General features: G+C 40.9%; 3 protein-coding genes across 4 annotated transcripts; 2 read left to right on the top strand and 1 right to left on the bottom strand.

Annotated features, from left to right (window-relative positions):
• Positions 1-34250: 34250 nt before the first annotated feature.
• Positions 34251-37382, top strand: LOC111150268 (recombination activating 1). Its single transcript, XM_022507711.1, has one exon. The coding sequence runs from the start codon at positions 34251-34253 to the stop codon at positions 37380-37382; it is 3132 nt and encodes a 1043-aa protein (XP_022363419.1).
• Positions 37383-48090: 10708 nt separating this feature from the next.
• On the bottom strand, positions 48091-54340 carry LOC111150029 (recombination activating 2). Its single transcript, XM_022507345.1, has 2 exons — positions 54165-54340; positions 48091-49903 (listed from the first exon to the last, which is right to left on the bottom strand). Exon 2 carries the CDS (start codon positions 49873-49875, stop codon positions 48292-48294), a length of 1584 nt encoding a protein of 527 aa, XP_022363053.1. The 5' UTR covers positions 49876-49903; positions 54165-54340; the 3' UTR covers positions 48091-48291.
• On the top strand, positions 50114-114980 carry LOC111150030 (chromosome unknown C11orf74 homolog). 2 transcript variants are annotated; one of them, XM_022507347.1, is made up of 7 exons: positions 50114-50353; positions 67031-67186; positions 89760-89917; positions 91766-91837; positions 93210-93270; positions 105650-105789; positions 114780-114980. In XM_022507347.1, the coding sequence occupies exons 2-7, from the start codon at positions 67054-67056 to the stop codon at positions 114921-114923; spliced, it is 708 nt and encodes a 235-aa protein (XP_022363055.1). In that variant the 5' UTR covers positions 50114-50353; positions 67031-67053; the 3' UTR covers positions 114924-114980. The 2 variants fall into 2 exon arrangements, with proteins under 2 accessions (XP_022363055.1, XP_022363054.1); XM_022507346.1 differs by having other exon boundaries at positions 93210-93276.
• Positions 114981-144179: the final 29199 nt, after the last annotated feature.

Here is a 144179-nt window from a genome sequence, read left to right as displayed (position 1 = left end):
ATCAACTACTCAGAGTTGGCACAGACCCCACAGACTGCAAGATAGCCCCCACTCCAGATGTCAGTCCCAAGTCTGGGCAACTATACTTCTGACTTACCAGCCATGAATTTGGAGGTTCCCATGATCCCTGCTTCATATAATTGACAAGAATGGCTCACAGAACTCTGAGAATCATTTTACTTAATATTACTGATTTTGGGGGGCATCTGGGTGGCTCAGTCATTAAGCATCTGCCTTTGGCTCAGGTCATGACCCCAGGGTCCTGGGATCGAGCCCTCCATCAGGCTCCCTGCTCAACGGGAAGCCTGCTTCTCCCTCTCCCACTCCCTCTGCTTGTATTCCCACTCTTGCTGTGTCTCTCTCTGTCAAATTAATAAAAATAGATAAAAAATTATTACTGACTTTTTATAAAGGAATAAGACTCAGGAACAGCTGGTGGAAGAGATGGATGAGGCAAGGTATGTGCAAAGGGCCTAGAAACTTCCATGTCTTCTCTAAGCATGCCGTCCTCCCAGAACCTCCATGTGTTCACCAGCTCAGAAGCTTTTGAACCTTGCTGGGGGTGGGGCTGGAAGTTCCAACCCTCTCAAAGCTAAACAGGGGCCCACCAACAGTAACCTTATTCGCATAAATTCAGATAAAGTTGAAAGGAGCTTAAAATGAATAATAAAAGCTGTTCGCCTTAACCCTATCACTCAGGAAATTCCAAGAATTTTAGGAGCTTTGTGCCAGGAACCAGGAACAAAAAGCAAATATATTTGTCTAATTATATCATAATATCAGAAATACATTTAGACCTACAAATTTCCATTTGAGGAAGGCTTTGGGTATCCTACCAGATACCACATGTTAACATGTAGTGGTCCTCTTCTTCTTCTTCTTTTTTTTTTTTTTTAAGATTTTTATTTATGTATTTGATAGGGAGAGAGATCACAAGTAAGTAGAAAGGCAGGCAGAGAGAGAGGGGGAAGCAGGCTCCCCACTGATCAGGGATCCCACTGCAGGGCTCCGTCCCAGGACCCTGAGATCATGACCTGAGCTGAAGGCAGACACTTAACCATTTGAGCCACCCAGTCACCCTTCTTTTTGATTACTCTGTAAATAGCCAAAGTTGTAGTTTTCCTTTTTTTTTAAAATCTAACAGCCTTTTAAGTTTATGTTTTTGTTTTTATTCCTTTCCTTTTCTTTTTTTATTAATATATAATGTATTATTTATTTTAGAGTTACAGGTCTGTGAATCATCAGTCTTACACAATTCACAGCATTCATTATAGCACATACCCTCCCCAATGTCCATCACCCAGGCATCCTATCCCTCGCCCCATCCCCCAGCAACCCTCAGTTTGTTTCCTGAGATTAAGAGTCTCTTATTGTTTGTCTCCCTCCCTGGTCCCATCTTGTTTCATTTTTTTCCTCCCTTTCCCACATGGTCTCCCACCCTGTCTCTCAAATTCCTTATATCAGAGAGATCATATGATAATTGTTTTTCTCTTATTGACTTATTTCACTTAGCATAATACCCTCTAGTTCCATCCACGTCGTTGCAAATGGCAAGATTTTGGGGGTTTTGATTTTGATTGGTTTTGATTGATTTTGATTGGTTTTGATTTCCATGGTATGTATGTATGTATGTATATGTTTATTGTATATATATATATTTATATATATATATACCACATCTTCTTTATCAATTCATCTGTTGATGGACAGCTAGGCTCTTTTCATAGTTTGCCTATTGTGGACATTGCTGCTATAAACATTTGGGTATATGTGCCCCTTCGTATCACTACATTTGTATCTTTAGGGTAAATACCTAGTAGTGCAATTGCTGGGTTGTAGGGTAACTCTATTTTCAACTTTTTGAGGAACCTCCGTACTGTTTTCCAGAATGGCTACACCAGCTTGCATTCCCATCAACAGTGTAGTAGGGTTCCCCTTTCTCAGCATCCTTGCCAACACCTGTCATTTCCTGACTGGCTAATTTTAGCCCTTCTGACTAGAATGAGGTGGTAACTCACTGTGGTTTTGATTTGTATTTCTCTGATACCAAGTGATGTTGAGCACTTTCTCATGTGCCTGTTGGCCATTTGGATGTCTTCTTTGAAGAAATGTCTGTTCATGTCTTCTGCTCATTTCTTGATTAGATTATTTGTTCTTTGGGTATTGAGTTTGGGAAGTTCTTTACAGATTATGGATACTACCCCTTTAACTGATATGTCATTTGCAATTTTTTTCTCCCATTCTGTCAGTTGTCTTTTGGTTTTGTTGACTGTTCCCTTTGCTGTGCTTAAGCTTTTGATCTTGATGAAGTCCCAATAGCTCATTTTTGCCCTTGCTTCCCTTGCCTTTGGTGGTGTTTCTAGGAAGAAGTTGCTGTGGTTGAGGTTGAAGAGGTTGCTGCCTGTGTTCTCCTAAAGCATTTTGATGGATTCCTATCTCACACTGAGGTCTTTCATCCATTTTGAGTCTATTTCTGTGTGTGGCATAAGGAAATGGTCCTGTTTCATTCTTCTGCATGTGGCTGTCCGATTTTCCCAACACCATTTGTTGAAGAGACTGTCTTTTTTCCATTGGACATTCTTTCCTGCTTTGTTGAAGATTATTTGAACCTAGAATTGAGGGTCCATTTCTGGGCTCTCTATTCTGTTCCATTAATCTATGTGTCTGTTTTTGTGCCAGTATCATACTGTTTTGATGGTTACAGCTTTGTGAAATAGCTTGAAGTCTGGAATTGTGATGCTGCCAACTTTGGCTTTCTTTCTCAACATTCCTGTGGCTATTTGGGGTCTTTGCTGGTTCCATATAAATTTTAGGATTATTTGTTCCATTTCTTTGAAGAAAAATTGGTGGTAATTTGATAGGGATTGCATTAAATGTGTAGATTGCTCTAGGTAGCATAAACGTTTTCACAATATTTGTTCTTCCGATCCATGAGCATGGAACATTTTTCCATTTCTTTGTGTCTTCCTCAATTTCTTTCATGAGTACTTTAGAGTTTCCTGAGTTCAGATTCTTTGCCTCTTTGGTTAGGCTTCTTCCTAGGTATCTTATGGTTTTGGGTGCAATTGTAAATGGGATAGACTCCTTAATTTTTCTTTCTTCTGTCTTGCTGTTGGTATATAGAAATGCAACTGATTTCTGTGCATTGATTTTATATCCTGATACTTTACTGAATTCCTGTATGAGTTCTAGCAGTTTTGGAGTGGAGTCTTTTGGGTTTTCCACATAATGTATCAGATCATCTGCAAAGAGTGAGAGTTTGACTTCTTTGCTGATTCAGATGTCTTTTATTTCTTTTTGTTGTCTGATTGCTGAGCCTAGGACTTCTAGTACTATGTTGAATAGCACTGGTGATAGCGGACAGCCCTGCCATGTTCCTGACCTTAAGGGAAAAGCTCTCAGTTTTTCCCCATTGAGAATGATATTTGCTGTGGGTTTTTCATAGGTGGCTTTTACGATATTGAGGTATGTACCTTCTATCCCTACACTGTGAAGAGTTTTGATCAGGAAAGGATGCTGTTCTTTATTAAATGCTTTTTCAGCATCTATTGAGAGTATCATATGGTTCTTATTCTTTCTTTAATTAATATAGTGTATCACATTGATTGATTTGCAGATGTTGAGCCAATCTTACAGCCCAGGAATAAATCCCGCTTGGTCGTGGTGAATAATCCTTTTAATGTACTGTTGGATCATGTTGGCTAGTATTTTGGTGAGAAAATTTTTGCATCCGTATTCATCAAGGATATTGGTCTGTAATTCTTTTTGGTGGGGTCTTTGTCTAATTTTGGGATCAAGGTAATGCTGGCCTCATAAAATGAGTTTGGAAGTTTTCCTTCCGTTTCTATTTTTTGGAACAGTTTCAGGAGAATAGGTATTAATTCTTCTTTAAATGTTTGGTAGAATTCCCCTGGGAAGCCATCTGGCCCAGGGCTCTTGTTCATTGGGAGATTTTTGATGACTGCTTCAGTCTCCTTACTGGTTATGGGTCTATTCAGGTGTTCTGTTTCTTCCTGATTCAGTTTTGTTTTGTTTTTTAAAGATTTTATTTACTTATTTGACAGAAAGAAATGCGGTGAGGTAGGGAACACAAGCAAGGGCAGAGGGAGAGGGAGAAGCAGGCTTCCCGCCGAGCAGGTAACCTGATGCAGGGCTCAATCCCAGGATCCAGAGATCATGACCTGAGCCAAAGGCAGATGCTTAACAACTGAGTCACTCAGGCACCCTGTTTTGGTAGCCTTTAAGTCTCTAGGAATGCATTAATTTCTTCCAGATTATCAGATTTGCTGGTGTATAGTTGCTCATAATATGTTCTTGTAAGTTTATATTTCTTTGGTGTTGGTTGTGATTTCTCCTTTTCATTCATGATTTTTATCAATTTGGGTCCTTTCTCTTTTCTTTTTGATAAGTCTGGCCAGGGCTTTATCAATTTTATTAATTCTTTCAAAGAACCAGCTCTTAGTTTCTTTGATCTGTTCTGCTGTTCTTTTAGTTTCTATTTCATTGATTTCTGCTCTGATCTTTATTATTTCTCTTCTCCTGCTGGGTTTAGGCTTTCTTTGCTGTTCTTTCTCTAGCTCCTTTAGGTATAGGGTTAGGTTGTGTATTTGAGACCTTTCTTGTTTCTTGAGAAAGGCTTGAATTACTATATACTTTCCTCTCAGGACTGCCTTTGCTGTATCCCAAAGATTTTGAACAGTTGTGTTTTCATTTTCATTTGTTTCCATGAATTTTTTAAATTCTTCTTTAATTTCCTGGTTGACTCATTCATTCTTTAATAGAATGCTCTTTAGCGTCCATCTATTTGACTTCTTTCCAATTCTCCTCTTGTGGTTGAGTTCTAGTTTCAAAGCACTGTGGTCTGAAAATATGCAGGGAATGATCCCAATCTTTTGGTACCAGCTGAGACCTGATTTGTGACCCGAGATGTTTTCTATTCTGGGGAATGTTCCATGTGCACTGGAGAAGAATGTGTATTCTGTTGCTTTAGGATGGAATGTTCTGAATATATCTGTGATGTCCATCTGGTCCAGTGTATCATTTAAGGTCTTTATTTCCTTGTTGATTTTTTGCTTAGATGATCTATTTCAGTGAGGGGGGTGTTAAAGTCCTCTACTATTATTGTATTATTGTCTATGTGTTTCTTTGATTTTGTTACTAATTGGCTTATGTAACTGGCTGCTCCCATGTTAGGGGCATAGATACTTAAAATTGTTAGATCTTATTGGACAGACCCTTTTAGTGTGATATAGTGTCCTTCCTCATCTCTTATTATGGTCTTTGGCTTAAAATCTAATTTATCTGATAAAAGCATTACCGCCCTAGCTTTCTTTTGATGTCAAAATTGTTGACCTGGTAAATTGTTTTTCATTCCCTCACTTTCCTCCCTCACTAAACTCACTTCCTGGTCTGTTATTTTTAGGCTCACTCTTTGCATAGAGGACCCATCACTTTAAATCTGGAGGTGTCGGGGCGCCTGGGTGGCTCAGTGGTTTAAAGCCTCTGCCTTCAGCTCAGGTCATGATCCCGGGGTCCTGGGATTGAGCCCCACATCAGGCTCTCTGCTCAGTGGGGAGCCTGCATCCCCCTCCTCTCTGCCTGCCTCTCTGCTTACTTGTGATCTCTGTCTGTCAAATAAATAAATAAAATCTTAAAAAAAAAATAAATCTGTAGGTGTCTTTGGGAGTAAAATGAGTTTCTTGCAGACAGCATATCGATGGGTCTTGTTTTTTCTATCCATTCTGATATGCTGTGTTTTTTGATTGGGCATTTAGCCCACTTACATTCAGGTTAACTACTGAAAGATATGAATTTAGTGCCATTGTATTGCCTGTAAGATGTTTGTTACTATATATTGTCTCTGTTTCTTTCTGGTCTATTAGTTTTAGACATTCTCTTTGTTTAGAGGACCCCTTTCAATATTTCTTGTATGGCTGGTTTGATGTTTGCAAATTCTTTTAGTTTTTGTTTGTCTTGGAATCTTTTTATCTCTACTTCTATTTTCAATGACAGCCTAGCTGAATATAGTATTGTTGGTTGCATATTTTTCTCGTTTAGTGCTCTGAATATATCATGCTAATCCTTTCTGGCCTGCCATGTCTCTGTGGATAGGTCTACTGCCAATCTAACATTTCTACTCTTGTAGGTTACAGACCTCTTGTCCTGAGCTGCTTTCAGGATTTTCTCTTTGTTACTGGGACTTGTAAGTTTTACTATTAGATGATGGGGTGTTGACCTATTTTTATTGATTTCAAGGGGTTCTCTGTGCCTCCTGGATTTTTATGCTTGTTCTCTTCCCCAGATTAGGGAAATTCTCTATTATAATTACTCCAATATACCTTTTGCCCCTCTCTTTCTTTCTTCTTCTTCTGGGATCCCAATTATTCTAATATTGTTTCATCTTATGGTGTCACTTATCTCTCAAATTCTCCCCTCATGGTCCAGTAGTTGTTTATCTCTCTTTTTCTTGGCTTCTTTATTCTCCATCATTTGGTCTTCTATATCACCAATTCTTTCTTCTGTCTCATTTATCATAGCAATAAGAGCCCTCCATTTTTTATTGTACCTCATTAATAGCTTTTTTGATTTCAACCTGGTTGGATTTTAGTTCTTTTATTTCTCCAGAAATGGATTTTATTTATCCAGAAAGGGATTCTCTAGTATCTTTTATGTTTTTCTCAAGCCCAGCTAACATCTTTATAGTCATCATTCTGAACTCTGGTTCTGACATCTTACTAAGGTCATATTGATTATGTCTCTAACCATGGTACTGCCTCTTGTTTTTTTTTTTTTTTTTTTTTTTTTTGTGGTGAGTTTTTCTGCCTTGTCATTTTATCCAGAGAAGAATAGATGAATGAGAGAACAAAATAATAAAAGGGTAGCAATGACCCCAGAAAAATATACACTAACCAAATCAGAAGAGACTTGAAACCAAGGAGAGAAGAAAGAAAAAAAAATATATATATATATACATATATATGTGTATACACACACATGCACACACGCGCGCGCGCACACACACACACACACACACACACACACATATATATATATATATACTGGTGAATAGAACAGAGCCACACACTTGATTTTGGGTGTATTTTGGCCTGTTAGAAGAAAATGTCTCCCAAAATTTTAAAGAATGAAAAACTTGTATATATATGAAAATAAGAATAAACATGATGAGGGGGAGGGGATGGAATATGACAGTAAAGATGAAAATTAAAAAAGATTTTAAAAAAGGAATTGATAGGAAGTTGGTTGAAAAAAAAAAGAGGAGAGAATGTGATCAGGCTGGAGGCTAGAACAAAGCCATACACTAGATTTAAGGTATATTTTGATCTGTTGGAAGAAACTGTATCTCAAAATTTTAAAGAAAGAAAAACTTATATGTATATAAAAAATAAGGTTAAGTATAATGAAGGGATAAAATATAACAATGAAAACTTAAAAATATTTTTAAAAAGGTATTGATAAAATAGTTAAAAAGTTTAAAACAGGAAAGGGGAATAACTAAAAAAAATAGGATAAGAAAAAAATTTTTAAACTTAACTTTGAAAGACTAAAGAATCATGGAAAAAAGCTCTGAATTCTATGTGCTGCATTTGCCATAGCTCTGGAGTGCTGCTGTTCTCATTGATCAGTGAGCTTGGTCTTGGCTGGATGTTCTTGTTGATCTTCTGGGGGAGGGGCCTGTTGCAGTGATTCTCAAATGTCTTTGCGGAATTGCACCACCCTTGCCAGGGGTCAGGCGAAGTAATCTGTTCGGGTTTGCTCATGTAGCTTTTGTTCCCTGAATGCTTTCCGTAGAGCTTTGGAGGAGGACAATAAAGATGGCAGCCTCCCAATCTCCGACCCAGAGGAGCCAAGAGCTCGGGGCCCCACTCCTCAGTGCAGCTTCAGAGAAAAGCAGTCAATCCCTCCCATTTCCCTGGTCTCCAGCTGTGCTCTGTGCTCACCCGGCCTATGACTGAGTGTTTCTTTCTCTTGTGCACGGCCCTGCCTGGAGTCTCCAAACCCAGCATATTCCTTCAGCACAGCCCTGAGCTGCTCCTCCTGGAGGAGGAAGGGGGGGGTCTCCCCAGATCTGCCACTTGTGGGGTCCCTACTCAAAGAACAGTGGTCCAATTGTGCCTCAGATCACGGTTTAAGGGAACCCTGAGTTGAGAGCCCACTTCTCGGCCCCGTCTCTGTAGCCAGCTTGCCTGCTCTGATACTTGGGAGCTCTGCCACACTCAGACACCCTCGATCTTTCTGTGATACCATGGAACCTGAGACCACACTGTCCCAGCAAGGGCTCTAGCCCCCACTTAGCCTCTGGAGCAATGCCCCTCAGTGGAGCAGACTTCTAAAAGTTCTGATTTTGTGCTCTGCTGCTCTCTCACTCATTGGGTGCTGGCCCCTGCCCCCATGGTCTCTCTTCCCGCTTTTTGCCTCAGATTCACTTCTGTGCACGTCCTACCTTCCAGAAAGTAGTCGCTTTTCTGTTCCTAGAATTGCTGCTCTTCTTCTCTTTGAGCTCCTGTTGAGTTTGTAGGTGTTCAGAATGATTTGATAACTATCTAGCTGAACTCCTGGGACCTGAGGAGATATAGGCCTCCTACTCCTCCGCCATCTTGCTCCTTTCCCTCCTACCCGTTATGTTTTAAAATGTCCAAATCATCAGGATTTTCTCTTTATCTTTGTTATTAGTGACTGTATTATATTACATTTTGATTGGAGGGTATGTTTCATATAATTGTGTTGCATCGAGATTTATTATTATATGGACAGTCTTCAAAAATGTTTCATGGGTTCCTGAAAAGAAGTTGTGGACATTTTTAAATTGTATGTAAAGTTTGAGATAGATCTGCTTGTACGTTCAAATACATTAATTAGAATACATGAAGTCTTGAAGTACACTCACATATAATTTATTACAGACAGAGAGTACAATGTTAAATATCCCATTACAAGCAAGTTTCTGCCCATTTATCCTCTTTTTTTTTGGTTTTAAACATTTAATGCTTTGTCATTAATATATGAAAGATAATTATTAGTTCATCATTTTTGATTATGTATAATTTAATTTCTGGTCTTTATCAGGCTTTCATTTAGATCTGCCTGACTAAAGTGAATCCATATCAAGTTCCTTTATTCTGTGTCAGAAGCAAGAATTCCCACCCCTTCAAGGTCCTTCTAGGTGGAATAAGAAATTGACATGAGACTGATTAACAGGGGGAAATTGAATTTAATAGCATTTGTCTGGGGGAATCTATGTAGACAAGGAAATTCCAAAGACAGGCAAAATGAGGTATATGTCATTCTGAACTAAGGAGAAGGAGGTTGGGTCTGGTACTTCAAAGGGAAGAAATGCAATTTATAAGAAGAAGAGAAACAGTAATGGTTTGGTAGACAAGTGTTTGCAGGGCCACTGGGAAACAATGCGGCATAGAGGACTTTGGCCAATAGAACTTGCTAGTTTCCTCCCTATCATACCTATTTCATATCATAATGTAGTTATCTATGGTGATAGCTCTCTTCCTGCAGTAGGTCCTCTCTCTCAATTCTTTTTAGGGGGCTCCTGGCTGGCTCAGTCGGTAGAGCATGAGAATATTGATCTTCAGGTAATGAGTTCAAGACTTGCATTGGGTGTGGAGCCTAGTTAAAATAAAAAAGCCTTTTTAGGAAGTTGAGAGGGAGGTAAAGAGCTTTTCCTGAATCTGCTGAGTTTTAATTACTTTTTAATTCAAAATTATCTTCATGCTGAAATGGCCCATTTTGGGGTGGCCTGTCCTTATCCCCTACATCTGATACAGAGTTAATGGTTAAGGGATCGTGTCTTTCACATCTTGGGGAAAGAAAGATAAGAAAAAAGTAGAAAAGAGGTATTGTTTGTTATAATCAGTATGGATGGATGAAACTCACCTATTAAAAGGGAAGAATTGGATTAAAATACTAAATCCAATATATACTATTTACAAAAATCTCAGTTCAAATGAAATACTATTAGTCAAAACAAGAAACTCAAATGGCCACCAACAGTAGATGCTTGAGTAAATTGTGGTATATTCATACAATAGAATACTTTATAGCAATGAAATCGAAGCAGATCTGGACACAAATTCCCTGAATCTTCAAACATTAAGACAAATAAAAACTGTCAGACATAGAAAAAAGGTATTACTATTTAATTTATACAGATTTCAAAAACTTGCACTTAGGGATGTATTCCTAGATTGGAAAAGCATAAAGCAGACACTTTCTATTTTTCATTTAAGGCTGGCAATATAATATTTCTTAATTTGAGTTGTAGCTCTGTATAAGAATTCACCAGACTGTACATAATTTTTTAAAAATTTTTTATTTTATTTTATTTTTTCACCCACATATTTTTTGCACATACATTTTTTAACACATGAATAGAGCATTTTATTAGTTTCCTGTGGTGCTTAATAAATTATCATATATTTAGCAGCTTAAAAGAACATCCATTTATTATCTTACTGTTTCTTTTACAAATTATTTTATTTTTAATTTTTCCCCAGCTTTATTGAAATATAATTGACATGCCACACTATGGAAGTTTAAGGTGTACAGCTCATTGATCTGACATATTATACACCTTGCAAAATGATTACCACCACAGCAGTAGCTAACACCACTATCCCGGTACATAATTTTTTAACGTAAAATCTACCATCATAACATTTTTAAGTGTACAGTTCAGTGACACTAAGTACATTCCCATTGTTGTGCAGTGATCACCACCATTCATCCATCTTCCCAAACTGAAGCTCTGTCCCCATGAAATAACATGCCATCTTCCCCACCCCTCCAGTCCCTGGCAACCACCCTTATACTTTCTGTCTCCATGGATTTAACTCTTCTCAGCACCTCACAGAAGTGGAATGCCGCAGTATTTGTCTGTTTTCTTGTTGGCTGTTAGCCAGGGGCCTGCTCTCCCTTATGAGGTGGCCTGCCAGCCTTTTCCTGTTGGGTGAGGGTATCCGTGGGCCCTCTCAGTGTGGAAGTCTGCTTCTTCAAACCCACAAGGGAGAAAAGTCTCTCTCCTGGCTACCAAGATAGGGTCTTATAATATAGACCCTAGGTGATCGTCACCTTTGCCATGTTCCCTCACTTAAAGCAAGTCACAGGTTCCCTCTGAATTCAATAGGAAGAGATTTGCACACAAATGATTTTATGCACTCTTCTGTAGGAGTAATATATTAATAGCACATTTATTTTTTTAAAGATTTTATTTGTTTATTTGACAGGCAGAGATCACAAGTAGGCAGAGAGGCAGGCAGAGAGAGAGGAAGGGAAGCAGGCTCCCCGCTGAGCAGAGAGCCCGTCGAGGGGCTCTATCCCAGGACTCTGCGATCACGACCTGAGCCGAAGGCAGAGGCTTTAACCCACTGAGCCACCCAGGCACCCCTATTAATAGCACATTTAAAAAACAAATAAATTAAAAGGATAGAATAGCATGGATAGGTAAAAAGATGGTGGTTTTCCATCTGTCTGTCTATCTATCTATGAACTACCTTTAGTAAATTAAAAATAAAAACAAACAAAAAAGCAAACCAATACAGGACAGCAATAGCTATCCTAACCATAGTGGAAATCAAATAAAAAGCATCATATAGAATAATGAAGGTCATTTTATATTGATCATACTTCATAATTTTTAAAAAAGATTTTATTTATTTGAGAGCCAGAGAACAAGAGAGAGTGCATAAGCACAGAAGAGGAGAAGAAGCAGACTCCCCACTGAGCAAGGAGCCCGATATGGGACTTGATTCCAGGACCCTGGGATCATAATCTGAGCCGAAGGAAGACGCTTAACCTACTGAGCCACCCAGCTGCCCTCATAATTTCTGTTTTTTAAAGGTAATTTTTTTCCATGAATGGATATTTTCAAGATTCTTTGTTATTATTTAAACTTCAAAATGTTAAAAGCCTGTGTTTTGGGTGAGATCTCTGCTCTTTATCAGAATATGGTGATGAGCTTTCCTTCTTTGTTTAGTGCTGGAAAACGGACTTCAGTTCTGTCTTGAGTAATGCTTTTATTCCATTCCGTTGGACTGGATTCAGTTAACTTTGGGGGAGCACCACCATTCTTGGGAGTTCACATCACCATTTCGTTTGTCCCAGAGTATCTTCTTTTCTCTTGTTATTTTCATCTCTTGTTATTTTTATCTCTGGTTATTTTCATCTCTTGTTATTTTCATCTCTTATTCATGTCCTGCGTGATCAGAGCGTGTTTCTCCAGTTTGTCTTCTGTATCACCAAGTTGCAAATGGGTCTTTTTAGCACATCCAATCTATTTGTCTTACGTCTTCTCCCTGGTTGTTAGTTTCATTGCCCTTCCTTCCTATCTTGGCTCATCTCCTCATTGAGACCCCTTCTTGTTCGATCAAGGTGATCCTTTCTAGAGACATAAGTAAGTAAGTATTTTCCCATTTTTCTTCCGATTCAGAAAAAGCATTTTCCACTGAATTATTTGGTCATCAGAAGAGTTTTACTTTGTGCTATAGAATTTCTTCATCTCATGTCGTATTGATTGAGTTCTATTATTCATCCTAAAAAGAGGAGAATTTTATGTAGAGAAAATGTTGAAGAATACATTTGTCTACTTCAACTGGAATGCTCAGATCTGCCATTCCGGGGGCTTCCTGCATTTTCAGCTCAAGTTTAAGGCTGGACCTACCTTGATAGGAAAAACAATGCTGGCTTTCTCTCCACAAGTAAAACTCTTCAATGCAAAAGCATTGAGATAGTTCTTACCTGATTCATTGGGTTCTCATTTGACAGAATAAGAAGGCCAATAAGGAGAGGCACCTGACCTATTGCATATTTGCAGACCCTTTTTAGGTTCATGACATTTTTTTTTTCACGTGGTAAAACAAATCCATAGTCGTTGAACTCAGAATAAGTCTTAGGTGCATGTAAAGCTGCAGTTGCAAAGAGGCAGAGAAGAGGGGCACCTGGGAGGCTCAGTCATTTGGCTCAGGTCATGATCCCAGGGTCCTGGGATCCAGCCCCGCAACCTTGCTCAAGGGGAAGCCTGCTTCTCCCTCTCCCACTCGCCCTACTTGTGTTCCCTATCTTGCTATGTGTCTCTCTCTGTCAAATAAGTAAATAAAATCTAAAAAAAAAAAAAAAAAAAAAGAGGCAGAGAGGATTTTAGGGGAGTTGTTTGTGGGGCTGGCTCTTTAACCTTGCCTCTCTGCCTGTTTTTCTGGTTAATGCAGGGCTTCTTGCCTGGAATGGATTTTTTATTTTTGTCTTTGGAGTCCGCTTCCCAGATACTTGAACAGCTGCTTATCTGAAGTACGTTTTCTCTTCTGCTCCATGCTCCAAGGCCTTTTTACTTTGAGCAATCCTGCTCATCAGGGCAGCCTCCCTCTCTTCAAAGCGGAAGGTATCCCTGGGGCCTCACTTCTGTTGTCAGCAGGCTTTCTCTTTTTTTCTCCCTGCTCCCCTTCCTTTCTGTCTACCTCCTTCCTTGTGCTTTCCTTTTTTAACTTCCAGCCTATTTTCTCTACAAAAATTGAAGAGTGGATGGGGATCCCGTTATGGCCTCAGCTGTGTCCCTCAAGATTTGTTGTTGCATCCTCAGCACCCAAAGTGACTGTATTTGAAGACAGGGCCTTAAAAGGGACCATTAAGGCTAAATGGTGTTATATGAATGGTTTCTAACCCAATAGGACAGGTGTCCTTCCAAGGAGAGGAACAAGCAGCAGGGACATGTGAGCACAGAGGAAAGACCCCGTGGGAACATAGCAAGAAGGTGGCCATTTGCGAGGCTGCAGGAGAAAACCACACCTGCTCACCCTTTGGCCTTGGACTTCCCACCTCCAGAACTGTCAGAAAGAGAATTGTCTTGAAGGCACCCTGTCTGTAGTGTTTTGTTAGGAAAGCCCTAACGGGCTAATACACACCCTATTGACCCATCATTCTGCTAATCTGTAGGGATTCCTCCTGGGGATCCTGGCATAGGTCTCATTTTTATCCCTAATATCTGATCCTGCTGAAATTTTCTTGCATTTTAGATGTTTTATAGGCCTTTTAATGGGCACTGGGAAAGAAGGGTCTGTTTGGCCTTCCCTTAATCTCCTCTGAAACTTCACATTTCTTATGGTCTCTAGCATGTAATTTAGCAGTTATGTCCTATCTTGTTCCACTCATTAATAGCAACAGCTTTAACATCATCTGCCCAGTTAACCTATAGCTTGCAAGCAGCAGGTTATTATGTTCCGTAATTCCTGTCTAAGGCCATGCTGTGCTTAAAAATGCTGGAGGGTTGGTTGATTGATTTAAAACCTTGAATTGGATCCAGGGCGCAGGGATCTTCTTGATCCTTTCTGTTTCCTGGGTTCAGATGGTGAATTCAGATACCATGGGGAATGAGGGTGGGGGCTGGGCCTTCTCCCAACAAATGTATTTTGGAGACCCCAGTTCTGGTTTCCACACGAAATGATGTGCCGGTCTGTCGTTTTTCCTTGGGGACCTAGAGGCAGATGTAGGCAAACAGCAGGTGAGGAGGAAGAGTGGCTGGAGCCCACCAGGCTGTAAACAACCAAAGCTATATTAAGAAAGGTCTTGCTTGGGCAGCGCTGGTCTCAATGCTGCCACCCACTGGGCATTTCCTGAATTGACTTTCCACAGTCCGTCTGGCAGGGACAGGTGTGGAAGGATTTGTAACATAAAGGAGTCTTTGAGTTGGGAGGAGTCTTATCCATCATATCCTTTGGTGTTTCACAAAATCCTGTGGTGATACATGAAATGATTTTGGGTAAGATACCAGATGATTTTAGGTGGAGACATACTCACGTCGGATGTGCATTAACAGCAAATTGCTTTTCCAGTGTTCTTTCAGTCCTTTTGATATTGGGAAGGGGAAACTATGTCTGGTGCCAGTAGTCCTTGACACTCGATAACCTTCCTTTCTAACAGAGAAAGCATTTTCCCTCCTACATTGTTTTTCTGTTACTACCATTAGATAACACATGAAAGTCTTTCCTCACGTAAACAAGGTGACTTCCTTTAGAGACAAATATTAAATAATGGTGCAGGTGGTTATTTGAATAGGGCAAAACTAGCAAAGGTGGTACAAAGTGAAATTGCTGGCAGTCCCTTTGCTTCTTTTGTAATCTTTCCGTGAGATTGGGATTTGGGATTATTAGGGGCATTGATGATTTATGAGCAGGATGCCCTAAAGAGAGGAGACTCCCCGGAAGTAACCAGAGCTTGGCATCTGGATGACCTTCATAATGGCAATGCCTGACACTGAGAGAAGGTCTCCTAGAAGCCATCCTTCCACTGGTCCCCAGAAGAAACAGAGAAGAGCAGTGCTGGGAGAAGAAATATTAAAATTTAGGAGTGTAGTCCCTGTGGGTTAAAAGGCATGAGAAACCAGGGGGGACTTTCAGTCATATCAAAGGGGCATATGAATGGGCAGGGCTGTGCAGAGGCAACAAAGCTGGGTGTCAATAGTTGTTGATCTTGGGGTCTTAAATTACATTTTAGATTATTTTCAATAATCAAATAATTATTGTTTATGTTATATACTTCTTTGTAGAAAAATATGAAAAAATAGAAACTATGCATAAAATTATTTAAATCTATATATAACATAAAAATATTAAAATAATTTTTAAATATATAAAATATATAAAAATAAAGAATGAAAATATACAAATAGAAATTATATAAAATATATAAAATAAAAATACATAACATAACATAACAACTATAAAATATATTTTAAAACTATGTGTACAAATAGAAACTATATAGAAAATCCATATGCAGAGCAGTTACAAATCTCAGTTGTGCAAGTAACTGAATTTCTTTAGTTTCAGAAGCCAACTGAGTCACCATTAGGAACTCTCATTCAGTCTGAAGATTAGAAATTAATCTAAACAGTCCTTCATTTTCCCCAGTCGTTTCAGATGAAACCAGTCACTCTTGTATTTTCTCTCATGTCCTCTTTGCTTCTTCCTTGGTTGCACCTACATTTCTTTTTTTTTTTTTAAGATTTTTTTTTTTTTTACGATTTTATTTATTTATTTGTCAGAGAGAGAGGAGCGAGAGCAAGCACAGGCAGACAGAGTGGCAGGCAGAGGCAGAGGGAGAAGCAGGCTCCCTGCCAATCAAGGAGCCCGATGTGGGACTTGATCCCAGGACACTGGGATCATGACCTGAACCGAAGGCAGCTGCTTAACCAACTGAGCCACCCAGGCATCCCTGCACCTACATTTCTGACATTATGGCTTGGAGATGGAGGGTGGGGACCAGGCTGACATCTGCTCAGGAGCTTGGGTGTGGACTTCATCACACCCCAGGATCTGTGGACATAACTGTTTTTCATCACTGGTCATCCGACTTTAGTTCAGCTTCCCCCTCTCTCAACTGCCTGTGTGCTTTTCAGACACCAGCCTCAGAGAACCCATGGCCTTGCGTCTGACCTCTGATCCCCTGCACCCCTACACAGTGTCATCAGGGCCTCATAAAGGCGCATAAAGGCATGCTTCAGTGCAATTGTGAGATTTTGCTCACTTTTCCAGGTTAAACTCAGGAAGTCGGATACTCTGTGCTCTCAGATTCCCCAAACGTGTTGGGACTTGGCTTTATTGTTACCTTCCCTTCTCCCAATTTTGTTCAAGCTAGGCTGAGCCCTGGCTCCTTTCTTAGGGGCTCTCATCAACATCGCTGTCTTGCTTGGTCTGTCTCCTCTCCTCCACCCCTCCTTCCCAAACCCCTTCTCCTCCCTAGGATAATGATTACATTTGGAAATGGGATGTCTTAGAGCTTGGTCCAAATCTATTGGAAGCTATTGGAAGGTTAAGAATTGTCTTTGTTCTCCCTCCCAAGACAGTGGTCGTGGCCTGCCTGAGTTCCTCTTGCTGGTAAAAGGAACACATTGGTTCGTGATTCAAGTTTATCTAGCAGTGTACACAATAGTAGAAGAAATGCCTGATTCATCCAAGTTGTATATCACTAGTTTGTTCCTTTTCATTGCTGAGTACTACAGTATTGATAGACCACAATTTGTTTAACTATTTACCTGTTAAAGGATGTCTGGATTATTTCTAGTTTTTGGTTATTGCAAATGAAGCTACTGTGAACATTTGTGTACAAGTTCTTGGGTGAACACAGTTTTATTTGTCTGGGATAAATACTCAGGAGTGCAATTCTTGGGTCATATTTTAGTTGCATGTTTAGTTTTTTTAGTAGGCTTTTAAAAAGATTTATTTATTGGGGCACCTGAGTGGCTCAGTCATTTGGCATCTGCCTTCAGCTCAGGTCATGATCCCAAGGTACTGGGATCAAGTCCCCAGAGGCCCAGGCTCCCTGTTTCTCCCTCTCCTCCCCACTGCTGCTCTGGAGACTAGAAAAAGCAAGGAGCCAATTCTTCAACTCTTCCCTAGAACCTTCCAAAATTCAAAAGTTACTAGAAGAATCCAGAAGCTTCTCTCCAGTACAGTTTCCTTTTCTGAAGGCAACCAATGTTACTACATTCTTGCTCATCTTTCCAGAATTCTTTGATGTATATATAAGCAAAATATGTTTGTATATATCTCCTCCCTCTTTTTTAGGTGTACAGTAGCATGTACATCGTTCTGTTCCCTCCTTTTTCTCCATTAACAAGAACTCTTAGAGGTTGTTCCATATAAATACAGTTTCTTTTTTCCTTTTTATGTACTCATTCTATTCCATTGAAAAGATAAGGACAATGTTAGTTGTTCTCAGTGTTTTGTTGCTGTAAACGTGTCTTAATGAACTTCATACATATACCATTTTGCTGACATGCAAGTATATTTAGATGTCCCTAGGATAAGTTAGTAGATGTGGAATTTCTAGGTCAAAGTATTGGCACATGTTAGGGACTGACTTATGTTGTTCCCAAATTCATCTTGAAGCTCTAATCCTCGATATGACTGTATTTGGAGATAGTGCCTTTAAAGGGGTAATTAAGGTGGCGCCTGGATGGCTCAGTTGGTTGAACGACTGCCTTCGGCTCAGGTCATGATCCTGGAGTCCCGGGATTGAGTCCCGCATCAGGGTCCCCGCTCGTCAGGGAGTCTGCTTCTTCCACTGACCTCTCTCCTCTCATGCTCTCTCTCTCTCTTTCTCAAATAAATAAATAAAATCTTAAAAAAAAAGGGGGGGATAATTAAGGATAAGTGAGGTCACAAGGATAAAGTTCTAATCCAGTTGAACTGATATCTTATGAGAAGAGGAAGATACACCAGAATTCACACACAAAGAGAAAAGACCATGTGAAGACACAGCAAGAAGGCAGCCATCTTCAAGCCAAGGAAACCAACCTTGCCAGAAACCAACCCTACTACAACCCTTGAACTTGGACGTCCAGTCTTGAGAACCATGAGAAAATGAATTTCTGTTGTTTATGACACACAGTCTGTGGTATTTGTTATGGCAGCCCATGCAGACTACTACAGTGTCTGCATGGTAATTTTGGACAATTTTTGCCAGATTCCTCTCCATAAAGACGGGACTGATTTGTATTTCTTCCAGTCTCTGCTCTTCTGCTAATGGACATTTACATTATTTTTAATGTTCATAAAAAAACTTCTGCAATGAACATCTTTTTAATTAGTTTTTCAAAAAGGACTTTAAAAAGTAGTTTGTCTTACTGATTAATAATTGTATACCTGATAAAAAGATAGTCAGACACTTGCCTTAATCAGAAACCCCAAAATGACTCAAATAAAAACAAAAATAAAAACAGGAACGGTTGGCTCTTATAACTCAGGAAAGTTTGCAATTTTTATGTTGCCCACCAGTATTAAGAGAGGCTCTAAAGTTTCAAACAATTCACTCATTAAATTAAGCTTATGATGTTATCCCAAATTTCCAGGAAGCCAGAGTTTCTTAGAAGATTCACAACGGCAGAAGAAAAGATCTGCATGTATATTAGTCAGGACTTGTTATGGTTTTGTGGGACAAAAATCCCATCAACTTAGCTTAAGGAGAAAATGAATTTCTTGGCTTTTATAATGGAGAAGGTTCTGATGTTGTATCTTATTTCAGGCATAGTTGGATCCAGGAGTTTAAATGATGTCATCAATTCTTTCTTACTGCCTCTTTCCTTCACCTGCTTACTTGGATTTCATTCCCATATAGATTTTGTCCTAAGGTAACATGATGGCCTTGGCAGCTACAGACTTATGAAATCCTTTGGGCTCACAATCTTGGAGAGAGGAGGGGGGTCCCTCTCCCTCAGCTGTTCATATCCATCTCCCAGAAAGACTCTACCTTTGAGGGTCAGGTGACTAACTCCGGCCAGCCACTGTATCTAAGGGATTGGGAAATTTGTTTGGAGCTGACCTTGGCTCGGTGAGGAAACCAGGGCTGTGAGACTGACCACCATGGTAGAATCACTATAAGTGGGGGAAAGGCTGGCCTCAGTTGGACAGACAAAAGAACAGATATCAACTTTCTTATAGAAACTCAAATTATAGTCAGAATGTTGCTTGCTGAAAATCTAACCAGAGCAAAAGATTTAGTGGGATGATTCAAAAGAGTAATGATTTCAGGCAATGATAAGCTTGAGGTGTTCTTCAAGCTATACACATCCCAGTGATAAGAAAGTGGCATTTTTGGGATTGACAGCCTCCTTTTTTAGTGAATATATGTGCATATCTGTAGGTCTTTCTGACTTCAACTTTCTAAGTTTCCATTAATGACTACATTTATTTTCTAGTGCTACCGTAACAAAGCACTATGGACTGAGTGGCTTAAAACACCAGAATTTACTTTCTCACAGTTCTAGAAGCTTGAAATCTGAGATCAAAGTGTCGGCAGGGTTGGTTTCTTCTGAGTCTGGTTTGCCCTCTCCTTGTCTGGTAGATGGCCATCTGCTCCCTGTGCCTTCACATGATCTTTCCTCTGTGTGTGTCTGTGTCCTAATCTTTTCTTGAAAGGACACCAGTGCTTTTGGATTATGACCTTATTTTAATTTATCTCTTTAAAGACTCTATCTCCAAATATAGTCAATTCTGAGATACTAGGCATTAGGAATTCAACATATGAATTTTTTTTTTAATTTTTCCTCTTGCTTTTCTTTTTTTTTTAAACAAATTCTTTGAAGATTTTATTTATTTATTTGACAGACAGAGATCACAAGTAGGCAGAGAGGCAGGCAGAGAGAGAGAGGAGGAAGCAGGCTCCCTGTAGAGCAGAGAGCCTGATGTGCAGCTCGATCCCAGGACCCTGGGATCATGACCTGAGCCAAAGGCAGAGGCTTTAACCCACTGAGCCACCCAGGCACCCCTCAACATATGAATTTTGAGGTGACATAATTCAGCTCATAACAATGACCAACAACCTCACTTTGGTTAATAAATTTTTTTCATATCTTAATATCTGTCCTCAAGTTTTGTTCAGCCTGGAAACTATTGTATTTTCTCCTTTTTAAAAATTTTTTTAATGTTTTTACAAACATATAATGTATTATTAGCCCCAGGGGTACAGGTCTGAGAATTGCCAGGTTTACACACTTCACAGCACTCACCATAGCACATACCCTCCCCAATGTCCATAACCCCACCACCCTTTCCCGACCCCCCTCCCCCCAGCAACCCTTAGTTTGTTTTGAGAGATTTAGAGTCTTTTATGGTTTGTCTCCCTCCCGATCCCATCTTGTTTCATTTATTCTTTTCCTACTCCCCAAACCCCCACATTGCATCTCCACTTCCTCATATCAGGGAGATCATATGATAGTTGTCTTTCTCCAATTGACTTATTTCGCTAAGCACAATACCCTCTAGTTCCATCCACGTCGTCTCAATGTATTTTCTCCTCTTGATGTGACTTTTCACATCTTTGTTCTGATTACTGTTGTGGATTAATTTTATAGTGTAACTCTAAGAAGGCAAACTTAGTTCAAATTTTTTTAGGGGGTGGATATTTCTCCGATATACCCATGTAGCTCTTGATGTTTATTAAATGCCTGCATAGCATCAGACTCTGATCCAGGCATTTCCTCTAATTATTTAATCCTCATAAGGGTTCTAGAAAGTAGGTGTTACCCATTTTTACATAAGGTTAAACTGAGAAAGTGTCGTTACATGAATGGTTCAAGGTCACAGAGCTACAGAGTGACAGAGCAGAAAATATGTCTCATATCTCTTGACTCTTGATGCATAATCTCATCCTCTCTCTCAACTCTACCAACAACTCTAGATTTGTTTATTTTAACTCCACATTAGATTGCGTGTTCATAGAAGTCAGAGGCAGCTGTGATGTTTACTTTTATGTGTCAACTTGGCTAGATCCAAAGTGCTTAGATATTTGGCTACCCACTCTTTCCAGCTGTGTCTGTGAGGATGTTTCTGGATGATATTAGCATTTGAGTCAGTAGACTGAATGGATGAAGCAGATTGTCCTCTTCAGTGCACATGGGCATCATGCAATCTGTTGAGGGCCTAAATAGATCAAAAAGGTAGTGGAACGGAGAATTCTCTCTCTCTCTCCCTGACTGTTCCAACTGGGACATCAGTCTTCTCCTGTCCTTAGACTGGGTCTTACACCACTTGTTGGCCTGGGTCCTAGCTTACAAACGGCCAATCATGGGACTTCTCAGCTTCCATAATCATATGAGCTATTTCCTCATAATAAATTCCTCTTCTGGATCTCTAGAATAGAGATATCTCCTATTGGTAGTGTTTCTTTGGAGAACCCTGTCTAATACGGCAGTGTCTAATGTAATATTTCTGGCAGAGAGGATAGCAAGCAGAAATATATATGGACTTTCTGGGGAGCAGCATAAGGGTCAGTGCGACTGTAGTAAGTGGGGGAAAAAAGTAATGCTCCTTGTTTGTCCTTGTGAAGTCTTTGGCTTTTGCTCTCACCAAGATGGGGAACTATAGGAGGGTTTTGATCAGAGAAGTAAAATGATCTGACTTGTAATTTTAAGAGGACTAGAATTTGTTGACTTTGTTGTGAAGATTTGGAGAAAGATATATGAAGGACGACTTTAGGCATTTACGTTGAACTAAGGAGTTATTTGCTTTTAAAGAATATGAAAAAGACAGTGAGGACGGAGGGTTTTGGGGGAGGATGGGGAGTTCTTGAGGCAACATCGTGTTTAACTGAGGGCTAAGCATCTTACATGTATTAGTTCATTTAATTCTCCTAAGAACATTACCAGGTACTACTATTTTTTTAAAGTAATATTTATTTATTTATTTGAGAGAGAGAGAGAGAGAGAGAGAGAGAGAACAGAGGGGAGAGTGAGAGGGAAAAGCAGACTCCCTATTGAGCAGAGAGACCAATGAGAGACTCCATGCCAGAAGCATGAGATCATGACCTGAGCCAAAGACAGGTGCTTCACTGACTGAGCCACCTGGGTACCCCACTAGGAATTACTATTATTCTCATTTTCAAATAAGGAAATAGAGTCAGAGAGGTTAAGAAGTATGCCCAAGATCCCACAGCTTGCCAGTGGCTAGAATTTAAACTTTGGTTAGTGTCAGTACCCAGTACCACAGCCCAACACCATACAGATAATAATGGCCATGAGAGCCATATTTGCTCATGAAGACTGAGGCCTAATGAGTATCCTTAGACTTGACCATCTAAAGAGCTTCCTCTTCCTTGGGTAGGTGGATAAGGAAAGTGTCCAGAGTGAGAGACGTGATCCATACCATAAGAGTCTGCTTGGGTTGCCATAACCAAATACCACACAGTGGGTGGTTTAAACAACAGAAATGTATTTTCTCACAGGTCTGGAGGCTAGAGGTCAGAGGTCAAGATGCCTCAGGTTTGGTTTCTTCGGCTTGCGGATGGCCCCCTTCTCTTTGTGTCCTCATGTGGTCTTCTCTGCTCCTGCATCTCTAGATGTGACCTCATTTCTTTTTGAAAGGACATCAGTCAGATTGGATTAGGGCCCACCCCAATGACTTCATTTTTTCTTAATCGCCTCTTTAAAGGCCCTCTCTCTAAATGCAGTTGCATGGGGGTTACAATTTCATCACGTGAATTTTGGGAGACACAGTTCAGCCCATAACACCTTCAGATCAACAGGCATAAGACACAAATTATCTTAACATTTTATTATATTACTGATTGTTACCAAGGAGAAATAGCTTTGTTGGAGAAAGGGAGTCATGAGTCCTGGTTGCCAAAAGGCCATTGAACCTGGAGTTGATTCCTGGTATTTTACACATAGTTTCTACATAACAGTTTGTGGGTGATGAGAAACAGAGAAGCCACAAGAAGACTTAGGAGGTCTAAGAACCCTTCATGATGTCATGTTATTGAGAACATTTTTTTTGTTTGTTTTATATATGGCTAGTGAAAGATAATCAAGGGTTTAGTTACGGTTGGTGATTTTTGGGGAGGCAAGGGGTATTGAAGAGATTGGAAATGTTAAGAGAGGTTGGAGGAGAATGATGATATATTCTTTTTTTCTAGAAGTACAAAGGACGGCAAATCTCAACTAAAGCTCAATTCAGCTTGTCCCTCTCTTCCTGTCACAAAGCAAAAATATTTTTTAAGATTGACATGAAGACAGGAAAGAGTAGAATCCAGATTGGTCTTTACAAAACTTATTTAATGAAGTGGATTGTTACTACCAATAGCCATCCCTAGTTGTGGAAATAAAGATACAGACATTTCTCTTTTCTGTAATGATAATGGCAAAGTGAGATTTTACTTGCATTTGGAAACTATGCTCTTTGTTTGAGTGGGAAGAATGTCCCAGGAAAAGTATATAACAAGATAAACATTTAACTCACATAGTAATTATAAACTATTTTTTAAGAAACACATTACAGACAATTCAAGGGCAGATTTTTGCTTGAAAATAATTAGGAGTTGATTCTATCTTTCTATCTCTCTCTAGAACCACTATTCATAAGTTGAAAAGAGCAGTTTTTCATTAACATTTATTAAAAACAAAGCAATTGCTCTCATTATATAGAAAATCAAACCCCACGGTAACTATAGACAGAAACACAGTTAAATTAACTTAAATTGTAGTTTAAGTCCCTTTGTTTAAAAGTGTCTTTTTTGGGGCGCCTGGGTGGCTCAGTGGGTTGGGGCCTCTGCCTTCGGCTCGGGTCGTGGTCCTGGTGTCCTGGGATCGGGCCCCGCGTCGGGCTCTGTGCTCTGCAGGGAGCCTGCTTCCACCTCTCTCTGTCTGCTTCTCTGCCTACTTGTGATCTCTGTCTGTCAGATGAATAAATGAAATCTTTAAAAAAAAAAAAGTGTCTTTTTTTCACCCTTCAAATATCATTGTGAAATTTTGGAAACCCTCAAATTGTAGAGCTTTTTGTTGTCCAGTGTGGCTTTTTTTTTTTTAAAGATTTTATTATTTATTTGTCAGAGAGAGAGGGAGAGAGAGCGAGCACAGGCAGACAGAAAGGCAGGCAGAGGCAGAGGGAGAAGCAGGCTCCCCGCCGAGCAAGGAGCCCGATGTGGGACTCGATCCCAGGACGCTAGGATCATGACCTGAGCCGAAGGCAGCTGCTTAACCAACTGAGCCACCCAGGCGTCCCCCAGTGTGGCTTTTTGTAAAATTGTCTTTTGCTGTCCTGTGAGTACTAATTTCAGGCTGTTATGTTTACTCTAGGCTGAGAGAGCTCATTCCTCAAACCTGAATTCCAGCTTTAAGAAATTTCGATCAAATTCATCCTACACTGATGTCGTAACTCATTCTTACACCTTGACAGCTAAATATGACAAGGAAGAAAGAAACAACTTCTTATATTTGGGGCTTGAAGATGGGTCAGATGCCTGCAAATCAGAAAGGATGTCTAGTAGAGTCCTAAATACTGGACATCATTCTCAGGTCCTCAAACTCCCTCATGAGGGCACGGTCTTCACGTCTTTACTTGTTTGCGGAGTGAGGAGAAGGTATTTATTACATGTTTTCTGGGGCCAGTTAACAGTGCTGAATTTCATTTTGGACCTCTCTTGACTTCAGGGGAAGACTGCAGTTAGCTAGGTGTGGGGTCTTGAGGAAGTTGCTTGGATTGCCTAAACTTTTGGCATTCTTTCTTCGTCTATAGGAATTATGAGGGAATCTGACGGAGGTAGGGGGTGGTGGAGGGGAGGGTTAGGGAGGATAGAAGTCAGGGTGCCTGGGTGGCTCAGTGGGTTAAGCCTCTGCCTTCAGTTCTGCCTTCAGCTCTGCCTTCAGCTCAGGTCATGATCTCAGGATCCTGGGATTGAGCCCCGCATCCTCAGCAGGGAGCCTGCTTCCTCCTCTCTCTCTCTGCCTGCCTCTCTGCCTACTTGTGATCTCTCTCTGTCAAATAAATAAATAAAATCTTAAAAAAAAAAAAAAGAAAGTTCTTTGAAAAAAAAAAAAAAAAAAGAAGAAGAAGGAGAAGAAGAAGAAGAAGTCGGGGATAAGGGGAGGAGAGAAGAGAACAAAACTTAATGACTCCTGGAATCGGTTCATGGATCCAATTTCAGACATTTTTAGGCAGAAATGCCAAAAGCCAAGAATGGCTTTTCCTGAGGGACTTTTTTTGCCCACACGATGGCAGTGGTTGTTTAGAAACAGCCTCCCGGACACAAGAAAGCCCGCGGCGGCACTCTAGAATTTGTGGAGAATGAGCTGCAGCTGACGTTCAGAGCAATTAATAACACATTAGAAAATTTACTAACAGGGATAATCCACATTGAGTTAATTAGAAAGCAATTTCAAGACTGGGGAAGTGGGGGAGCAATGAGCGTGTAGAGATGCTGTCTTTCGGCTCCCGGCACTGGGGCAAGTTCGCATTCTCACGGAAGGCTCTCATCTAGCAGTGACCTATGAAGGCTCTGCTTCTTTGCCAACTCAAGTTCCTTTCCAGGCTAGGGGAAGCCAGATGGCACGGGGGCGGGAGAGGGAGGAATGTTCCCTTTCCAGCGCAGTGGGAAGAATCTTGTCCTGGGATCCTGGGATCCTAGAGACCTGGTCTGTAATGCTATTTCTGCTTTTAATTCTGTCCTGTGACATTGAGCAAGACATTGCCCTTTGAGGACTGTTTCTCACCTATGAGATGTGTTCATCGGGTCTGATAACCTCCAAGTTCCCTTTTAGCTCTGGCTTTGGGTTGGTGATGTTAGGAGGCAGGAGTTTGGCAAGCTGGAGATACACAGATACAAGCTTATATGTGTAATCACGATGTCAGTGAAGAGCATCTGCTGGTTTATGATAAAAGCGCAAAACGCCGCCTTCACACACTCAGACCTCAGCTGTGGGAGCGGATTTTGATTGGTATCAACAACTGGAGCTCATGGCTGTCTGGGAAGAAATTGAATTTGAAAAGATCTCTTCAAAGGGCCTGCAGAGAGCCAAGGGGGATAAATGTAGGCAACTTGCTGAAGAGAGTTGGGGGCTTGGATGGAGAGTCTGGGGGAAGGAGGGACGGCCGGCCAGGTGCACATGCCCAGAGGGAGCCAGGCCAGCGCAGGGCCTTTAGACACTTCCAGAATTAACCGCAGCTAATCACTCAGCAGGGAGTGCCGGGCTCAAGGCTGGAAACGGGCATCGAATCGTCCAAACGCCAGTTTGGCCTTTTTGTGCTTTTCCTTCTGCTAAATTAGGCCAAGATCTGTCAGCACTGTTTTATTTTTAATTTGCTCGGAACAACGTGGCATCCTAGGCAGCTCTGACTTTGCCGTTTTATGACGGAAGTCCGAGTTTGCGCCAGGTGGGGTTTGTCACGTGGGACATTGTCACGTGACCCACTGACCTTGTTTGTTTGGACCTCAGGAAAGTTCCAGAAAAGTGGGATGGTTGGCCACCTTAGTATCGCTTAACTTCTAGGTGAGTCTTTAGAACCGAAGCCTGCCTGATCCTTGGAAGCTGGGACTCCCTGCTTTTTCTAATTCTGTGATAATTTCCTATTTCCTTCAACATGAAGCAAGAACATCTGGCCCTTTCTCTTTCTGTGAGTCCAGAGAAGATGCAGGGTTTTGGACCATGGGAGGATGGATGGGAAGGGCATCGTCTTCCTGTCTGCTTTGTTGTCTCCTCTCTACCTGACCCCACTGAATGAAGGACTTAAAGGCTATAAAGCCCACCCATCCTGCAGGTCCTGCTTCCTGCTGATCTGAACACGGACACCATCTTTAGGGAATTCTTGGCTCCCACCTGCCCTGTCTCAGTGTCATATGGACCTCAGGTGATGGGTCTATCCCCGTGAGCACAAACACACCGAAGCACGTAGAAGCCACAGACCATCTCTCCCAATATGATTGCAGTGCCTCCTGTTCTGACTTTAGCTTAGGGAGCAGGAGCTGTGTGCCCAGGACTGCTGTGCAGTTAGATCGGCCCAAGTGCAAAATATTGAAGATATGGGGCGCCTGGGTGGCTCAGTGGGTTAAGCCTCTGCCTTCAGCTCAGGTCATGATCCCAGAGTCCAGGGATTGAGCCCTGCATCGGGCTTTCTGCTCAGCGGGGAGCCTGCTTCCCCCCTCTCTGTCTCTGCCTGCCTCTCTGCCTGCTTGTGATCTCTCTCTCTCTCTCTGTCAAATAAATAAATAAATATTTTTAAAAAATTACATTGGCTATAACTAAAAAAAAATATTGGAGATATAAGAGGAGTGTCTTACGAGGGCAGCACAGCACAGCACAGATTAAGTCCTTGCACCTACCCCTTTGACAGTTTTTGCTAAGAATCAAATGAGAACATAGAAGATCCCTCACATACTAGCTGGACAGAGATGTACTTTGGGAATAAACCTGGCCTAAGAACTAAGAATGGGGTTTGAAACAGAGATGGTGTTAAGTAAACAGAAGTATATTCTTTTTTATTTATTTTTTATTTATTTTTAAAAGATTTTATTATTTATTTGACAGACAGAGATCACAAGTAGGCAGAGAGGCAGGCAGAGAGAGAGAGAGAGGGGAGGAAGCAGGCTTCCTGCGGAGCAGAGAGCCCAATGCGGGGCTTGATCCCAGGACCCTGAGATCATAACCCGAGCCGAAGGCAGAGGCTTTAACCCACTGAGCCACCCAGGTGCCCCCAGAAGTATATTCTTGAGTCATCTTCCCCTACGACTACAGACTAGCTTTTATTATTCCTTTACAGTGGAGTGGAGTGCTTAAGGAGCCCACATTCACCAGCTAGTAGCTGTGTGACCCTGGATGGGTTCTCCATTGCTCTAAACTTGTACTGCTCCTCTTTAGAGATAATAATGTCAAATGTATAGATTGCTGGGACAATTAAATAATGCATAAAGCACTTAGAAGCCTAGCCTATTGCTCGGGTCTAAAATGATCAATCCAATTTGTAGATGAGGAGATTCTGGCTCCCAAAATTTAAGTAAGGTATTGAAGACCTGAGGCATGATTCAAATCCAGGCCTGTTTACTTCAAAATATGTTTAGTCTTGTTTAAACCCAGTGTTGTTGCAAGGAGCACAACCTTCCCTGACTGAGAATTGACCAGGTAGGAGGATTCTGGGATGGGTTTGGATCTTATTTCAAGGTAAGAATAAAAATAATCAGAGTTAGTATGTGGTGAGTTTCTACTAAGGGCAGACACCGTCCCCCACATTTTCCTGTGATAATTCTCACTGTATAATGTCGCCGACTCTGAGGTATATGCTATTAGCATTTCTATCTTACCGATGAGGAAACTGAGGCACAGGGCCATCGCATCTTTTGGCAGAAGCCAGAACTTCTGTTGACAAGTTCATGTCCAACCCAGACAGGCTTGGGGAGTGAACTGGCAGCTCTGGCAATGTTCCAGCACACCCGCATGACACTCGGGTCCCCAGCGAAGCTTCCTGAAGAGCCAGGTGCCAGCTGGAGCTGGAGGCTCCTGGCCTGTGATTGGCAGCTGGCTTGTGTGGTTAGCCCTCTGTGGTGGGGGGAGGCTGGGAAGGACAGTGGAAGCTGATAAATAATGCAGCTGTCTGCTCTGGGGGCTCTGAGAGAGCCAAGAGGGGGAGGAGAGCACACTTGGCCTTCTCTTTGGTTATCAAGTCATATCAACTGAATTACAGACATCCCAACCTTTTGGCCAGGCAGCCTGCTGAGCAAGGTAACACTCGTACTTTCATGCCCTGAGCCACAATATTACATTTTTGTGTTTCTAATCAGAAGGACTTGGGCTTCTTTTCTTTGCAGGGGATGAGGGGAGGGATCAAGAGAAGCTGACAACAATTTAATTTTTCTTTCTAATGTGTAAAAACTGGAAAGGGAAAAGAAGTCAAGTTTAGGAAGACAGCGTAGGTTCATAGAGGAGATACAGATCTCGGAATTGCTGTAAATGAGTATGGTGAGCAGAGGAAACCTTTAAGGAGTGCTTCTCGAATAAATGAGTAAATAAATTATCGGAAGGAAGGTGTGACTCTTGGAAAGAAATGTTGTGCTTGTCTAGGCACGGTAAGTAATCAGCAAACGAATCTCAGGGTGGGAGGAAATGTAGTTTCCCAGGTACTCCCAGTATTGCCAGCAATTTCCTGAACTCAATTGGAGCTTTTCTCGAAGTGTGATCATGGGCTACTCCTCACAGCAGAATCCCTGAAATGCTTAACAAATGCGATTTCTGGACTCCATGCTTAATAAGCTGAAACAGAATCTCTGGAGCCAGATGATCTGCATTATTATTATTATTATTTTTTTTACACAAGCTCCCCAGTGATTCTAACACATCATAATTTTTAGAATTGCCACTGTAGAGACGCTACACACAGATTATGTCCTTGAACTGGGATTCCAGACTAGGGTGTGTGATGGTGCCCTTCTCTTTCTGAAGTAGTTCAAGCAAGACGTTGCCTGGAGGGAGGGAAAGAATCTGAGGGTCATTTTGTGGATGCCTGAGACTTATAGAAAGGCTGCTGTTGCTGCTGACTTTTTGATGACGGTGTTGGGCAGAAATTAGAGACGGGTATTTATGGTGTGAATGGTTGGGTGCATGAGTGCATGAGTGGGATAGGTGCAACAACGAGGGGTCACGCTTGGGCACACAGTGGTCACTTGGCCATTGTACACAGACCAAGTTGAGAATGTGAAGAGGGGAGACTGTGGGTCAAGGGCTTGGATGTAGGCGTGTGTAAGGGGGGGGCCGGGCTGGGAGTGGGAGGTGGTGCTGCTGTGTGACTCAGCCTCTGAAACCAGCTTGTCACGCACTCACCACACTGAAGCTTTTAACCGGACCACACTTTCCCAGCCTGGTTTGTCCAAATGAATCTGTGCCCTGTGTTGACAAAGACCCCACAGCTGTGATGGCAGGTGACAGCCACATTGAGACGGCACTGCCGTGCCTCATGGGAACAGAGCTGAGCTTGCAAGTGGGGCTGGTCTGCTGCTGAGATCTTTTGTTAGAAGAGAGATCTGGCATTTGTGAGATTCCCGAGTGTCAAACGATGACCACACAATGACTCTTACATAATCCCAACTTCGTGCTCTATCGAGGTCCATATTTTTGTTGGCTTTCTACTTGTTCACTAGAAAAGAAAAATGAGGTTGCTGATCAGATCTGAGGCTTAGCCAGGTCTTAAAACTTTGGGGGGGATTTAGGAAGAAATAAAGAAAAATGACAATGGGTACATGTAAATCTAGTTTTTTTAAAAAACATTTTTATTTTTATTTATTTATTTGATAGAGAGAGATCACAAGTAGGCAGAGAGGCAGGCAGAGAGAGAGAGAGGAAGAAGCAGGCTCCCTGCCAAGCAGAGAGCCCGATGCGGGACTCAGTCCCAGGATCCTGAGATCATGACCTGAGCTGAAGGCAGAGGCTTAACCCACTGAGCCACCCAGGCGCCCCATAAATCTAGTTTTTAAAACATTTTTTTCCCTAAAGTAAATTGATCACAAAATTTAAAAAATAATACATGTTTGTGATACAAAATTAAAATGATGTAAGAATGAATAAAACAGAAAAATAAGGAGACCTTCTTACAGTATCTCTGTTTTTGGAGAATAAACATTGTTAAGATTTTAGGGCGTATCCTCCCAGAAAGTGTGTGCTTGTAGATATGGGCAAATGTGCGTAAATGGAATCCTGCCAGCTCTTGTTATCCTGTTTCTGCATTGTCATGTGGGTATCTTTCCGCATCATTGATGCATAGGGAAATTGTACATACGCATTAAAGCATATGGCAATGTTAAATGTCTGTGTTGTTTTCCGTTGTATTTCTGGACCAGAGTTTACTTAATAATGTCCTGTTGGTGATTATTTATGCTATTTCCTGGTTTTTTTTAAAGTAACAAATAATTTTTTTAATATAAATCTCTTTCTTTGTCTCCATCTCTCTCCATGCAATATTCACTGTGGGAATAACTTATGGAATATTTATCCCCACACAAGAAATGACCTGTGGGAATGTTTCTCTAGAATAACTTCCTAAAAGCAAGTTGATTGCATCAAAGACAAGATATAGTTAAACTTTTTTAAAAAATGGTTAAATTGTTCACTAGAGATATTATACCAATTTATAGTTCTCCCAAGAATGTATGAAGACACTTGCATTTCCCCATACCTTCATTAATGTTGAGTAGTAGTATTTTCAATCTTTGTTAACCAGATAGATAAAACATACCTCATTAGATCTAGTTATTCAAAGTTCTGTCTTCTAAAAGTAATACATGTTTATTTCAGAAAAAGTAGAAATCATAGGTAAGATGAAAAATATAAAACATCTATAGCTGGGGTTGACTGGCTGGCTCAGTTGGTGGAGCATGTGACTTTTGATCTCAGGGTTGTGAGTTCGAACCCCACGTTGGGTGTAGAGATTACTTAAGAATAAAATCCTTAAAAAAAATCTATAACATCCACAGATAATCATGATTAGCATCTTGGTGTATATTTCCCTCAAAACAAGAATAACATATCCCTTCTACCCCCTTCTTGCTTCTAGTTTGGATAAAGTTTTAGCAGTTGAGTTGAAAACAACAAATACCTTTGATTTGGATGTCAATGGCTAATAATTGATTGGTGATGGCATGCTTTCTCTGGGAGTATTTAAATGAATGTATTTTGGCAGATTTGGACATTACAGTTCAGGTCAGTGGGAGTCAGGAGGGGAGTGGGTAGGGTGGGGAGAGAGTTCTAGAGATCCCTCCAAAATGCCTGTGGTTGACTTACTCATTATGAAAGTTCATTATTTAACTCCATTGATGGTGATGCAGTTTTTTAAAAATAAAAACTCAGAAGACTATCTTGGAAATCCAGAGAACAATCATGATACAAAAAGACCGGGTAGAAAAAGTCTAATGGAATGAAAAGGCATTTGAGAAGGAGTTCTAGCCAATGGGGCCGGGGAGACCTGGAAGGTCTTCACACCTGACACAGGACAGAATTTAGGAACATAACTGAACCCTAAACAACAAGCCCAGTGTTTGCTGGGCTGCAGGTGAAATACTTTTGAGATTAATGAGACCTTGAAGATGGTTGAAATTGTTTAGATTTGACATGGTCGTCCTGCATAAAGAACAATTGAACAGGATTTCCTTTTTAACCATGTCTTGGAAATTGGCTTGTAGTTTTCATGAAGAACATCAGCCTCTGAAGACTAGAGCATGCACAATGGACCAAACGTCTGTTGTTTAAAGGGATGACTTGAAAAGAAGCTTCGGTAGAGCAGTCAGGATTGACCACTGCACCTCCTTCCCTGCAAGCCCCAGCCCACCCAGCTGTTCATCTGAGGGTTAGCCTCCATGACCACGTGACGCTATAAAAACATCTCAGCTGCACCTGGGTGGCTCATTTGTTGAGTGTCTGCCTTCGGCTCAGGTCATGATCCCAGAGTCCTGGGATCTGGCCCCACATTGGGCTCCCTGCTCAGTGGGGAGCCTGCTTCTCCCACTCCCCCTGCTTGTGTTCCTTCTCTCACTGTGTCTCTCTCTGTCAAAATAAATAAAATCTTAAAAAAAAAAAAAAACAAGTTGGTTAGTTAATTTTTTTTTAAAGATTTTATTTATTTATTTATTATTTATTTATTTATAGAGAGAAAGAGTATGAGTCCGGGGTGGGAGTGGGGCAGAGGGGGAGAGAGAAGCTCAAGCAGATTCTGTGCGAAGCACAAAGCCTGATTTGGGGCTGGATGTCACGACCCTGAGATCATGACCTAAGCCGAAATCAAGAGTCAGATGCCCAACGGACTATGCCACCCAGGCTCCCCAATCTAGGTAGCTAATTAATTCAGGGGTAAAAAGTGTTGCTTCACATAATTTGTGGGTTAAGAGTGTTAACCCCAGCAATCTGGGAGAAATAGATTATGGATTGAAACACAGTTGCTGTTTTTCCAGTGATGTGTACTAAGGAATTTTGAAAATACTGGGCTAATAGGATCAGAAGAGGACTCAAATGGTATTTGCAGACTTTTTTTTCCTGCAGCCCTACCCAGATTGGTAAGGTTTCCTGGCAGATGCAATTGCTAATACTTTTTATCAGAAGAAAAATATTACTCCTACCTCTTCTTATTACAAACTATCAAGCTAATGACCATTGTCTAGTAATGACTTCCAGGATGGCCTGTGTGATTTTTTCCTGACACTACTTGAATTTTTCATTTTAAAAGTCCTTGGGAATCTTTGTAGGTTCATACTATGGCAGCTTTAGAGAGTTCTGTGGTATTTTGTTTCTAATGTAGATACAGCCTTATAATTTACAGCAGTGTTCACTAATTAAAATTGTAAGCATAATTACTATCCATGATACTTATTATTAGTTAGCATTCATAATGCCTCAAAATTCACTTCATCCTTTCAAGTAGTGAGTAATTAGTTTCTTTGCGTTTTTAGCTTTATCATTCCTTTATGACCCGCTTGGAAGAAATAAACAAACAACCTCCTGGGAGACTGCTTTAAAAAGCTGGAAATATATTGTCCAGCTAGTGCAATGAGGCTAATACAATGCAGGAAATATGACTTTTCCATGGTTTTACTAGCCAGTTTTTCCTTGTATTTATTCTGCAAATAACTATTCAGCCTTAGTATGTACTAGGAATGTTGGAGAGATAGAGATGAATCACTCAGAGATTCTGTCCTCAAAGACCTTAAGGTTTTGGTGGCAAGAAAATAAGATTGTACAAATATACATAAAATGAACCACAGTGGTGCATGTTGGTAAAGATAACCATGGACATGGTCAAAGCAGAGAATGAATGTTCTCTGCTGTATACTCAGCACCTCACAGAGTATATTAAAATAAGAGGTTTAATAAGTAACTTTTTGGATCAATGAATGAATGAATGTATTAATTTGTATTCCTTCTAAGATGCATCAGTGGGATATCGAATTTTTTCTTCATCTGACTTTTTTCATTGTTCTCAGGAATCTCAGCCAGCATGGCTGTCTCTTTGCCACCCACCCTGGGACTCGCTTCTGCCCCAGATGAAATTCAGCACCCGCATATTAAATTTTCAGAATGGAAATTTAAATTATTCAGGGTGCGATCTTTTGAAAAGGCACCCGAAGAGGCTCAAAAAGAAAAGAAAGTTTCCTCTGAGGGGAAACCCTCTCTGGAGCAATCTCCAGGAGTCCCGGACAAGGCTGATGGTCAGAAGCCAGCTCTGAGTCAACCAGCAGTAAACATTCACCCTAAGTTTCTGAAGAAATCCCATAATGATGGGAAAGAAAGAGACAAAGCCATCCACCAAGCCAACCTTCGACATCTCTGCCGTATCTGTGGGAATTCTTTTAAAACCGATGAGCACAATAGAAGATATCCAGTCCATGGGCCCGTGGATGGTAAAACCCAAGTCCTTTTACGAAAGAAGGAAAGGAGAGCTACATCCTGGCCAGACCTCATTGCCAAGGTCTTCCGGATGGACGTGAAAGCAGATGTTGACTCCATCCACCCCACTGAGTTCTGCCATAACTGCTGGCGCATCATGTACAAGAAGTTTAGCAGCGCCCCATCTGAGGTTTCCTTCCCAAGGAATGCAACCATGGAGTGGCACCCCCACACGCCATCCTGTGACATCTGCCGCGCTGCCCGCCAGGGACTCAAGAGGAAGAGCCATCAGCCAAACATGCAGCTCAGCAAAAAACTCAAAACCGCGGTTCATCGAGCTAGAAGAGCCCGTCGGCACAAGAGAAGAGCCCAGGCAAGGATTAGCAGCAAAGAAGTGATGCAGAAGATTTCCAACTGCAGTCATATACATCTTAGTACCAAGCTTCTTGCCGTGGACTTCCCGGCACACTTTGTGAAATCCATCTCCTGCCAGATTTGTGAACACATCCTGGCTGATCCCGTGGAGACCACCTGTAAGCACGTGTTTTGCAGGATCTGCATTCTCAGATGCCTGAAAGTCATGGGCAGCTACTGTCCCTGTTGCCAATATCCCTGCTTCCCTACCGACCTGGAGAGCCCAGTGAAGTCCTTTCTGAGCATCTTGAATTCCCTGATGGTGAAATGTCCAGCCAAAGAGTGCAACAAGGAGATCAGCTTGGAAAAATACAATCACCACGTGTCAAGCCACAAGGAATCCAAAGAGACTTTTGTGCATATTAACAAGGGGGGTCGGCCCCGCCAGCATCTCCTGTCCTTGACCCGAAGGGCTCAGAAGCACCGCCTGAGGGAGCTCAAGCTCCAAGTCAAGGCTTTCGCGGACAAAGAAGAAGGTGGAGATGTGAAATCGGTGTGTCTGACCTTGTTCCTGCTGGCGCTGAGGGCCAGGAATGAGCACAGGCAGGCGGACGAGCTGGAGGCCATCATGCAGGGACGGGGCTCTGGCCTGCAGCCAGCTGTCTGCCTGGCCATCCGTGTCAACACCTTCCTCAGCTGCAGTCAGTACCACAAGATGTACAGGACTGTGAAAGCCATCACCGGGAGGCAGATTTTTCAGCCTTTGCATGCCCTTCGGAACGCTGAGAAGGTCCTCCTGCCGGGCTACCACCCCTTTGAGTGGCAGCCGCCTCTGAAGAACGTGTCCTCCAGCACAGACGTGGGCATTATTGACGGCCTGTCGGGTCTGTCCTCCTCTGTGGACGATTACCCCGTGGACACCATTGCGAAGCGGTTCCGCTATGATTCAGCTTTGGTGTCTGCTCTGATGGACATGGAGGAAGACATCCTGGAAGGTATGAGAGCCCAAGACCTTGATGACTACCTCAACGGCCCCTTCACCGTCGTGGTGAAGGAGTCTTGCGATGGAATGGGAGACGTGAGCGAGAAGCATGGGAGCGGGCCCGTGGTTCCAGAAAAGGCCGTTCGGTTTTCTTTCACGGTCATGAAAATTACAATAGCACGTGGCTCCGAACATGTGAAGGTGTTTGAAGAAGTCAAACCCAATTCTGAACTGTGCTGTAAGCCCCTGTGTCTCATGCTGGCAGATGAGTCTGACCACGAGACCCTGACGGCCATCCTGAGCCCTCTCATTGCTGAGAGGGAGGCCATGAAGAGCAGCCAATTAATGCTTGAGATGGGAGGCATCCTTCGGAGTTTCAAGTTCATCTTCAGGGGCACCGGCTACGATGAGAAACTCGTCCGGGAAGTCGAAGGCCTCGAGGCTTCTGGCTCAGTCTACATTTGTACCCTTTGTGACGCCACCCGCCTAGAAGCGTCTCAAAATCTCGTCTTCCACTCCATCACCAGAAGCCACTCCGAGAACCTGGAGCGCTATGAGGTCTGGCGTTCTAACCCGTACCACGAGTCGGTGGAAGAGCTGCGGGACCGGGTGAAAGGGGTGTCATCGAAACCTTTCATCGAGACGGTCCCTTCCATAGATGCGCTCCACTGTGACATTGGCAATGCAGCCGAGTTCTACAAGATTTTCCAGCTAGAGATAGGGGAGGTGTACAAGAATCCCAATGCCTCCAAAGAGGAAAGGAAGAGATGGCAGGCTACGTTGGACAAGCATCTCCGGAAGAAGATGAACCTGAAACCGATCATGAGGATGAACGGCAACTTTGCCAGGAAGCTCATGACCCAAGAGACCGTTGAAGCAGTCTGTGAGTTAATTCCCTCTGAGGAGAGGCATGAAGCTCTGAGGGAGCTGATGGACCTTTACCTTAAGATGAAGCCGGTGTGGCGATCATCGTGTCCTGCCAAAGAGTGCCCAGAATCTCTCTGCCAGTATAGCTTCAATTCACAGCGTTTTGCTGAGCTCCTCTCTACCAAGTTCAAGTATAGATATGAGGGCAAAATCACCAATTATTTTCACAAAACCCTGGCACATGTCCCTGAAATTATTGAGAGAGATGGCTCCATTGGGGCATGGGCGAGCGAGGGAAATGAGTCTGGCAACAAACTGTTCAGGCGCTTCCGAAAAATGAACGCCAGACAGTCCAAGTGCTATGAGATGGAAGACGTCTTGAAACACCACTGGCTGTATACCTCCAAATACTTGCAGAAGTTTATGAATGCTCATAATGCATATAAAAACTCCGGGTTTACCTTAAGCTCGCAGGCAGGCGTAGGGGACCCCTTAGGCTTAGAGGACTCTCTGGAAACTCAAGATTCGATGGAATTTTAAGGAGGGCAGCTGCTTTTGAGTTGGTTTTGCAAATCAGTTTTCCTCTGGGTTGCACTGAGACCCCCTCCTCGCATGCTTCAGTCCTGTGTGTAGGGTTTCACCACCCAGGCAGTGGTAGACGGGAGAGGCCCGCGGTGCTACATGCATGTCAGGAATGGATAACTGATGAGCTGATTGCTGGAGCCGTTTAGGGAGTTCAGAAAAGCGACAGGAGAAATCAGTTATTTGAAAGCTCAGTAACTCAGAACAGGAGTAACTGCAGGGGACCAGAGATGAACAAAGATGTGCATTGTGTGTGACTGAGTGACATGGAAAATCATAGCCATGGTTGTCAAAGAACAGCCCAGGAAGCCAGGAAAGGAATTTGTTTTGTGGTTTCCATTCTCTACCCCTTCAATTTATTATACTTTGTATTGAGATATACATGGGTTTTTTTTATGCCATTTCTGGAGAATTCTTTATTTTGTAAATTTTGCAGATCTGGGCTTATGCCACAAGATTAAAAAATCTTTAAAAGCTTTTCAGATTTCTCTAATAAGAACATCTTACACACTTGTATGACCTGATGGCCTTTGCAGAGTGCCTCAGTGTGTTTTCTCACTTGGTACGTTTATGCAGAAATACCCTACATCCAGGAAAATTTTGGAAAGTCAGCCCTCTTCTGGGTTTCAATGATGTCACCATGGAGTGACCTTAAGAGTTTAGGAGGTCATCTGTGACTATGAATTTTTTCAGTAATAAAGTTGGAAGAATAAAACTGTTATCTACAGTTATTTATTAAGTCTTCTGATAATTCATTTTTACTTAGCTGTCGGTAGCCAAGTTTGATTTTTATTTTTGCTTTTTAATTTCAATTAATTTAGCATCTCTGATGCTCGTATAGAATCTTAAAGCCACAGAGGCTTTTAAGATCTGGGTTGACTCACTGTGTAAAAACAGGTTTAATGTCTTACCAAAAATTTCTGCCAGATTTTTCTCCATGTGAAACCTGGGTCAGTTTTACTAAATCCAAATTTCATGGAGTCTTTCCCTCTGAAGTGTGTTACTCTTTCTATTAAGATCAGTTTACTTTCAGTGCATTCAGATTTTTGGAGCAGGATACTTTTGTACTTTTCTCACCTGCTAAATTTAGACGAAGCCTGTTCATAGCACAGGGGAAGAGTTAACAATTGTAGAGTGTTTTTTTTTCCTCATTTTTAGATATTTCCACATTCATTTTGCTTTGTTTCTCCTCACAACAACTCTGTGAGGGTAGACATTGTTACTATTCCCACTTGAGGGAGGGTTAAATAATCTGTCCAAAGTTACAGTAATAATAAATGTCTAATCTGGAATTTGAACTCAGGCCCTTTGTCTCCAAATTCCATACTCTTTCTACTAAAAAAATTAACCACCATCTTTTTTTTTTTTTTTTTAATAAGGCAGTGTCATAATTCGCTTAGGATCCCAAACTAATCACTGCAGTTTAGAATTCTTGGGAGTGGGTTTGGTGGGTTTGATAAGTCATTATTGTGCTTTGGGCCTTTTGATAGGAGAAAGTGATGGGAAAGCTCCTGAGAGCCCCCCAAAATCTGGGGTGTCTCCAGTTATTTGGAAACTATTGTCTTCATCCTTAGAAATTTGGGAATTGCCAATTGCTGGCAATTTAGAGCAAGCATAGGATTTTATATGCTAGTGAGTCATAATGACATGTTAGTGTTAATTAGTTTTTTTTCTTTCTTTGATTTTATTGGCCATAATTGCCACTATTCATACACAGTATATCAAAGAGCTGTGTAATTTAGTTGTCAAACGTGTGTCAGAGGCGTTATCCTAAATGATATGCATTTGGTGCTTTTGCAGGGATTGAACCCCCCATTTTCCATTAAAAAATACAGCAGTTTTCCTTGCTTTTTATATACAACATATATAGAAATTACAAAGACATTGGTGATTTAGTTGCCAAAAATATATACACATTTTAATTGTATTTTTCTCAAAAATGTCAAGTTTTGTATTTGGCAAACTTATGGGCTTCTGGGCCACCCCTTCCTTTCCTTCATTTAATCCTTACAGCATGTCTCTGCACTAATAAACAGCTAAATTCATGTAATCACTCATTTCCCGAAGCATGCTGGTGCTGGTTATTTGTAGACCACCTCCCCCCCCCCCCCGCCCCGTTTCCACTCTGTTGCTTGATTGGTAGCACTGTAAATACTTTCTGGTATTAAATTCTCCTTTTCTAGCATTGTAGGAACTATTTTGAATGCATATGGCCCACCATATGATTTATAAAACAACCTTCACAATAATCTCTTAATCAAATGCCGTTTTGATAAGCCCCAGGAACATCTGGCCGCAGACATTTCAGGATGTCGAAATGCTGCCTAGGGTTGTGTTAGCCCTCCTTGTTGAGATTGCAATATCCAAAGCCTGGTTTTATTCTCAGGTTTTATTTTTGACAATGCCCATTGTAAATGTGGTCACATACTCCAGGGAAATTAACCACACAGGATAGAGCTTTTTTTTTTTTTTTTTTTTTTTTTTTGGAGCATAGACTGGGGCTTCAGAAGGACAATGCATTTTCCTCCCGTGAAACCTGATTCTACAAGTTTCCCTGCCAACCCACGGAGGCACACTGCAGGGACCAGTATAATGGCGGATGAAAACTGAGGAATGGTCCAGAGGAGGTCAGAAAGGGCTCCGGGATTCATAAACAAGCACTGAGATGCCAGAGCAGGAGACAAGATACCTTTTTCCAGGTGAGCTGGGATTCAGTTTTGCCTCAATTTGTTTTCACACAATATACATGAAGATAAAGATTTTGTTGGTTGAGTATGCAGGTCTCGCATTATATCAAACAGAATTCAAATTCTGCACAACCAGGAGACGGCACCAGTGGTGTCTGGGAGGAGCAAATCACCAAGTGAAGCAAGGGATTTCTGAGTGCGGATAATGTATGTCTCTTCAGTTTTTGTATGAGCGGTGCTCCATTCTTGTACTGTTAAGACATTTTAAGTAAGGGTGGATATTTTGTTCTCTTTTATTATTATTATTTTTTTCTTTAACTATAGTAATCTACATAAAAACACCTTGGAAATCATTTTTGGTAAGATTTTTGTACAGAACCGCCCTACGGTTTGTTTTCTTAACAAAGAATCATAAAGTTTGTTTAATGGCTCCCGAGAGCCTTCTTTTTTGTGTTTTAGGGAAAGTTCAGGTGCCAGGATGCAATGGAATTTATTTGATGTTGGTGACCTGTGTTTCCATGTCAAATGTTTTGAAATTAAATAAAGTATGTGTTTCAGTACTTACTTTCATATTTTAATATTTTTTCTTCTTATTAATATTGTGGTTATTGTTAACAATTTTATGCTTAAGTATTCGAAATAAAGGTTTAAAATTTGGAAATAAGTGTGTCTTGTGATTTATATTCAAATAATACTCTTGAGTGCAACGTTTGAAAAAATGAAGTAACGCATATTTCCTGAGGGAAATACAAAATAAATTTGGTGGCCTTTAGAATAAAGGGCAACAGAATAGTGATTAATAGATATCATTTACCCTAATATCAGCTGAGACCATTTGTTTCTGGATATTTGAAGTGAATAGTAAGCTTTTCGAAAATGTAGAATTTAGGGGCTCCCGAGTGGCTCAGTCGTTAAGCATCTGTCTTTGGCTCAGGTCATGATTCCAGGGTCCTGGGATCGAGCCCCACATTGGCCAAGCTCCCTGTTTGGCAGGAAACCTGCTTCTCCCTCTCCACTTCCACTGTTTGTGTTCCCTCTCTCACTGTGTCTCTCTCTGTCAAATAAATAAAATCTTAAAAAAGAAAAGAAAATGTAGAATTTGAAAATCAATAGTTTTTTTTTTAAGATTTTATTTATTGGGGCACCTGGGTGGCTCAGATGGTTAAGTGTCTGCCTTTGGCTCAGACCCACATGGGGCTCCTTACTCAGCAGGGAGCCTACATCTCTCTCTGCCTGCCAATCCTCCTGCTTGTGCTCTCTCTCTCTCTGACAAATAAATAAATAAAATTTTAAAAAAAGAAAAAAACATCCTAGGATCATGACCGAAGACAGACGCTTAACCTAACGAGCCACCCAGACACCCTGAAAATCAGTAGTTTCTGACTCTTTTTGAGAATCTGATAAAAATATGGGCCTGTTCCCCAGAAAATTCACATTTTTCATATACTCAAAATTTTTATCAGAGTGGTTGACTTGTCCATGGTCACAGAGATAGTGGCAGTACAGAGCTGGATCCCAGGTTCTTTTGTCCAGTGGTGTTCCCGATGGCAACGATGACGGTGATACTACTACTACTAAAACAACAACATCTGCCCCTTAGCAAACAGGGTCAAAGGAATTGCCATTGGTTTTCTCACGGATCCTCCCTGTTGTGTGCGTGGTCACTGAAGCTCAGCTCAGCCTGCGTGGGGGCGATCCACTGCTCTGGTTTCCCCATCCAGTCCTGCCTGCCTTACCGTCACACGACTGGGTGGCCTCCTTGTCAACCATGAGTTTTCAAGCATCTCAGCACCACCTTTGCTGGAGAGCTCTCAGCTCTCTCCTGCTCAGAACAGCGATTCAACCTGGTGCTTCTGTGCCACTGTGCCAGTTTTTAAAATACGGAAATATGTTTGTACTTGTAGGCAAATAGCTTGTGTCCCGAAGGCCCCAGGACCCTTCCCATTCTGGCAGCCTGCCCCATCCTCTAGGAACTCAAGATCCAGCAAGTAACAGGTTAATCCCAGCACCTCAGGGAGCCTTCAGGACTGCTCCCGCACTGTTTTCTTGGCTTGGTTTCTTTTTTAACTGTTATCCTTGCCTTGTTTTTTTTTTTTTTTTTCCATTTTCATTGAGATATAATTGACAAACAGAATTGTATATCGCATGTACGACATAATGATTTGATATGCATTGTAAAATATTTACCATAATCTAACTGATACATCCTCTCCCATCATTACCTTTTATTTGGGTGTGGCGAGGGTATTTAAGATCTACTCTGTTGAATGTCAAGTGCATAATACAGTATTATCAGCTGTAGTCATGACGCTGTTCTTTAGATCCTCAGAACTTTCTCATCTTATCATTGAAAGTTTGTGTCCTTTCACCAAGTATTTGAATGTTAGCACCGCATTTGAGAAGGAGGCATCTCTTTGACCTTTAAGGCCCAGCTAAGTTCTATATTGTTCCTGGTACCCTTTCTAACTACTTCAGCCTTTATTTTATTTTTATTTTTAGAGAGAGAGAGAGTGTGTGTGTGAGTGGGGGTTAGGGCAGAGGGAGAGAGAGAATCTCAAGCAGGCTCCACGCCCAGTGCAGAGCCGACACGGAGCTCCATCTCACGACCCTGAGATCATGATCTGAGCTTAAATCAAGAGTCAGACACTTAACCAACAGAGCCACCCAGGCACCCTGGAGCCCCTCAGTCCATATTTTAAAGAAATATATATAGGATGTCTTCTGTGACAGGCAGTGTGTGCTTGGCACTGGACATACAGTGGTGAACAACACAGTTTCTGCTCACAAAGAACTAGGTGGAAGTAGAAATTAAAACCACAGTAAGCCTAATAAATGCATCACAACACACTCTAGTAGGTGTTAGGAAGAAAAAGTACTGAGTACAATCTGAGTACAGTAGGACAATGGAATTTAAACTGGGGGGTCAGAGAAAGTGTCTAGGAAGAAGGAACCTTGAAGGAGAAATGGGTAGAGGGAGTGAGGTGGGGGCAGATGAGGAGGGATCGACCTGGAGCCGACTTAGCCTGTAGGAAGGCTCTGAGCTGAAGAGCAATCAGTGGGGTCTAGGAACAGAAGAAAGTTCCCTCTGGCAGGGGCAGAAGGCGTGAAGGCAGGAAAGGGGTTGCGTGTCTGGAGAATCAGGCAGAGGCCTCGTTATGCAGGATGCGAGGGCTGGGAGAAGACTTTGAACCCTACCCAGTGCAAATGGAAATCTTTGAAGAGTTTTAAGCAGACAATGGATGTCATCCATGCCAAGTCAGGGATGGGACATGAGTGAAATGCTTCCAGAAGGTCTAACTGTGAGGGCATTTATCCAAGATTGAGAAGGGTCATGCATATATATTTAAATGACAAAGTAGTAATTTCAAACTTTTTTTTAAAATGTCAATTATACATGGCCTGCTAATTCACATATCTCACTCCCTCAGACAACTGTGGCCAGCCCTAGGCAGGAGAACAGGAAGGAAGGTTTGGCTGTACCATCATCTTTTCATGAATTTAGCATTTCTTCCCATGACAGTTTTCCTTCTTCTTTGTGGGAAGTTCCTTTTCTCCTTGGCTTCTATACAATCCTTTTCCCCCTCCTGATAGTGACAATGTATCTCTGCCCTTACAAAATACACACTGAGTTACTTGCAGGCCAAGTATGTGTATTTTTATCCTAAGGTCTGATCAAGGTCTAAATAAATACCTTGAGGTCTGTCACATATCTTTCCATTTTTGTCTTTGAGAAGTTCATTGATATGTTTTTACCCACAGTGATCAATTCTCCAATTCTCTAATACCAACTGGATGTCCCATAAGCCCATTCAATTACGACATTAACTATCCAAAGTTAGCCTAGACTCCCAGGTGAACGGCTCAGTCCCATAAGACTGCCCCCCACCTTGATACCAGCCATAAATGAGGTGCCCAGTCTGCCCATACTTCTGCCAGTCAGCTACAAATCTGGAGGACCCCATAACCCTTTTAAAAGGCTGATGAGGGAGACCTGAATGGCTCAGTTGGTTAAACGTCTGCCTTGGGCTTAGGTCATGATCCTGGAGGAAACAGGGGATCCACAGAGCCTGAATTTTCCTTTTTATTCTAAAAATTATAATGTAAACCAATACATGTTTACGGGTTAATATCTAGAGACAGAATGAGCTGTTAGCTCTCTTAGTAATAAATGTGCTTTATTAGATGTTTCCTGACAGAAGTAGGTTTGGGGAAATGTAATATCATTTATGGTACATTCCAAGTCAAAAGGCAATGTTCTATACTAGAGTGGAATTTGTTGGCATATACATAATGTGGAATTCTTGTCACTGTAGATTAGAATGGCTGCTTATTCAATCTAAATTTATCACGAAATGTTCAAGAGTGGTACAAAAACAGCTGAGTCCTAGGTGGCCTCACAGAGAGAACTGTGGCCACGCTTGGAGAGGAAGGGGCAGAATGATCTCCTTATCATGTGAGCCCACTAGGGACCCAAAAGCAGCTAAGGGAGAACTAGATCTAATGATTTCTTGTGGTTAAGGCTGATATGCAACTCAGGAGTCATCATTAAGCTGATATCCTCAGGCCCCGTGGGAGCGTGGATGTTGTAGTGGAAGCTAGTGAGAAGGATGATGACCTTAAGAACCAGACGCTTCACCCCCACTCACTCCTACTCCTGGCAACCAGGCATTATGTTTCTCCCTGGAACTCAGAAAAAAAAGTTGGGTGAAGAGGGAGGACCCTAAATTTATCGAAATTTAATTTCCAACCCACAATAAAAAGGATGCATAATACAATGTAAGTTGCAGAAAAATACAGTTTTCTTTCTTGTACTTCTGAGTATATAAGCAGAGATTTGCTAGAGCCCTCAAGGGGTGATGGGGTTCAGAGCAGTCTTCCCGGGGAGCAGGCATGTGAACTGAGATGTGGAGTGGGCAGGAATGGGCCAGCTAGACTAAATATTAGCCGGAGTGATAAAGCACAAGAGGAAAGGTATGCCCAGCAGAAAGGATGGGTTTGTCAAAAACCCCGAGTACCGAGACAATAGGGGTTCTCACTAGAAATGTTATCAGTTTAGCATTTCTAGAGATTGAGCACAATGAAAGAAAGAAAGTAGTGAAAGAACTAGTGAAACAGGAGGTACAGGGGACAGGGCAAATACTGTGAATGAAGTTGTATGTGACTTTGTTTTACTAAAGAAAACCACAGGGGGCTGGCCCTTGCTTCTCTCTTTAGGCTCAGGACATTCCATACTCCCCTTGTTTACTATGTTTTAGCCAGACTGACATTTCTGTTCCTCAAAGGTGATGACCTTCACCTCACCCCAGGGCCTTTAGCCTATTTCTTTTCCTTACACTTCCCTTTCTCCTGACACATTAAATTCACTTGTACTTGTAGACTAAAATGATCACCTTGGAAAGCCCTATACTTATTTATTGATACTATTCTGCGTAAACCATTTCCAGACTTATCTTTAGAACTTATTTATGTGGCCTATCAGAAAGCCCATCTTGTAGCCCATCTTGTAGCTTGTACTCAGAATTTCTTTTTTTTTTTTTTACCTAAAGTGGTAATATAATACTGAGCATTAGACCCTACTAGGCTTTGGATGATGTTTGTCTGTTTCCAGAAACCAATTCCATCTCTAATGGTGGGAGAGGGGCAGTTGTTAAATTTCTTCAAAGAAATGAACCATGAGGGGGCACCTGGGTGGCTCAGTTGGCTAAGCGTCTGCCTTCCACTCAGGTCATGATCCCAGGGTCCTGGGATTGAGCCTCACATTGAGCTCCCTGCTTAGTGGAGAGCCCACTTCTCTGTCTCCCTCTGACTGCCACTCTGCCTACTTGTGCTCTCTCTCTATCTCTCTGTCAAATAAAAAAAATAAAACCTTTAAAAAAAAAAGAGAGAAAGAAATGAACCATAGCCCTGAAGGTGACTGAAATGTGAATCCTAGAAATGTTTTAACTATGGGGCGCCTGGATGGTTTAGTTGGTTAAGCTCAACTTGCTTGACCTTGGTTGAACTCTTGGTTTCAGCTTAGGTCATGATCTCATGGCAGTCGTCGGACTCAACCCCGCATTGGGCTCTGTGCTCCATGTGGAATCTCCTTCAGATTCTTTCTCTCTCCTCTTCTACTCCTCCCACTCACTCTCACATGCTCTCTCTCTCAAAGAAATAAATAAAATCTAAAAATATAGAGAAATGTTTTAAGCAAAAGCAGTACATCACTGAAGTGAGTACTCTTCTAATGTGATTCAGTTGAATGTTTGCATATGATTATTAGAACAGAAGTCTCATTATCTTTAATGTCACATCTGATGGACTCACTGGCGAGGTGACTTAAAAAGACCTATTTTTACTCAAATAGATGGTAAGCAAAACCAAAGTACTTGCTTTTGTAACATACATTCGTATACCACACACACACACACACACACACACACACACACACACACACCACAGAAGAATCTATGCTGGTGGGATCTGAGTTTAACTACAGAACCCAGTGAGTTCAGAATTAAATCACTTGGTTATCATATCTTCATCTCACTGACTACAAAACAAATGTGGTAATAATTCTTTAAGCGCTTAGTCACTATAGACAAGTCAAGATAATAGAATGTATCTACCTCTTGAGGAAGTAACTCTTTTGTACTCTATGAAGGTTATTTCAGTTTTAACGTCTACCACTTCCTATTAACAGAAAAAAGAAATCAAATAGAGTGATCCTGAGAAAATGAAATAGTAAAATTTTGTCTCTAATTGGGAGAATTAATAACTGGAGGAAATCAATACCAATGGAAGACATTTTAATGTTCTATTAGTTTTACATAGGTGACAAAAACAACAAAAAATGAAACAGTGGTATAATAAATGGTTCAAAAGGAATATTCATTAAGCAACATTACTAAAATGAACTGAACGTGATTTAATTTATCCAAATTACTTTTAGTATCTAACACACGGAACTGGTGCAGATGAACTTGTGTTCCGGGGGTTTATCTTCTATATGGTCATGTTTCCCCTAAATCTGGCCATAGTAATTCACACATACACTGTGGACTTTCAGTGAAGACTGATGAATAAGATGCCACGGCTTCAGCTCTTAGGATAAGGTGAGAGGGTCTGCCAGAAAAATACTCCAAAAGGAACGACATTTCTCTAAGGTCATCTGATTATCAGTTGATGTCTTGGACCCTCAAAATGAAGTCTTTTTAATTTTCTTTCTAGAAAGTATCTAAATGAACCATTATAAGCTCATTGATTTTATAATTTTCATTGGCAGCAAACTCCACATATCAACTAGACGCATACACACACAATTTTGTTTTTCCCCATTTAAAATCATCTTTAGAAAATCCTTTGAACTTTTTTTATTTGGGGGAAATAATACTGTTGTTCTTTATGAGATTTAATTAGTGGTCCTTTCTTAGTGTGCTCTCACTTTTATTCTCTTTTCCCAGAATTCTAAGTAGCAGTGGACTTCAGTTTTCATTAAATCTCTCAAAAAGAATTTGTTCAAGTGACTGGCCTTGGTTCATCTTCCATGCACCAGAGGGTGAGGGGATCCTCTGAAGAAAGTTCATGCAGGTAACTTGATAAAATGTAACAAACTTGCTGTAGATGCCTTTCTCTTCCTTCATGTCAATGGAGACTGTCTGTCTTATAGTTTACATAAGCTATAGGGACCTTCTTCTGTTCACAGGCATAACTAAGAGGTCAGTTTACAGTTAGAGGTGTACAAAGAGCACTAGCGTGGGATATAAGTGATTTTGGTTTTAATTTTTGGCCAACCACCAAATTGTTATATTGTGCAAAATAATTCATTCAATTCCTTTGGGTGTTAGTTTCTTGAACAGTTTAACTTCATCTTAAGTACCCTATAGCTTACTTGTAACCAAAAATCCTGTGTGGGATATAAGTATATCTTGATTATTATTATTGCTTCTGATTTAAGATTCCCTGGATGAAAAAATTCAGGTTAGAAATTCTCATTTAAGATATCTTTGAGTAAATGATTTTCAAGTATTTAGCATTGTATTATGAGCACTTTTCCTTGGCACTTAATTCATAAAACTAAAAAAAAAAACAAACCAGACATTTTCAATTAAAAAATAGAAATATAATTTTCATCATTGTTATGATTCTTTAAAATAGGTTTAAAATTTTGATGCATGTGAATTTGAAAGGCTTTTGTGAAACTAATCAAACAGCCTTCTAAGAAAAGATTTCTTGGCAGGAGTAATAATTTTCCCAGAACCTTTTTTGTGGAGAGATTTCAGTGGAGGCTTTTTTAAGGGTAGGACTCTTTTGGGGGTTTGCAGTGCTCTTGCTATCTTCACGTGCTCATTGCAGTAATATTTGTTGCTTCCTTCTGACAGTTGAATGAGCGTGCGTTCTGCCAGATCCATGCACTGGGCATGGACCCAGTGCCCATCTCCATGAGAGCAGTAGATCATGGCAGGTTTGTTGAGCTCAGTTGAATAAAATGGTACCCAAGTGTTGATATCCACATCGCAAGTAGGGCAGCATGTAATCCAGTAGCCTGTCTCAGACTCATCTTCCTCATCGTCTTCATTGTAGGTGTCAAACTCATCGTCACCATCAAAACTACACGCTTCTGCACTGAAACAAAATTCTTCTGAGTCTTCAAAGGGAGTGGAGTCCCCTGGGTCTTCTGTTGATGTCTGACTATTCGTGAGTGTTTTCTGATCTTCATTCACATCGTCTTCAGCACATTTCAACATATAGAAATAGAAAGCTTCTGAAGTAGCCTGTTTATTGTCTCCTGGTATGCCGAGGAATACAGTTCCATTTCCCATATTGCTCCCAAACCAGATCTTGCTGTGCTTAATATCTGGGGTCCAATCTGGGGTCTCCATCTCGCGAATGTCTATCTTATTGTCCTCCAAAGAGACGATGTTGCATACCATTCTCTTTTGATTTTCAAGCTGATAGCCACCAACAATAACAAATTCATCACTGTTTGTTTGAGTCAGGATTGCACTGGAGACAGAGATTCCTCCTGGCAAGACTGTGCAATTCACAGCTGGGCTACCCAGTGGGAGATCAACCTTTATTCTGTATAGGTTGGCAGGGCGGATGTTATTGGCAAGTGAATGTCCTCCTAAAATATAAATGGTATCATTTCTGGCAATGGAAACATGAAAAGACAGCCCATCCTGAAGTTCTGGAAGTAGGTATGATGTAGAGCACCCAAATTCAAAATCCACCAAGAAAACATGGGGCAGACAGTCAGCTACACTATTCCATTTTTCCGTGGTTCTTTGGGCAGACGGAATGTACGACCGTCCTCCAAAGAGAACACCCATACTTTTCCCTCGACTATATACCACATCAATCGAATGACCGTATCTGGCTTCAGGAACATCTCCCACCAAGTCTTTCTCTGTGCAGCGAAAAGTAACCTTTTTGTTGTTCTTGCCAACAACGGACATGACATAAATCTTATCTGAAAGCTCATTGTTTGGTGTTTTCCCTCCATGGATGATGTACTTCTGCTTTTCAGACTCTACGCCGCTTCTGAATATGCAAGTGGCCGGGTAACGAAGAGGAGGAAGGTAGCAGGAATCCTTAGAGAAAACGACAGGCTTCAGTTTGAGATGGTTATGCTTTACATCAAAGTGGAAAACTCCAGTGGGGCAGGACCTCTTTGGCCAGCCTTTTTGGCCAAAGAAGAAAACTTGCCCATCAAAATTGATTAGTGAGAAGCCTGGTTGAATTAAGGCCATGTTATTACTGACTGTTACCATCTGTAATGACATATTTTCTGATCCTGTGGAGATCTTTTATCTGAAAGAATTAAAAAAAAATGACATATATCTCGTCAAACAAATCACTATGTTTGGATCACCTCACATGTTAAGCTTGTTAAAAAAAATTTTTTTTTTTTTTTCTTCCACAAGCTTATAGTGGGACTAGCAAAACCCGGGCAGCTAGAAGCACAGAGCCACAGAACCTCCCTTCCTAATAGAATCCAAGCAACTGGGACATGTTTTAGACATGGACTATTCTCCCTTAGATTTCTGGGAATTGTAGTCCTTTCCCGCCCCCCCATCACAATTCACCGCTTGTTGGCAGAAAGAACTACATTTCCCAGGAATCCGTTCTCCTTGGGCTACGTAGCTACGATTGTTTTTGTTGCTACAGGAGAGGAGACTCCTAGGATGCCTCTCTGAATAAAGACGCTCAAAGTGCGAAGTGACTAGATGGGAGCCAAAGCGGAAAACTAGGGAATGGGAGGTGAGAGTGGCCGACGCACACCCAACATCCGGGTTCCCGGAAGGCCGCAACCCCAGGCGGGGCGTCAGGCAGCCCGCTGCCGGGCGTTGCCGGTTCCTCTCCCGGGACTCTTAAGCGGGTGACCCAGTAGGAGGCACAACAGCTTCTGGCTCCAGTGGGGTTGCCTGGAAACCGCAACCTGAAGGGACGCCCCGGCCGAGGCGTCTTTCAGACTCCTCCCGCCGGGACGCTTTGGGGGGCTGGACTCAGTTGCGCCTCTGAGTGTCCCTATGTTGCTGGGACGGGGGGTGGGGGAGGGCGTGGGACGAGGGGGACACGAAGGTCACAAAAGTTGTGACTGTTTGACTATTTTACGGAAGCCAGGGATCAGCCTGTGAATACCTGGAGTGCAGGGTAGAAATGACCAGATAATGGTTTAGTAATGGAAACACTGTAATTCGATTTTAGCAAGCGTCACGCCTTGCTAAGGCTCCTTGTTTTCCTCAGTCGCTCTTGCTCCGGAGTTTAGGATTCTTTTAGCGAAGCAGAGAAGATTCCTAAACACCTCCCTCCCTCCTCCATTCTCTCTCCTCTTCCCTCTCCACTCTCTCTCTTGGAAAAAAATAGTGGCTGTTATTTCAGATTTCTCTCTCTAGCCCAAGACATTTGAAATAATTCTTTATTTTTTTTTTTTTAATATGACAGAGATCACAAGTAAGCAGAGAGGTAGGCAGAGAGAGAGAGAGGAAGGGAAGCCGACTCCCTGCTGAGCAGAGAGCCCAATGCGGGGCTCGATCCCCCTGGGATCATGACCTGAGCCAAAGGCAGAGGCTTTAACCCACTGAGCCACTCAGGTGCCCCTGAAATAATTCTTAAGTAACTCAGTACTAAGCAGGCGCCAAGCAAAAAGGTGCCAGAATTATTCAGGATTAATACTAGTATTATAGTACTTTTCAAAAGATATTTAGTAGATGAAGTAAACCTGATAAATTTTTATTTTATTACTGTTACTTACCTTTAGAGATTCCAGGAGCTTTAGTAATATGCTCCCTGTTTGCAAAAGTGAAGTCCTAGACAACACAGGTTAGAGGAAACAAAATAGGCTCTCAGTACTGCAGAGTCTGGATTCTGCAAGCTGATGGACTGGATTCAAATCCTGTCTCTCACGACTGACTAACGCTATGAACTTATAATTTTATGTCCCGCTGTCTCAATTTCCTCATCTGTAACATGAGGTAATTACCTACGTCCTTGGTCGGGGTTAGTTATGGTTAGTAAATTAATACATGTAAAGCACTTAGAACAGGGCTTTGCACACTGTCATAGTTTTTATAATTATGCTTTAACTTATCAAAAGTAAGGTTGTTAGTACACAATTACCTGCAGTCACGGCAGATGATATAATGTTGGAGATGGTTAGAATGGAGTTAGGATCTGGGATCTGGTCCGTGGGTTTGGACTGATTAATTTTTTTGACTAATGAGAATTGGATAAGCATATCAGTGGAGGAGCTAGTGGTGAGTTCAATTTAAATAACAGGAAATAATTATTTATTCTTCTGTTACCCTTTCTCTAATCACTCATTAAATAGGCAGACTATGAAGTCGGAGTCCAAATCTGGGCTCTGAAACTTAGTTGCTGTGTAACCATCTTGGGCAAGTTATTTTTCCTCTCTTCTTTCTTTCCTGTAAAATGGGAATCGTATTAGTACCTATTCATTGGATTGTTTTGAAGGATAAACGGGATAACACATGTAAGTCACAAAGTACAGTGCCTGGCATATAATGAGCATTTAATAAATGTTAGTTGACACTGTATTTTTATTCTCCCTGCAAAGATTCCTTGGACCATTTAGAATCTATGGTCAGTCTTAATGACATCTTGGAGGGGGGGTGCTTTTGCCTTGAAGCACTTCTGTAGATCAGATGTAATTAATTGCTAAATGTTCTCTTCTACTTAGTTTACTTAGGAGATTCCTCAAGATGTGATATTTTAATAATCATCTTGTGGGGTTTGTTTTTTTTCATCTTGTGGGTTATTAAACCAAGTGAGGACATGGTAAGTGAGAAGCATTATTACTAAAGTAGCAAAAGCAAGCCTGTCTCTTCTTTAGACCACGGTGGTTTATAGGTTCAGCAACTTGGCCTACTTACAAAATAACATGGGTGTTTTCTTTATTTGGGGCCTATCCAAATATACATAAGAGAAGATTTCTGGGAACTAAGAAAATGCTCTCCATAGGAATTAAAAGGAAATATTGTTAACCCTCAATTCAGTAAATGAAAACCATAAGTGATTACACTTAGCATGATATGTGATGATTGTCAGAGAGTTGTCCATTTGTCAGTGGAGTGAGCATTGAAGCCAAAGCCTGTTTATTTTAAACACCTCTGAAGACTGTTACTGGGATGTAGAGCAAGCCATACAGGAGTAATGCATTCCAGATCCCAAGGGATGAACATACACCAAGAGCACTTGCTTTTAAACAGCGAGGGGTTTTTTTTGTTTTTTAAAGTGTTCATTGTGGCCTATTGGCTTCATTTTAAGGTTGTCATAGGGAATTTGGCTTCTCATAAGTGAAAACATGGTTACTGTAGATTAACAGACACATTTTCTTAGGCAAGGCATAAAAAATACTACCCATTTTTTTGTAGCTTAGTTTGGGTCCCTAAAGATTTCTGACCGTCCTTCTTTTGTTGCCCCACTCTTGGTACACCTCATGATTTAAGGGTCCTAAAAACAGTGGTGAGGCTTATTACTATTAGGATGAATTATTTCCTCTGGTGACACACTTTAAGTATTTGTGCATTTAATTTTTAGAATATCCATTTTAAACCATGACCAGATGACTTAGGTATTTAAAGAGTAAACAGAAATATTGAAACACTGAAAGTGTTTTCATATTATTTTGCCATATTTATTTAGTTTTTCAAATTTGCTTTATTAACTTAAATATGTTTTCACCGGAGTAGACTATTGTATATTTCCCATGGTCTTAATATGACTATATTAATCACATCTTGGTTTTTAAGAGTTTTTGAAAGGTTATACTAGAGCTAAAATAATCTACTTTCTTTAAATAGGCTAGATAAAAAAGGTAGATTTTGAAAAAGAAGATACTGTTCTTCAACTGAAGGAAGTTTCAAAGTCGACACATGAAAGATTCTTTTTAAAAGACAGAAATAGAGGACCAATAAATTTATACAATTTTCCCAACCCCATGCTAACATTCCTCAGCAGGGAGGTTTTCATTTATTCACTGTGAAGCTAGGGCATAGTTGAGAATCAAAAGAGAACTAATGGTGTGAGGTCTGGGTTTGTAGTTTCCTGTGTCTGAACTAACTCTTTTTCCTTCCAAAGAAAGGTACTGTACTCAGAGGCATTAAATCTTACTGATCAGTATTGCCCATGTTTTCCTGATCACTCCAAAATAGCAGGTAACCTCATGTAACTGTAGTCATTCCATCCATGAATTAACACTATCTTGCACAGCTAATCAGGTTCCAGGCATATATTATTTGACTTTTTTTTTTTTTTTTTTTTGCTGGCACTGAAACCAGGATTAGGTCTTTTTTCTGACACTTATGCCAGAGAAACATTTATGTATTAAGATGAGCACATGGGCTCTGATGCCACAGGAATTAAATCCTTGCAGTAGCTTGACACCAGAAAGCCCCATAGTTTCCGAATTTTACAGCATCCCCTCCCGATCTGGACACCCAGTCCCTCTGTGACTAACAGACTGCACAGGGAAGCATCACCTTTCCCTGAAAGTAGACAAACGTGGGTGTCCATCTTTTAGCTTTGGTAGAAATGAAGGTTTTGGACCTACCTGAAGGCCAGAGGGGCTGCTCACCCCTCTCTGAATCTTTGCCGCTAGACCAGGTATTAAATGTCGGCACTTGGGGAAGAGTCACTGACTGCCCACTCTGACTGTGGCAAAGCAGGAGGCTCCCAGTAAAGAGAGTGTGTAAATGCGCCTACAGATGTTCCAGTGAACACTGATCTAACGGGAGTAACTGACTGTGACCTTTTTTTTTCTTGTCTTTAGATGGTTGAGGGAGATATCCACCAGGGTATACTCTCAAGATTTAACTATTTCCTTACTGAGCAACAATAGAAACACAATCCACTATTTGTAAAGGCCAAAAAAAAAAAAAAAAAAATCTGCCTGCAACCTGATTTATCTTTTTAATTAAAAACATTTTAGAAAAAGATATAAAGGAATAAATATAATTGCTGTGACTTAAATAATACTATTAGGAATACAGTGGTAAATTATTTTTCCTAAAGTAGAGACCACTAATACCAATGCCAATCATTTTGTTTTGAACTGCTCTTCAGTAGTCTCGTTTTTTTTTTTTAATTTTTTTTAAATTTATTTGACAGAGATCACAAGTAGGCGGAGAGGCAGGCAGAGAGAGAAGGAAGGAGAAAGCAGGCTCCCTGCTGAGCAGAGAGCCCGATGCAGGGCTCGATCCCAGGACCCTGGGATCATGACCCCAGCCGAAAGCAGAGGCTTTAACCCACTGAGCCACCCAGGCGCCCCAGTCTCATTTTGTTTAATGCAAAGCTCAGAAGTCATTCCAATTATTGGAGGCCTCCTTTGTACAATTTTATACAGGAGCTGCGGTGTAATATTGTACAGCAGAATGATTAAGAGAATGGGCTTTGGAATCAAAGTGATGTGGTTTTCTTTGCCAGCCTGCCATTTGCCTGTGGAGTCATCTTAATCTCAAAGCCTCTGTTTCTCTGTCTCTGAAATGGGGATAATAGAAGTAGTCACCTCAAAAGATTGTTACAAAAAGATTAAGTCAGCTAATGTCTTTAAAGTGCTCAGTGCCCAGTAGCAATGAATGTGAGTTCCTGTTGCTGTACATCCTTGTCAGCATTTGGTGTTGCCAGTGTTCTAGATTCTGGTCATCCTAACAGCTGTGTAGTGGTATCTCATTGTTGTTTTAGTTTGTATTTCCCTGATGATGTATGATGTGGCGCATCTGTTCATGTCCCTTTTTTGTCATCTGTATATCTTCTTTGGTCAGCTGTCTGTTAAACTTTAGTTCGTTTTTGTTTTGTTTTGTTTTTTAAGATTTTTATTTATTTATTTGACAGAGGGGGAAAGAGAGATCACCAGTAGGCAGAGAGGCCCGTAGAGAGAGAGGCGGGGAAGCAGGCTCCCTGCTGAGCAGAGACCTGATGCCAGGCTGGATCTCAGGACCCTGAGATCATGACCTGAGCCAAAGGCAGAGGCTTAACCCAGGCTCCCCCTCAGCTCATTTTTAAATCAGATTGTTTGTTTTCTTGTTTTTGAATTTTAAGAGTTCTTTGCATATTTTAGATAATCGGATGGGTTTCTGGCAAATATTTCTGACAAATATTTTCTCCCAGTCTATGGCTTTTCTTTTTATTCTCTTGTCAGTGTCTTTGGCAGAGCAGAAGTTTTTAATTTTAGTAAGGCCATCTTACCAATTATTTCTTTTATGAATTATACCTTTGGTGTTGTATCTAAAAAGTTGTTGCCATTCCCATGAACTATGAACTTTATGGTTTTGCATTTTTTTGTTTATGTCTGTGGTCCATTGCAGCTAATTCTTGTGAAGGGTGTAGGTCTGTGGCTAGATTCATTTCTTACCTATGGAGATACAGTTGTTCCAGAATCTTTGTTGAAAAGACTATCTATGTTGTACTGTATTGCCTTTGCTCTTTTTTTTTAAAGATCAATTGATTGTATTTATGTGGGTCTATTTCAGTGTTCTCTATTTTGTTCTATTTATCAGTTTGTCAATTCTTTCACTAATACCACACTGTTTTGAATACTATAGCTGATTTAATTTTAAAACAATTCATTAAAAACAGTTACTTCAGGAAAAATCTATACCACTCATTAGCCCATCAACTAATCATAAAATTTTTTATTGATTTGTTCTTTATAATGTTTATCTAAATATATACACATTTTACCTGGTTATAATGAGAGTACATTTAATTTTATTTTATCTTTTTAATATAACATTTCATATACACTATAAAACGTATAGTTTATTTTTCACCTTTATAATTTTTAATAACTTCCTAGAATTCCATTAAGTAAATGGAATTGATGGTCATTTAATCAGTTTCCATGTGGCTTAGATGATAGAATGCGTGATCAAAGGAAGACAGGTCTCACTTTGCGTCTCAGTTCTGCAACTTACTAGCTAAATCATCCTTTTGAGCTTCAGTTTCCTTATTTCTAAAACAGAGATGATACCTCCCTTATTGTAAGGATTAATGGATATAAAGTGTTTGGAGAGTGTACTCAGTAAATCTTGTCTGATGATGATACTATAAATACATTGGAACAAGTGACTATTTTAATTCTTTGCAAAATATTAGGATATAGTGTCAGGGTTGACTTTTTAAAAACTGATGAGTAGCTCAGTTGTTTGGCTGGTTTTCATCATTTGAAGTGTTGGTCCGTCCTTTAAAAAAGCCTCGTCATCTCTCCTAGTTAGTTCCATGATGATTTTTTTCTTTGTCTGCAAAAGAGTATTGGATTATTTCCCTAACCTGTTTATTGTGTTATATAATGATTGTAGTACTTGAAATTCCAGCATCAATGACAGCTCTCATAAAATTGACATATTGGATATCTCCATAGTAAATGCAAAATAAGAAATATAACACAGAAACCATGGGTATGTTTACGCAAGTATTTTTCCTTTGTATTTTACTACTAACATAAAAAAAAACAGGCAGTTTGTTGCTGAATGGGTTATTTGTTTCCTGAAGCATCTGGAAATTAGCAACATGTTTGGAAATGGGTTTTAAAGCCCTCAGCCTTTGCCACACCATTAGGAGGGCATTGAACTTGCAGTGATCTTAGTCAAGATTCTAGTTTGCTTAAAGTGCTCAGCATAGAAACTAAATGTGAAATAATCAACAGTATTTACTGATCATCCACTATGTACAGAGGCATTGGAGAATTAGAAAAATTATCACAGACGCAGGGCTTGCCTTTAAGGAACATACATGGTAGTAGGATGAAGCAACTTCACATCCTTCTTACACTCACCCTTAAAATTCTTAAAAGTTCACCAAGAAATCATAATTATAGGTTGCTCAGCTCATTCTTAAACCTCGAGGCAGAATCAAATTTAAACTTCTACTGAAATATGTTGATTTGCCTACCTTACATCCAAAACCAGTGGGTAATTAAAGAATGCAAGTCAGTGCAATTACAGAATAAAATACTGTTTATTTAGCAGCAGGGAGATGAAAGTAACAGGCTGTACTGACACAGTAACTGAACAGTTAGGAAGCATAGTTGGAGAAAAACAGAATGCCAGTGATGGAAGATAGCTTCAAGTCCAGTCCCTCTAGTTTTGCATTCAAATAGCTTAAGGCCAGAGAAGTTAAACCATGCGACAAGAATAACACAGCTGCAGGGGTGTTATACATAGTGGGTTGAGGGGAGGCAGGGGAGAAGCACTCTTGTGTGAACTCATGACTGTTTTTGTGCAGAGTGCCTATCAAGCATTTCCATCACCGTTTTATAAATGGGGAAACAAATTACATGGTTGCTTAATGAATTAGTGTTAGTGACAACTTTTCATAGCATTCCGATGGGAATAGATAATTTTTACTTTTTAAATAAGTGGCTGATTTTTAAGGAAATAATATAAATAGCATAGGAAAAGAGATACTTGTAGTTCCCATTATGGGAGCTACAACTGAAACTGGCAAAGAGGAGAAAAGAGGAAGGAAGAGGAAATATATAGAAGGAAGCAATCTACAGTTAGTATGATGGATTTTCAAGAGAAGAACATGACAAGTGACTTGTCACTTTTTACTTAGGGCAATTAATTAAATATGGCCACCTGATGAGAATGACTGGTATTTTCCTATGTTTCATTGTTCTGTAATTTAAGATACATTCTTTGCCATAAAATAAAATGGAGAAAAATTTCAGAGGTGATTTACAATGTTGTACTAGAAAAAAAAATTCACTTCAAAAATTTTTATTTTTAGAGAAGGAGGGATTTTATGTTTCTTAGTTACTATCTTTGAGTATAGAAGCCATGTTGGTGTATGTATGTTATGTTGTATATATTGAGGTAAAATTACAAATAAAATGGTGAGATTAATTGGAATCTGGGAAAGCACTGTACTACCTCTTAAAGCTCATTTATTATTCCAGTCATAGGAATTTAGAATAAAAAATAGTTGGGAAATGCATCTTTAAAATCCTGTTTCTTTTAAGAGAATGTCAAATGAAAAGGTCGATTTTATTAGCAAGATCTGGCATTTTGAAACACTTAGAACTTAATTTCTGCAAGCAGACTTGATTTAGTTGGGTTTGTCTACACCTGCTCCTGAGTAGCTGTGTGGATTTTGCTTTAAAGCAAGCTTTCTGGTGTTATAAAAGTGTTGTGCAGTGTGCAGGTGGTTGACAGGCTCAGGAAGCTGGCTAGAAGGGGATAACTTTAATTAAGAGTGTATGCCTTTGTGTTACAGTTGTTCTGCAGTAGAGAAGACATAAGCATTAATGGGATATTAATGCCCCACATTAATGGGGCATCCCATGTGAAGATGGGATTACAACTGAGCTAAAAAATCTCTTATGATTGAAATACTAATGAGTGATTATAGAGCTCTGAAGTTGACCCAGAAACTCTACTGCATCTACTGGATTCACAGCTTTGTTAGGATCCTTGGGAAAAAAAATGTTCAGTGAAAGACTTAACTGTTATCATTCGTAACTCGCTGATGTAGTTGATTACATTTCTGAAGATAGGAGATCGGTTTTGAATGTGGTTGAAAGACGTGTATCAAACATTTTTCTTGATAAATGTGCTAGTCTAGAGTTAATGTACTTGTAGGAGGTTTATTAGGGGGTGAAGATAGGGTATTTACTTGTGATCATCCATAACTTGAACTTTTTCAACAAATGGAATAAACAAACGTGATAGTGAAAAAGAAGTCTGATTTCCAAAATAGTAGATTTTCTGAAATTTGTCTTATGGGTATATCCTTCAGATAGCATATCCACTGGCAATCTGCTTTTTATAAAACAATAGGGATTGAGTGGGAAGAGGAAGTTTGAATGCTTAATGGTTTGCATTTTTCTTTGTTTAATGGAATTAATAACTGTGTAATTGAAAACAGTCTAATACTCAGTTGACCTGCCTCAGTGAGTCAATGCAGACATTTGTGGATTGGCTTAAACAGCTTGAAGGAAGAGTATATTTTGGGGAAATAAAATTGATTTTATACAATCTGCTGATGAACAGCAAGGCTTAATGAATGATAGCCTCAAGAAATCTCATTACGGTAGCTTGGATGGATGAGCTGGAAAGGCAAGCAAATTTTTCAAGAGGAAAGTTCCTGCTTAAACATGTAATTTTATAGATTAGTGTTACTCCCATCCCCCCAGAGCTTTCTGCAGGGGGGAAGACAATCAACATGCATGAGTTCCAACATTCTTGGTAAACTTTTAGTGATGATTTTCTTGTCTTTTTTGCCTTAATTGACTTAGCCTTCTTTTGCTGCTCCTCTTTACCCCCCGCCTCTGAACTTTTAACTTCAAAATAATTACAGATCACAGGATAGACTCACGTTAAGTTGCAAAAAAAAAAATGCGTAGGGTCGTTTTATGCACCCTTGTTCCAGCCTTCTGCAGTGTTAACATCTTGTATATCTGTAGTACAGGATAAAAATCAGAAAACTGATATTGGTACAAAGCACAAACATATTTAGACTTCACCAGTTATATATACACTAATGTGTGTGTGTGTGTGTGTCGTTAAACTATATCGTATGTGTAGCCTTGTATAACCACCACCACAGTCAAGATACTCAGCTGTATCACCACTACCCCACTCATGTTACCCTATTTATATCTGTATCCATCCCCTCCCCCATCCCTAATCCAGCAACCATTAGTCTCTCTCCGTCTTGATAATTATGTTGTTTCATGAATGTAACATAAATGGAATCATACGGTATGTATGTAGCCTTTCAAGATTGGCTTTTTTCACTAAGCACAATTTCTTTGAGGTTCATCCAAGTTGTTGCGAAAGTAGTAGTTTGTTCTTTTTTATTGGTGAGTAATATTCTGTGGTACGGATGCACCATGTTTGCTTGACTATTCACCGATTAAAGAACTTTCAGGTAGTTTTCTGGTTTTGCCTGTTATGAATAAAGCTGCTATGAACATTCATATACAAGTTCTTGCATGGGAATAAGTCTTTATTTCTGTGGGATAAATACCGAGGAGTGAAATTGTTAGTTTGTATGATACGTCCATTTTTAGTTTTGAAAGGAACTGCCAAATTATTGTCCAGAGTGGCTGAATCCTCACAATTTTTCTGATGATTTTTCTCATCCATTTTGAGGAGTGTGTAGTGATAGCTCATTGTGGTTTTAACTTGTATTTCTTTAATGGCTAATGATATTATCTTTTCATGAGATTATTTGTCATTTATATATCTTCTTTGGTAAAATGTGGATGTCTCTAGTTTTTTTTAATTTGGATTTTTCTTGAATATTGGGTTTTGAGAGTTCTTTAAATGTTTTATGTGCTAGTCCTGTATTGTATTTGTAATTTATAAACATTTTCTTCTAGTCTGTGATTTTTTTCCCTCTTCTTCACAAGATCTTAAAAAGATCTTAAAGAGGTCTTCTTAACAAGATCCTTCATAGAACAAAGTTTTGAATTTTGATGGGGTATAATTTATCACTTTTTTTCTTATAGAGCATGCTTTGAGTGTCAAGTCCAGGAACTCTTTGCCTAGTCCAATGTCCTAAAGATTGTCTATATTTTTTTGTGCTTCTTTTATAAAATCCACTATTTTACCTTGAGATGTTTTTATTATTCTTACTCCTATTACAGTCTTCATTTAAAAATACTTTCACTCCATTCCATATTGCTCTAATGTAAAATCATGACACTGGTCATCAGAGTCATTCCTGTTCCAAAAATGGGAGTCCTGTATAGGATGCATAGGTTATAATCCTTTTTAGGATAAGGAACAAAATCTGTTTCTATCAAGGCAGCTTTTGTGGGATCTGTGTTCATGGTAAGCATGTATTTAGTCCACATTTTTTTTTTTAATTGGATGAAGTTTTTAGAATGGGTGTCTCCTTTATCTCTTTTCCCCACGGTGAGATTTTGTCAAGGAAAAAAGTGTACCTGAAAATGCCTACTACTAAGACCTTTGCATGGATGGCAGTACTGCTTCTGCCTTCATAAGCTCTGTAGTCAATAGTAATCTCCAAGCTTTTCCCAACTCCAAGTGTTTCCTTTAAAATTCACTGCAGAAGTGTACTTAGAGGAAGCGTTTTTTATTGTTTTGTTTTGTTTTTTTCTTTTCCAGAGAGGGAGGGAGGGAGAGAGAGAGGAGAGAGAGAGGAAGTGGCTAGGGACAGAGGGAGGAAAGGGAGAATCTTAAGCAGGGCTCAATCTTACAACCTTGGGATCATGACCTGAGCCAAAATCAAGAGTCGGACACTTAATGGACTGAGCCACCCAGGTGTCCTGGGGAAGTCTTTTTATAGAGGTCAAGGGGCGCCTGGGTGGCTAAGTTGCTTAAGTGTCTGCCTTTGGCTCAGGTAATGATTGCAGGGTCCTGGGATGAGTCCCACATTGGGCTCTCTGCTCAGCGGGGAGCCTGCTTCTCCTCCTCCCTCTGCCTATCACTTCTCCTGGTGCTCTCTGTCTCTCTCTGTCAAATTAAAAAAATAATAAAATAAAATCTATATAGAGGTCTAGATGATTATGGCATCAACATTTTGGTGATAATGAAGAATTCTGTGCCTTTAAGTGTTAGGAAAGGGTCATTGGGAAAAGTTTATAACTTGAAGTGCAGCATATTCTTTGATGCTAGAATGGCACGTTTTTATCTCATGCTGATAAAACGCAGTAGAAGAGTTACTGTGTCCTTGCGTGCACGTGCGCACGCGCGTGCACACACACACACACACACACACACACACACACTTTTTGCCTTTCTTTTCCTCAAGGTGTTTTGCATGTTATTGGGTACAGAGTGTTGTTGGAGGCCTGGGTATACCCATCTGGGTGAGATTGCTGCCTTTTCCTTAATTTCCTGCCAACTTTATGTATGCCTTGAAATTCATAATCAGAAACATGCTATTACTACTTTTGATATGAGAACCACATTACTGTTTGTCATCAATAGTCATTACTTGACAAAAACCCTACCCAAAGTGTCTTTCTCAGATTTATTCTCTATCAGTGGATTAGATGACCTTCAGGTTTCTCTCAGCCCTGAGAATCTGTGACAATTTCAGTCATTGGATTTCTTTCTCTCTTTTTGATACGATCTAAAAGACATGAAAAATATTAAAGGATGCAAGATCGGTGTCGTTCAGTCAAGGAAGAGGAAATCAGTTCATACTGGGTCTCTTCTATCCCATAAATAAATCTGTACACTTGCCATGTAATTTGGTCTTTTTGAGATTTGCCCATTTTCCAAAATATAAAAGGAGACCCATCCTGTGAAGTACCAAGGTTGTTGGTTTCATTTCTGTAGGCAAGGTGAATTCTTTTGATAATATTCCATCTTACCGTTTAGCACACCAGGAGATTCTTATTGAACAGAACTATGAAAATTTGAGAAAGTGGATTTTGACAGCCTCTGCACAACTCTTTAAAACTGTGTTATTTATTATTTTAGAATATCAGCAGTAAACCTTGCATTTAAAAAAGACAACCCTATTTTTACCAACACACAGCTCTCTGTGCTGTTAAAAAACAGGTTAAAAAACACTTTGAGAGGAGACTAGTTTGTGGCGACTTGTTTCCAAAGATTTAACCACTCTTGCCTCTGAAAGTTGCATTTTCTTTAGGTGGGTTGCATTAAGCAGAGATCTGAAGATAAACATCAAAGATGCATTAAATCAATGGTGAGAATTCCACATGCCATATTTTCATAATGATGTCCTTTCGGAGAGCACAGAACATAAACTAATTTGGGTGGTTAGTTTCTTTATTCAGTGGTAGGAACAGGACTCCAGGAAGATTAATGTGATTTTTCTCTCCATTTCTCAGTGACTGGAGAGGAAGAGAACCAAACCTGCGGTCTTCCTGTGAAATTTACTAGTCCAAGTGGAGCAAAACATCCTCCCTGTGTCTCCTCCTAATGGCTGTGATTGTGAAAGTGTTATGTGTGATTTACTGGTCATTATTTCTACACATTTACTTATCTTCACAATATGTTCTGGGTCTTTCATGAAGAGCTCTAAGCCTTAAAACATAAAAATCAAACCAAAACAAAGAACCCTACTATGGGCAAGTGTCTCTCCTTTTTTTTTTCTTTTAGAAAGAATACTTCACGATAAAAACACAAACATGCACGAATGGCAACTGAAAAAGCATTGCTTCCTTCTACAAAACCACTGGGATTTGCATAAACCACTTGGCTGTCTGGTAAATGATTATCTGCTCTGTCAGTCCTTGGGGACTTTCAACATTAGGTTATATGTATTTTTATAGATAAGGAAAGTTATGAATTTGCAGGTGGGTATTTGTTAAACTCTTCAAATAATGACAGTTTAGGAAACTGGATTTTCCAAAAGTCTTTAAAAAGTCGATAAAAACATTTCTTCTCCTGTATTGCGATAACCACATGAATAAAATTAAAGGTCTTGAAGGAATTTGAATGCGCGCTGTGCATAGCTTGTTAATTATTTCCCTTTGGTAAAACTGAGATGTGTTAAGGCTAAAACCTCAAAATATACCACTTTGAGAATTGGAAAGGAAGTTTGAAAGAATTTCTATTATCGCTTTTAAAGCATCCACAAGGAGACATTTACAGCAATATAAAACACAACCTGGCTGCTTCTGTTTGGTATTTGCTCGCTGAAGTAGATTACCCAAGATGGTTTGAGGGAGAGATTGATGTCATTCAGAGTTGGAATTTTGCTGGGGTCCAGTTCTGGAAAAGCAGATTGACATTAACATTCCTGTAATTAAGTACATATCCTACTGACAGTGAAATAACAGTCACCTTCAAATTTATTTATTATTTTTTATCTAGCAATTGCAGCATAATTTATTAAACTTTGGCTTGCCAAAGCCTGGCAGTGTTACAGGTAAATTTGCATAAACCTCAAGTGATGCTTTTTCCTATTTTTAATTTTCAGGTACAAATAGTTTGAGATAGTTTCTTTGGTTTTGAGTTCATCTACAGCTCTGTAGAAATTTTTCATTTCATTTTATTTTATTTTATTTATTTTTTAAAGATTTATGTATTTGGCAGACAGAGATCAAAAGTAGGCAGAAAGGCAGGCAGAGAGAGAGGGGGAAGTAGACTCTCCACTGAACAGAGAGCCCAATGCGGGGCTCAATCCCAGGACTCTGGGGTCATGACTTGAGCGGAAGGCAGAGGCTTTAACCCACTGAGCCACCCAGGTGCCCCTATTATTTCCATCTTATTTTGGGGGGTTCTGCAACACCACGTTTTTATCTAGAGGTGTAAACCACGAGTGCTTATCTTATTTATCTTTAAGTGACATCGGTGCCCTCAGAGGCAGAGGGTTCACAGTCAAAGCAGGTCAAGGACTGAGTATAATACTAAGTCTGATCATGGTGGCTGGCAGTTCTGAAGGGCCGTGTGTGCCCATTTGATCCTCAGAGCGATCCTGTGAGGAGTGTGTGGAGTCACAGTTGCTTATTAAAAACCCTTATGGTCAGATGTGTTTCAGAATTCAGAATTTTTTGGAGTTTAGAAAGGTAATCAGGGATAATACCACATATGACACAAAATCTACAGTGGGGTCTGGGAAAGCACCTCAGAAACAAACCCGTTAATATTTCTTCAGGGAAATGTATGAGTAGTCACCCAGAGTAGAAGAAATAAAAGCTGTAAATACTTTCATGTTAATTCAAATCAGGTCTTGCCCCCAGATGAGGTTGGACATCATCTTATGAGAACACTTTTGTGTCCTTCTGAACTTTTGGTAAATATCAAATAAAATGAGTAACAAATAACAAAGTTTTGCTCTTGTTTTAGAGAAACAGAAGAAGCTCAGACCTTTCTCCTCCTGCTGTACACTGTTGGAGAACCCCCTTCTTTTTATTATCCCCCACGAATTATACTGACTGTGTAGGCAGTAATGACTCTTCTGCTTTCTGTAGATAGTAAATTTCTCAAAGCTATGCAAGAAAGATATTTCATACAGAATGAATGGAATTTAACAAGATGAAATATCACAAGGAAAAACTAAGTTCAAACTGCAAGGATGGAAGCATTATGTCTCAGCTGACAGGCATTTAGCAGTGTGTTAAATGAACTGACAGTGCGAGGAGGCTACCGGCAATGTGGGTGCACGTCGGCGACACAGTGCAGTGTTTGGAATGTGAGAGTTAGTCCGGTTTCACTGGATCCAGACCATGTCTGGGATCTTGGCTTCATTTTTGGATGGCATATTTTTTTTTTAAGATTTTGTTTATTTATTTGAGAGAAAGTGAGAGAGAGCATGAGAAGGGGAGAAGGTCAGAGGGAGAGGCAGACTCCCTGTGGAGCTGGGAGTGCCATGCAGATCCTGGGACTCTGGGATCATGACCTGAGCCAAAGGCAGTTGCTTAACCAACTGAGTCACCCAGGTGCCCCAAGAATGGTATATTTTAAAGGGAGATGCGGACAGTATGAAATCTTTTCCAGGTAGATTGAGCAGGAGGGTGGAAACACTTGAAACTATGTCATGTTAGGCACAGGTGAAATAATTGGGTGACTTTAGTTGAAAGTTTTGCCAGCTTCTAGCAGTATTTGACTGCTGTGCCTCCTTAAATGAGTAATTTTAGCTTCATATTGATTGACTGCCAGCTGTATGCCCCATCCTAAGCTGTTAACATTTGGGGTACAAAAATGAAAAGACAGGGGCTCTGCCTTTCATGGGCTTTGTGTCTAATTGGACACAGAAATGTACACAGCTATTTCTAATACAATGTAAGTCGCAGTCCAGAAGCAGCACAGAGAAATTATGATCAGCTCTCTGTGGTGATGGGAGATGGAAGGCTAAAGCCTTCAGAGAGAAACTGAATTCTAAGCTGGGTTTTGAAAAAGAAATTTAAGTGAGTGAAATAAAATTGAGGAGGGACAGCATAGGCTTGTTCAAATATTTGGAAAGCTGTCCTGTAGAAGAAGGATTGAAATTATTCAGTATGATCTCAGGGGCTCAGGGACCAGTTGGGGAAATGTACAGGGAGAGAGATTTAAAAGAGGTCTTTAATAGAGCTGTCCAAAGGTTTCTTTGGAATGTTCAGAGTTCCTAGTCGCTGGGTGTGTTAAAGTACAGACAAGCCAATTGTTTGGCAGCAGCAGTACAATAGTACATGGTGGGGGCAGAGTGTCATGTAACAGATAGAATGAAAAACATCGTGAAGTGCGTAAGGCCATGCGTTCTAAGGATCCGGCTCTAGAACCCATTATTTCTACCTACTGGCTCTGTGACCTGAGCTCAGATTGTTACGAAGTTAACATTATCATGCTCAGAACAGCCCTTCATACATAGTAAGTGCTAAATAAGTAGCTTATGAATATAAGCTATTATTGTTGTCATTGGATGCGTGGTTGACATACCCTTTGAAATCCACGTCACCTTGAAAGACTGAATTTCTGCAGGTTTCTACAGCATTTTCAAGGAGGCTGGTCCTGCACAGTTCTCTAGCTCATGTTTTTCTTTGTCTTCTAGGTAAAGTGGCCTTGTGAGAAGGAATGCCTGCCCAAATATCAGATTTGGAGATCATGGATGAAGATCAATTAATTGAAGAAGTCTTGGATAAGTTTGTAAATTGCCATGAACAAACATACGAAGAATTCCTGAGCACTTTTACTCATCTTTCAAAAGGTAAAATGGAGAAGTAAACTTTCTACAGCAGTAGAGATAGATTTTATTATAATCTTAAGTCTTTGTTGCCTTTTCAAAAAGACTGTGCAGTAAGCATCCATTCCTTTCTTTCTTTTAATCAGGTGGTTGAGACAGATGGATATAAATACCAACATTTTTATACAACCAAGAGTTGTATTATGGAGTCAGAGCCATTGCATTTGAAAATCAAAAGGGACCTGAGAAATAATTTTGTATAATTCCTTTATTTTTGAAGAAATGTAACTGCAAAGAATGGAGATTTTTTAAAGTATATTTAAAACTTTTAAGACATATAGCATAGTATAGGCTATGGAGTTACACTGTATCCATTTGGATCCTGGTGTTGCCACTTTCTAGGCACGTGACCTTGGGGGAGGGTTTTGAGTTGGGGTGGGGGTAAAAGCAGTACCTTAAAGGATGAAGTTTGGGGCGCCTGGGTGGCTCAGTGGGTTAAAGCCTCTGCCTTCAGCTCGGGTCATGATCCCAGGGTCCTGAGACCCTGGGGAGCCCCGCATCGGGCTCTCTGCTCATCAGGGAGCCTGCTTCCCTTCTTCTCTCTCTCTGCCTGCCTCTCTGCCTACTTGTGATCTCTGTCTGTCAAATAAATAAATAAAATCTTTAAAAAAAAAAAAGGATGAAGGTTAATTGAGGTAATTTCAAGTCAAACTCTGAGCCTAGCGGCAAGCAGGTAAATACTTAACGAATGCTAGGTATTGTGTTGTTGTCATCATTACGACACAGATGATGCTAGGGTTTCTAGAGAATGGAAACAATCCTTTAGATTGGAAGTGATAAATTAAAGCCTAAAGGCCATGCCCATGTTGCCTGTTTCATTAGGCTTTGTGTTTTTTCTATTGAGCTAACATTTAAAAGTTGGGAAATTTTTTTTTTTTTAAAGATTTTATTTATTTATTTGACAGAGAGAGAGATCACAAGTAGGCAGAGAGGCAGGCAGAGAGAGGGAAACAGGCTCCCCGCGGAGCAGAGAGCCCGATGCGGGACTCGATCCCAGGACCCTGAGATCATGACCTGAGCCGAAGGCAGCGGCTTAACCCACTGAGCCACCCAGGCGCCCTAAAAGTTGGGAAATTTTACATCAAAATACTGACTTGTTTTGTTTATTTCCAGTTAAGAGAGGAGACCTGTTACGTCTTATTTCCGTGATGGCAATAGCAGCTAGAGTTGGGGAGCCCTTGCTGTATGAGCTCCCTGTGTGTCACACCCTCTGGCTCTCACACGTGGTAAAAATGTGCGCGTGTGCCTTGCCTGCTTCATTCACCCAAGTGGCGCCTGTAGGCGTTTGAGTTTGTCATCTTCGTTCTGGGTTTCGCTTCAGCCCGCCTGCTACTGACTTGCTATCAGTCTGGTCCTTTGAGGGTCATTGATCCACATCTGTGAGGCAGTAGGTTTCCCCCCCTTGCTGCACTATGGACTCAGCGGAGGGTATTGTAGAGCGCGGTGATTCTGGGGCCCCCTCTGAGTCTTAACTGGGGCCCAGAAATCCACACTTTGTAAAAGTTCCCCCTGGGGATTCTAATGTGTACCTGACTGAGAACGGGGAGTTTCAGCATCTCCCGAGGTGGTGACATTTGTCAGGATACTTGGCTTCATGATTTTAAACCATGACTCATGTGTCCTTAACAAATGTGTAAGAAAGGTATTTACAGTGAAGAAGAGGAAAAGTGGTTTTACCTTGCTTCCTTTTTTTAAAGATTTTATTTATTTATTTGTCAGAGAGAGAGCACAAGCAGGGGGAGTGGCAGGCAGAGGCAGAGGGAGGAGCAGGCTCCCCACGGAGCAAGGAGCCTGATGCAGGACTCTATCCCAGGACCCTGGGGTCATCACCTGAGCGGAAGGCAGATGCTCAACCAACTGAGTCACCCAGGCGTACCTCTACCTTGCTTCTTTTGCAAGATAGTTGTGATGAAGTTTTAGAATGTAGGTGAGGTTCAGTGGGGTGAAGTCTGGAGCCCATAACCAAGAAAGAATTCTTCAGACATCTTTGGTGCAAAATGATGGTTTATTAAAGCCACTGGCAGAAAGAGCTGCTGCCCCAGGGTTGTGAGGCGTGACAGGTTATATATGATGGGGTTGGTGGGGGGGGTAAGGAAAAAAGGAGGTTTCAAAAGAACTTTCATATGCTAAAGAGGACCTACAGGATACTGGAGGCCATGAGGCCTTGTCATTGTCAAGGTCCTTTTCCCCTTCTTAACAAGGTATTAACATTAACATAGTTGGGAGATTCCTAAAGAATGTCACACTTGTCCCACCCAGGAGTTGGGGGAGGAGTAGGGTGTCAGCTTTTGCTTTGCCCTCTGCCAGCCTTCTGTTCCCTCATCCACTGAAATATCTATATTTGTTTTGTTTACAGTTTTAAACTGCGGACTGTGTTTTTGTTTACACTTAATGGAAAAATTAGGTAATATCTAGTTTACTTTGGGGTTGTGAATGATCTCCTTTGACAGGATATGTGGATCCAACTACTCTTGATTAATGGCCAAATCATCTTTTGGTCTGTGACCTTGGGTTTGGGAAGATGTTTGCCTTCTCTGAGCCTAATGATTTTGTTCCATGCTCTCTGTACCTAACAGAGCAGCATGAATGGTTGGGGTAGGGTCCTGGAAACAAGTAACACTAGCAGGATTAATACATTCTGAATGCCAGTGGCATTTTGATAACCCAAATTATTTTTGGAAATTAGTTGTAAAGCTGATTTTATTTTCATACTCGGAAAAAGTAAGAACTTCTTGCAAGCCCGTGGATATTTTAAAGAAGTTATAATGTTCTTGTTTTGCGGCTAAGGGGTATATTCTGTTCTCAGATTTCTGTTAGGTCATTGCATGCTGAGAAAGAAACTGTTGCAGATGTGGTGACTTCATTGCAAGTTCAGTTTTGGGCCCCAAACCGAGCTGAAATAAATGATGACGCAAGTCACATAAACTGCATCTCCAAGCGCACTCTTTTTTTTTTTTTTCCTCCTTTCAAAATATCCCTAGGCGCCAGTTCACATTATAAACTAATGACCTGAAAAAAATTCTTCTTAAAGCACAAAGAATTGTGAGTGCAAAAATGTGTCTTTAATCAGTAAGCGTCCTTGTCCCCCCTGAAACATGTAAGTACCTTCTGAAAAACCAGACAGCCCTTAGGGACAGCCAGGGCATCGGGTGACAACCCGCAGAATTGATCGAAGTGATTGTGGGTCTGTTTTAAGGAAGACAGGAAAGCTGTTCCTTCAGACTTTGCCCCTTCTTTCCAGCCCTTCGTCTATCTTCGTGTGCTCGGTTTTGCTAATGTGTAGAATCTTCTCCCTGTGAAAGTGGTTATCAATACACTCTCATGTACATTTCTTTAGAGTTTGGTTTCTCAAGTCTATTACGATTTCCCCTGACTGACTGTTCTATTTATTTTTATAATAGTTATATGCCAGAATGCTTATAGGATTCATTTTCTTTCCAAGAGAGTTAAAAGGGTCAGTAATCCTATTAAAAATAGTTCCCTGGAAAAAATTTTACCATAGCCTGGTTGTAAGAAACTCACATCACTGCTTCAGACTGTTGGAAAATCACTGGAAACTGTAAATATTGTAGCAAAATCCTTGCTCCGGTATGATGATGTTGATCACGTTTGGCAGGTTTTTTTTTTTTTTTTCTGAAAGCAACTCTGTTATTTTTAGATCATGGTACATACTTGATAATAAATACAATGTTCTATCAAAATGTTTAAAGAGACATATTAATTATTTGTTTTAAATAAACAGTTATAATTGAATTCTCAGTAGTGTTATCAGTTCAAGAGAGTAAGACCAGGTCGTAATATTTGTATTAGAAAATCAGTGTGCAGAATTTGGTTTTATTCATTATTGGTGAAGATGTTATTATGTTGTTGATATTATTGTGGGTAAAGATAAGAGGCTAAGTTTCAATCTTTGGCATCTCAGTTTCTTTGTGAATGTGATTAATTTACAGGTTAAAAAAAATTTTTTTTTAATTTATTTATTTGTCAGAAAGAGAGAGAGAGCACAAGCGGGGAGAAGGGATAAAGGCAGAGGGAGAAGTAGGCTCCCCACTGAGCAGGGAGACCAATGCAGGACTTGATCCCAGGACCTTGAGATCATGACCTGAGCTGAAGGCAGAGGCTTAACCAACTGAGCCACCCAGGCATCCCTAATTTATAGGTCTTTCTAAACTATCCATCTAAAGGAAAAACACTCTTTTCCCTCCTTTGTCTGACATATTTCTGTCATTTGCCTAAGTTATAAAAACACAGATGTGAAAATGTATTTGATTTTCTGTTAATGCCTTTATTCACTTATTCATTAATCTGTGTCTTCTAATGGTCTATGTATTGTTTTAGGTGATGAGGATCCAAAAATAAGATATAGGTTATGTTTTCAAGCTCATAATCTAGGAGAGAAGATGAATAAGTAGACAAAAAGTTACACGAGTGTATGATAAGTACCAGAATGGAGGAAAATACAGAGTTCTGTGAGAGCTCATAAGAGGGACATACAGCCCTGACTTGGGTGGGGAAGACAGTATAATCTACCCATTGAAGAGGATGCCCATAGTGAGTCTACAGTAACTGCTGAACCAAAAATTGCCTTGGGTCCTAAGACATAAGTAAAATAGAATGCAGGAAGTTTTGGCAGATAAGAGCAAAATTGAAAGATGTTAAAAATGACTCCATTGTTGATTGTCCTTTAGATCATGTTTCCATTTGTTTTAGTACTATATATATATTCTTTAAATAATATATGGTGGAGGTGGAGCTGGAGCCTTGTTTTAGTAAGGGTGAGAGTTATTTCTAACTTCCTTTCACACCAAGATTACCGCACAATCTGATTTGGGAGCCATCTGCTCCCAGTTTTTAGAGTGTTAGTTACTACTCATATTGTGGTTACACAGAAATTATATATTTAAGAAGCCAGTGACTTAGAAATGGACATTCAATCTTTTTAAGTCCATTTGTTACCTATAGTAGAAACCTTGGGGGGAGGGTTATAGTAGTTACATCCAGATCTTAACGTCTCTCTCTCTCTTTCTCTCTCTCTCTCTCTCTCTGAGACACACACACACGTGCGCGCGCGCACACACACAGTCATTGTTCTGATTTTGTTCTTCAGGCTGCATGATTAATTTTCATTAAAGTTACCCACTTTGCCAACTGTTTAACTTAAAATAGTTTGGAAATTGAAATGAATCTACTGTGATTTTTATGATTAACTGTTAACTAATTCTTTGTTTTTCATTCTCTCCTTTTAATCTTAGAACACGTAGGACCCTTCCCCAGTGATTCTACCAGTTTCTATATTACCACATAACAGCTCTCTATGCACTGCTGTATTTATCTACTCTAACCTGTTTTCCTGTGTCTAGATCAAAGATTTTGTTTCTGATTTTGATGTGTGATTTCATTTCTAGTTCTCTTGATGCTCTTCTCATTTCACTTGCAATACTTTGTAATTTTAGTGTTTTATTATTCTTTCAATGTGTCTTTGAAAAAAAAGCCCATTGACTCAACCTCCCTCTTCCTTCATGCTTGTTAATATAAGAATTAAATTCCTCCTGAGGGTAGAACATTTAGGACACATGGCCAATGCCTGTGGCTTTATAAACTGGTGGTGGTCTGGCCTTTGATTGTTCCAAACTCTTAGGGTTTCAAAACCTCTAAATAGGTTTCAATTTTTCTTAGATTTTAGTAATCTTACGTAATCATAAGAGAGTATATTCCATATTTTTTACTTATTCACATTTAGTTCTATAAGGAGCTATGCCAATGCTCTGTCACCATTGCAAATTTCAGGAAGGTACAGTTACCATATGATGTGATCACTAGGTCCGCATTGTCTAGTACGGACCACTAGCCCATGTGGCAGGCAGTTGAGTACTTGAAGTGTGGCTAGTGCTGCTCACTGAGTTTTAAATTTCACTTAATTTTAATTAGTTTAAGCTTAAATAAAAATATTGCTACTCAGTTCAGTTATTGGAAAACTTTTAAATGTGTTTGGGACAACTTCGATGTGTGAATCAATTTTTTCAAATGTAAATTTTGTGAAATACATGGTAGTTCCTCCCCATCCCCCATCTGTGGTTTCACTTTGTATGGTTTTAGTTACCTGTGGTCAACCAGGCTTTGGAAGCAGATGGTCCTCCTTCTGAATTATCATCAGAAGGTCCTAGTAGCCCAACACTACATCACAATTGCTGTCTCGTTCATATCACTCCATCTCTTCCAATAGGCATTTTATCATCTCACATCACCACAAGAAGGAAAAGGGTAAATATGGTATAATAAGATATTTTAGAGAGACCACATTCACATAACTTCTATTATAGTATGTTGTAATTATTCTACTTTATTGTTGTTAATCTCTTACTGTATCTAATTTCTAAATCAAACTTTAGCATAGGTATATATGTACTGGAAAAAAACAGTATAGATAGGGTTTGGTACTATATACAGTTTCAGGCTTCCACTGAAGGTCTTGGAGCAAATTCCTCATGAAAGAGGGGTTGACTACTACAAATACAGATCAAGTATTTCTTTTTTTTTTCTTTTTTTTTTTTTTTTTTTCAGATCAAGTATTTCTGATGAGAAATTCACATCTGAATTGAGATATGCTATAAATGCAAAATATGCACAGGGGTTTGAAATCTTAGTATGAGAACAGAATGTAAAATACCTCAGTAACATTTTTATTTTAACTACATTTGAAATGACAATATTTTGGAAAATTGGCTTAAATAAAATACATTATGAATATTAACTTCACTTTGAAAACTTTTGAAAATGTGGTTGCTTGAAAATTTAAAACCACACCTGTGGCTTATGTTCTATTTCTACTGGGCAGCACTGCTAGAGACCAGTGGTTCTTAAAGTTGGCTGAGTATCAAAAAGACTTTTACAATGTCAAACTTGTATAAGACCAAAGATTTCCAAAAAAAAGAAAAAAGAAAAAGAAGAAAGAACAAAAAGAAAGACTAAAGATTTCTAGACACTATCCTGGGCTTATTAAATGAGAGGCTCTATAGTGAGGGGTCTAGGAATTTTTACATTCATAAGGCTCTTACCTAGTAATTTGGCTCCACGAGTTTTGAATCTACAGTTCTGGCAATGCAGTCCCCCACACAGAGAAGCAGACATTGCCAGTGATTTTGCAAAGGAGGGGAGAAACATGGGAGTTAGGGAGCCCTGCAAGTACCCTGAACAGAAATACATCTTTAGGGATATGGACCAGGAGAGGGGGACAAGGAAAGCAGGGAAGGCTAATGAGACCCTGAGGGCACTTGGCAACAAGTGAGTCACGGAGGACAAGGGAGAAGAAAAGAAAGAGTGAAAGAGCAGTCACAGGTGTCCTGCCTGGAAGAGGCTGAGCCTACAGAGGCAGAGGGACCTGTTCAAAGGTCCACGGTTCTCGTTTTCAGGAGGCTTTTGTTTCTTTTTTTTATTAGGCGTCACTTCTGTCAAGAGCTTAGGAATCCTGAGCTGGGATTTGCTTCACTCCTCTGGACTGATAAGTTTTGAGTTGTCAGTTCAGGCAAAGGAATATCGCTCTGCGTACTTGACAACCTCTAGAAAATGTAATTAAAAATGAAAGTGGTGACAGGGCATAAAACTCTTCCGAAGCTGACATATCATTTTGGTCCCCAAAGCTGTTTTGAATGGGAACGTTAGAAAAACACATCTTTAAACTTCCATAGGGGTACAGAGAGTCTTTTCCCCGTCTGAAGGATGCATTTAAGGTAGACTGTAGAAAAATACCACAGAGAAAAAAATAGCCAAAGCAGCTGGCCCTCTTAGCAATCTCAGAGCAGGAAAGAAATTTCAGTGGAGCATAAAAAACAGCTTTCTCTCACTCGTAAAAGAAAACACCACAACAAAAAATAATCCTTGCTGTGTAGCCTTTTGCGGTTGTTTTCAGTGGGTATTAGACAGAGACCAGCGGGCTTAACATTGTTTTGATACCCTTGCAACTGGCAGATCGCCGGCTGGAGGAAGCTGGAGCGAACGGCCGGGCTTTCTGCTTCCAGGTGGCACGCACGCCCCAGTTTCTGGGCGGTTGTTATCAGGCACTTTAATTCCCTACTGAATATTGAGTGGTGTTTTCAGTTCACAGGCCATTTGCAGTGTCTTTCTGTTTTTCCTTTTTTTTTTTTTTTTTTTTTTTAATTTTCCGTTAGTCACACCGAGGGAGGAAAAAAAGGCTGCTTGGGAGGCACATTTGGAAATGGGAGTTTAACAGCGAAGCCCACGGTGGAAACAGCCCAGCAAATAGCAGCCACCTTCCTTCGACTGAAGACCTAGGCCACTGGGATGTTAACCTCAAGGGAAAGTTGTAGGAGGCATCCTAGGAGGACTTGCTAATGAAAGCAACCAGGTGATTAAAAAACCCCACTAATTAGTCTGGCATCCCAAGGGAGAGAATAAGGAAGCCCCTTCGAAGCTTTTCATTGACTCTTTTTTTTTTTTTTGTTTTGCTAAAAAGAGGGAAAAAAAAAAAAAAAAATGGTTTTTATTGAAAAAAAAAAAAAATTAAAAAAAAATAAAGATTTCCAAAAAAAAAAAAGAAAAGAAAAGAAAAGAAAGAAAGACTAAAGATTTCTAGACACTATCCTGGGCTTATTAAATGAGAGGCTCTATAGTGAGGGGTCCAGGAATTTTTACATTCATAAGGCTCTTTACTAATTTGGCTCTACTAGTTTTGAGACTACAGTTCTGGTAATGCAGTCCCCCACACAGAGAAGCAGACATTGCCAGTGATTTTGCAAAGGAGGGGAGAAACAATTGGAATTAGGGAGCCCTGCAAGGACCCTGAACAGAAATACGGTTTATATTGGTTTTATATCAGTAGCTATATGTAAGTGACTTCTTCATCAAAATACAGTACCAAATACCACCTAGAAGGCTGAAGGAGGAAAAAGTATTGAACAAAGTGAAATCATTACTAGCAGAGCCAAGCCTGGTGGAAGAAACAGCCCCAGCAGCACTACCCTACTCTTTCTCTCTGGGGGAACATCTGTAAACTGTAATTAAGCAATTTTCATTTTTTTTCTCTATTCCTTTTGTCATCACTAAATTAGTACATTTTAGGGAACAAATTGACAAATTAGGAAACACAGAAAACCACTGGTTCGTGACAGAAGGAAATTTCTCCCCTCAAATTACGATGCATTTTGAGCTGATAAATCTATTTTGTTTTAGATATATGAGCGTAAATGTTCAGCTGTGGTTGTTACGATTCATATTCTACCCATGAATATTTGGCCCATAGATAATCGTTTGTTTTCTGTGCCTGCTATAGTTCAGGTGTAATTGCATAAAGGAGAGGAAATGTGTTTAAGTATTTACAACATTTTGAATTATAAACATTAAATTTATTTTTGGCAGCATTTTTTAATGCATAGTATTTTGTTGCAATAAATTTGTTTCTCAGTGAAATAAAATATTATGAGCTTTTTAATTTGGTTGGCCTACAAATAAAGAATAATTTTCTTTGATTCTCTGTATATGTTTTCAACATGTATATATTATATATATTTCGTGTGTGGATATAAATGAGAGAGGTAAATTTTCTTAGGCAAATGGAGTCTTTTAAAAAAGATTTTATTTATTTATTTATTTGTTAGAGTGAGAGAGAGAGCACAGGCAGGTGGAGTGGCAGGCAGAGGCAGAGGGAGAAGCAGGCTCCCCACGGAGCAAGGAGCCTGATGCTGAACTCGATCCCAGGACCCTGGGATCATGACCTGAGCCGAAGGCAGCCACTTAACCGACTGAGCCACCCAGGTGTCCCAGGCAAATGGAATCTTGAACTTCTACAAAATACAAGCAGAAAACTGCTAGGGGCCAAAGAAACTTTAAAGATGGTCACAGTCACCCTTTAAGCGGCTGATGAAAACAATATTGAGTGAGTGCACAGTTGTTTTGTATGCATTGGTCTTTAACTTGAGACTTTATTTTTATTAGTCATTGTTAAATGTACTGTTACGCTTGAAAAGAAAGAGTAAATTATGTAGCTTGGAACTGAGGTGGTTTTAAGACTGTATCCTTTGATTCAGTTGAATGAGTCAGTATTCAAATGTGTGTGGCTTTCAAATCTGGAATCTCTCAGCCGTAGACCAATAATATTTTCTTTGAAATGGTCAGCTAAACCCAAAGGGATACAAACAGGAAACTTTATCGCAGCCAAACTCACATCTTCTTTGTATGACAATCAAACCACAGTCTGTCTAGTTTGAGATTGTTAGTGTCTTTTTTCTTCCCCGTCCTACTTGGATTCCCTCCAAATGAGATAGATTTAAGTGGCACCAGTTAACTCGTTCTCCTTGAAGCCCACTGCTTCTTTAACACAGAGAAGAATCATACCATTTTCATGTGTTTTTTGAGCTTAGCCTGACTTTGCCTTAGGTTTTGTAGTGTATGGATTGCTGATTAGAAAAAAGGGATTGTGGATCAAGTGCCACATTTTCCTCCTCTCCTCCATCAATTATGCTTTGTGTGACTTGTAGCCAGTCATCTAATTTCTGGGTATTAGGCTTAGTCCCCAATTAAAGTGTCACTGCAGTTCTTCTTGCAAATGTTGAAATAATTTCTGTATTGACTGTGTTCCTGCTGTATTTTAGGCATTGAGCTTAAAATCTGGGAATATAAGATGAACGAGACAGAGTCCCTAGTCTGATACATCATTCTTACTTATTTCTGTGTGCTCTGCGTTTCAAATGCTCTGGATGTGTGAAGGCACACTAGCAGTCAATCACACTATAGTTAGAGGTCAGTTGGTAAGCTAGTACTAACCACTCTTTACATAGTGCTGATAAATCAATATGCAGAATATTGCCTTTGGTCTGGGGGACTCAGTTTTAGATTAGAATAAACCCTCTGTATGAGTTTAAAAAAGAGCAATCAAAATGATTAGAAGGGTAGATTTTTCAGACTGTTTTTCCTCCTTTTTTGACTTCGAGCTTTTTTTTTTTTTTTTTAAATGAGGGACACCCTGAAGTGCACTGAAAAAAAAAAACGAGGGAATGTGAGAGACATGTACAATTTAAGTGTGTTCTTGCATTGCCCCAATGCTTTATGCCAATGAATTGGTCCTGGATTATTGCAAATTTGGGCAGTTTGAAAACTCCTAAAAAGCATTTATTTGTAAAAGGGTAGAAAAACCTCGCATTTCCTGACTTTCTCCAATCTGTGTGAATAAAAAAGGTTGTCTTTTAAGTTGATGCATCACTGTGTGTAGGCAGGCAGAAGGAGGGTATGATCTCAGGGTGAAGGAATATTTTTTAGGTTGATGGGATTTGGTTTTATGAAGAGTTTAGTGTACTGCTCTTTTATTTCTCGTTCTGTTGCGAGCAGGGCCAGTGTTATGGAGAGGGTTCTCTTTGAGCTTAGGATTCAGAAGACCTGGTCCAGGCATTTATTAATTCTTTGACACTGCAGGCCTGCCACTTATTCTCTCTGAATCTGTAAATCAGGGATAATTCTGCCTGCTCAGTATGTCTCATATGGTTGTGAGGTGAAGCCAATGAAATATACATGAAGGTACTTGGTAGGTTTTAAAAAGATGTACTCTGGTGTGGTTTTATTTGTGGAGACTATTTATGATTTAAAAGAGAAACATCAAGGTTAAATAGTAAAAAAAAATCTTAAATCTACAGTATAAAGAAGGTAAAAGTATTGTTTACAGTGTTAGCTGTCCACACCCTTGGTGGAGTCAAAACGAACTCTGTATGGTATATATTGTGTAGTATCTATGTATAGAGTCTCTCGTATAGTGAAGACTGCACTGTTCAGGGAATAATCCTACACTGGCCTCTGGTGGATAGACTAAATAGTATGTCTACACAGAACCTTGAAGCAAAGGTATTTATATACTTTGACAAAGATATCAGATACTACATCTTTTTTTTTAATTGAAGTATAATTGACACACAATGTTACATAGTTTCGGTTGTACAACATAGTGATTCAGCAACTCTGTGCATTGTAATGTGCTCAGCACATGTGTAGCTACCATCTGTCACCATACAACACTATTAAAATTCCATTGGCTCTACTCCCCGTGCTGTCCCTTTCATCCCCGTGACTTCTTCATTCTATAATGAGAAGCCTGTACCTCCCTCTCTTTTTAATTCTCAATTTCTGCATTCTACTCCAAGGAACCTTTACTTGGGAGTCTTAGCTCAAGTATCATTTAATAAGCTTATTAAAATGGGGATTCTTGGGGAATTGGTCCCCAAATTTTGGTTCAGCAGTGCTAGTGTATGGATGGACGAGGAGCCTTGACTTCTGGACCAACTTTCAGAAATATGCTCTGAATGAGATCAAGGAGAGGAAGGGGGAAATGTGTGTGTTCCATAAAATTCTCTGCTTTTGTATGTACTGCATTTTCCTAGGAATAAGGTCCATAGCTTTCATGAAGAAATCATCTACATGCCCTGCCCAGGGAGTAAGAACTATTATTTTACTTTCACCATAATTTTTTTTTTGTTTAATGTCACCATTTTGTATTATTTAAAAAGGAACTTCGACAGTAGACATAGAATGATGGGTTATAGGAATAATTTTACTGTGCTCTTGCCGATCTCTGATAGGGAGAACAGGGTATACTTGCTTACAGAACTTTAAGGTGAGCTTTGGATTAGCGTATATTCTGTCCCAAGTCTGAAGGATTGTAGAGCATGTGTGAACAGGCCAGAGTTATTCCATCACAGGGAAAATCGGGCTACTTGTGTTATTGCTGGAAGAACTACGTTCTTTATGAGCATTTTGCCATTGGCAAGTGCACAGGCAACAGTGTTGGGAGACCACATGGGCATGGAGGTATGTTGTCGCCTGTACTTCTAGGAAATGTTCCTCCAGTAATTTCGGTGCCTTTGGTACCTTTTTTGCTGTGTATTTTATACATGAAGGTACTTTAAAAACTTATTGAGATGTAAAATTTTATGATTAGATAACTAGGATTTAAAAAAGGGACATCAAAGTTGAATGTTAAAAGAATCTTGTGTCTACAATATAAAGAAATGTAAATGTGAAATATTATGTATGTATATGTATTCTTTTCTTAGTATTTCTAAGAACAACTTTTTAAGAAGGAAGGAGATGCTTGTAGGTATTCTCCCTAGATTAAAGATTAGAAGAGACTTGGTTAGATAAAATGCTTTTCACCTCTACAGATAAGTTTATTTTTTGTTCATGGTAGGAAAGTAAGAAAATAAAGAGGCATGAACACACACACCCTCACACACAAACAAAAAATACACTTTTTCTATAGCAGTAACATTTTTAGCTGCTGCACCACCCCTCAGAATAAAGATGACATTCCCGAGTCTCCTTGCAGCTGGGTATAACTGTTTGCCTAAGTTTGTGCCAATAAGAAGGGAGGGGAACTGATATGTGTAACTTCTGGGGTGATATCTTCAAGAAACATGGCCTAGACTCCTTTAATCCTTTTCTCCCAGCTGGAAATAGGCAACTGTGGGAGTGATCCTTAGACACAGAGATGGAAGCCATGTGCCAAGGATGGCACAGCATCCCACCAGCCTGTTTCCTTGGACCATCTCATGGAACACAGCCTGCCCACTTGCCCTAAACTATTACCTGAGAGAGAAATGAAATTCCTGTTTGAGCTGCTCTGTTTTGGTGCCTCCTTCATATAATAGCTTAAACTATGCCTTTGCTAATGACAGAAGGGAACAGAGGTACACACTTTCTCCTCTTTATCCTCTTGCATAGAGCAAGAGTGTGTCGTGCACCGTTGTGGACCATGTTGGAGAAGGGTGGTGCCCTAGGGATGGCAGAAAGGAAGAAGTAGCCCGGGTTCTAGAATAATTCTGGGAAGCAGAATAACCATGTTATTATGGATTCTGTGCATCTCTATATTAATGCATGAGAGAGAAATAAACTTCTATTCCATTTAAGCCATGCTTACTTGAGGTGTCTGTTTCATACAACTAAAGCGGTATACAGTTAACTAATTAATAAAACTGTAATCCTGTATCTAAGAGATAAACCATGGGTGTATACTTCCTTGCTGAATTATTCTATTAGTTTGTGTATAGATGCATTTATTAGCTACGAACATGGGACTTAGAGACAACCAGGATTTGAATCTGAGCTCCGCCGTTTCCTAATGAGGTGGTCTTGAGAAAGTTTTTAGAATCTCTGAGTTTCAGTGTTATCATCTGTAAAATGGGTATAATAACCTCTACTTCATAGATGTGTTATTATGATTCAATAATCATATATACAAAAACCACACATACATTTTTATATTTATTTATATTAACAGTACCTAAATTATAGTAAGTCTCAACCTAATATTTTCATTCATTTATATATTCAGCAAATTTATTATAATTATTTTATAGAAGTGATATCATACTATGCATACTTTTTGTACCTTGCTTTTTCACATAATGTATTATGAACTTCCCAATTAATAAATACGATAATTTAATAGAATTGTTAAAGACTGCATAGTATTCAGTTGTGTGGATATGCTATAATTTATTTAGCCATTCTCTTTTTTGTTGGACATTTAGTTATTTCCAATTTTTGGCTATTACAGATGATGTTGCATTGTCTATCCTCATTCATTTAGTAAATGTTTATTGAACACCTACTGTGTGCCAAGTAATGCTCACATAAGTGACCAAAAGAGACAAAGGTCATTACCCTTCAGGGAATTTGAATCCTAGCAGGGGGAGAGAGCAATGAACAGTAAACATAATAAGTAAGAAAAATATTTGTGTTAGAAGATAGTAAGTGTTCTGGTAAAGACAAAAAAATATACTGAGCAGGATCTGAGGGTCATGAGTGCTGGTGGGGAGGTATAGGGTTGCATTTTTAAGTAGAATGATGCTGTTAGGCCTCCTTGGGAAGGTAAAATGTGAGTGAAGATTGGAAGGAGCTGATGGAAGAAAGCCCGTGGATTCTTGAAGGAAAGGCATTTGAGGCCAAGGGAACAACCAGTGTGGAGGCCTGGTGACAGCAGCACTGGGCCTGGTTGAGAAGCAGGGAAGAGGTCAGTGTGGCCTGAGTGGCAGGAACAAGGGTGAGAGGGGGAGCTGAGGTCAGAGGGTATGGAGGGCAGATGAGGCGTGGACATGGCTAGCCTCGTAGGTTCCTAGTAATGCTTTTGGCCTTATTTATTTATTTTTTTCAGTAGCTACATCTTTGTACGCTTTTTTTTTCTTTGTACCCTTCTTATTTATGGCCTTTGGATACATTTTTACACATGGAAATTCAAAGATATGCAAAAATTTGAGGCCTTGATTAAGTAAAAAATTTCAAGGGAAAATATTAGACATTTTTGGCTTTGTAGTGAAATCTTTGCCCACATACTTAATTATTTCTTTTGGATAAATTCTTAGACATGGAAATGCTGGCTGAAAGATATGCAAAATGTTGTGCCTTTGAGTGAGTACAAGTTTTAAGAGAATAAATTATATGTTTTTCATAGACAAAGGCCATGTCTTATAACTTTCTTTCCTTTTTTTTTAAGATTTTATTTATTTATTTGTTTTTTTTTAAATATTTTATTTATTTATTTGACAGAGAGAGAGATCACAAGTAGGCAGAGCAGCAGGCAGAAAGAGGGGGAAGCAATGCTCCCTGCTGAGCAGAGAGCCCAGTGCAGGGCTCTGAGATCATGACCTGAGCGGAGCTGACCATCTTATAACTTTCTTAACTCTTCCTTGAATTTTCCAGCTAAGCTCACACAGTGAACTCCCTGGTTGAAGGGTTGAGCATCACTCTATGTTCAGTCTTAAATGTTACATGCCCTTTGGAGTGGAGAATGAATATTTTCCTTTTCAGGAACTGTGAGTAATTTCCTGACCAAGAGGTCCCTGCTTTCCTTAGGCTTATGTTACTGGGAAGAGGTAGACAATGAACAATAAGAAAGGTAGTTTCAGGTGACTTCAGATAAATTTGAAGAAAACAGGACCACGTAATAGAGTGGCCTCATTCTAGGGCTGTGACCATGTGAAGAGAGATGATGAGAGAGTTTTAGCTTCCCTGAGTATGTGCATTCTTCCCATTGTCTGGGTGTGGAGGGAGGCTGGAACTCTGTCCTTGTCTTTTGTTTTGGCTTCATCCTGTAGTGGCACAGCACAGAATTGGGTTAGCAGTAGTGGTCCTTGATCAAACTCAGCCTCAGAATCAAGGGGGTACAAGATGCGGAAACCCCCCAATTGTCCATTCGCTGGTGAATGGAAAAAACAGAATGGTATCTCTCCACACAGTAGATAAAAAGGAGCGAAGTACTGATATATGGTACCACGGGTGAAGCTCAGAGATGTGTGCTAGGTGAAAAAGTCAGGCTCAAAGACCACATATTGTATGATTACATTTATATGGAAGGTCTAGAAAAGGCAGATCTATAGCTACAAAAAGTAGATTAGTGGTATGGTTTGCCTGCAGTTAGATGTAGGAACGGGGAGTGACTATAGATGTGCCCCAGAGACCTTTTTGGGGTGAAGGAAGTGACCTAAAGATTTAATTGTGGTGATGGTTGCACAAGTCTGTGTTGACTAAAAATCATTGAATTGTACATTTAAAATAAGTGAATTTTGTAAATTATACGTCAGTAATGGAGAAGTAGAGCTACTCTTCATGGATACTTAGATGTTTATTGTAAGATTTTCACTAGGTGAGTCTATGGCCTTGTGACTCTGGATTTGGCTCGAGAATGAGGAGAGACCTGTTTGTTTGTCCTCATATTTCCGACTAAGAAAATAAAGTGTGTGTGCATAGACTGGGAAGTTTTAAGTAGGTAAGGATTGTGATAGAAAAAGAAAGGAACTTCTTGGGTGTGATAAGATCCTACCTTGTGTAGACAGTGTCAGCAGCGGCGGTCACCCTGTTAAGGATTCTGGGAGCTAAGGAAAGCTCTGTTCAGATGTGCCATATCTGCTGCTTCCGCGGGCCACCTCACTTGCGTGGTGGAATCCACTGGGAAGGTGAGCTTATCTTGTGGGGTGACATGTGTAGCCTCTTTTGCACCAAAGTGTAACCCATTTCACAGGTTGCAAGCGTGCTGTATTATCTACTTCCATCTTGACAGAGATTGTTTTAAAAAAAAAAAAAAGTTACTTAGGGTGTGCCAAATTAGAAGAATAGTACAGATTACAGTGGGAAGATAAGGTGAATATTCTGAGTTATCTACAGGGAGGAAATATAACCACTTGGAGATAATGTCTTCATTTCTGTCTCAGAGATGGAAAAAGAACTCACAAAGGGAGTTCTTTCTTAAATCCTTTGCTCAGGGTCCCTTTAATTCTTACCTGGATTAGTACCTCGACTTTCTATTGCTCACTCCAGTGTCTGGTCTACAATGCTCCATTCTACCCATTTCCTCTCCTTAGAGCATAGCTCTAACTGTGACTCTCCAAGGCCTAGATAAACTGCAGAGTTTTTGTCAGGCTCTCCAAATATCAGCCCTTCCATGTGTCATAGCGCATGTGCTCCCATCTTCCTGGAATACTTTGTGACTCTTCCTCAGGGGCTTTGCTTTCCCATTTTGGGGGCTTTGTTCATGCCATTTTCCCTCTATGGGATAACCTCAGCAGTGCTTGCCTGTTGAAATTTGTTGTGGTCTCTCAAAGCCCAACTCAGACGCTCCATGCCTATGTGAAGCCTCTTATGATTCTCCCAAACCTGTTATGGTTTTGCCATTCTCTTACTTTGGACTCCCTTCCATTGTCTTCCATGGTTGTATTCTTCTGGTGGTTGGCATACTTGGGTTAACTTCTTGGTGTATAAACTCTGTAAGGGCAGGGACTGGGGTTCCCCATCTTTGTCACCTTGCATATAGTTGATGCCTGGAGTATAATTTTCCAGATTGAATGGATTGTATAACTCAACTGCCACTCGGATTTTCTTCCCATAAATCAACTTTCAACCACTTTACACCCTCTTCACATTTTTCTCTCTATGAGTACCTAAAACTGGATGTTTCAACAATTTTAACTTACTGCTGTTGTGCCCCTCATCTTGGGCTTTGACACATTTTTTTTTTTTTCCGGGCCAGGGTTGTGCATTTGTGTCTTGGCAGCTTGAGAGCTATGACTGTGAATAATGAGTCAATTATCATCCAGCCTCGGGGAAAGCACAATTATTCCTGACTGGCCAGGCTGAGGTAATCCTCTCCTCCCTGTGCCCTTTCAAATGAAGAACATAAAACAGTTGGAATTCAGAACACTGCGAAGGGAATTTAGACAAAACATTTGTCTGCTGAATTTAGCTTCTTTGGATTTATTCTGATTTATGATTGATTGATTTTTAAATTGCTTATTTAATCCTAACGACTATTGCTCCAGGGGAGGCCAGATACCAAGGAGCATGTGATCAAGAAGCAGTGGCGTGAAGTAGTTTGGCTGGACAAATCAAGAGCAAATATTATTGTCCAGAGAAACATTGCTCCAGGCTAGGAATATAATGTGAAAATCACCCCCTGACTTTCAAAGTACCCAACCTTGTTATAAGCATGATTGCTTAGCCCCTATTCTCTTTGCAGAAGGGTTTTTGTAAATATCCAGTGTTGCACAGAATTGCCCCCCAAGAATTTTTCTTTCCTTCTAGCCACATGGTCAATATCTCTTCACTACTGAGAACATGCTCTTGATTCATATTACCACTGACCCTGGTGCGGAAGTAAAGACACTGGAGGTTGTTGTCGGAATTTGGTCATGAATTCTGATGCTGGTTGTGTTGATTTGTGAAAACTCTCCTGCCAGTGCAGTGATGGTTCTCTGCACTTGGGGTCTAGTCTAATCTGACTTTTGTATGGATGGATTTGAATTTTTAAAACTTTTTTTTTTTTTCTTTAAAAATGGAGTTCTCTGAAAGCGGTCACATTCATCCGGAAGCTATAGCAATCAATATGTGATCAGTGTTTAATTTATTGAGGCATCTGTGGTTTTGACCTTTTCAAGGAGTGAAATCTTTTCAAGGAGTGAAATTAGACACGGTGGGTCTAGTGGGTGGCCTTGAAAGGGAGAACCGTTGGAAGCTGGTCTGTTTGGGATCAAAAGAAAATTGAAATTCCATTGCTTCAGAATAATGCAGCCTTTAGGAGAGGAAAAAAACAGAACAAAACAAAACAAAACAAAAAGCCTTTGTTTCATCTGTATTGAAGTTTTGACTCAGAAATACCCAAAGAAACTCTCTTTCAGGTCTCAGTAACCTACTTGTGCTCTGAAATATTGCTGCTAGATTTCTAAAGTGTATTATGTCTGACACTTATTTCAAAGCAAGGAACATTAGGGATAAGATGACAGGGGGAAAAGGGCTCAATGGAACACAGAAACAGAAGGAGATGAGACGGACACTTGGGTGGTACGTTTGGAAGGCCACCAGGATAACTCCAGGAGGCAGCACCTGGCTCTCTGATCAGGCTTTAGGCCACTTGGGATTCTGGGCTGTGCCAACATCTGCCATTTTGACATTATCATATTGAAAAAAAAAACTTTTTTTCCTATTTTATTTTGCCAAGAGATTTACATTTTGCTGCTTTTTCAGAAAAAATGATAAAAGCCTTTTTGAGAAGCACTTCTGGGTCTTTGGAGCGATCGAGTATATATTCTTGTGAAACAATTTTCAAGGCTCAGGAAGGAGGCCTCAACTATAGGTTCTGTCAGAGAGAGAACACATTCTTTTCTGAATCTTCTGGTATTTTTTAAATGAAAGCTTTATGTTTACAAAATAAAGTTTTAAAAGGATGAGCCAAATATTTTGTTAGATCTGAGACCCCAACAATAGTCCAACATCGGTATCAGAACCTGGGACTTTGTGATACATTGCTTTTTATTTCAAAGGAGTTTCATCGGGTTATCTGTCAAATAACCTACGTGTTTTATTGAAAATGGCAGAGGTGTACATTGAGTGATTATGAGAATAAATAGAGCTTGTCCTTACAGAGCATCTGTTCTTCCCAGACATCGCTGTGCTTTTCAGGTTCTTGAGTCAATAGACTATTACAACAGTGTGCTGGGACATAGTGTTTTCTTAGTCAATACTAGATTGAGATTGTGCTAGACATAAAGGATAAGCAGGGAGAAGGGAAACTTCTACCTCCTATGAGAACAGTGCACTAAGGAAGAATGACAGGTAGTCACGGGAAGTCTTCTTGCCTCTAACTTTGACGGAATTTGAGGAACTCCTCCTGTTTCTACGCTTATCTCCCTCTACCCTGCTACCATCGCTTATCTTAGCCCTAGGACTGATGTAGGACCCCTCTGTGGCTGTAAAAGAAGTCCAGGAGGAGAAGTCCCATGACCATCTCTACCTCACTTCTCTGGTCTTTTGTAGTACCTCAAGCATTCAGCCTGTGGATTTTGAAGAGCATTTTTTGTTGTCGATTACTCCAGCAGTATTCTCGGCAACCCTCCCATTACCTCACTCACTCTCCCCCTTCCTACCCCTCTTATCCTCCCCTGCCCCCTGCCAAGACTAGTGCTTCACATTAGAGTTTCTACTGTGCCAGCGGAAAGCATTAGGAGTCACAGATGTTGGTGCCCGAGTCAGTAGGGAGAGCTGGCCTGAACTTGTGTTATTTCTTAATTCTTTTTAAAGAGAAAGTGGTGCAGTTAGTGTTTGCATTTTCCCTCGCTGGCTTATGGACTAGGTTACCTTACCTTTGTGCTCCAACAGTATCTCTGTGTTCATGTCCTATAGATACCCCCACACGTCTTAGCTCTGCCAGTGATGGGGTAGAAGGAAGTGAACAAAGGACTCTGGAGTTGCACCCGGCTGTGAACAAGAATCTCACTAACTCTGAAGCTGTGCAATTAACAGCTCAAGAGAAACAAGCACGGCCACTGGGCTGGGTTAGGCTGTCTTGTAACCCCTTTAGTTAGATCCCTGCCTGCAAAGCTCACAGATCAGACAGTCCTTGTGACCCTGGAGCTTTTTCATGGTGGAGTACCATAAGGAGATGGAACAGGGTTCTCCAATCTGCCTGTTACTTGATTTCTGCCACTTGACCTCTTTTGAATCTCTTTATCACTCTTCTGGTGATCACTACATGGATTCCCGCAGTTGCTCTGGTCATTTCTAGCAAAGCCACTTCTGCTTTTGGAATGTACCATGCACCCTTGGTTCTTCTGGTGCTATTGTAAACTTTTCTTCTTTCTCTCTTTTCCAGGATTTTTTTCTTTGTCTTTTTTCTGCTTCATTCTTCTGTTTTCTAAGGACTCTTTGCCTTTATTTGCTATATTACTCTAGTTGGCATAACACTGTGGTTGGGAGTGTGGATTCTGAGTCTAAAGGCCTGACTTCAAATCCCCACTGTGCTATTTGCTAGCCATGTAACTTTTTTTTTTTTAAGATTTTGTTTATTTATTTGATAGAGATCACAGGTAGGCAGAGAGGCAGGCAGAGAGAGAGGAAGGGAAGCAGGCTCCCCGCTGAGCAGAGAGCCCAATGTGGGGCTGGATCCCAGGACCCCGGGATCACGACCTGAGCTGAAGGCAGAGGCTTTAACCCACTGAGCCACCCAGGTGCCCCACTAGCCATGTAACTTTGAGTAAGTTACTCGACTTCTCTGTAGGCCTTGGTTTCCTCATCTGTAAAATGGGGATACTAATGGTAACTTCCTATAGGGTTGTTGTGGGCTTTAAATGAGATTTTTGAGTGCTCATAAAAGAGTATCTGACACTCAATAAATGTTAACCCTGATTATTAATTCTAATATAGGAAGCAGTTTTATGGCTTAAACCATTATCTCAGTGTGATTTTTAGCAGATATTTACCTATTGCTGTGATATCTCTCCCACATTTTAGCCTACATTTGCAGCTGCCTCTGGGACATTTCCCTCACAATTTCTACTGGCACTTCAAATGAACATGATCAAAGCTTAATTCATTATCTCTCATCCGAATTTATCCCCCACATTTCTGTTAATGGTATCATGTTATCATAATTTTCTCAATCTCTTAATTTAGGATTAATCTTAGACTTTCTTTATCCTAAGAACATAATCATGAATATGCATAGATTTAGTACAAAAGTATTAATTGTTTATAGTTTTAAATAGTCAAAGATAGTCAAACATTGCTTTTTAGAAGTATATGGATCCACAGATAAAATATGAGAAAAATAGCCATTGAAAAAAATTGTTAGAGCTTTTCTGTTTTGTAGAATTATTTCTAATTTTAATTTTTTCTCTTAAAAACTTTATAAAATCACCCATACATTGCTTCCATATAAGGAAAACCTCCCTTCAAATTTAGGGAAAAAACGAGATAATTAATGCCTAAGAGTTTTTCAAATACCATACTTCATTGACCTTTTAACAATGGCTGAGAACAGTGCTGGGTATAATAGTAAGCATTTAGTATTTGTTGAAAAGTGAATGAAATAGTGTTATCTTTCTATGCATTTTTAGAAAAAATTTTATAAAGTTCAGAGTGCTTAGTATCTCAAGCATTCTGCTTGTAGATTTTGAAGAACATTTGTTGTTGTTATTGTTTGGAAGAAAGACTCAGGAAATGCAAAATAAGCAAGACTGGGTGTGGTGTGTATTTTCTAATGTGTAACTTATCATTTCAGAGGATAATGTGACCAAACGAGGAGCATTTGGAACTGATTCTTCAGAAAACATATTTCCTTCAGTAAAATTTGCTCATGAAAATGAACCAAATGATCATCATCTTAGAAACAAAGCCGTCTTTCTTCGTACTTCATCACAATGTTCAGAAGACGAACAGGTAATGTCATAGCACATTTATAGAAACAGGAAAAAGAGCATTCTTTATGAATTAAAAAGAGAAAGAAACTGTAAAAACATAAGAAACATTGGACAGTTATTGGATCAGTAACTCAGATTCTTAATTCTGGAAGGCGTGCCATTGGAAAACTTTATTAAGAATCATTATTATATTCCTTTTTCCTTTTTAAAAAAGATTTATTTATTTATTTATTCGAGAGAGTGTGTAAGTGTGAGAGTTGGGGGAGGGGCAGAGGGAGAGACTCTCACGCAGGCTCCCTACAAAGTGCAGAGCCCAATTTGGAGCCCAGTCCCAGGACCCATGAGATCATGACCTGAGCTGAAACCAAGAGTTGGACACTTAACTGTCTGAGCCACCCAGGCACCCCCAAAAATCATCATTACATTTTATGATTTCAGCAGCCAGTGTTTATGAGGGTAACTTGGTTAGCCCCAAGTTTTTAATAAGTTCCTTTAAGGAACTGCCATCTAAAAATTCTTGTAATTATTTACATATTTTAGCTTGTTCTCTATTTGGGACAAAAGAATTCCTTTTTATAATTCTCTGTGTGAAATGGGAGTTTCTATTATGTGCTCTGGATTCATCTGTTATCTTATTTTTTCCAAGATTTAGTTATTAAATATTGGATGCTTTCTTCCTAATTTTTAAGACTTAATAGACAATATTTATATTCTCCTTAGCTATGGTTTTTTTTTTTTAACTCTCAAGGAACCCTAGTGGAAGCTGTTGTACTTGTTACAACATTTGAGTTTCTACTTTCTTTTTTTTTTTTTTAAGATTTTATTTATATTTGATAGAAGACACAGCGAGAGAGGGAACACAAGCAGGGAGAGTGGGAGAGGGGGAAGCAGGCTTCCTGCTGAGCAGGGAGCCCAATGTGGGGCTCGATCCCAGGACCCTGGGATCATGACCTGAGCTGAAGGCAGACACTTAAGGACTGAGCCACCCAGGTGCCCCAGTTTCTATTTTCTAGCTCATCATGTCTTCCTGTGTTATCGTGGACAAAATTGTATGTGAGATGTGGTTTCATATGAGTCTCTGTGTTAGAAAAGTGTTTCTGTATGGCAGAGGCCTACAGTTTTTTAATTCCAGAACTTACATCCAATGAGATGATTATGGGACCAGAACTTTTTCTTTTTTTAAAAAAGATTTTATTTATTTATTTGACAGAGAGAGAGAGCACAAGTAGGGGGAGCAGTAGAGAGAGAGGGAGAGCAGGCTCTCAGCTGAGCAGGGAGCCTGATGCAGGGCTCGATCCCAGGACCCCGGGGCCATGACCTGAGCCGAAGGCAGATGTTTAACCAACTGAGCCACCCAGGTGTTGTCAGAACTTTTTTTTTTCCCCTAGAGGATTCATTTTATAGGGGCTATCACTGGCAGTTGGAATGGCATTTTCTGTTGAGTCTTTAACCAGCATGTGGAGAGGCAATAAATTGTTCAATGATATTGTTTCCTAATAACTTGAAAATGTTGTATTAGCATTCTCTCGTTTGTCCTTGAGAGGTTCATTGGGGTGGGATGGGAGCTGGGGTAATGAGGTGGGGAGTGTTCCTATTTTACACATGAGAAAACTGAGGTTAAGTAATTTACTCTAGGTTATTCTGTGGATGAGTCTAGAGGCACAAGTAGAAGTCAGACCTCCTGAAAACTATTCCCTGACCACTACTATGGTTTAGTGGATCTGGTCCATCATGCATAGCTAATTAACAAAAACCGGAACGGGAGTTTTATAGCCTGAAGGGCTACAAGATCAGCTCCTTTATTTTTGGTTGTTTCATTTTCTCATCAAGATGTCCTCACCATGTTTTTTTTTTTTTTTTCCCCCAGATAGTGATAGATGAAGGCCAAAAAGTTGGCAGTTCCTTTCAAGGTGATCTGAATCGGGCTGGAAAGGTGAAGGTAAGGGATGATTCAGTTTTCTTCCATGGCAAAGAATACAAAAAATTGACAACAAAACAAAAAATCCCAAAGGACCCATTTGCGGTCTCTCATACAAAATTGGAGAATTTAGTAGATTTTGTCTCTCTCTTTCATATATATATATGATTTTTAATTGGTGTTATCTTAAACTATGTTCGGTTGGCTGGGTTCCAGATCTTTCTTCCTCAAAGCTTAGCAAATGGAATGGGTTCTTTAGTACAGAAACATGACTCCAGTCACCCTGAACATACACCATCAAGAGAAATGACAATATAGCAGTTTTGGCACTAAAACCATCGTGGGGAAGATAAATTTTTGCTGTCACTTGGATGCCAGGAAAGAACCGCAGTTATGTATGTGCAAGCAGTGGAAGCTACCATTTGCAATTCATATGTAAGAGCCATGGTCTGGGGTGTAGACCTAGGGGAAGAAAGACCTAGGCTATGTTTTGAATTCCACTTAGGAGATCTAAATTTGTAATTTTATGGTATTTTGTTATGAACACGTTTTAGGTCATGAGCATAAAAGGCATTTCGACATTATGCCTTTACTCTGCTAGGTCTCCGTTGTGCCGGTGGTGTAATCATTTTCTTATTTACACTCTTCGATATTCACCTGAGATGAATTAGTTCGTGTCTGAAATGTTACCATTTTGTTAATATGAAATGTCTCATTGTCAGCTTGCTGTGGAAAGCGGTATTCCACGTGGGATAGTCTTTCATTGAAATGCTGCTATTGTGGCTGTAAAGGTCATTTGCTCTGCTTTTTACCTTTGAAGTAATTTTCAGCTTTATTTGCTCGAAAGAGAGAACACTTGATTTTTGGCCCCGCTCACCTCTTTTGTGATTTACCTGGGGCAGGATGATTTTTGTTTCGAATGAACCTTTCTCTTTTGCTTTCTTTAGTTTCTTCTCTCTGACTCTGTAGAGTGAAAAGCCCGTTATGGTAATAGCCAGACCCACCACCATCATTTGCTTGAGAAGCAAAAGCAATAAAATGAGAACAAAAAGCAGAGACTGTTTTGGACTGTCTCGGCAGTGGTATATATCCTGGCAGAGAATCTGGGAACAAAGTCCCTTTTCAAAAACTCCTCAGACTGTTCTTTCCCTTTCAGTATAGAGATCGTACTATGGTGCCTACAAAATCCAGGCCAACTTCCAAATTTACTGCTTCTTTCTTATGTCTCTTAAAACCCAGTGAACACAAAGACCTTTAGCTGGGACTCAAAAGTTAATGAGAAAAGTGGATTCAGTTGCATACTTTGAATGCTGTGGAAGTGGATTCATTGATTCTTAATTGCACTTTTTCATTAGGTCTAATATACATAACAATGATGTTAATCCTTTTCTAGGTAGACAATTTCCTAGATTTAGAAGATTTGGATGTGGATGAAGAGACTCAGCCCCAAATGAGTAAGGGTATGCTTTCTGTTTCCTCTCTATACTGCTTGACCTCTTTCCAGAAACTACAATTAAGACCTTTAGATAGCTTTTTCTTTTTTTTTCTTCTTCTTTTTTTTCTTTTTGGCAAGCCCTACTTGCGCCTTCCCTGACTTAGAGAAAACTACAGTCCTGCGATTTCTTTTTCAGTAACAAAGATTTTAGCCGAAAGGTCAAAGCCTGATGAAGGTTGTGAAGTCTTTGGTCTAAAATGAAATAAAGGTGTCCCCCCCACCGACATGCCTCCACATGGTTGAATTTTGGATAATTTTCTCAAGGAGCGCCAGTTGAGTCATACTCTTTATATCTTAGAAGCGCCATGTAAATTGAGTTATTTTTGAGAAATAACATCATATAGCAATTGATCATAAAAATAGCAGAATTCATCATAAAATAAAAAATAAAATCAAAATCTTGACTTTCATAAGTGTTTATTAAATAGATAAGCCAAACACTAAAGACTAAAGACATATTGTAAATGTTTCTTTGGGGCGTTTTTTCCCGTTGAGCTGGACTGGGAGAGGCTTAATGCCAGTCCAATGATATTTATGCAGATGAGGCCTTTTTCCTTTCCTCCTTGACATTACTGTGTAAACACAGGGATCCTTTGTTGCTCAAAAGACCTTTGAAATATGTTCAAAATTAGAGTTGTTTGTTTTGAAAATTCTCATTCCTAATTTAATATGCAAGAATATCTCAAAGTTGATAGTGAATATTAGGGAAGGGGCTATTTTCCTTGGGGGTTTGGTTGCTGCTGTTGAATTGTTGGTTATAGGCTTTAGGTAATCATAAACATGGGTGCTGGTGTTGATGATTGGGGAAGGAGATTTGTTTATAATCACACAGAAGTGACAGTGCTCGGTGGTGGTGTTTTGTGGATGGCTCTGGCTTCTCTGGTTGCCCGTATTTGAGAGGCTTTCGAGATTGGAAGCAGTTCACATTTTTATTCGGCTTCCAAACATCACATTACTCCGTTGAATGTATTGTTTCTTCTGCCCTCTATTAACCACTAGACTTTGTGCGGAATTTTTCCTTACTTAACTTGGTTCAAGTGAGATCAGAGATCTAAAGGAATCACAAGCTCCAGGGAGAGGTTCTCTTAACTATAAAACCCCAGGCAGCTCTGAATTTCTCTATGTGAGCAGCTTAGGGGGTCTGATTGGATCAGAAGGGATAGCTAAGGACTTATCAGGAAGCTGGGTTTGCAGAGCAAGCACACTTTTCGGGGGGGAACAGGAGATGTTGAAAATGCAGATTCCTGGGTCCTGTTCCTAAGAGAGAGTCTAATTCCAAAGGTGTTTGGTGACAGCATTTTTTACCACTACCCAGGGGATTTTGATAGAGCTGTCTGTGTCCAAGGAAGACAAATGGTTCCGGTCTGCATGTAGTACATTTGCAATATAAATTTAATTTTATAGAAGGCACCAAAGTGTACAGGTTGGGTATTTTTTCATGGCTTATACATTTCTTGCTTCTTGGCATTAATGAGAAAATCTGTATACTGGCATAAACCTACATAGGCAACAAATCTGATTATGGTTATATTAGTCTTTCAGATTAGCCTTTTTACCTTTTCTATTATTTCCACATTGTTTTTTTTTTTTTTTAAATATTTTTCAAGCTGTGTGTTGTATTGCATTGTTTTGTTTTATTACCAGATCTATTCAGTAGCATAAAAACCGCTCACTACTACGATTTTCCCAGCAATCAGATAGCAGGCAGTGTTGCAGTGGTGTTGTGTAAGAGGCTGCTGAGGCTGAACCAGGTCTCTATAGAGAGAATGAGCTAGTTAAGCCCATCCCACGTGTAAAATAATGTGGACAGGCCGAGCTGAAAAGCAATCCAGGCTTCACTGATCTATTCCAATTACTGAAAAGACCACCAGGGCTTCACAGTTTTTATAATACAAGATCTAGGTCATTTGAAAGGGAAAAAAAAAAAAAATTAGTATGTGCCAAGGTAGATTTTAGTTTGGGCCTAATTTGTATTACACTTTCGGAATGTGAGCAGACGGCAGGTATTTATATCAGATGGGGAAATGTGACATTTTAAATAGGCGAGTTGCTTGTATAATTTTGGCAACCGAGAGCTTTACTGATTAGATCCTGTTGTTATTGTTTAAGCAACAGATTTGCCCAGGGCAACGTGGAAGAGAGCTGGGTATTGTTTTTCTATCACTGAATTTATTTGTTCCCTGCATTTGCTTTCATAAATATTCCCCAAGATTCAGGAGCATGATTCTTTCCCAGGATGCGGCTTATCATTTGGGTAGCCCAGGCAGAGACGGTTTTTCAGAAGAGCCAAGGCAGTGCAACTGAACCGAGCAGTTGTTTGAAGGCAGCATTTACCAGGGAGTTTGGTGCCCTGTGTTTATTTGACATAGAGTTAGCCACATTTTCCTCCTTTGAATTCAAGATCGGGTAGTTAACCTCATGGTTACTGTCATGCCCCAGACTGTTATCCAGAAAAATGATTATTTGGAATAGGTGTTGGTTATTATGCTGAGGCGTTAGAGCAGGAAGAATCTTCTGGACATCTTTATTTATTTTTCCCCTTATTCGGCCGAGCCTGTGCCCTGGCTGAGTGAAGTTGACTGGAGATGGTCTTTTGAGGTCTTATTCTAGAATCATCTTGTCTTATATAGGTCTCTCTCTTTTTTTGTTTCCCAAGATTTTATTTATTTACTTAATAGAGAGAGAGAGAGAGAGAGCACAAGTAGGCAGAGAGGTAGACAGAGAGAGGGGGAAACAGGCTTCCGCTTAGCAGAGAGCCTGATGTGGGGCTTGATCCCAGGACCCTGAGATCATGACCTGAGCTGAAGGCAGAGGCCTAACCCACTGAGCCATCCAGGCGCCCCTTATACAGGTCTCTTGACTGGTGGCGGGTGTGCTTACACTATGGCCGATTGTGTTGGGTGAGAACAGACAACTCAGCCCTGTGCAAAGACTGGCAGCCTTATCTGATTTTCATTTTCAAGCTGTCTGGTACTCCCAATTCTAACGAAGTCACCAGCCACCTCTTTTTTTAAAAAAATTCTTTCCTTATCTGCCACTTTGAGCAACTTTTGCTGCCAGTGAATGGCCTGGGACTGTTATTCGACAGACCTGGAACAACGATGACCGGAGCCTGGAATCTAATGAAGAATAAACAGATCTGGCTTCTGTCCTCATTGAATTCATTAACCAGACATTAACCAGATAATCACTAATACAGGATTCTAGATTGTTCTGGGTCTCATGAGAACCTATGGCAGGGGAACTTAAATCTGTCTGTAGGATCGGAGAATGCTGAGAGCCTGTGATCTAAAGGATGAGTCGCTGAAGGTCCTGAGCTCAGAAAGACATATTTCAGCCAACTTGTAATTTAGGTAATTTGTTTATTCTATACTTAGTACTGTTAAAAATCATTCTTTCAGGGATGCCTGGGTGGCTTAGTCTGTTAAGAATCCGACTCTTGATTTCATTTCAGGTCTTGATCTCAGGGTTTTGAGTTTTAAGCCCCATGTAGGATCCATGTTGGGTGTGGAGTCTATTAAAAAAAAAAAAAATCATTCTTTCATTGCCCAGAAAATCACTGAAAACATTGAGAGAGAAAAAAACCTTCCTTCCAAATTCTCCTTTATCCCTCTTCCTCCATTTTTTTTTCCTGTTCCTCCAATTTTTTTATGTGCAAATTTCTCTATGAAGGCCCAGCTTGAAAGTCACATCAACCACAAGAGCAAACCTGTTGCCTGAACCTCACAATTATACAAAGAAACTTTAACTCCATTCCTGAGAAGAGCACAGAACTGGGAAGATAATTCTGCCCTTTCCAAATCATCTGCCTATTTCTCCCCAAGGGAAATGTAAGACTTTATCTATGCAGAGAAATTAAGAAAAGAAACTATGTATTTATGGGTCAGCCCCTTTGTTTCTTCTTTTAGGTTCATGCTCTTTGGAAGATGTATGTCTTCTCCTCTGTGTCTGTGCCATCTTTCTTATAGTAGACACACCTCAGGTGGGCCCCATGCCTCCCTTATTCAGTGGTTTTCAACCTTAGAGACACAGTAGAATCACTTAAAAAAAAAAATTAGATACTTAAGTCCTGCCTTTGCATATTCTTTTTCAGTAGTCTGATATCTAAAGCTTTTCAGTTCATTCTCCTATGCAGCTGAGGCTGGGAACCATCTCTAGGCAGACATTTGGAGGCATTACTCTCTGAGGCCCCACTTGAAGAGCTCTAGTGAAGCTCTTCTTATACCTGGATGGATCCATGTCAGCTGTGTGGACTTCCTGTTAAATGGGATCCCAAGGTCTAGACTTGTAGGAAAGGTTGATACATAAGAAGCCCAAATGTGACTGCTGGACAAGCTCTGTTTTCAAATTCACTCTATTAGTTGTAAAGCTCATGTTTTAATCCTCATCTATCTGACTTCTGTGTTTATTCCTCTTTTGTTTCTATATTTGAAGATAGAGGGCTATGATTTATTGTCACTGTCCAATGCCAGTCCCACCCAGTGAAGTAAGTCTTCCTTCATCATCCCTATCTTCTCCTCCTTTTCACTTCCATTTTTATTTATTGTGCATTTTTTTTCTCAAAATAGGTGTTAATGTGTCCCTTGAAAGCAGTGTATGGTTTATATGTATGCATCTATACCCACACATTCTAAAATTTTGTCTTTTATTGGGAGTATTTAGTTCATTCACACTTAATGTAGTTGATGATACCTTTGGCTTTATACCTAGTATCTTATAATTTTGTTTTCTATTTGTCCTGCCAGTTTTATGCCTTTCCCTCCCCTCATTTCTTGCTTATTTTAGATTAATTAGCTATTATTGTATTATTTCATTGCCCACTATTTTTGCTCAGTTGGGAATTCTAGGTTTGTAATTGTTTTCTTTCAGTATTTTACAGATGATAATCTGTTCTTTTTGGTGTTAATTGTTGAAAACCAGATGTCAATCTGGTGGTTGTTCCTTTGATGATAATATATTTTTCCTCTCATTTAGCTGCTTTTATAAGTTTCTCTTTTGTTTTTCCAGTAATTTCACTGTGCCTTGGTGTTATTTAATTTGAATTTATTTTGTGTGGGGTTTCTAGAGATTCTTATACATATTGGGAAATTCTCAGCACTTGTCTTTTCATATATTACTTGTGCCTTGATCTTTTCACCATATTCCATACATCTATCTTTTATGTTCTTTTCTGCATTTTCCATCCTTTTTAATTTCCTTTCTTGCTTCAGTTAAAATATTTTCTACCATCGGGATGCCTGGGTGGCTCAGTCAATTAACCATCTTACCTTCGGCTCAAGTCATGATCTCAGGGTCCTGAGATAGAAACCCCACATCAGGCTGCCTGGTAAGTTGGGAGTCTGCTTCTCTCTCACTCCCTCTGTCCCTTCCCCTAACTTGTATGGACTCTCTCTCAAGTAAATAAATAAAATCTTAAAAAAAAAAAAAGTATTTCTACCATCCGTATTCTAGTTTACTAATTCTTTTTTCAATTGTGTCTGTCTTTTGTTAACAGCCATGAATATTTCAGTTATTTTAGCTTTTTTTTTTTTTTTTGAGAGACAGACTAGGGGCAGGGAGGGGCAGATGGAGAGGGAGAGAATCCTAAGCAGACTCCCTACTGAGTGCAGAGCCCAGTGTGGGGCTTGATCTCTTGATCCTGAGATTGTGACCTGAGCCAAAATCTGGAGTCCAACGTCTAACCAACTGAGCCACCAAGATGCCCATCAGTTATTTTAGCTTTTAAAAGAGATCTAGAATATCTGTTTTGAGAGATTTCAGTTCTGTGGTGAAATTCTCCATTTGTAATGTATTTTGGGGGGAACATATTAGTCAGTTATTTAAAAATTCATGTCTTTTATTTTTCTTTTAAGATTTTATTTATTTATTTGCCTAGAGAGAGAGCTAGAGAGTGAACAAGCATGAGGAACACCAGGCAGAGGGAGAAGCAGGCTCCCCACGATCAGGGAGCCCAATGCAGGACTTGATCCCAGAATCCTGGGATCATGACCTGAACCAAAGGCAGATGCTTAAATGTTGGAGCCACCCATGTGTCCCTAAAGTTCATGTCTTATAATGCGAATACGTGGGATCTCCTGTGGGTCTATTTATATTATTCATTTTCCTTTTGATTTCATGTCTTTGTATACATGGTAATTTTTGTTTAAATGCTGAACATAGCATATAAAATATATAGGGACTGGATGATGTTATCTTTTTCTAGCATAGCTTTTGTTCAACATTTTGCTAGCAATTAGAGTAGTAAAAGGTCACCTTCATCCAGTCTGTGGTTGGGCTGACTTAGGACTGGGTTCAAGGCCTTTGGGGGCTGCTCTACTTCTAGTTCTTGCTTACTTCTAGGGTGTGGCCCTTCAAGGTAAATTATAGCATCGCCTTCTTGGAGACCCTGAACTCTAATTTTTGTCTTCATAACACTGTGATTTCTGTTGGTAATTCTGCTAAGCTTCTGAGCCTCTTAGCTTCTCTCATCTTTATTTTGGCTTCTCAGATTCTCCTTGCAAATCAGTAAATGCTACGAGTTGAAAAGCATCTTAGACTCTTGGACTCACTTCTCGGTACTTTCCATCTCTCTGGGATCTTGGCCGTTCAAGTCCTAGGCTGCCCTGGTAGCTCACCAATGACTTTATTTATTTATTTATTTATTTATAAAGATTTTATTTATTTGTTTGACAGACAGAGATCACAAGTAGTCAGAGAAGCAGGCAGAGAGGGAGGAGGAAGCAGACCCCCGCTGAGCAGACAGCCTGATGCTGGGCTCGATCCCAGGACCCTGGGATCATGACCTGAGTCGGAGGCAGAGCCCTTAACCCACTGAGCCACCCAGGCGCCCCTCACCAATGCCTTTAAATAGTTGATTTTTTTGGTAACTTATCTAGCTTTATTATTGTTATTGATTGGAGGGGTAGATGGTATTAGGTAGACCAGCAGACCCCTGGGGATGTGGTCTAGGAACTCCTAGGGAAACTCCTAGGGAAAGCTTTGTGCTCAGCAGGGAGTATGTTTCTCCCTCTCCCTCTGCCCTACCCCTCACTGGTGCTCTCTCTCTCTCTCTCTCTGTCAAACAAATAAATAGAATCTTAAAAAAATAAAATAAAATGAGTGCTATTTTCCACTGAAAATGTTCTTGATGAATTGGTAAAAATTATTATTAATTTTATTAAATCTTGATTCTTGAATACACCTTTTTTACTGTTTTCTGTGCTGAAACCATAGGTATGCACAAAGCACTTCTGGGGCATTCTGACATACTTGGTTGTCTCATGGAAAAACACTTGTGTGATTGCATGGTATGCTGAACTAGTTCTTTTTTGCCCCTTACTTTCATGGAATAACATTTTTACTTAAAAGAATGACTGACAGACAAACTATAGTTCTCAGAATGAATGAAGCAAGCCTGTCTCTTCAAGAGAAACACTGGTAATGTTCGTTGCCAATGATAAAATTGGCAATGGATCAAGTGAAAATTCATTTTTGGAAAACTTGTATCTAGTACTGTGAGCTTGACAGCTTCCCAATATTTGATGACTGTTCTGATAAAATTGGTGATGTTAACTAATGTGATCCTTATACTGTATAATGAAATGTGTCAACATTTGGAAGATCTACATAAAACAGTGAACTAGTATTTTCCAAATGACCAATTTATGATGTTACAAAATTATGCATAGGAGAAAGATCTATTCAGTGTGTAAGATACACCAATGAATTTTAATGTAACAGTATGAAAAATTCACTGAAATAGTTTCAGATTGCACACTGAAACTATTTTTTAAAACTTTATCGTTTGTCAAGATCTGGTATAGCATCAAAGAAAAATACCCACCATTATATAAAAAGACTATCAAAGTACTCCTTTCTTTTCCAACTACATTTCTGTGAAGACTAGATTTTCTTCATTTACTTCAACTGAAACAGCATATTCCAAAATTGAATGCAGAAGCAAATATAAAACCTAGATTTTTTTTCTCCTAAGGCAGACATTTACAAAATTTTAAAAATGTAAAACAGTGTTTCTTCCTTACTATTTTCTTTGTTTTTGAGAAAGAGATTTTTCATAAAAATATGTATTTTAACATATAATGGTATTATTGTCAGTGATTCAATAAATAAATATTTGCAAATTTGTCAGTTTTAATTTCTAATATGATGAATATTGACTGATATAACCCACATAAACAAAAGCTCTTTGGGGTCCTCAAAAATTTTGAAGAAAAAGAACCAGTGAGATGGACTATCATAGCAAAAAAACATGTGCTGAAGAGGCCTTATTACTAATACAGTTCTTATCTATATTCTTTTTAGTTTTGGGGAGGGCCCAAAATTTCAGAAAATTTTGGCCATTTCTACATAGCAACAAAGGAACAGATTGGTTAATTTTTATAAATATGCCACACAGATTAAATATTGTTATCCAAATTATGAGATATCAGGTAGATTGCTTACTTTTTTTTTTTTAGAAGATTTTATTATTTATTTATTTGACAGACAGAGATCATAAGTAGGCAGAGAGGTAGGCAGAGAGGGAGGGGGAGAAGCAGGCTCCCTGCTGAGCAGAGAGCCTGATGTGGGGCTCAATCCCAGGACCCTGGGATCATGACCTGAGCCGAAGGCAGAGGCTTTAACCCACTGAGCCACCCAGGCGTCCTGATTGCTTGCTTTTTAACGTTATATTAGATTATCTGATTATAGCTTTTGACTGTTGATTATTGACTTCATACAGAAATACAAATGGCATAAACATATAGTTTGTAAATGTTGAAATTCTTATCATGTAGTGAGAAAGAAGAGATGGGAGTGTTTTCAACCAGGCTTGCCATCGAACATGAACATTCGCTTCTGAGAGAGGGCTTGACTGTGCAATGCACATCAACCAAAATAATGGTATTTAGTTAAGATGAAAACAAGGCCTTTGGTTGTTTCAGAAACAGCAGTTAATAAGATCAGGTTAAGGGGCACCTGGGTGGCTCAGTGGGTCAAAGCCTCTGCTTTTGGCTCAGATCATGATCCCACCCTGGGATCAAGCCCCGCATCAGGCTCTCTGCTCAGCCGAGAGCCTGCTTCCTCCTCCCTCTCTGCCTACTTGTGATCTCTATCTGTCAAATAACTAAATAAAATCTTTAAAAAAAAATTAAAAAATTAAAAAAATAAGATCAGGTTAAGTTTAATAAAGCATTTCAGTTTTGGAGAATTTTACAAAGGACTTCAGACATTCCATTTCCCCTTCCCCTACCAATGAATAGAATAATTTTTCTCTCTGAGACAATGTGAGTGTATAAATAAACCTATGCGTGATTTTAAAATGGCGGAAAGATAAGGTAGCCTTCTTCATAAAGAACATCTTACCAGACTATCCCTGTACATATTAGTTTCACTCTTTTATAAATCCATCCTCTGTAGGGCTAATGCTGTTCAATTTTACTCTTGATTACTTTCGGATTAATTCTATGTGTGAAAATCTTACCCCTGTAACCGAATTTAGTGTTTGAGGGTAAGGACTCTATATAGACATCTACAATGTCTTCCTGGTAGGTAACTCTTGGTACTTACTGTTCAGTTTAGAAGGGGAGATGCAGGAATTCATTTCCCGTCTCAAGTATCTGTTGAGAATTTGCTAAGTGTCAGGTGCTGTGTCAGGCGTTGGTGAATACGCATTTGTGCGTTTTGCTTTTACACTGAAGAAACAAATGGCAAGAATTTAAAGTGTAGGGGAAACTGAATCTTGTTGTTTTGAGGGAATTGTTTCCATGGCAGTAAAATCTTTATGAAAGAAACCATTTTTGTTGAAAATCCTCCCTTCTCTGCAAACATATCAGGGAGGCAAAGAGTTTCAGCATAGGAATTAGAGAGTTGTCCTCCTTGCTGCATAATATTGTCAGTCAGATTTTAAATAGCTCTGAAAGCAGAATTGATTTTGATTCACGTCTGAACTGATGTTTTGCGCTCTCAGCCGGTCGTCTCAGAGGTACCGGTTTTCCCATGAAGAGGTTTTCTCTTCTTGCCTTTGTTGTTGGCAGGTCCCTGACCACGCTTTTATCAGTCCTAGGCAGTTACACCAGGGAGCTCAATGAGGGAGGTGCATTGGAGCTCATGAATAGATATCTTAGAAAGCCAATCTCTCCATCAGCCTTACTGAGTTTAAAAACATTGCTTCTCTGGGTATAAAATGTTTACGTGTACTTAATACTGACTAACCGTGCTAATGTGCTATAGTAGTGACATTCCTTGGCTCTGAGTTTGGTTGCATAATCTGATAAATTTAAATAATTTATGTAATGAAATTGCTTAGTTAAAAGAAGTTCATGGGGCTGCACCTGGGTGGCTCAGTGGGTTAAAGCCTCTGCCTTCGGCTCAGGTCATGATCCCAGGGTCCTGGGATCCAGCCCTGCATCAGGCTCTCTGCTCAGCAGGGAGCCTGCTTCCTCCTCTCACTCTGCCTGCCTCTCTGCCTACTTGTGATCTCTGTCAAATAAATAAATAAAATCTTTAAAAAAATAAATAAATAAAAATAAAAAGAAGTTCACGGGGACATCTGGGTGGCTCAGTTGCTTAAGCAGCTGCTTTCGGCTCAGGTCCTGATCCTGGAGTTCTGGGATCCAGTCCCGCGTAGGGCTCCCTGCTCAGTGGGGCATCTGCTTCTCCCTCTGACTTCTCCCCTCTCATGTACTCTCTCTTTTTCTCTCTTTCTCAAATAAGTAAATAAAAATAAAATCCTAAAAAAAAAAAAAAAAAAGTTCGTCATGTGACGTGGTGGGCAGAGTACGGGCTCTGCTGGCAGACTTCCCGACTCTTGACACTTCCTAGCTATGGCCCCTTGAACGAGGTGACTCTCCTTGCTCAGAGCTCCTTGCCTATGAAACGGGAAGGAATAGCGTCCTTGGGGGCATGAGCTCAAATGATGGTTGTAGAATGTCAGCTCCTATACGTGTTGACTGATGTTTTTATTTCTTCTAATTCGGTCATATTTTAAGGTTCCAATAATGAATCATAGTAGAACTATCTTCTTCACGATCCCCCGACCCACCCACAGCTTCAGTTTCTAGGCTGACGATGTTCTGTTGCTGGAGTCCTAAGAATTTTGTAATTAACATGTTTTTGTGCTGGTGTTATCTGCAGTTGTGAGAGACATATTTCAAGTAAGTTTCAGGTTTTGAGTATCCATACCTGCTTAATTATCTCCCTATATATGCTGCCATTGGCAACCGCCAAGGCACGCCTGTTGTTAATTAATCACTTCCACTGAGAACTTAATTAGTGTCTTCATGAGGATCATCATTGAGTAGCAGGCAGCATGGTCCTAAGCCAGCTGCACGTTCTTGGCCAGCTCCAGCAGCCCTTCTGGTTCTATGAAAGCTCGGATCGATGAGGAGGCCTATTGTGCTTTTTTTTTTTTTTTTTAAGATTTTATTTATTTATTTGACAGACAGAGATCACAAGTAGGCAGAGAAGCAGGCAGAGAGAGAGAGGAAGGGAAGCAGGCTCCCTGCTGAGCAGAGAGCCCGATGTGGGGCTCGATCCCAGGACACTGGGATCATGACCTGAGCCAAAGGCAGAGGCTTTAACCCACTGAGCCACCCAGGCGCTCCCCTATTGTGCTTTTATTTGTTTTTATTTTTTGTCCCCCTTGAAGAAAGCTGTGGGAGATCTGATGGTGATGCCCCATGTTCTGTGACATGTGCAAAAATAAGGCAACAGATCCACTTACAACGCACAGATCAGAAAACCCAGATTGGTTATTGAATTCTTGTCATGGTGCTAAACAAGCTGGAAACAAGTTGTTTGCGGGATCGAACATCAGACCGTGAATTCAGCCTATGACAGAGCACTTCATTTTTCTGCTGAAAGTTAAAGTCCTTTCCTTATGGCATCACTGTTTTATATATATATATATATATATATATATCTATATATATATATATTTATATATTGCCACAGAGTTACAGGATGAATTCAGCACTTCATTTCCTTTCTTTCCATTCCTCGGGAAAATGTGGGAAAATGAGGCAAAGGTAGCATCTTGCCTTATTTTCCTACAGAGGTAGAAATTGGGTTGGGGGTGAGAGGTGTGATCAAGTCAGTCCCTAAACAATCCGTCTCCCAAACCTTTGGATCGAATGTGACCTTGAGACAGTAAGGTAAAAATAAATGCACAAATGGCTTCTATTTTATGGAAAAGGGAATCTCTTGGGTAAATCCCCAAATGAGGACAGGCATTGTCTCAAACGAACCTACTTTATTTGAGCATTTTTACTTCATTCTTTTGACTATTGTAGGCTTTTAGGTGATTTAGGTCAATTGTGAACTTGATGAAAGCATCAAGTGAAATATTTTGTATCCAACAGATTTGCTGCTGCTTCCAGGAGAAGTGGAGGAGGACGTCTGCCCACGTGTCCCTTCTTACATTCCTTCTGCGGCCCAGCCCTTCACCCCTGGGGTAAAGCCAGGGCCTGCTGGGAGAGGAGCTGACAAGCAAACAGAAGAGGTACTCCATAGGGAGTTCAATCAGTTTTGAAATTGCCTTGATTTTGTAACTTGTCCTTTCAGTGAAATGCTGCCATATCTTTGTGCTTTTTTATTTTTCTTAGATTTGGAAAAATTTAGAATTCATGTTGCTTAATCTAGTCCCTCTGACTGCCATCTATCTCTAATGTGCAGATTTCTTTTCTTTAAGATTTTATTTATTTATTTGACAGAGAGAGAGATCACAAGTAGGCCAAGAGGCAGGCAGAGAGAGAGGGGGAAGCAGGCTCCCCGCCGAGCAGAGAGCCCAATGCGGGGCTTGCTCCCAGGACCCTGAGATCATGACCTGAGCCAAAGGCAGAGGCTTACCCCACTGAGCCACCCAGGCACCCCTGCAGATTTCTTTTAAACATGGAGAGCAGTTATGTCTTCTTTACGTGGAAACTATTTTTGTTTCATGATGTAGGCCATGCTGCAGGACATGTTATCTGGGGACTATGCAATAGATTCTCTCTTTTTGTTTGGACTGGCCATTTGCTTTTTACTCTTGTTTCCAAGGTCCTATAAACATCTTTTTTTTTTTTTTTTAAGATTTTTATTTATTTATTTATTTGTTAGAGAGAGAGAGACCATGAGCACGGGCAGACAGAGTGGTAGGCAGAGGCAGAGGGAGAAGCAGGCTCCCCGCTGAGCAAGGAGCCCGATGTGGGACTCGATCCCAGGACGCTGGGATCATGACCTGAGCCGAAGGCAGCTGCTTAACCAACTGAGCCACCCAGGTGTCCCCTATAAACATCTTTTATTGGTTAAGGTAAGGCCAAGCTGTTGCTGTAGAGAATCCCAACAGTAAGTCAGTGGCCAAAAGGAGATAGAACTTTATTTCCCTCATATAACAGTCTATGGAAAACTTCTTTTTTATTTTTTTAAGATTTTATTTATTTATTTGAGAGAGAGAGAGAGAGAGCACACATAAGCAGGGAGTGGGGGAGGGGCAGAGGGAGAGGGAGAAGCAGACTCCCCACTGAGTGGGAGCCCAACATGGGGCTCAATCCTGGGACCCTGAGATCATGACTTGAACCAAAATCAGATTCTTAACTGACTGAGCCATCCACTCACCCTATGGAAAGCCTTTAAAGTGAGTGTTTTCTCTGTTCCCTGGGGTCACCAGGGGCCCAGATTCCTTCTCTCTGGATCTCCGCTGTGCCTTAGGACATTGTCCTCCTATGAATGTTCCAGCTCAGGTCACCGTCCTACTATAGGGGCAGCAGGGAAGTGTGTGGGAGCTGCACGTTTCCCCAAGGCTTAGGACTCAGGACTTCATTTCTGCTCACATTCCACTGGCAACCACTTCGTCATATGTTCCTGTCCAGCCACCGGGGGCACTGGGAAGTGTCATCTAGCCAAGCGCTTCACAGTCAGGGGGCACGGAGTCTCTGCCATGCTTTTCCTGTCCCACTGGCACACCTAGAAAGTCATCATTTGTCATTGTTTGCAGCTCTTCTGCATATACTTTTAGAAACACGCACTAACCAAGGCTGCTGGTGGTGTTGGGTGTGACCTTGATCACCATGTTTACTTCCAACAGAAGAATGTATCAGGCACAAGAAGTTGTGAAGGGCTCTTTATTATTGCTTCCTAATAAAACTCCTAGGGATTGCCTGTTTGATCATTCAGGTACTACAGATCTTATCACTTAAAGATATTCTGTTACCGGGGGAGGGGGGCGGGGGGGGGTGGCTCGGTCATTAAGCGTCTGCCTTCGGCTCAGGTCATGATCCTAGTGTCCTGGAGTGGAGCCCCATATCAGCGGGGAGCCTGCTTTTCCCTCTCCAGTTCCCCAGTGCTTGTGTGCTTGTGTTTCCTCTCTCCCTATTTCTCTCTGTCATAAATAAATAAAATCTTTAAAAGAAAAAAAAAAGACATTCTGTTATGGAAGCAGTCGTTCAGTCAAAGGTAATCCATATGTTCCCATTTTAAATTGCCTCTTTGTCATAGAATTTTTGTTTACAGACATCACAGAAGTGTGTCTAGGAGGCTTGAAAGACTTGTATTAAACCCCTGAATTGGTTACCAGATAAACTGGTAAGGGGGACAGCCACTCTTCAATGTGCTTTTTGAATTACAGATTGATTGCTTTCTCCAAGTAGTAAGAAACTAAAATTGCAGTGTTATTTCTAGCAGGAATCAGTTTCTTTTAAAGACTTGTTCATGCTCTTGACTTCAGTTGTGACCATACAAATTGCTGGGCCAGCCAGTGGTCATGGCACCTAGTGCCATTATAGGAATTGTTATAAAATCGTTTCCATTGGTGGGTTAAAAAAAACCGAATGATTCCTAGAATCCATCAAGTAGCCAGTAAAAAATGCAGGTTAAAACCTTGGATATGATTGTATCTTAAAAAGGAATATCAATTTCTTCCCAGAAAATGTGAACATTTTTAAAATGTTGGAATCAAAATGTTATGAACAAATTTTGTGTTGGCAAACTTAGAAAACATAGATGGAGAACTTTTGCTGTTTTTCAAATACCTAGAATATCTTGGCTGGGATTTTTATTTCTGACCACGATTTGTTAGAGAAACTTTTCAGAATTGCCTAGAATCCTAATACTTTACCAACTATGCCTTGGTTAATCTTATTTTAAAGCACTCACTGCCAGTAAAACATCATAATAATCAATTTCTAGCAAATATATCCTGTAAGGACCAACCAAGGGGCAATTTGGGGCTAAATATGCTAACTTCTTTCTGTGATATCAGTCTCAAAGATGAAAATGAATCCTGGATGTCTTGACCTCCTCTAAGAAGAGGCTGTGACTTCCTGATACAGATTAGACCAATTTAATTTTTTTCCTAATTTTGTCACTGGGGTTTTATATATGTGCATCTCCCCCTTAGAGTCAGACATTTGCCAAGGACCTTCCATCTTTCCGTTTGTGAATAACTTGTTGCCTTAGTAATTCTGTCTCAATGAATTTAGTAACAGCTTTATAGAGCAAATAGAAACATTGGGAAGATGAAAAATTGTGTGTCCCTCCTCCACCCTTTTCCCCCAACCCCAAAACATAGAAGAAACTTTTGTGGTATTTCAATGGGAGATCTCCTATTTTTCCAGTTCGTAATGGGACTCTAAAATTTTTCACCTATAAAGATGGTTTATTCACTATATTACTTTGTAAGATTGCCTACAGCTAAATGTTGCTCTTATTGATTTGAGCATTAGTTCTGTTTTCTCTAATTTGCCTGTGTGATACTATGAATGAAAATGATTTCTCTGGTAACAGGGTCTCTCTTTGAATGAGTCACAAGAGCAATTTTAAGGAAACTAGCCGTTTTCTAACAGTGTGCAAATTCTATTCCCTGAGAGGCTACGAAAAGATTTCAATTAGATTTGAAATGAGACCCCTCAAATCCACATATTTCTCTCAGCTCCTTAGGCAAAAATAACAAGTTAATAACTTAATTCACAGTCGTTTTCTTTTTAGTAGCAGGGGATTTGGTTTTCCATTGCATAAATTCTCCTCTTTGAAATAAATGAGAATTTCAGTTTGTAATCCCAAAGCCTTAGAGTCGTACAGCTTAGAACCCTGAAACGAACCTAACCCAAAGGAAGAGAATTCCCAGCGTGGGCCTCAGTAGTCAAGAGCCGAAATACATAAGTAGAATTGCAACTTGACTGCATTTTAAAAGCTGCCATTTCGAAGATCACAGTGATGTCTTCTGAATTGCAGTGTACATCTGCTTTGGATTACATATGTGGCCCTTGTTTTGGAGGACTCTGAATTCACTGATGTGTGGCTTCATAAGCTTAATTAAAAAGCAAAAAAAGTAGGAAGTAGTGCCAAGTTCAGTGCTACTTGCATATGGTAGACATGCAATAAATATTGAATGAACAAATAAATAAAAGAAAAACCTCATTACCCACTGAGAGTGTTTTTCTGATAGAACAAGACGGTCAGGGCCATTCTCTCTCTCCTCTATTGCTTCATTCTTCTCACCATGTAAACATGTTCAAGTCTCTCCCATCCTTAATGAAATGAAGCAAAACAAAAGGAAAGGGAAAATAGCCTTCTCTACCTCAGGCCCTTTTGGACTACTGTCTGTTCTTCTCCCTCTGTTCTCGTCTAGACTTCAGTAACTATGAGACTTGACCCTACTAGTTGACTCTGCTTCTTTCCCCCTCATTCCTCATTCAGTGTCCTGCAGAATGTCCTTGGCTCTAGTCACCTGCCTGGATGTATTCAGAATAAAGGTACCACTTACTCTGTAACTGCCAGATCTCAGCGGACATTTTCCAGTCCTTTTTTTTTTTTTTTTTAAATAGAGAGAGTGAAGTGGGGGGCAGAGGGAGAGGGAAAAAATAGGGCTCCATGCTCAGCACAGAGCCCTATATGGGGCTCGATCTTACACCCCTAAGATCATGACCTGAACTGAAATCAAGAGTCAGTTGCTGGGGCACCTGGGTGGCTCAGTGGGTTAAAGCCTCTGCCTTCGGCTCAGGTCATGATCCCAGGGTCCTGGGATCGAGCCCCACATCAGGCTCTCTGCTCAGCAGGAAGCCTGCTTCATCCTCTCTCTCTCTGCCTGCCTCTCTGCCTACTTGTGATCTCTGTCTGTCCAATGAATAAATTAAAAAAAAAAAAAAAAAGAGTCAGTTGCTTAGCCGACTGAGCCACCTAGGCGCCCATCCAGCCTTTATTTTAATGGATCGCTCTACTGTGCCTGACCCTCGTGGTCCTCTGGTTCTCACTTTACTGCTCTCCCCAGATTCTTTGTACATTTCTCTCTTTGTTCTTTCCCTGCCTCCTTTGGGGGCTTCCCTCCATCCATCCCTGAGTTGGTACTGCTCAGGGTTCCGTGGTAAACCTCTTTCCATTTAACATACTTGGATCCATTTTCATCTCTAGGTTTTACCTTTCCTGCTTCTGTCCCCAAATCTGCATCTCTAGCTTCAGACCTTTCTCGGAGCTTCAGGTTCCGGTTTTCAGTGGCCTGTTGTTATCTCTATCTAGATTCCTTTGGGTGCCTTCAAATCAACATGTCCAAAGCCAAGCTTGTCTTTCTTTGCCTGCTTCACTTCATGCATTCTTGCCTTTCCAAATCCAAATCAGTCCTCAAGTGGTGCCAGTTTTGCTTTCTTATATTTTCATATCTCTGCTGTCAGCTTCCTGTACTCGTTATCTCTTGCCTGGACTGCTCTATCAGGCTCCTAACTAGTCTCCCTGACTTCAAATCTACCTTCTTTTTACTCTTCAAAGTAACCCATCTGGATGTAATCTCCATGAGGGTAGGGCGTCTTTCTGGTTTTCACAAAGCGGTCCGTCCAGCGCTTGCTTCATTGTAGGTGCTCGGTTAAAATTTGAAGGAATGAAGGAATTTACCTGAAATGCCTAGATGACCAACTATCTACCTTCCTTTCAAGAAATCCTTTAATGACTTCATCATCTCTAGGATAAATAGCATCTAAGACTGTCATGATCTGGCACCAATCTGTCTCCTGCTTCTCTCTCCCTTAACACTTACCTACTTGCAGATCCTTACATGTGAAACTTGGCATCTTATTTCCTTGTCCTGCTCACTAGAACTCCCTTTATCTGCAAAGTTCTTCCCTCCACCTTGTTAACTAATATCCTTAAGATTCTGCTTGGATATCAACTCTCCCAGGAAGCCGTCTCTGATTCCTTCCCAGTACCTTACAGTCCGAGTGGGTTTAGGTGTCTCTTCTCTGTTCCCATCACCCCCAACATACTATTTGTACTTACTCCGTTTTACTCTACTGACTTGTTAAATGTCTATCTCCTTTCTCTTCGATGTCATACAAGACTTCATCTTTGTATCCTCAGTGCCTATCGCAGTGCCTAGAATTTCATAGGAGCATAGAGTTTGTGGAAAGAATGGAAAGTCACTGACTGACTGCAGGAGGGCGCCCTTCTGACACTGTGAATCAGGGACGTACTGGCCACATTACAGGGCTACCCTCAAATGGTTTGAAATGTCATGAGTATCATCACATTTGGCATTGCAAATATGAAATTACTGCTATTTTTGGTTTCTTGCTTTTGTAGTTCAGCACTGAACTGATTACCTAGGGAGTTAATTTAATAATAGCTGCCATTATAACTCTGTTTCCAAGTGAAGAAATTTATATTTTTAGGTGTATTTTTGTAACTCTAAATGTATTATAAATGAGTAACTCTTGTGTTGCCATCAGATTTATTGACCAGCTAAAAACTTTATTCCTTGCTATTGTTTTGGTTAATACTGAATGACCAATGAAGGGAATCATACTCCTTAACAGAAAAAATTTGAGTGTATTTAAAAAAAAAACTTAAAGGGAAATAAGATTTTTCTACTTAAGGATAAACTTCTACATCTCTAGTACCACAGTGTTGGATATTATAGCTGCAAGTTATGTTGGGACCTCAGACAAGGCAGAGGAATAAGGGTGTGATGGATTGGGCCATTTGTAGAGCTAAGTTGGCCATGGGAGTGAGCCCTTAGCAGAGAGTCTAGAATTACGGCACACAAGCTGTTCTCTCTCTGGGTTGCTAATACGAGGTGGGTCATGAGTGGGGTGTTGAGTGAGGAGGCAAGTAGGATTTTCTGGAGAGTAGCGATGCTCAGCTGAGGGTAAGGTAAGCCGCGGCACTTCCCCTGTGTGCTTTTGCAACCCCTTTTTGCATTTCTCTGTTGGAGAGCATGGCACACGATGTAGAAATTGTTCATTTACTCTGTCTTCTCCCTGAAGGGAGGATACCTGGTGAACACAGATTTTGCTATTTTCATCCTGTGTTCCCTGTATCTAACACATATTAAACACTCAATACATGTTTATGGAGTGAACAAGTAAAGGGGAGGGAGGTGGGAATGTGAGGGTTGTTTGTGTTGTATAGAGAGAATGTGAGGAGGATGGTCTGGTATCACCGGGATTTTAGCACAGCAAAGAGATTTGTCTCCTATTAAATGCATTCCAGCCTCAGAGGGAGGTGGGTGAAAGCAAAGTGGCTGCATCTAGAGAGTGGCTGGTAATCTCTCTGATTCAAATTCCTAGTGTGATGGACCCACGTGGGTACTTGCAGCCTGAAACTTGGCCGATAAGTGGATGCCAGGCCTCGAACCAGCCATAAAAGGGCAGCAAGAATCCCATCAGGCTGGATGCGCTGGTAGAGAGGGGACTCTTTCTGGTCCTCTCCCAGGATCTGTTAGAATCGGCTCAGGGTGAGGTGTGGCCAGGCCTGCCAGCCACAGTGCTCCCTACTGAGTAGAGATGGAGACGACAAGGATGCTTACGTTCAGGAAATGAACATATTGTGTCACTGTTTATGTTTCCTCATTTGAGCTGTTCTTAGCAGTATTACCACTCTGTCACTTCCACTGTGGAGATAATTGTAATCTTAGAGAGTGACCAAAATGGACAGATCGGTCACTCTGCAGACGGATTGGCTGCCTGTGCACGCACGCTCTTTTCAAGACAGTCATGGTGTTACATGGAGCCTTGGATATGGATTTTATGATAAACTGTGGGAATGACTTAGCTTATTTGGAAAAGGTCTTTTCTCCGCAAGAGCTGTCTATGACTTGGCTTAGTGAGAAGTTCAAGGTTGATTTTTGCTGGTGTTTTTGTTGAGAGGGTAAACTTCATCTGAAACTGATTGCCCTGGGTTCCAGTCTTGCTTCTTTCCCTTACTAACGATACAGCCTCAGGCCGGTCACTTAACCTTTCAGAGCTTCAGAAGAGGGGTTGTTTGAAGATTACTGCTGATACCCACCCCGTTCCTTGTACTGGGGTGGACATGAGGTGGGAACTCGCTCAGTGGCAGATCCCATCATTGCCTTTGTCAGGAAAGCATGCAGACAGTTTCAAATACAGAGGAAATGAACAAGTCTCTGAAGTCTGTTCTCTTGCTGGTTTTACTTAGAAAGGGTGGTAGATGATTACATGTTTGCTATTAGCACTGCACACCTAACTACAAGATGCAACTTGCCAAACAGATAGGAGATACCGACTTTTCATGTCCCCCCCCCACCTTTAATAACAGCACATAGTTTCTCAGCTACATGGTCTATTTTTAAGAATGTTGCAAAATCCACTCAATGAGATAATCTTGAATGCAAGAATATTTAAAGCTGATTATAGCTTCAGGGCATTTTTTTTTCATTCTTCCATAAACCATAGTTTTCAATTATTTTAGCATCGCCATACATATCATAGAGTTACATAGAACTGCCAGATAATTTCATTGTATTACAAAGCATTTGCTTTCAGAGCGGCTCTTTAAGAGGTGAATACAATGTGATTTAAGGTATTCTCTTTTTGTTTATTGGAAAATATCTGCCTTCCTTTAGGAAGTCTTTAAACTCACAGATTATGAATAAATAGGTACAGAATTATTGTGCCGCTTTGCAGCTACTCTGACTTGTAGATAAATTCTGTAATATTTTTTAAAATTCTTGAGAGAAGAAAGAGATCTTGGAATTTTTGAGGTGATGCTGTGTGTTTTAATTCCCACTGTTATTGGCCACAGAGTTATAAGTATTATCTGAAGAAGTAAGTATGGTAAGTGTAGAGTATTTTTATCTTTGAAAATTATTGTATTGATACAAGTCTTTTTAGTAAATGGTGAAGGTGTGTTGAAGGTTGATCCAAATCTCAAGGTATATTTTCTCACATTTTAATGTAACTCTTAGTTTTTCCATATGCCTTGAGCCCTAACACTGCAAGTGGTAAAAATGTAATGAATGTGTGCAAGAGAAACTCTCTGATTCTTGCCGTGGGTGGAATTAGTTAATGATATTCATTCTGATGCAGGATGGTACAAATAGGGCATATTAAGAGACTTAAATTAGGTCAAATTGAATAATTGAATTTATTCCTTTACTTAAAAACAGCTTAATCAGCAGAGAGTGCTGAAGTTCTAAAAAAAGTTGAATTAAATATTAATAGGGAGTTTATGTTTTCAGCTTTTTCCTCATTTACAGCGATCGTAGGATTTTTCTCCTTCTACCTTTTACAGATACTCGGAGATGAAGTCCAGCCCTTCTCACTTGATGAAGAATTTGATTATGACGCTGTGATGCTAACCCCCAAGTTCACTCCTGCAGAGATAGATGCGATCACAGAGCTGTCCAAGCAAGAGAGATCACCGACACAGACTTAGAGGAACCCCATGGCTGATTCACGGAGACATCTTTGTGTTCGTGTTTATTTTGTTGTTATACAAGCAACATTAGAATAAAAGGTAAACCTACTATGATTCCCTTTGTCGAAATTTTCTTGTGCATGAATTGATCAGTTTTTGTCAAGAGGGAGCTACGACTAACAAGACCAAGGAGATCTGTACACTTACAGGATTCTCCTCTGTCATGTGTTGCTTAATCCCATGGCAGGCGAGGGGAGATAGAGGTGGCCAATAGGGACAGGAAGCAATACCCACAGAAGGGTCCATTTTTTTAAATTAATTTTTTTTTATTTGCATGTAGTTGACACAGAATGTTACATTAATTTCAGGTGTACAGCATAGTGATTCAACAAGTTTATACCTCATGCTCCGCTCTCCACAAGTGTACCAGAACTGTCACATATGACGCTATTACGCTATCATTGACTATATTCCCTAGGTGGTGCCTTTTATTCCCCTGACTGGAAGCCTGTATCTCCCACTCTCCTTCACCTGTTTTTGCCTGTCCGCTCAGCCTCCTCCGCTCTGCCACCCCACTTTAGTTTCAGCTGTCCCGCCAGGACCTCCTCTGCTTGAAGAGCCCAGGGACCTGCTGTCCCACACGCTGCCTCAGCTCCAGCCCCCCTGCCAGGGCACCCCTTGCACAGAGCATCCTGGGACTCCCTGGCCTGTGCCTGCTTCAGCGTCACCCGTCCTGCCAGGGTACCTATGGTGCACAGAACAGAAGGGTCCATTCTGATGATAGCACAGCAGCTAGGTAATGTGGGCTATTGCAACAAAGATGGGAAACATCATCCCACATCCTTGGGGGTGAAACACTGTAGCACATAGAGACAAACTGACACAGTGGGGAGGTCACTGGTCCCAGCTCTCCGGAGACTGGGGTGTGAATGTGCGTGCTGAGAGGTTGGGCTCCTAGGATCGATCGGGAAAGGCTTCACTGAAAAGAAGGCATCTGAGAATTGATTATATGTCATATATTAAATTCTTGTACTTTGGCATTGCCATTAAGCCTTGTGTGATGATAGTTACAAAGTACAAGGAATGATGTCTGTATCCAGAAGCTTAGAATAATTTAAGAAGGCAAGACTTAGGTCGAGAAAGTAACTGGAGGATGTGGAAGCATATTATGAAGTGCTCATTGGGAAGGATACCCATGAATGTGTTCACGGAAGGAGAAAAGAACAGGGAAGGCGCAGGAAAAGGGGGAATCGTATGTATGAGGTAATTTTCATTATTAAAGGAATCAGTAACAAGTCCAATGTGCGTGGGCTTGATGAGTTTTCATGCAGGCCTGTGCTTGTGGGTGCCACTGATATTCCTTACAAAGGACATTCTTGTTTTAATAGAGTCAAAGTGATTTCCACATCTATTTTTCTTTATCTAGTCAACAAACTTTCATAAAACACTATTTTCGTGTCAGACGTTAAACCAGGCAATGGGGAAGAGGCAGTAAATTAGACGTGGTCTGATTTAGTTTGGAAGATAGATGCGTTTACACTAATTACAGCAGAGCTGCGCTGTCCGATGGAATAGCCACGAGCTACTGAGGCTGCGCGAGGCTGCTGAGCACAGGAAATGTAGCTAGGATGACCGTGGGATGGATTTTTAAATGTTAATTTCACTCTGATGTGAAATAAAAAGGTAATGTAATGTTCAGCATGGGGCATATAGTCAGAAACATTCTATTAACTTTGTGAGGTGACAAGTGGTAGGTGATTAGACTTATTGTGGTAACCGTTCTGCAGTGTGTACGAATGTCAAATCCCCATTTTATACACATGAAACTAATACACTGTATGCCAATGACAAAGAAAGACAGGTCACCAGTCTTTTTTTTTTTTTAAAGTCGATATTTGATAGTTATCAAACTTTGAGGTACACATTTGAAACAATGTAGGTATGGGAATCTGTTTTTTTCATCTTTAAATTTTATGACAGGTAAATACAGATCAGTTATTTTTGATGACAACTTTAGTACCTAATTTTAAATATGCTATAAATGTGAAATGCATATTGGATTTTTGAAGAATTAATATGAAAAATTGTAGACTCTCTTCTTATTTTTTTTTGTGTGGATGACATGTTAAAATCATATGGGTCAGTGATATGGATCTCTCTGGTTAAATAAAATATTTAATTCACTGATTTCTCTTTCCCTTTTTAGTGAGGCTCCTAGAACATTTAACATGCCACACACATTGTGCATATTTCTATTTGCCAGCCCTGCTGTAGGGGGCAGCCTGTGTTGGAAGAGTGGTGTGCACCGAAAGCTACTGGGGCAAAGTGAGTGGAGTTATTTAATCAAGAACGGAGAGCTGGGGAATCTTCATCAAGGGTTGACATCTGAGTTTGCTCGGGAGCAATCAGGAGGAGTTTTTGGTTGGATGCTGTTCGAATAGTTTGCGTAGGAGATGATAAGAGCTCAAATTAAGGCGCTGGAGAGGTGGAGGGCATGGATGTGATTAGAGGTTTGGAAGTAGAACAAGCAAGGATTATTGATTGATACGATGTGGAAATGAGAGAGCGTCTGTGAGGTTAAGACAAGATTTTAACACACGATCTATATACACACTGCCTTGAAGACAACACATCGTGATCTAATTGTTCACAAGACCGGACTCTGTTGTCTCAGCATATATGCAGCATTTTGGTATCATGAATAAAGAAAAGACTTCACCATTTAAAAAAAAAATACTTATTTACTTGATAGGGAGAAGGACAGTGAGAGAAGGAACACAAGCAGGGGGAGTGGGAGAGGGAGAAGCAGGCTTCCCACTGAGCAGGCAGCCCAGTGCAGGGATCGATCCCAGGACCCTGGGATCACGACCCGAGCCGAAGGCAGAGACTTTAACCCACTGAGCCACCCAGGCGCCCCTGGATCCTCTCATTCTTCAGGTCTCAGGTGGACTGTGTCTCCCCAGAGTCTATCCCTGACCACCCTATCTAAAGTAATTCCTGTCTCACAACCTCCACACTGTCACTGTGCATCCTCTCACCTTGCCTTGTTTATTATCAGATGCTCCCACGAGGACACAAGCCGCAAGCGCGTATAGACTTACTCTTTTTATTGATGGAAAGGGCCTGGAGTTAAGTGGGTGTCCAATAAACATTTATTGAATGAATCAAGCCTGAGAGGATAAGTTTATTAGTTTGAATAACCTGGAGGTCCATTTCATCAAATCAGTTTGGTTAGACATATGTTGAGCAATTTTTATATACACCTTTTCAATTTATATATGGGAATATACAAGTCCTTACTTCCTAGACTCATGGTAATGTGATGGCCAAGGCCAACTTGGGACTCCTCGCTTGACCGAACAGAACTGTTCCATGTTCCATGTGCCTTCTTTTTTTCCTCACCATAACCTTGTGGAGAGTTGAGAGAACCCTGGTTCACCTGGGAACTTCACCCACTTCTCAACTGCTCTTTGGAAATTTTGTTACGATTTCTTCCATGAAAGATCCCATTCAGGAGCAATTCATGTGGGAACTGATACTGCCAACCATCTGCCGTGAGGAGTATGGACTGTTGACTAGAGCCAAACTGGGGCGGGAAAGGAAAACAAGCCTGGAAGAGAGAGGTACAAAGAGGAAAATTTCCATTTTGGTAGCTGTCTATCAAGCAGAATCCTTTAGCCCCTCATTCAAACATGTTGGTACTCCTAAGAATCATCAAACATTAAACGTGTCTTAAAGTCCAATTCCCCCGTTTTCTTTATATTTTCATTTATTCCAAGTGCAGTGCAATCCACAGAAGGGTTTAAGCAGAGGGAGGGACATGTTCTGACTTAGGTTTGAGGGGAGGTGGGTGGAAAGGGCGGGGTGGGCTGTATTATCCTGGGGAGGGGTAGGCATGGAGGGAGGAGGATGCAGGGCCGGGCTGTGAAGGGCCTGTTCATGGTTTTCTCTCTGGAAGTGTATGTAATCTCGTTATCCCCAGTTTTCTGAAAATGTAGGCTGTTTATTGACACAGGTCTATTTTCATGCTTTGATACTAGGCACTCAGGAGGCTTTTAGTTTAGAAAACTACATCCAGGAGGCGCCTGGGTGGCTCAAGTGGGGTAAAGCCTCTGCCTTCAGCTCAGGTCATGATCCCAGGGTCCTGGGATCGAGCCCCACATCCGGCTCTCTGCTCAGCAGGGAGCCTGCCCCCCACTGCCCCCCCCCCCCCCCCCCCCCCCCCGCCTCTCTGCCTACTTTTGATCTCTGTCTGTCAAATAAATAAATAAAATCTTTAAAAAAAAAAAAAAGAGAAAAGAAAACTACATGCATAGTTCTGAGAAATTGTCTTGAGTAAATTTTTCGATTATTCTCTTCCTTCAATTCTCTTCCTCTTTTCTTTCTTCCTAGAATGTCCACATTTCAGATGTTGAACTTGTTAGATTGCTCCTCTAGTGCACTCCCTCTTTTCCTATCTTATATTCCCTTCTCTCCCGTTTTCCTCTTTTGGTTCTCTTTTCTGAGATCCTTTTCAACTTTATCATCCACATCTTTTATCGCATTATTATCGATATATCGGTATATTATCAGTATATTATATATATCAGTATATTATCTTCTTTTTGCATTTTATACTATTTTTAAATCCATAAAACAGTAAAACCATTTCCATGAACAACAAAACAAAAGACAAACACCAAGAAAGCACATCCTGTTCTGTCAGGAGTTGCATCGAGACAAGACCATCAGAACCGTGAAGGTGAAGGCGGTGTGTGTTACCCTCGATCATGTTGAGAAAAGTGCTTCTTGAGGGGAAGCACTTGCGCTTACCATGTTGAATGAACGAGCAACAGGAAGTGGGGTGAGATGTCAAGAGGGTCATGGATATTCCTGTCGTGTGTAGAAAGTGCCAGGCATGAACATGTGGTGGCTAGGATCCCTGTTCTAGGATCCTTGATCTGAAGGAGGGGAGAGAAGATAGCCCAGGGTGATGGATCTCTGGATGCTGGCCTTAAACATGTACAAGGCATTCATTCGTGTGTTACCCCCTAAAGGGGCTCCTTTTCCCCATTCTGATGTTCTTGTTCCTGTTTATGGCACCACATTGGTTGCCAAAGTTTGTTGCTTTGGCCTCTGCGCTACCTTTTCACTCCATTCCCTCCCGTGTATCCTGCTTGCTGTTATCCAGACCTTCGTTTTATACTTCCCTTCTCCTGGAAGCCTTCTTCCTTCCCAGTTAGACTCTACTTGCCCCTGTTCTCGCCACTCCGGCTTGTTTTACGTATTGCTTTCATATCCGTCTTCATGGCGCTTACCTTGTTTCAAAACTACCTGTAGCAGCTCATTGTCTATTTATTTAAAAACTCCCCAAATTAGCATTCCAGCCCTGTGTCTGTGTATGCCCATGAAGCAGATGAAACAGACCACACGCAGCTGCCACCTTCACGCTTTCCTTCCTACTGTTCTTTCTTTCTGGATGGTCACCCTTCATTTCTGGCGACTTCATTTCTGCTCAGCCTTGAAGATGGATCCCAGAGTTCACCTCCTTCATGGAGACTTCATTCTCTCACTCAGATATAATTTCATCTCTCCTGATCCCTGATATCATCTGTCACACCATTAGCACTTGCCTCATTCTGCCTTGAATTAGTTGTGTACGCATATCCCTCCCATTCCCGACGGCAAGCACCAGATCCCACCGTTCTTGCAGCTTTAGGAAGCACTGTTTCTTGAACATCTTGGTTCTCACCATGGGTGTCATTGACTTACAAAATCCAGGTTGAGTGCCCTAAACATGGATCAATGAAGATTTATTCATTCAACTAATATTTTTCTAGTGTCGCTTCCTTTGCTGCAGTTTGCTATAGAAACAAATAACTAACGTCATGATTCATTAGTCCATTGAATTTATGGTAAAGAAATGAGTGCAAAATGTCTGTACAAGCAAGGCCAGAATGTTGAGGTATTGAGAGAACAATTAGAAAAAGTAATTCCATCCAGTACGAAAGTTGGGGGGAAAAAACCCACAACGATATAATTCTAATGTAAGTAAATTTTTCCTGAACAAGTCTAAGAGGACAGTTTAGTATCAAAATAATGGCAAGTCAGTACTAATGGCTATGGCACATAATATGTAATTATAATACTTTTCATGTCTATAAAAATGGCCACTCTTTCCAGAGTTTTGTTGTTGTTGGTTCTACTTCAGATGCTAGTGGATTATCTTCATTTTGTGCACTTAGAATATTGACATTCCTGTTAAGATTAAAAAAGTAAATCCAGTAACTCTCCAAATTGTGTTAATATTGGCTATATTCTCAGAAGAAATTAGCATCAATTTTAGTTTAGATTGAAAATTCTTTTCAGAGGACGGCTTATGCGCAAGTGGTGGTAATGATGCTTGAAGTAATTAGGGTGTTTAACAACCAGGCAGAAAAAAAATCACTAATTATTCTCTTCTTCCCCCTCCATTCCCGCCCCCACAAGGATGGGCAAAACCTGGGAAGGATTTGAATCCTACACAGACTGGGGCATTTTTTTATTTGAAACCCTGGTCTCAGATGCCTTTGCAAAAATGATTTCCTAAATCCTTGGGTTTAAGAAGGTCAGTGTCTTGGAAAATAAAGGTCAGCTGATTCCTGAAGAGGCTTGTTTATGCCTCCCTTTAAATCAGTTGGATAAGGTGTCATCCTGTAATTGATACAAATTTGCATATATTTTCTATGTCTGTGTATATATGTTATTTTGCAGTGAATCTGACTTACGTTCACATGTCAACAAATTTCACAGGTTAGTCTGTGTTGCTGAAATGGAGTTTGTTAACCTTTTTCAGGAAAAAAAAAAAACCCATGCAGCATTGTTTTTACTCGACTCTCTTCCTTTTTATTGTTCTGGGCTGTGGCTTTGCCTGTAGCATCTGTGTCTGCTTATCCCAGTCCACCGAGTGTAAGTGTAACGTAGAGAGGCACATGTTGCTTGTTGTGTTGTGCTGTGTTTAAATGACTGAACACCTGGCTGCCCTTGTGCAGGTGCACAGAGCTCTGGAGAAGGGGTGCAGTTTAAGAAAACAGAAGAATGTATGCAAGTTGCAGAGGAGGTCTGGGGTGCTGGCCTTGAGATGCTGTTGTGTGCAGAAACACTAAGGACATGTGAGCTGCTTACATGTCAGGGCCTGCGTAAAGTGCTGGTCATAGTACTTCTGGAACGTGTCTTCGCTTACATAATGGCTTCCGTATTTGTCACCCTGAACAAGTCTATTGTATCCTATTTAGTCCTTGTCTTGAATTTGCAAGGATCACAGAGGGTTTTACCCAGATGGCACCTGAAGGGGTCCCTTCTCATCATCCTGAAATTAAACTCTAATATGCTACGTAACAGAAAAATACCCAGTCTAATGCCGTCACAATAGTTCAGACTGAGAAATGAAATACCTTTTGCAGAAAGTGTGCTCCCATGTTCATGTCCCCAAAATATGACAGTTACTGCATTTTAAACAATGATTGACCAAAATAGAAAGTATGAAGAAAATACAAAGTATCACTTGAGTGTCTACTGCATATCCAGCGTCATCTCAGGTGAGATGTCGGAGAAGAAAAAACAAAAAACAAAAACCAAATATATACTTTATGACATTACAGAGTGGCCCATTTTGACAGGAAAGAGAAGTCAATGCAGTATCCCAGGAAATCCAGGGGTGACCAAGTGCTATGCTAGCTAGACCCATTGCTTCAAATCCTGTTTTTTTGCAGCAAAGAGCAGAAGTGAAACAACTTGCTTTATAACTTTCTACAAGTTGAGCTCGATGTTCTTTTGGGGAAAGATGGCTCATCTCGATTATGTATCATGAATGGCAAATAGCATTTGTGTCCTGCCTTCTGCCTGTGTTTGTTATGGTTATATTTTCTTAGCCTGTCCTGGTTCCCTGTTGGACACTTTGTCCCTGTTGGACACTTTGCTAGACCACAGATGGCACGTGTTCATCATGTGGTAGTGAAGGGTTGACCTCAAAGGCAAAGAAACCCTTGAAATCCATCCCTCTCAGCCCACAAGAACAGCTTCTTTCTGCCACAGCGATGAAAGCCCAAGATAACAGGGGCATTCCCACCGCTGCACCCTCTCTTGTGGGCAGCTGGCAGTTAACACAGGTGGGCGTGAGGTGCTGCCCATCTTTTGAAGGTTGTCTGTTGAGGTGAATGCCACCCCTTTGGGACCAGTGCCCTGCTTTGGCACATGGAGCTGCTTCTGAGAAGTCACCAGGTGGTGAATACCTGCCCGACTTTTCAGAAAAGCACAGGTGGCTGTCAGGAGACCCATGATCGTTCAAAGGCTGGCAGGCAAGGTGGTGAGTCTTTGACGAGTGGCCGTTTGGGGGGCCACCTTGATTCTTGCATTTTTCAGGGGTCGGATTAGATTGCTGAGCAGCTGGCTTGTCTACTTCCTCCCATTAGTAGATGGGAGGGAGGCTGGGTCTGTTCAACTTGGGGAGTGCATGGCTGATGTGCAGAAAGAAGGAAGCAAATGTTAAATGAGTCTGCCATTCACCAAGCAAACATCGTTTCGTTTAAATTACACTCTGCTATTTTATCTTGACCCACAACCAAATGGAACTCATTGTAATACATTATCACATACAAGAGAGTGGCTCATTAATAAAGCCCCAGGATGGAGACAGGGGTAAACACTGGAAACTCCCACACGTTAGCGCCATAATGTACTACAATATTTTTCCTTCTTTTCATCAAAATCCTCCGTGTAATTAAATCTCAAGGAAGTCAGCAAACAAATCCCTCAGTTTCTTTTACTGCACTTTTTTTAAAAAGTGAATTCATTGTTCTTCATACTAAGTAGCAACTCAGATAATAAATATTTATTGAGTGCTTATTATAGGCAAGGCACTGGCATTCTGCAGGGAAAGCGGGGAAAAAGACATAATGCCTATTACTGACAAATGCTAGGAGGAGCATCCGTTCGGGTGAAGTGGCGGAGAGCATTTGGGTGGGAAGGGCATGCCTCATGAAGGAGGTTTCAGGGGAGCTGGGAGTGGAACAGTAGGATGGAGCCAGTTTGCAGGGACCTGGAGAAAGCGTCTTCCTGGTTGACCCAGGCTTCAAGCTAAAACCCTCAAGGGGGAACAGACTCCGTGGTCAGCGGAGCAAGAGGAAAGCCCATGTGGCTGGGGTGGAAAGAGGGGACACAGGTTGTTGGAGGTGAGATCGGACAGGTCGGGGGGATCCAGAGACTGTGGGTCATGGTGGAGGCCACTGGGTTGCTTGTTAAACCTTTGAGGTGATTTCTAGCTTAAGAGATCCATTCTGCCTGATGGGGTTATCATGGGTTTGGGAGAAGAAGCACAGAAACCAGCCAAGTGGCTGGCATTGCAGTAATCCGGGTGGGAGGTGATGGTGGTAGGTGGAAGGATTCAGGACCTGCTCTGGAGGCAGAGTGGATGGGGACGCCATGAGGGCTTAGCTATAGGCAGGGTGAGTGGACGAGAGGGCCTGAGGCCAAATCTTAAATTTTTACTGTACAGCTTTCTCTTTTAACTGCCCAGGGCTAAAGCCAGGATAAAGAGAAACATGTTGATAGCAGTTTGGGCTTTGTCTAGAACTGCCAAACACAGCACTGCACGATATTATAGGAGGTTTTGTTCTCTCCTAAACATCATCTTCTGACTTGGTTGTGATATTTCTCAAGCCACATGCAATCTTCCTTCTTTTCGAGTTAAAACCTATGGATTATTTAATACTCTCACTTTGAATTGGCCCAGCCTCATTCGGATTCATCTCAGCATCTGGAAGAGGTTTTAAAGCAGTCATCTAAATATCATTGGTGCCCACAGCACCTAGCACAGACATCGGAATGGCCTAATAAATGTCTGGAATTGAATTGAAAAGGGATTTAGGGCAGTACCGCTCTGTGTGGGCTGCCGTCCTGTGTGGTTCTGTGAACTGTTTGTTCTGAGCCGTTTGCTGGAGGACTGCGGCAAGACAAATTGGGAAATGAAGAGTCAACATTTAGAAACTTTGATTGCAATTTGAAATTGCCGTGACACCCAGGCACCACTTCGTTCCCCTCCCCCAGTAATTCGCTTTTATTCTGTATTATAAACTATCTATCTGAGATAGATGGGAAATCAAACAGAAAAACAAAACTTTCCCCCCCCCCCCCCCCCAGATAGTTTAAGAATCACTGGTCAAGGCCAATAGACAATGTCATTGTGCTTCCAGGTGTGGAAGTACAGGGAGCAACATGACATGACGTGACAGGTGGAAGGCGTTGCAGGGAAATAGAGCCGGGCTTGCTCTTTCCTCCTTCGGCTTGTCCCCCATCACAAGCGGGTTATGGGGAGTCCAGGGCTCTTGTCTTGTGTGTAACATTTGTGGGTCCCAAAAAAGCAAAAATGACTGGGAATTCTAGGAGTCCCCATTACAGGGAAGCAGGAAGCTGAGCTTGAACAGATAATGGAAAAACCCATGTGTGGAGAGGACCGATTCTATCTACATCTCCTTCCAGGAAATGTTCCATAAGCTGCTCCCCGTGGGCCATTTAAAACTGTTTTTGCCATTTCAGAGAGATATAAAAGTTGGAGTTGGAAGGCACTTGGAGACTGTTTAGTTCCATTCTCTCATTTTACAGATGAAGTAACTGATATCCTAAGGACATCTTTTGAGAGGAAAAAGGCCTGTAGGGTCTCAAAGCCCGGGATAAAGGACCCTCGATGATCTTTTTCACCCCAAACTGGGCTGAGGCTCTGTGCGTGGTTTTCCACAGTCCCCATTTTCCAGTGTTGTGATTTGATGAGCTTTCTTTACAAATCCACGTCTCTGTGAAATTGGAGTTTGTGCACCCACTTTTAGCCTCTTGTTTTGACATAAACCAAAGTCCCACTTAGTGGTAAATTTGGCTGGAAAAATACAATTGTGTGTTACAGCAACCTTCCTCAGTTTGCACATCTGTCGTTGGAAATATTTGCCAAGAAAACTTCATGAGGTACCTTTGACGAGGAAAGCAAGCAACACGCCTGATTTTTCCGTGCCCCCTCTTGAATCCACTTCCAGTAGCGTTCTCCAAGCATTTCACCGTTTGATCAAGGGTTTCAGGACTTAGTGGGCAAGAGGAGGAGTTGTGGGATCAGGAGGAGCAGAGTTTGACTTCGGCACGGATGAGGGGATTATGCGAATAATGTACCGTTTTTGCGCTTACTTAACTGTTCTTCGAATGGGGGTAATACTACTTCGTGGTGCTGTTAGGCTTGTAAGAGGTACTTGTGAGCACTTAGCAGGGCACCTGGTACAGAATAATTACTCAGTACTGGGATGTTGTACAGATGTTGCTTCTGATGGGGGGAAGGGTAATGAACGCAGAGGATCAGGTGACAAGATAAGCTGTCCAGTCAAGTCCAGTGTGAGGACCGCCTGTTTGTCCACTATGACAATAGATGCCAAATCTCCAGAGTTTACTCGGTACTGAGTGAGGTGAGGGGACACCTCAGATGGGAGTTGTTCATCCACCAATACCTTCATCTGCTGGGTGGGCATCCTCTCAAGCCAGATGTGCTGACATAATCCACCTGGGAAATCTGAGCTCCCAGGCGGTGGGTCTCCCTCCCAGGGGCTCATTTGTGGGAAGGAGGGAGATGGGCGAGCCTGTAAAAGGTTGAGGGAGATGTGGGTTAAAAATCCAGACAGAGGCCAGGCCATTTGTCAGCAGAGGAGAAGTTGGGGCTTCAAGGAGAGCAGATGTCTATAGCCGGGATTTGAGTCTGGTAGGGGGCTTTTGGTTTTCACCTCTGTGCCACGGAACATAAGGTTCCATCAAATGGAGCTGGATTAGCTTCACTAACATGCGTGGATCTGAGCAATTTTTCCAGTGTCTCCATGCCTTATTTTTCCTATGGTGTAAATTGATTAATTCCTGCCTTGCAGGGTTGCTGTGATGACGAGAAAAAAAAAAAAAAATACGTATCAGTCTCTATCACAGTGTCTTCTAGATGCTTGATAAAAATGGTAGCTGTTATTTTTATTATTAGTGTCTCTTCTGATTCCTAAGGGGTGCAAAGTACCTAGGAGTTGAGTGGTCCAGGAAGAGGACATGGCAGTCCTTTCCATGCTCAGGTAAGTAGAACGGTTTACTTAGACCAACATGTCCAAAGGTGAGTTCCTCAAGTACTTGACATACTCTACAGTGAAAAGCTTCTATGGTCAAATGTTTAAAACACATTCATTGGAATGTCAAATCACACATTAGAACCTTAAAGGCTCTGAGAAGTCCTGCAGTAAAGAAAACATTTTTTGTTTAATCTTGTGTGGGGCATCTCCCAAACCCTGAGGTCTCATCTTCTTTTCCTTCCTCCTTTCTTTCTTCCTCCCTCTATCCCTACCTTTCCTTTTTCTCTCTCTTTCTTTTCCTACTTCTCTCTCCTTCTTTCTTTTATTTTCTCCTTTCTCCCTTCTTTCCTTTTTACCCTTCTTTCCTTCCTTGCCTCTCTCTCCTTCTCTCTTCCCTCTCAGTTTCCCAGGATGCCCCTACAATCTGGGGTGGAGGGGAGCTTTGACTAAGCCCTACTCTGAATGTCTGAATAACCCAACACAAGGACTCATCTCATGAGATGCCCACAGTTCTCCATCACATTTAAATGAAAGAAAAATCGCCTGGAGAATAAGGTTCAATCTTACTCTTTGTCAATGTCTGAAAAATAGCTTTCTCTTTGGTGGATGAGTATGAATCTGATTAGATTTTTTTGAGCAATGTTTCTCAAACTCTCTTGTGCATGCAAGTCCTCTAGAGAAACTGTGACAATATGGATGCTGAGCCAACAGATCTGGGGTGGAACTTGAGATTATCCTAACAAGCTCTCCGGTGATGCTTGTCAGGAAAACAGACTCTCAGGCCTCGCCCTAAATCTCTGGAGTCAAAATATATACTTTAATGAGATCTCCAGGTAATATGTATGTACAGAAACGTTTGAGAAGCATTGGTTCAAATCAGGGTTTCTCAAATCTTAGCTCTATTGACATTTTGGGGCTGTCTGATGCATTGTATGTCAGATGTTTAGCAGCATCTCTGGCTTTTATCCACTAGATGCCAGGAGTGCTCCCCTTCCAATTACGACAGGCACCATTCCTCTGAAAACTGACAAGAGTGCCCTGGCTGGGCGAGGTGGGGTGGGCAAAGTTGATCTCAGTTTAGAACTGCAGGTCTAGATCCATCAAACTGTCTCATATTTCTGTTTCTGGCCATTGGGAGATATTTTTTTTTCCTTCTTCCTGTTAAATGGCTTGTTTCTTTAAATTTTTTTAATTGAGGTAAAATGGACATATATCATTAGTTTCAGGTATATAAAGTAATGATTTGATATTTGTATATATTGTGAAATGTCCACCTCAGTAAGTCTAGTTAATATCCATCACCATACAGAGTTACAATGTTTTTCTTGGGGCAAGATCTACTGTCTCAGCAAATTTCAAATAGGCAACACAGTATTAATTACTATAGTCACTATGCTGTACGTTACATTCCCATGACTTACTTATCTCACAACTGGAAGTTTGTAACTTTTAACCTGTTTAGAGATATTTTATTTTTTAAAATATTTTTAAAATCTATTTATTTGACAGAGACAGAGACAGAGAGAGAGAAAGTGAGCACAAGCAGGGGGAATGGGAGAGGAAGAAGCAGGCTCCCTGCTGAGCAGGGAGCCTGGATGTGGGGCTCACTTCCAGGACCCCGAGATCATGGCCTGAGCCAAAGGCAACCACTTAAATGGACTCAGTGACCCAGCCATCCCCCATTTGGAGATACTGGAGATATCATTTGGAAATAACCAAATGATACTTTCATTTAAAATAATAATAAAGTCGCCAATCTGTAGTTCCCAAAGCTGTTCCACATCAGAATCACTCAGGGGAGAATGGCAGATTCAGATTCACTAGAACTGGGGTGAAACCTAGGAGTTTGTATTTTTCTTTTAAATAAACGTAATAGTTTAGACTTAGGTAACACAGTCTGTGTCAGGCACTGTTCTAGGAGCTTTACATACATTAAGTTGTTTAATCCTTGTAAAATCCTATAAAGTAGGTGCAGGTATTATCTCTAATTTAAAAATGAGGAAATCATGCCACAGAGTGGCTTCTTAAGAATAAAGAGCCGGGCGGGGGGGAAGATCACAGAGCCAGTATTGGAAACTGATGGAAGCAGGGGGTGTCTGTCTACAGAGTCTGTTCCCAAGTGCTCATGGCTCTAAGGATGGCTGGCGTGGGGATTGCACAGCCCAGCTGTCTCATTCTCTGGATACTTATCCATATCAGCGCTTAGAAAGATCAGGCCACTGTCATTTTCAGAGATCTTTCTTTATGCCAAGATTACTGGATACTTCATTTTCTCTGGGCATAGTAACATAGTTTACCAGTTAGGACATTTTGACCTATTTCCCCCAGAAATCTGATGGAACCAATGGACTTTTCCTGCCCTTCTATTACTGCTCTCTCTTCCAACTGCACGTCTTCTATCAGACAAAAGGTCATATCTTGAGTTTCCAAATAAAACAGGGGAACAGAAATAATGGGTACATCCTAGTAACACTTATTGAATGAAGAAATAGTCATTTTAAAAGATCTAGATCAGTGTTACTGAAACAGTTGCTGCAGATAACTTATATTTATTTTCATCTCACCTGGGGCAGAGAGATGGTGTTAATGGTATGATTTGAGAGAGAGAGCAAGTCCACATGCTCGAGCAGCGGGGGCCAAGGAAGAGGGAGAGAGACACTCAAGCAGAGTCCAAGCTAAGTGCTGAGCCTGTCACAGGATTTGATCTCAGAGCCTTGATCTCACAACCTTAATCTCAGGACACTGAGATCACAGCCCTGAACTGACATCAAGAGTCTGACACCTAACCGACTGTGCCATCCAGGTACCCCAAGGTGAATTTTTAAAAGGCCTCTATGTAAAGTCCTTCACTGAGGTCCAAATATCCAGGAACACGAGTTTCTAGGAGTATTTCCTGGAGATATTTCGAGAAATAAATTTGTTAAAAAAAACTTAGAGCTAGCATAAATTAGCATTTACTACGTTTCAGTGTTCTAAGTGCTTCACATTAACACATTTAGTCTAACAACCCTATTGGTTGGTACTGTTATTACTAGCAGCTTACAGATGAGAAAATTGAGGCACAGGGAGGCTGCGTTACTTTCCCAAAGTCACACAGTTGGCAAGTGACAGAACTGGGATTCTGGAGTTTGGTCTCTGAACCGCTCTTCCTGGATTTTGGTTGGGATTACATCAAATCACTGTAGTGATGTTGGTAGCTCTGTGCTGACCATAGCTTACACTGCCATTTTCTTTGTCCTGTATTAGTTAAAAAACATAGGGAACAGAGGATTGTTAATAAATGCTATTAGTTTGATTGGCAAGCTCCTTCAGTACATGGACTCCACAGACGTGTGTAGAAGCTATAATAAAAGAGATCCTTAATTGTCACGATACCGGGCAAACGTGCATGATGACTCTTCATGGTCCTGTCATGTTGCCCTCCCACAATATTTGGGTCAGAGAGGGCTTCCCTAGAGTGACTCAGAAGTAAATTTAAGGGGTTATGGAAATGCTAGCTAGAGATTTGGGACCAGGGAAACCTTTTCAAATCCCCATTGTCATGACAGTTGTGTCTGCTGTCTAAATAAAGCTCTTATTCGGCTCTCGGCAGAAGGTACCAATCCTCCTGATAATTGCAGGTGAACGGTTTTGTTTTTCTGCCCCAGAAAATCAGAGATGAGCAAACACGGCTAGCATCTTTCATCCCTGGTTCTTCTCCCATTCTAAGAGCTGCTAAGGGTCTCGTCCCCACCTGGACGGTTCAGATGCGTTGCTCCAAGCTTTCCTGAGAGGATATGTTTTCATTGTTCTTCCTGCCCCTTTCGGCATGTTCAGAAGGAATTCTGACCAAGAGTTCCAGGAACCCTGAATGTAGCAGCAGGTCCGCAACAAATGCACTAAGTGCCCCAGTGTCCTCCACAGCCTCAGAGCTCTTTTTGGCAAAAAGTGTGATCTCCTTTGGAGAAGTATTTCAAAACTCCGCTGAGTTGAGACATTTTAGAAAACCCAGTCTTTCAGAATCCTTAGTGGAAACATTAAAAAAATATGAAAATCAATTAACTTCATACATGAAAAAATTCCTCATATGGTTAATCTTCCTTTACATAATTTCTTGATTATGTTTGGAAGTAAATTGCCTTGATTATACCTTGGATGGAAAGAAATGTCTTTTAATTAATTTGAAACATGCTATCGTGATGCTGATTTGTCCCACAGAATGATGAATTGGGTGAAAGTAGTAAGCCTCTCTTATAGGAGTGAGCTGCTGTTGAGTTTTTATTTTATTTTTGGCTGCGTGGTGGATCCTGAATTCTGATTTCTCTCTTCTTCTTCTTTTTTTTTTAAAGATTAATTTGTTTATTTGAGAGAGAGACAGGGAGAGAACATAAGCAGGGAGGAGTGGAAGAACGAGAGGGAGAAGGAGCCCTGCCCCATACAGGGCTCAATCCAAGGATCCCAGAATCATGACCTGAGCAGAAGGCGTCAGCTTAACTGACTGAGCCACCCAGGCGCCCCAGAATTCTCATTTCTTAAAGGGACAAACCAAAAGGTCTGTTTCTTATCTGGAAGCCAGGATGAGTTTTATTGGCTTTTGGTTTTACGATCATTTGTGAGGGCACTTTGGCAACTTCTGTTTTGTTGCTTTAAAAAGACAAATTACGAAGGTCATGAACAGAGACACTGACGACTGTGCAGCTAAGGACTCTGATCCCTTTGAATGACAGAGCTGGATGGGGCAGTTATGTAACAGTACGAGATGCTACTCCTCACTGACGGTAGTAGCTTCTCTGATTTTAACTCACTTTCACCTGAGGAACCTCTGCAGCGAGGTTAAATAACCTGACCAAATTCCCACTGTTAATGGCTTATCCCAGTTTTTTTTTTTTCCCTAAAAAGATTCTTTATTTATTTGACAGAGAGAGAGAGAGAGAGAGGTCACAGTAGGCAGAGAGAGAGGGGGAAGCAGGCGCCCCGCCAAGCGGAGAGCCCGATGCGGGGCTCGATCCCAGGACCTTGAGACCATGACCTGAGCTGAAGGCAGAGGCTTAAACCACTGAGTCACCCAGGTGCCCTCGGCTTATCCCGGTTTTAAAACCAAATCTCTTTGCTTCCAAATCTATTGTCTTTTTATTTATTTTATTATTATATTTTATTTTATTTTATTTTTGAAAGAAAAAAAGCTTTACAGATAGGAAGGCCTATCTATAGTTGGTGTGTGATTAAGCCCGATGTTTACTGTATTTTGGAACATACTGAGAAGATGTTTAAACATCTTCTGAATCCTGTAATTGATTAACATACGTTGCATAATCCTCCTTGTTCTCATGGAGAAACCAAGGTCTATAATAATCAGTTGTGTTGAAGATTATCAGAATATTCCAGAATTACCCATCCTTCCTGATTTAATTCCTATTTGTTTAATCCAGAACAACTAAATAGCATTCAGTTGTGTTTAATTTTTACATTGATTCCATGGCATAATATTAAAATATTTTAAAGAGCAAAAACATGGTAAGTATTCAAGAGTTTGGAACATTAAAAAAGAAAGAAAGAAAGAAAGAAAGAAAGAAAGAAAGAAAGAAAGAAAGAAAGAAAGAAAGAAAAACAAAGCCTCCTGGCAATCCAGTAACATCTCCACAAAGATAAAAGACAAAACAGTTTTTTTTTTTAATTGAGTAAGTATTAAACTAGAATGTGATGTGCATCACAGGCAATCTGCTAAGAAATTACAAAGACAGAAAGAAAACTCACGCTTTTAAATTTTTTTGAAAGATTTTTTATTTATTTGCGAGAGAGAGAGCAGAGTGTGTGAGAGAGAGAACACAAGTGGGGGGAGGGGCAAGGAGAGAGGGAGAAGAAGCAATGTGGGACTCGATCTCAGGACGCTGGGATCATGACCTGAGTTGAAAGCAGCCGCTTAACTGACTGAGCCACCCAGGTGCCCTGAGAACTCACCCTTTAATATAGCCAAGCAGATACAACCCATTACATACATGTTCTCAAGATAAATGATAACTAGTCCTCAAGTAAGAGGATGTGACAGCACTTTTTGCCACACATAGTTCATCCCAAATCCACCTGATAATTGGAATGACAATTTGTGTTTGCTAGGTGCCTTTATTCAAAGGAAAAGTAAATTTCTAATATCTTTATGACAGAAGGTGGATTTGTAATACAGATCCATGAAGTTAGGCTCTTACCCTTCAAGGAAAGTGAGATGGGGCCCTATCTTTCTTGATGATTACGTTTCAAAGAAATGACTCCTTGGTCCTTGAGGAAACATTTCTGGGTTGTAAAATTGGGAAGAACCTTGCTTAGCTTTTAAAAATATTTACATGTATTTCAAAGAGGCATAGAAAGAGCCTACAATGACTACTTTTTAAAGGTAGACTCAAAGAACAAGGGAGTGGGGGAAGGTCTTTTTCCATTTTCCTTACCTCAAGGAGAATTATTATTTTTTTAAAGATTTTATTTATTTGACAGAAAGAGACACAGTGAGAGAGGGAACACAAGTAGGGGGAGTGGGAGAGGAGAAGCAGGCTTTCTGCCGAGCAGGGAGCCTGATGCGGGGCTCGATCCCAGGACCCTGGAATCATGACCTGAGCCAAAGGCAGACGTTCAACTGACTGAGCCACCCAGGTGCCCTGAAAATTAATTTTTTTTTAAAATTTCAAATTCATATTTACCCTTACAACAAGAACATCAGCATCACTTAGGAACTTGAGTTGGAGATGCAAATTCTCAGATCCCAACCCAGACCTCCTGAGCCAGCAACTCTGGGGATGGACCCAGCAATCTGTTTTTGTGACCTCCTGAGGTTCCTTGAAGCCTGAGGATCTTTGCAGAGAACTGTGGACAGCAGGTCATGTGAAAAGGATGTGGGGATGGTGAAGGATTTTATCTTACATGAATTATAATTCGAGTAAAATATATTTCAAGTAAAATTCAGCTGCACTTTGCATTAGACAGTCACCTGTTCTGCTAGCACGTTACCCTCCGTTACTTGGCAAGAAATTAAGACATCTGATGCAAAGATGTTAGACGAACTTGAATCAAGAGAGTCAAATATTAACAACTTGCAAAATAGAGGGGGAACAAAAGCAAAAACATTATGAAAAAACACCAACAACCAACATTTATGTTCTTTTGTCTGTAGCATGCATTCTCTAATTTAATATATGAAGAGTTGCCTGATTTTCTGGCAAATCACAAAATCCTTAAATGAAGCCATAAAAGCTGAGCTCAAGAGAAATGAGATGACTATGTACGTTTTTTATATACACCCCCTCTTCAATTCACCTGCCTCTCTCCTGGGGACCAAATCTATTCTTCATCCGTCTTTGCAATTTTGGATGCAAACTGGAATCTCCTGAAGATATATTTAAAGCCAAAATAGCAGCGGAGGCTAGAAGAGCAGCCAGGGAGGTGGGAAGTGAATTTTTCTGGCTCCTGAATTCCCAGGAGCAGTCCGGGCAGTGAGCCGGGGTCCCCCCTTCTCAGCAAGGGCCAACGCCTCCGTGGACCTCAAAGAGAAGACCTTCAGAGACTTTGTTGATATTCTAGGCACAGGACTCAGGAGGACTATTTGGAGCAGTTTAGAACTTTCTCATTTAAAGAGTCTGCCCTGAGCAAATATTTTTGTTTGTTTGTTTTTCCTGAGCAAATAGCTTTTATGCCTCAAAGTTAACCCATTCCTGAAAGACAGCCCTAATAAATGGGCTCCTGTGGCCCCTGAGACAAAATCGGGTTGCAAACCAGCCTCCCACTGGAAATGAAGCTGATGGAGCTTGATTTCGTAGGAGTCGAAATTGCTCATGTGGCGGACCTTTCCCTGGGTGCCCTGAGGCCTGGGTCCAGCTCTACCTGGTGACTCCCATGCAAGGAGGTGCTTCTGAACAGCCAGAGGCCGTAGATGCTCTGGGGAAAGCCCTGCGAAGGGAGAACTTGGAATGGAAAAGCAAGTATGAGCAGCGTTGGGAGAAATGCCTGGTGATGGGAAAAGATCACGGATGGGTTTACAGGGATCCTAGCCATGTGATGGAGGAGACACCAGGACAGGAGGAGCTTGACAAAGTCAAAATTCTTTGAAAGAAAAAGGTCCCCTTACTGCAGATGGGAGCTCCATGGATAAAACAGTCTTTGATTTTTCAAAGGAAACAGAAGGAGGTGATCAAAGGCTATCCCATGAGTGCAGAATCGCTAGAACAGTGTGTAGAGGATTACCTCCTCCAAGGGCACCGACTCCACTCAGGAGGACCCTGCCCTCCTCCAATTCTAATCACCTCCCAAATGTCCCACTTCCCAATAGCATGACACTGTGGGGTAGGGACCCAGACATTGAGACCATTGCAGGATCTGTTTGCTGGAGAAGGTCATTGAGCAAAAGGATAAAGAAAACCAGGGGAGCCCGTGATGACCAGAGTTTGGGGATAGAAAAGCTTCTTTGGAAGTCCCTGATCAGTGACCTTCCCTTCTTCCTGTCTGTCATCTGTCCTTGGGACCCTGTCAGCCTATCTCCTGTTCTTCTCGTGTTGTTGTTTTCCTTTTGGTGGAAATCCAAGTGATCCTCAAAACAACTGTGGAAAATTCAGTAAAGATATTTTGGCTTCCGAATGTGACTTTCCATGCTCTCTTTGGCTTATTACGTGTTGCGGCTAATCCTAAACAAGGCATGAAGGAAAACACACACACACACACACACACACACACACACACACACGAGCCAAGGTAACTCCTGGAAACATTTGGTTCTGTCCTTTTAAGTCTTCGGTCTACCAAAGTTGACTTTAAAAAAAATCGACCTCTACCATTCTCTGAAGGGGTCTTGTTGAAATTAAAGCAGACAGGTCAAAATCCTTGATGTAAGACTTTTCTTTTTGTGGACTCTATGTCGCATATAGAAGACTGCACGGGAAGGAGACATTTTGCATAATATTTAATTAGTGGCTGTTTGCTTGGTAAAGCCTTATGTGACCCGTGAAGTCATCAAAATAATTATAGGCACGAATTGCATATGCAGACCTGATACAGGGCGGGGGTGGGGGGGGGGTAGGTGTCCTTAGCCACTCCGGGGAATTGCTCTTCCGGACAATAGGGTTGTCTGCAGACATGCACGAGCAGTGGCTGGCTTTCTCTTTGCTTCAGTGCTTTGCTTTCAAGCAGCGGAGAGATTAAAAACATAAAGAACTTCACAATAGCAGAAATGGAAGGGAAATCGGGGGCCGGGAGAGTGCCTTTTGAACTGCCAGTTAGAGCTTTTATTGACTTTACCCCTCATTCAGGCAAGTCAGCTCTTACCTTTTATAACAATTCAAGAGGGTTTCTTACTATTAGATTGAAGTTTCCTTGAGGTTGGCACTGTGCCTTCTGTTTCTTCTGTACTTCCTGTAGCACTTCTAATCATCAGGAAGGTAGGTACTGGGGAAAGATCTGGAGAATTTAACCGAAGAGCTGGGGGAATATTACAAGGTGATGTTTTGAAATTTGTTTTAACTTAATTTTGCATGTCTCTATGCATCCTCTTCTCCCTAGATGACTGAGGCATCCTCTTAACTTCTTAGAGGGGTTACCAGAGGCCTGCAAAGGGAAAAAGTTAATATTCTGGATTTGGTATTTAAAGTAGTATTTTTTGATTCTGCAGCTAGATAAGACCTCTGTCGAGCAAGGAGGTTTCCTGAGCCCCTCACCTCCCCATCAAGAGGAGGCCTCAGTGGATTAAAGCACAGAGATTTCCACACCCAGAGGCTCTTCCCTCTGCCTTGGACAGGTAGGGCAGACTTGATGTCCTGGAAGATAATAATTTGCAGGGAAAGTGGAAAATCCACAGTCTACCCCTCAGGCATGGCGTAGAAACACACGGTTTTGAATTTCTCTTTTCTGGACCTGAGACCTGGAGACCTGGGGAAAGAGAGAGAAAGAGAGAGAGAAAGAGAGAGAGAGAGAGAGAGAGAGAGAGAATAACACTTGCAGTGGGTTTGGGATTCTGGGTCTCTCTGGGCCATCCTGGGTTTGCAGGATCCTGTGGGTATGGTCACTAGAGGGCACTGGTCAGCACATCCCGGTTAGGTCCAGGAGAGCCTGGCTCTTCTAAACCAGCTGGAATTCTCAAGTGGCCTGAAGGGACCCAAGAATTCCTCATGTCCCCAAAGCGAGCCACTCAGTTGGCCCTGGATTACAGGGCCTGACTCAGGAGCTTGGTAGAAAGGGGTTGCTTCAGTGGGCAGGGTAGCCGGTGTTGCTGAGAACAGCAGGTCAAGGCTCTCCGGCCAGGCCTCAGGGGTATGTGTGCCACGCCAGCAAGAACTGAATGTAGATGGTCAGGCCAGCCATAGACTTCAGAGGCATCAGCAGAATGTCCAGGGAATGGGGTCAGGCCTCAGTGGTCTCCATCCAGGGGTCAGCCCAGCCTGAGCCCGCGGCAGCAGAGGTCAACCCACATCTTAAGGACCCCAGCCACCTGCCCTCTGTCCCTGGAGGTCACAGAAGTCCCATGGATCTTCCCATCCTCAAAGGAGCCATCCTAGGAGGAAAAGGGGATCAGACTCTGAAACACTGAGCATGTTATCCAAGTCATCCAAGCAGAGACGTGCTACCCACAAAAACGAGATTACTAGGCTGAACAAACATTTCATTTTTCCCCCCCTCCTGCTGTCAACTGGGTGCAGGCCTGTGAAGGAAGCCAGATCAATTACAGAGGAATAAAAAGGCTATTTGTTTTTGTACATGTGAGTATAGTGTAAGTGAATATTGATCGTGCTACAGTGTGTGTTTTGTGTTTCTTAGAATTCTGTAGGAATGAATATCTCCCAGCTTTCTCTGTAAGCTCCCAACTCAAACCTCTGTTTACAAAAGTGTCAGCAGGAGGCAGTGCCTCCCAAGGTGGAGGGAATGTGGGAGAAAAGCTTCCCAGCTGCTTCAGAGCGTCTGGGAGCCTGAAACAACTGGCAGGAGGTTTGGCTAGAGCTGTTAGCAAACAAACAAAACATGCTTATTCCCATAGAACAGTCCCCTACCCTGCCTTCTCCTGGTCAACCCAAATGTCTCAATTTACATTCAATGCCAACTCATCTCCAGGCATGAGGGTAAAAGCCACTTTGAATTTAACTTAAAAAAAAATAAGAAACACTAAAGCTGTCAGCCACAGTATGGGAGTGAAAGAGATTCTCCAACTCCCATTGCAAATAGTGCACTTTCCCAGACACTAGGAGTGTGTGTGTGTGTGTGTGTGTATGTGTGTGTATTTAGCTTTGAAAGCAAGTATTTTGAGAATTAGAAATAGCCAATTTTGAGAATGAGAAATAGCATGGGCAAGGAGGACCTAGCCAGGTCCTGACAGTGAGTGAATAGGGTTACTAATAATATGGGGGTAAATGTAGAAATATGGGATGACCAGATTTTTCTTGGATATTCAGTTAGCCTTCAGTCTTTACATCCACACCAGCTGCAAGGTCAAATTGCATGAGAGGGCGCTATGAAGGGACCCTTGTTATTAGAAGTGTGCTGGTTGAAGTGGGGGAGGGGGCTACCATTCATCATCCTGTGCCAAGAACTTGTGCATGCTTTCATGAAATATCACCATTAATCCTCTTACTATCCCCCACGAAGTAGAGATTTATGAACTGATTCCATTGCTAGGAAAACTGAGCCTTCAAGAATTGAAGCGACCTGCCCAGGTCCCCAGCTTGGTGGGTGGGAAGGTTTGAATTCAAATCTAGATCTGATTGAAAAGCCGTGCTCTTCTGGCGATCCTATACTGCCTCCTCTTGGGAGAGATGGGAAAATCCCCTAGGGGGAGCTAACCATTGTATTTTGTACTTCTCCTTTGTCGAACGGATCTCATCTACCATCTTAAATTAGGGGCATCTGGGTGGCTCAGTTGGTTAAGCGTCTGCCTTCAGCTCAGGTCATGATCCCAGGGTCCTGGAATCGAGTCCGCATCAGGCTCCCAGCTCAGTGGGGTGTCCGCTTCTCCCTCTGCCTGCCACTCTTCCTGCTTGTGCTCGCCCTCCCTTTCTCCCCCTCTCTGTAAAATAAATAAACAAAATCTTAAAAAAAATTAAAATAAATTAAATATGTGTCTTCCCTTCTGAACGGGGAGCAACATGAGAGCTGGCACCATGTCTGTTTTGGTTATTACCTGTAAAACATACGTGGCACATGGTTCATGCTCAAGGTTTTCACTGGCTGATTGTAAGTCATCATGTGATTTTGGAACCCTAATGCAAGTCTTGGGAATTCTTCTTTGCAGATAAATAAGCTTACCCATATAGGTCTTTGATTCATCTGGAAAAATAATTCTTTTTCTCCTAAAGTTATAGGTGGCTCGTGAGATTCTTTGATATTTATACTAACTCAAAACTCCCACATGATTCATAAAAAGGTAAGAAATGTCAAAGAACAGGCAGGTTAACTGCTGGAGGGATCACTGTTAAAGTTTTCCACTTTTTCCTCCTCCTCCTCCTCCTTTCTCTCCTACAGACCAGGGTGATATTTGGTTCCTAATCCCTGGGCACAGACTTTGTGCAGCCTGGAGGATCAGAATGGTTGTGGGGCCCATGATTTGAGCTGGGTGTATGTGTGTGTGTGGGGGGGGGGTTCTATTGGGGACAGGGCACTAAATAACAGCAGCTGAGATTCAGGAATGGCAATGAGTCCGGTTCAGCGGGAGTCCTATAATAGCTACTAAAGAGAAACGAACAGGGGAGGGAAAGAACAGAATATATTGAACAAGAGGTGAAAATGGGAGTTCCTAAGGGTAAGCTGATTACCCGGTACTATCGCACTGACTAATGCCTTGTGTCCATCTGGAAATAAGTCTCGTCTCTCCTCATCCAGCTGATTGCTGAGCTGCAAACACAAGGATTAAGCACGTAGGGAGGGCTGGGAAGCGGGGCGTCCATTGCAATGGGAGTGGATCTTCTTTCTGCCGCTGCCGTTTTTAGCCCGGGACCACATGGTGGCGATGTTGCTTCGTTCCTTGCAAAACCTTCCCCCGCAGCTGGGCTCCAGGTAAATTCAATTGCTAAGCAATAAATTGGGAGACACAGGACCGTGTTGGTTTAACCAGCGAACATTATACTTGTATTTGGTACCACTGATTGTGTTTTCCATGATAAAATATAGCACACTCCAAGAAAAGTAATACATTTTCACCCCTAGTTAGAACACTCTTGTAATTCAAGCAAATAACAAATGCAGACAAGAGTCTGAATTCCAGCATATAGGCTCAGTTTTCCCCAAGATCGAACTAATTAGCTTTATTCCATCCAGCCAACACCTGTTTGAGAAGAACATTTAGTGTCATAAAACAAACCACCCACCAAGAAATAAGGAAACTGTGAAAGGCCCACATACCAACATCATGTTGCCAAGCTCAGCTCCGAAGCAGAGTCTTACAACCTACCTGCTGGTTTTCTTGGAGGAAACTCTGTTTTCTAATATAAGCTCCTCCATAAAAAAATAAAAATAAAAATAAAATTTGGAGTTGTGAAATGTTTCTAAGCAAATGATATTGTTGGGTATCTTTTCCCTCTTGAGTAGGAAGCGATCTCTGAGGACAATTTCGGGGTTGAGTTCTTTGAACCATTCTTGAGCCTTGTGAGTTCTGACTGTGCCTGGGGGAAAGGGACCAAATGAATTATGAGGCACAATCAAATGCTGTGGGGTTTGGATTCCTGCCAAGTCTGAGGGACTTGGAGGACATACTGAATGCCTTGCCATGATTCCTAAGCTGAGGTTTCAGGTGTTAGAATTGTTCTAGAAAGGGTTCAAGTGTAAATGAGTTTCTTTTATGCAGGGCGTGAAAGGAAAGTATGCCACTGGCTAAGTGGGTCTTAAACCGCCTGGACAATTTGGTCAAACAGCGTTGGGTGCCCACACAACGGAGTTTCTGATTCCTAGGTCAGGGGTGGGCCCAGGAGCTGCCGTTCTAACAAACTCCCGGGTGTGATGAATGCGGTTGGTCTCTGAGAGTCCCTACTCAAGACCCGTGTTTCTCAAAGAATGGGCAACCGGGTGATTCTCGTTTTCGTGCCCTGCTTACTGTGTTGAGACACATGGACCCCGTGGAATTAACAGCTTGCTGTAGGACGTAAACACGCGAGTTTTCAGGCTCCAAAATTCAGGAGCTGCATGAACGAGGGCAGCAACTTCACTTTCTAGAATCTAAATCTGTCATCTATAAAATAGGGTTTTACTCAGATATCAGGATTTGAATCCTGATAATTACTCTGTGGCTTTGTATATTACTTAACTACTCTGAGTCTGATTCTTCATGGGTTAAAAAAAGAGGTGTTTGGGGGCACCTGGGTGGCTCAGTGGGTTAAAGCCTCTGCCTTCGGCTCAGGTCATGATCCCAGGGTCCTGGGATCGAGCCCCTTATCGGGCTCTCTGCTCAGCAGGGAGCCTGCTTCCCCCTCTCTCTCTGCCTGCCTCTCTGCCTACTTGTGATCTCTGTCTGTCAAATAAATAAAATCTTAAAAAAAAAAAAAGAGGTGTTTGTTTCAGAGTTGTTTTAGAAGTAAAGCATTTACTATTAAGGCTTTGCTGCTCCTTCCCTCCCTTTTATTTTTCCTTCTTCAGTTGATTTCTATACCCGAAAGCACTTTATGAAATATAAAATCTCAAAGACACATTAGTTCATGTTTTACAGAGGAATGGCTTGAGGGGAAGCCTCCCTAGGTCTCTTAGATGGTCGGTTCTCATGACCAGCCTGGTTAGTTCAGGAAAATTGTCTATTTTCTTTCCATAATCTCACATCTGTTTGACCGAAATCACTGTGCAAACCAAAAGTTTGCATCATGTGTAGCTCAGGTTGCTGCTAGAGGAAGCTCTGGTAATTCCTGGGTCCCTCTCCAGATTGGTTTGGTCACCTCTGCTTCCCTCCTTCAGCGGCCCTTTTAAAATATATGAATGAAGACTCAGGAATTGGATGACTCCATGGGGGTTGGCTGGGTGAGGAGATCTTTCCAGGGCCCAGGATAGGCTGGTGCACGAGCAGAATGGACTGACTTCTTTCTGTGGATGACTGTGTCTACTGGATGTCAACAAGCCTCATTATAAAGTGAAAAAATATTCAGTCCTGCGCATGTTGATGGGAAGAAATTAAAGACCTCATTCTGTATCTGCCTGTAACGAGTCGTGTAATCCTTGAGTTAGTCATTTCCTTTCACTGAGCCTCAGTTTCCCCATCTACAAAATGAAGGGTTTGCATGAGATCAGGCTTCTTAAGTAGCAGTCTATAGATGGGATCGGTGGGCCACCCCCAAACTCCAAATCTTGTGATTGTGCATTTCAGTGGAGAGAAGGCCCGGAGCTTTTTCTCAGATTCTTTTTTTTTTTTTTTAAAGATTTTATTTATTTATTTGACAGACAGAGATCACAAGTAGGCAGAGAGGCAAGCAGAGAGAGAGAGAGAAGAGGAAGCAGGCTCCCCGCTGAGCAAAGAGCCCGATGCGGGGCTCGATCCCAGGACCCTGGGATCATGACCTGAGCCGAAGGCAGAGGCTTTAACCCACTGAGCCACCCAGGCGCCCTTTTTTCTCAGATTCTTAAAGGAGTCCGTGGCACTAGAAAAGCTTAAGATTTGGTGTTTCTAAAAATCATGAAGTCTGGTCTTGCATCTCTGCACTGCTACGTAACCATTTCGAATAGGTTTTTAATCGCACAATTAAAAGGGATCAACTAGCTCTTTCAGTACTGGATAGATACTGTATATGCGTCCTACCATTGAAGGAAATTAGCCTTTCAAACAACAGTGGGAAAATGGAAAAAGATCAGTGGGAAAGGAAAGGATAGAGACACAGAAAGTCTCCGTGGTAAAATGCAGCAGCCGCTTTCACTGTCCATGGACTGCAAGGACTGGGCTTTATGAGTATACTTAGAATTGATCAGATTTAAAGCAGTGAATACTCACCTGTCAATTCACGTGAGATTTGCAGATAAACTCGGATGCCAACGTGATTGTTTACAAGAGAAAACTCCTGCATGTGCTTGGGTGGCCCCTGTTCTGGGTGTCCAGCGATATTATTAATCAGTAGATAGCTGAGTGCAGATTCAAAGCAAAAGGAGGCAGATTCCTTTTGAGGAGTATTTGCTTGGGGTCCAGGTGAGGTCCCAATGTGCCAACATCATTGATTATGTTTCTGGAAAGGCCTGGTAGACTTTTTCCTTTCTCCTATTCAGTGATCCTTTTCTTTGGTTTGTCTGTTAGTGGGCACCCTTGTTTCCAAGTTCTTTGTTCACTCCTGGTACTGCTTTGAGCCCATTATTTTTGTTAGTGAAAATATTCTTAAGGATCATCATGTGCAAACCAAGTTATGTTGTTGAGATATAAGGTGTGCTTTTCTATTCACAACAATCTTTACCTTGTTGACCTGTGTTGGAAGAATTTTGAGTGTCTAACCTTATGTAACACAATGGTAGACATCGTGATTCTTGAGTTTCCATTAACTATTTCAATGAAACAGGCTTTTGTTCAAATACCTTTTTATCCGTTGTTCTTATGATAAGAGCCTGTAGCTCTAAGGAGTCTCTTACCCAGCTCCTGGCATCCTCTGGGTTTCCCAAGAGAAGAGTCTGTTTGCTTGTTTCTCTTACCAACTTGTCAGGTGAGCAAATCTCTTAGCAGTGTGGGGGTGATCATATTTATTCTGTGCATTCCACACAGGCAGATTGAGATCACCAGGACTCTCCTGCAGAACCTTGCCCACCCGAGCAGGCATTTTGTAAATTAAATCAGAAGTTGCCATAAGGTTCTAAATATTCTGCCTTCCAGAGGGAAAGGCAGCATACACTGTGAGTGTACCTCTTAGCAAGCAAGCCTGATGTAAAAAAGCATGCACTTATACAAAATAGACAAGACATATTCACTGTTCAAGATGATCTCACAAATTCTCTCCTGGAGTACCTATATTGTGATTTGACTTCTGAAAAGTTATTGACCCAGAGCTTGTCAGAAACAAATACACCGTGAACAGTGAAACACAAGCTGCATTCACGCTGCCTCCTTTAGATGCCAGTGATGCAAAATTAGAGGCAGCAGATCTCAGGAACTCAGTCCTACAGAATAGGATTTGAGCTGCAGTCAAACCCCTCAACCTCTTATTGCCATACAATTGTCTACGTACGCTTTTATCAATGCCAAGCAGGAAGTTCACGTGTGAACCGAGTAATGATTGCTCTCAGACCCTCATTCCTCTTTATC

This window comes from Enhydra lutris, unplaced genomic scaffold, assembly GCF_002288905.1.
Source record: "Enhydra lutris kenyoni isolate GAN:26980312 unplaced genomic scaffold, ASM228890v2 scaffoldscaffold22, whole genome shotgun sequence".
Taxonomy (NCBI): domain Eukaryota; kingdom Metazoa; phylum Chordata; class Mammalia; order Carnivora; family Mustelidae; genus Enhydra; species Enhydra lutris.
This window is presented reverse-complemented; position numbering and strand designations above follow the sequence as displayed.

Excerpts from the sequence above, each read along its gene's own strand:
- LOC111150268 (XM_022507711.1), top strand. The coding sequence starts at position 34,251 with ATGGCTGTCTCTTTGCCACCCACCCTGGGACTCGCTTCTGCCCCAGAT.
- LOC111150030 (XM_022507346.1), top strand. The coding sequence starts at position 67,054 with ATGCCTGCCCAAATATCAGATTTGGAGATCATGGATGAAGATCAATTA. Across the intron at positions 89,918-91,765 it reads AATGTTCAGAAGACGAACAG|ATAGTGATAGATGAAGGCCA; the intron begins GTAATGTCATAG and ends TTTTTCCCCCAG. Across the intron at positions 105,790-114,779 it reads CTGACAAGCAAACAGAAGAG|ATACTCGGAGATGAAGTCCA; the intron begins GTACTCCATAGG and ends TACCTTTTACAG.
- LOC111150029 (XM_022507345.1), bottom strand. The coding sequence starts at position 49,875 with ATGTCATTACAGATGGTAACAGTCAGTAATAACATGGCCTTAATTCAA.